Source organism: Loxodonta africana, chromosome 7 (assembly GCF_030014295.1).
Source record: "Loxodonta africana isolate mLoxAfr1 chromosome 7, mLoxAfr1.hap2, whole genome shotgun sequence".
Classification (NCBI taxonomy): domain Eukaryota; kingdom Metazoa; phylum Chordata; class Mammalia; order Proboscidea; family Elephantidae; genus Loxodonta; species Loxodonta africana.
In genome coordinates this window covers 104,205,066-104,349,244 of record NC_087348.1, presented here as the reverse complement: position 1 = coordinate 104,349,244, position 144,179 = coordinate 104,205,066, and the positions used below count along the sequence as shown (strand labels likewise).

The following is a 144,179-nucleotide window of genomic DNA, read 5'->3' as shown; positions in this document are numbered from 1 at the left end:
AAAATACTCTTTTCAAGTAAATGCATGTGACCATTCTCAGCTAAAAGGACACTGCCTCTCCCTTACCTGTTGCTATCAAGTTGATTCTGACTAATAGCGACCTTATAGTGACCTTAGGACAGAGAAAAACTGCCCCATAGAGTCTCCAAGGAGCACCTGGTGGATTCGAACTGCCAGAGTTTTGGTTAGAAGCCTTAGCCTTTAACCACTACACCACCAGGTTTTCTGCCTCTCCCTTAAAAAAAAAAAGCAACTAAAATCCATTCACTTAAATCTACTATGTACTAAGGACGTTTTAGGTGCTGATATACACTGGTGTACATGGTAGACATGGGATCTTTGAAACAAATCCCATTTCATGGAGCCTACATTGTAGTAAGAAACACACAAACAAGTACACACATCAAGAAATTTGAGATAATGATCACTGCAATCAATGTAATATGATAGTGATAGAGGGGCTTTTTGTTTATGTTTATTTTGACCTTACTTAAAAAAAAATCAATGTAATAGATAGATAAAAAAGTAAAATCCACAAAAACTTGTAATGAATAAGGAAAGGGGAGGTGGGGAGGTCTCTTTGAGATGATAACTGGGCTGAGACCTGACCAATGAAAAGGAGACAGCTATGAGAAGGCCGGGGCAAAAGTATATCAGGCAAAGAGAACAGTAATCCAAAGACCCTGAGTGCAAAGGAGCTTGATATGCAGGTTCATGGGACAGGAGAAAAGTACAGCATGATTGGGGTGAGTTGAACAAGGGGGGTGATAGGTAGTAGGTGAGATTGTAGAGGCGGCAGAGGTCAAATCCCTTATGGTCTTACAGGGTGTGGTAAGGCAGTTGGCTATAGTAGGATGCCATGGGTGGAGCTGGATTAAGTAGGGAAGAAATATGGACTGATACATGTTTTTAAAAAATGAAGGATGGAGGATGAAAACAGTAGGCTATTGCAGTAGTCCAGATGGATGATGGTGGTGCCTTGGAGTAGGATGATAACAGTGGTGATGGTGAAATTCAGGATTTACTTTGGAGGAACAATCTCCAGGATTTAATGATGCAATGAATTTTGGGAGTGAGATAAAGAGAAAAGTTCCAGGTTTGGGCATGAACTCCTAGGGTGGTGCCATTTATGGAGATAGGAAAGAGTGAACATGAAACATGTTTGGAGGATGTCTTAGTCATCTAGTGCTGCTATAACAAATATCACAAGTGGATGGCTTTAACAAAGAGAAGTTTATTCTCTCACAGTCCAATAGGCTAGAAATCCGAATTCAGGGTGCTGGCTCCAGGGGAAGGCCTTCTCTCCCTGTCGGCTCTGGAGGAAAAGTCCTTGTCATCAGTCTTCCCTTGGTCTGGGAGCATCTTAGCACAGGAACCTCAGGTCTAAAGGACGTGCTATACTTCTGGCACTGCTTTCTTGGTGGTATAAGGTCCCCTACTCTCTGTTTACTTGTCTTTCCTTCTATCTCTTGAGAGATATAAGGTGGTGCAGGGCACACCCCAGGGAAACTCCTTTCATACTGGATCAAGGATGTGACCTGGTAAGGGTGTTACAATCCTACACTAACCCTCTTTAACATAAAATTACAATCACAAAATGTAGGACAGCCTTAGAATACTGGGAATCATGGCATAACCAAGTTTTTTTTTTTGGGGGGGGGGGGACATAATTCAATCCATGACAGGACTTGTTTTCTTTTTTGAACTTCTTTTTGTACTTTGCATGAAAAGTTTACAAAGCAAATTAGTTTCTCATTAAACATTTAATACACAAATTGTTTTGTGACATTGGTTGCCAACCCTGAGATGTGTCAACACTCTCCCCTTTTCCACCCTGGGTTCCCTGTTTCTATTTGTCCAATTTTCCTGTCCCTTACTGGTGTCTCATTTTTGCTTTTGGGTGGGTGTGCCCATTTAGTCTTGTAATACGTGCTTGAACTATGAAGCACGTCCCTTGCATTTGTTGTTTGTCCTATAAAAAAAAAAAATTTTTTTTTTTTTTATAGGGCAAACGATAACAAATTAGACCTGTCTAATCTTCAGCTGAAGGGTGAACCTTGGGAATGACTTCAGTACTGAGTTAAAAGCTTGTCTAGGGGCCATACTCTTGGAGTTTCTCCAGTCTCTGTCAGACCAGCAAGTGTGGTCTTTTTTCATGTGTGAATTTAAATTTTGTTCTACATTTTTCTCCCACTCTGTCCAGAACCCTATATTGTGATCCTTTCAGAGCAGTTGGTGGTGGTGGCCAGGTACCATCTAGTTATTCTGGGCTCAGTCTGGTGGAGATTATGGTACTTGTGGTCCATTAGTCCTTTGGAATAATCTTTTCCTTGTGTCTTTGGTTTTCTTCATTCTCCTTTGCTCCAGCTGGGATGGGACCAGTAGATGTACCTTAGATGGCCGCTCACAGGCTTTTAAGACCCCAGACACTAGTCACCACAGCTGGATGTAGAACATGCTCTTTATAAACTATGTTATGCCAATTGAGCTAAATGTGGGAGACTTGGATTTGATTTGGGTATTTTAAGTGTGATAGACCTGTGAGACAGTCATGTGGAGATGTCTAAAAAGCTAACTTGTCTCACTATTACAAAATTTTTCCATTCTTCTCTCCCACACTGTACATCCAGCATGTTGGCTAGGTTAGTGGCCTGCAAGAAAAAGGGCAGACACCCATGCCAATTCCAGGTGCCTTTGTAACCAATTTGCAATTTTTCCTGAAAGTTGATTCAGAGACTCAAGGGACTATGGTGGGCATTTCTTGGACACCTATACTACATTCCAATATGTGTCTGGATAGCTGTGGTTGGTAGGGAAAGTCGTTTCCCAGAACAGAGTTACATTTGGCCAAAAAACATTTCCAACTACATTTTCCAATTGGCATGTAGAGACTATGACATGGCATGAAGAAATATTACAATCTAGTTGGAAAATGTTTCTTAGACAGAGACATACTAAAAAGTAAAGATTTTATTTTTTCCCTCCTTCAGATCCTGGCTCTTAGATTTACAGCTCTTAGAGTTGGGAGGATCTCAGGGAACAATAGGTTCAGCCCCTAATCTCAGGCATACAAGGGATCAAGGCAGCAAATACCCAGAAGACTCACACTGCTTTTTGTTGTACAGTTTCCTGTCTTTGAGAACTGGGCCTTTTGTTCTACGCTCTTACTTTAAGCATCTTGGTTCTTCACAATCTATTTTCAGCTAAAAAGTCAAGTATGAATGAAATAAATTCAAAACCATTAAAATAAGTTATGACACATCTAGATAATTGTACTTATGTTAATATTACCACTATATTTATACAACGCAATGCCAAGAAATAGTAGCACTTATAAGAATTTGTTCAAAAAGGGGTTATAAAATATTTTAAAAATTATGATTAAAAGTATCTCAAATTCATAGAGTATGAACAACAAGCTCTTTGTGAGGAAATATTTTGCTCGTTAATGCCCCCTGACCTGCAGGAAAATATAAAGATCCTTTCAGAAGAAAAAGTAATTTAATTTGTTTGGTTGTGGAAATTTTCTTTTAAAAAAGACATATACAAACTTATATAGCTTTAAAAATTATGAACTATAAACAAAATTATTCTGTACCAATATGAATATCTAACACATGCTTTATTAAATTCCATATCATCGTTGGTTTTAAGAATGGAGATGAGAGTGGAGGTGGGTAAAGAGGAGAAGTGATCAAAGAAAGTTAAAGACAGAGAAAAAAAGAACAGCTAAAACAAGAGAAAGAAAAACAGGAGAAAAAAAAGATAAAAGGAAGTTAAAGAGAGAGAAAAAAACAGCTAAAACAAGAGAAAGAAAAACAGGAGAAAAAGAGAAAAATGTATGCATGCAAAGAAACAGACAAATAGGCAGTGAAAGAAAGGAAGACAAAGGTGAAAGCAAAAGATCAAGAGAGACTCACAGGTGGTTATCAGATCAATTATTCTACCCCTACCTTGCAGTTAGTTTTTTTTTTTTTTACCTTGCAGTTTACTTGAGCTGTAGGCTGTTCTTCCATTGTCCATAGAAATTTCTCTTGACTTTCAGCCTTTCTTCCAAGGCACTGATAGTCAAATCAACCCACCAACATAAACATGTTCTTTGAGCTACTGTGGCAGTGACCAAAATAGGATGATCTTGGGCCAGATAAAATCCAGGTAGTGGCCAGACACAGCCCACAGGTCAGAGTTCACCCAACACTGTCCAGGCTAACAAGTAGTGGTATGTCCTTGTGCTTTAGGGCCCACAATGATCTGTAACATCTATACGGTGCTTCCTTATATGCCAATTGTGCTTCAAAAGTGATCGAAAACCATTTTTCTCCAAGTGTTTAAACATCTCCTGTGGGATATTATTTATATGACTCATTGGCTTTTCTAACACAGGTTCTTTGGTTAATTTCTGGCCTCTTCCATTTATATAAGGACTAAAATCAACATGATTTTTGATGTTGCTTTATAGCTAGGCCCTTCCAGCCTATCTGATTTTTATAATGGCCTTCTCACTATACAGCCATATACCTGTAACTGTCCTTATACTGGTTATGGATCTATTACCTTTTCGGAAGCTCCCCTGAACTAAATTCATTATCCAGCTTTGGTCTCCCCTTTGCTATAAATTACACACATACAATGTCTCCACCGCTCTGTCCCCCCACCACATACACACTAGCCACTTTTCAAGACCATCTCCCCTTGTAGTTGTAAAACAACAATATTATGACACATTAATACAAAGAAACTAAGGAAAGAAATTTTTTTAAAAGCCAAGGAAGGAGTCACATCCCGTAATAATACTGAAAAATAATCACCATCATCTACTTTCAAGCAATACCACAAACTAAAAGAGGTAGGGCCATAATTTAAATAGCAACTTACTGACATATTCCACCTTTTCTTGCCACGGACTGTCTGTCCCATTTTTGCATCAAAGGCCTGAAGATTTTGTTTACTGGGCCTTTCAAAATAACACTAGCGCTCGTGTTTGGCGCAAAAACTACCTCAACTCAGCTTGTGTTCTCTGAAGAAGCTAGCTCAACTTAGGCCAATTATTTCTTGCATTTGTACAAGACAACCTGATTCTTATAACTAGCCTCGCTTATCAAGAGACTTTGAAGAATCTCCCTTCTCGGCAGAGCAAGAAGTTGGAGGTACTGTGTGTACTTTTGCCTTAGTATCCTTCAGTCAAGATCAAGAGTTGCACCCGCCAAAAAAGAATTTTTTTTATAGTTTAAATTGCCAACTTCAGAGAAATAATAAACCAGATCCCTTCAAGTATTATGACTATTTACTCTTTCCTCTACTTCCTCAATCACAAAGGGCTCTATATTTCCTAACAAAATTACATCTACCTTCACATTCATATGGAAATCAACTATAATCTTCAATCTGTTTTGTGGTCTTCTCTTGGGACTTCTACATGACTCTTTTAAAAATAAAATTTATATTTCAAATGGAAATTTTAAGGTGGATTTAACTTTTTAACTTACTATGTATATTCAATAATTTCTTGAAAAGCTGAAGTATACTTACTGGAATTGTTTCCTTCTTTCTCTCAGATCTTTCTTTTCTGAGATTAAGATTGGACAATGTACAGAAGAAAATATAGACAGTATACTGATTGAGCATAGATAGCCTTTGGAGCCAAGTAGACATGAATTCAAATGCTGCTTCGACTATTTAACAGCTTTGCGACCTTGGTCTAGTTGTTCAACCTTTCAGGGTCTGATTCCTGGAAATGGCAACACCTCTCTATTTCAATAATTATAATAACAAATTGTAAAGATCAAAAGAGGATGTAGAAGTCTCAAGCCCAGTGTTTGACAGATTACACAAGTAAAGTTTATATGTTCCAAGTTCCTGTGGGGTCTAGGAGTTGAATACTGGTTCACAGAAACTACTGTTTCCCAAATTTCCCTAACTGTAAGAATTTCTTATGATATGTATTAGCTAAACATTCCAGACCTGCTGAATCAGATGCTTCAAGGCTTGGGAGCTAAGAAACTGTATTTTTAACCAACACTCTTGTGATTCATATCGTCAGAAAAGTTGTGAAAGCACTGATACAGACTGTGTTGGTATATTTTATAATTATAAGCAAAATTCAAACTAAAATCACATTATGTTAATTATTTTTTTAATGTATGTCCTTCATGGTGCTCTTAATTAAATTATCCGGTTAAGTATGTTAACTGAAATTTATGCAAACATTCAAACTTTTAGTCCATCTGTCTTTTTCTTTGTAGGTTACACAGAACAGTTAAACTTCATTCTCATTAAAAATCCATTGCCATTGAGTTGATTCTGACTCATAGTGACCCTATAGGACAGCGTAGAATAGGCCCATAGGGTTTCCAAGGAGCAGCTGCTGGATTCGAACTGCCAACCTTTTGGTTAACAGTCTTGCTCTTAACCACTGTGCCACCATGGCTCCAATTCTCATTAGTCAATAAAAATGATAATGCTTTTTGCTTTGATGACTCAGTATCATCAAAATAAGAGCCCAGAGCACTTTGGTAATGTATAGTGCTACACAAATATTTATTATAATTATTAACTATAATAATAATAATGGTCTATACCTACAAGACTTGACTTGTGAGTTGGCCAGCTAGTTGCATCTTAATATGCGTTTTTTAGCAAATTTCTCTAAGCTTCATAAAGACAAAGCTGAAAATATTATACATAAAAACGGCACAAAAATCCCTTCTTGCTTGAACCCAAATTGCTTTTCTTTCTTCCTTCTTTTTAGCCTCTAGCTAAGCACACATTTTAGTTTAGGTTTTGCATTGTGTTTAGTTACCTTTGTATTTTTAACTCTCTGGCATCAAGATATGTATTTTATATTTAATTCAGAGATGACACTGTGGATAATGATTATTTTCTCCATGTGTTGCATGTGGCGGAGAAAAGGGTAGGGAAAGGGATGGCTCGATCAAGGTAACACCAACAGCTTTTGCCAAATGAATGACTACTTGACAAGGAACATTTATTGATTTCCTACGAGAAGCCAGGAAACCCTGGTGGCATAGTGGTTAAGTGCTACCGCTGCTAACCAAAAGTCGGCAGTTGTAATTCACCAGGTGCTCCTTGGAAACTCTATGGGGCAGTTCTACTCTGTCCTATAGGGTCGCTATGAGTGGGAATCAACTTGACAGCAGTAGGTTTGGTTTTTTGGTTACTAGAAGCCAGCCACGATCCTGACTGCCTGAATATAGTCACTAACTGCAAAGTTGGTTTACTGTTTTCGGTTTTGCTCTGAGCCCTGTGATCAGTTAGAAGCATGGCAATCATCAGTGCCTAATAGATATTTTTCTGTTAAAAAGAGCCAGAACATTCCTGGTTGCCCTGAGCCACAGCTATCACACAGCAGTTGATCATCTATTTCAAAACGGCCTATGAGTCTTCTATTTTATGCTTATTCCTATCTCATGTCAATGCAACACTGAAGAGCTGGTTGTTGATCTTGCTCTCGAACTGGAATTGGTATGGGATAAAGATGCTTTAGGACTGTTAAACCAGACATCTGACAATCTAGAATCTTCACAACACCATTATGAATTTGTTCATAAGTAGATTTAACATTATTCAGTTGTTTTCTACTAAGAACTTTTTAAAGTTTTTGTTATAACATAGTCCCTAGAATAAAACTTATATATGTGGAAAGCACTCAAATACTGGTTAGCTTTGCTTCATCATCTGCCCTGAAGTATCTTATTGGTGATCAATTCACTTCATTTGACCTTCGTCAAGTGATGTTGATGAAAACTTTTTTAACTTAAAAAAACTTGACAGGTAGTGTGTTAGGAAGTTCTGAAACTACCAGCCATACGACTCTGAGCATAGTCACTAAAAATGATCAATTATAGTCCCAATGAGTTAATTTGCGTAGCTTTTTTTTGGTCTCATTTCAGAAAAATTAGGAAATATAAAAAAGTATACATAACAGTTTGAATTAAAGAATTTTGATTACTTTTATTTTATCGTATATATGTTCTATATAACTGTCATGCATTTGTTTATATTTGCCTTGAATTTATAATTATTATTTTCATGTTAACATACGAAACCAAACCTTCCCATAAAAAAATTGAGTGTGCACTTACATTCTACTGACATTGACTTTATAAACAATATATATTTTTATGAAGATGCTCACTTTTTATTGTATGGACTACTGATATAGGTGAGGAATGGCGGTAGGGTACACTGTCTAGAGCGGGATAACATCTGACCATGACCTTGCAATTATTCTTCACTTTCATAAATGCCTGTGCTTTCCACTCTAATATAGATCATATCCTTTACATCACTGTTTCCCACACCTTAGAATACTTTAGAATCATCTGAAAAGTGTGTTCAAAATGTAGAAAATTCCCTCAAAGATTCTGATGCAATAGGAAGCCAGGCATTAGTCTGTTTTGACTTATCAGCATTTAACTTCACTTACCATTTGTATCCAAATCTCCCTTTTGGAGCCCTGGTGGCATAGTGGTTAAGAGCTCAGCTGCTAAGCCAAAGGTCAGCAGTTCACATCAACCAGTCATTCCTTGGAAACCCTACAGGGCAGTTCTACTGTGTCCTGTAAGCTCACTATGAGTCAGAATCCAGTTGATGGCAACCAGTTTTTAGTGTTCTCCCTTTTGAGCACTCTCCCTTTGGGTACAGTTTCAGGAAGAGTCAACTGGGCCCGTACCTCATTTGGATGCTCTTTCTCAGGACTTTGAATCTAGAGCACTGATGTAAAGACAAGGTAAGAACTGGGGACAATGACAGTGTCAACATGCAGATCAACAGTCAACATCCACAGTATCATCTTTGAATTAAATATAAAATATATATCTGGATGCCAAACAGTTAAAAATACAATGGTAACTAAACACAATGCAATCCTCTAAAGCTCCTTTAGTTCCAATCTCTGATCCTGGTATCTACCCAGTCAGTTCCTTCTTTGGTTAAGTTTGCTGAAGTTGGTTTATGTTGCTTGCAACCAGGAACTATAACCAATACAGTAGATCTATAATAGCAGGGTCTAGGAACCTACATTTTAAACAAGTTCTCCAGGTGAGTCTGATGCCGGTGGGTTCTCAAACTACACTTTGAGGAGTACTACGTTTTGAGGATTCTACATACCTCCTAGTATCATGGTATCCTGTAGAAGACACTGAATGTTTGCTGATGAATGATTAAATGAATGGATAAATGATGGAATCCTTGTAAAGTAGCCTAACTTCAAAGAAATGCAGGAATATTGATGTTGTTCCCTAGTGTTTTTCTGTTAGGTATATGTGCTGGTTTTATTCCATTTTAGCTGAAAGCCACAATGCAGTTTATAAAGGACACAATAAGCAGCAATTGATGAGCGAGAACTCATGTTAGAATCTTGCCAATAATGAAGAATTAAGATTTTATAGATGCGGCCATAGGTCCCCCACCCCCCGATGATGGATCTTAGAAATTTTATTTATTTCTTCAGTATTTTATATACTAAAGAAAAACAAACCTATGTTGACAGCTAATTAAAATTTCCTTTTTCTTGTTTAAATAGGTTGAGAAGTATGCCAGCAGCTAATGGAATTTTTCATGACTTTGACCTTGGTAGTGATTTCTTTAAAAGTTGAAGCAAAGGCCATGCTATGATATTTTTCTTTGTAGGACTTTTCCATAAGCATTTCCTCAGTGTTCTAAGAAATTCTTGTAAGTAGAGGTGAAAAATACTTGTAAGAATTTTCTTTCATATGAGGATAGAATCCCCTCTACTGCTCATAGGCATTTAAGAAATGTGGTAAGTACCTGTGCACTCCAAAGTCCTAGGCTTAGCTGACATCAATGCATCTCCGGATTGGTTTGACCATGGCTCCCCATTACCAAACTCAAATGTTTTTATTTCAGAGGCAGTGTGATGTGGTGGGACAGACACCGAAGAATTTGGACACAGACTTGAGTTTTGGTTCTACAACCGTCTAACTACAATTGATTGATTTGTCTGTCTTCTCCCACTACTTGGACAGGAATCATGTTTTATTTAAACCTCCTACCTTTACCATTTCGCACATAGTTAGTACTCAATTAATGTTCATTTAATGACGCTTGAGTTAATCCCTAACCTTGGGCAGCTTACAGTATTTCTGGACTTCAGATCCATTTGTAAAACAGGCTGGTTATTCTCTAACTTCACTTCCAGCTCTGACATTCTGTGATTTTATGATGTGTATATCCTGAAGATAACTTCCCTAAGCAGTCTTTCTTATTTGGGCCATTGAGAAATGGCATTGTATAGCTTGCTTTGTAATAAGTGGCTTCTTCATCTCTGAGCCATTCTTACTGAAAAGAGTTTCAAAGAGCCTGCAGCATTGCTATATATTCAGTGGAGAACAAGTTGGAGAACTGCCCATTCAATATTCACTTTTATAGTTTCAGGCAGAGTTCTCTGCTTGATAAGGACTGCCGAGGTATGTCATGTGGCTTCTTAAAGACACGCTCCATCTTAAGGAATTTGGTACTTATCTGGTTAGACTGACTTGGCTTCATTTCAGCAAATTTGTTAGCTACCAAGAGTTCACAAAGGCTGAGATGATGGACTATCTGGTATTTAAAGTCATTGGGGACGCTAGGGTATTTGTCCAACCACAACATACTACAGTATTTAGAATAGTGAGTTTTAATTCAATACATACATACAATGGAATACTACTCAACCAGTAGGAGAAATGAAGTCTTGATACATGCTACAGTATGGATGGAGCTTGAAGACATCATGCTAAGCAAAATAAGCCAGTCATAAAAGGACAAATATTGTATGGCCTTACTTATAAAAAAAAAGACAAGAATAGGCAAATGTACGGAAAACAAAGTTTATTAGTGGTTACCAGGGGCAGGAGGGAGGGAAAAATGGGGGTTAAAGGTGATGGAAAAATCACACTGATTAAGTGTAAGGCTGCACAACAGATTATTCTAATTGCTGTCAATAAGTTCTACACCTGTAAAAGCTGAATTGGCAAAAGCTGTGTGATTGATATATATACCACCACAACAAAAAGAGCAGCTGCTGAGGCTGTTTATGTGCAACCAAACACCTCATGGGATTTGGTTCCTTGGTTTGGAGATTTAAGGTCATGGTTTCATGGGACATCTCAGTTATTTGGCCTAATAACATGTTTAGTGCTTCTGTTCTACCTCCTAGTTCACTGCGTGGCACCTGGAGTTTAAAAAGCTTGCAAACAGCCGTACAAGGTACAACAATTGGTTTCTATTCACCTGGAGCAACAGAGGAAAGAGAGTCAGGGATAGGAGGAGGATATGGAAGGCGTGGTTAATTGCCTTCATGAACAACTGCTTCCTTTGCCCTGAGACCAGGAGAACTGGATGGTGATGGCTACCATTACTGAACATTTTGATCCAAGATTCTAGACAAGAATCTTGATCAAAAGGGGGAAGTGCAGAACAGAATTTAAAATTCTAATGAGTTCCAAACTTCCAAGAGCCATGGAGGGTAGATGAACCCCTGAAACTATTGCCCTGAGATAATCTTTAAACCTTAGACCAAAAATATCCCCTGAAGTCATCTTAAAACTGAACAATAGTTTAGCTTAACTAGTTAAAAAGGTCTGCCTTGAGCATTATGCTCTTTTAAGAACTATCTGTATGGGATCAAACTGAAAACACCAACTCAAAGGATTAGACAGTAACCTTAGGGCACAGTGAGTTTATGTTAATAAAGGATTAACAACCCAGAAAATAAGGGTGAGAATGATTGCACAGCTCAAAGAATGTAATCAATGTCACTAAATTGTACATGTAAAAACTGTTAAATTGGTATATGCTTTGTTTGCTGTGTACGTTCTCAGCAACAAAATAAATTTTTATTATTTATTATTAAAATTTATTAGTATTATTATTATTAAAAGAATCACAGGAACATAAGGGTTGGCATCATAACATCAGCATTGTAGAAAGCTAGAGTGGGAAAGGTTTGAGATTTGTTGTGAGGGGTCTCAGTGGCTGTCTGAGTGGACTACTGTAGGAGAGAAGTCTAATCAGGCAGGACTCTTGAGTCTTCCTCACTCTAGCCTCAACCATTTCAACCAAGAGAACATTTCTTTTCTCCATTTTACATGCTGATGTTCTGAATAAGTTTATTAAAAATTGTTTTCTGCTGCTAAAGAAAATTTTGGCCCATTGGCCTAGTCCAACTCATTTATAAAAAGACTCAAGGGGTTAAGGGATTTGCTCTTGAGAAAGGCCACTAAAAGATTTCTTGAATTGCCTACTAATTTTCGAAATAGATTTTCAGGGAAAAAAAAAAGTCACAAATAGATCCTAGGGTACAGATGGGAAAACCTGCAGTAATATAATAATGCTTAACTTTTATAATTTACCAAGCACTGATATATACACATGGTTTGATCTTTACAATAGACCTCTGAGGCAGGCAGTGCTGGTGTTATTAACTCTAATTTACTGATAAGTAAACTGACACTGGGCATGTACAAAGCCATTCATATTAAAGCCTGGACTAGAACTCAAGTCTTCTGACCTTGAACCCAGTGCTTTTCGTATTACATCATATTGCAGACTACAGACATATGACAAATAAATGTGTCAACATACCTTAGAAACATGAGTCAGTAGTGGGTAGAGGATTCACGTACATTCTGGTGCCTGAGGATATGATTTGGCAATTGAGTGCATTTCCCCAGTCATTTCATGGCCATTGCTCATAGTTTCGAATCATGCACATTGTTCCCACTGGAGGAACATCTGAGCATACTCTTCCATGTGCTATATTAGCAACACCAATTTGCTAATTATGAAGACAAGTTTATCATATTAGATCATAAGGACACTTGTCTTTTTAGATTTGTCAGGCTTTTGTTGCTGCTGGTTAAAAATCTTTTGGTATTCCTTGTACGAATTTACTCAGCCAAAATGTTTTATGTGCACTTAGAAAAGTTTTCTTCTGTGTTAAAGTTTAATTTTTTTCTTTCACTTTCTATTTCTACCCTCTACTCTTATCTACCTCCTTAATAAATTCATTATTTAATGAGTAAAGTATTTTTTCAAGGGTAAAAATAATTATTTTAATTTAAAAAGAAATTAGTTTATAATCCTACAACACAGGACTCATTATATATTAACAGATTGAAACATTTTAGAAGTTAAATTGGGAAAATGAGGCACCACTTGAAAAGAGAAACTAGGTTTCTCGGGGAACAGCTATGTGGTCTTTTTCAATGTACTGTATAAACCAGTTTGAAATTTGCAGTTGAGTCATATTTGGCTGGTTTGCATTTGCAGGTACTCTAAGAAAAGGTTCTAGGGTCCTTAAATGTATAAAATTAATGAGCTGTGTTAAGTGCAGGGAAATCATTGAAACTAATTTCACAGAACAAAACCCAGTATATTTATTTAGGCCGTCTTGGGAGAATATAAACATATTATTTGAGAAATTTCTACTGTATTCATTAGCTAAGGTGGAGCAACTGACAAGATCCCCCTCTTTGAAGAAGCTATCTAAGTGCTTTTTGGGTTCTATGGGGCAAATGGAAACATATTGGGGTGGGGGGGAGTAGAAAAAGAAGATAATCATGGAAGTAAGATCAGATCCTTCTCTGTACTTTGCCTGAGACAGAACCACAGATGAGGACTCTAATATGTCTATCTCTTGAGATTAGGTACAGATGAAAAAACAGAAAACTGCCCATAACAGTGGATTAAACAAGACATAAATTCTTTTCTCTCTTACGTAAATGAAGTTTGGAAGTCCACAGTCCAGGGTTGGTATGGCACTGCTGCATCATTAAGAACACAAACCCTTTCTACCTTGTTGCTCTGACACTCTCACCATGTGGCTTCTACAAAATAACCCAGAATTACTTCAGCCATTACATTTTATTTGCAGCCCAAATAGAGATACAGATTAAGAAGGTTACATGATCTCCCTTTAAGGAGTCTTCCAGGAAATCTTAAAGGACAATTCTAAAACATCCATTGGTCAGAATTTAGTTACATGGATATACCTAACTACATGGGAAGCTTTTTCTTCCTGAATGGTCATAAGCCCAGCAAAAATCAAGATTCCATCACTAAGGAAGGATGAGGGAGTGGATATTGGTCATTGTGTCTTACATAATTCTTTTTTTTCCTACCACCATATGGTTAGCAGTTGGCAACAGCTTGGATTTATGCTGGATAAGTTTGCTTGAAATTTCCTTTTTCCCCCCAGTCTGGTCTCAATTGTAAATAAACAGTTAATGCTTCTGGTTCAGTGGAAGAGAGGTGAACTTGAGGAAGTTAATTTTTCCCCTACAACTTACTGAGAAATGCATTGTAGAATGGTGTTCAATACTAGGTGCAGGTTGCTCCTTGTGAAACTCCTGGAAAACTGACACTCTCAGAATAAAACTCCATGGCATCATCAATAAATAAATCACTAAATAACAAACCTAAAGTGACATGTTATTTAAAATAGCAGATGGGCCAAATAACCATATTACAAGCTGGTAGGAACCTTTGTGTACCATGACATTTTTCCTGAGAAGAAAATTAGCCCCAGGCAGTTCAAATCTAATCAAGGAAAGCATCTCTAAACATTCTGTAATTTGTCTTCGAGCAAGGCTCCTGGGAATAATAATTGAAGCCATAGGAATTTGAATAAACCTAGTATTCATTTCAAAAAAGATTCATAGGAAAGTCAAGGTCCAAAGGCCATGGTTAAAAATGTCAAAGCAAGAGTTAATAGTTATGATATGACTAAACTGAAAAAAATATTTATCATACAAAAATTGGTAGATGCAGTGGAGGGAGTACTGCACCTGTCTCAACCTATTTCAGGCTGTCAATTCACAAAATATTACATTTGTTAATTCCCTTAGAACACTGTTGGTTCCAGATAGCCACCACTGGTTTAACAAACACTTACTGAGTGACTACTGTGTTACAGGTATTGTATGAAGAGCTGAAAAACAAAAAAACACTTTGTCCTCAGAACATCAAAGTTTGCTGGTTTTAAGTCACTTACATTTTTATCCTTATGAATTTACAGTATTGTGTTGATCTCAGTACCAGGAATTTGGGATTAAGAGACATGGTTGGTCTACCAAGAACAAGGTGAAAATAGCATAAGCTTAGGACTCAGACATCAGTCTGAAGCTCAGTCTTGTCACTCACTACCCGTGTTCTAGATCAGATTACTTAACTTTTCTTAATTTCAGTTTCCTCCACTAAGAATTGGGAATAAAGCAGGGTCATTCTGAGGTTTGAACGAGATAATATAAATGCTGTACTTGGCACAAGAAAGCACCCCAAACTGGCTGTAATAATTACTAATTTATTGTGTTATTTCTAAGTGTGGAATGGTTATAGCAAAAAGTTAAACACATTTCTGAAATATGAGTAACTCAAAGAGCTTATAACTTAAAAAGTTGTAATACCTGATAGATTTAGGTGTTTTACGTGCTATATAGCTTCTTAGAAAAAGCGGTCCATATGGAAAATCTTTATACTACGTTTTGAAATAAGAAATGATTTCTAAGGCAAAATGATATAGAAGGAGGTAAAGCCTGTTAAGTGGGTTTTTCATGAAGAAATGTTTGCATTAAGTCAATCAATACATGTACAATGATACCCATGTAATGTGCCCCAAGACTGTTTGACAACCCTGGGGGGAGGAATCCAAAACAAGAAAGCCAGCAAGGAGTTACAATCTAATTGAAGAGGTAAGTGACATATGCTTCAAACAATTTGAGAACAGATACCATTTAAAAATAATCGCGAACTATGAGGTCCAAACAAGTGTTATTAAAGATCAAAGCAGAGAAAGATTGGCGTGATCTTGAGTCATCACGTAGGGAGGGCTTCACAAAGGGACACTGAGTTAAACTCCCTGGAATGGAGTTAGAAAGGGCCTTATAGCTCCAGGGAATAACACGAGCTATAAACCGTATTTTAAAATAAACAAAATGCCATCCCTCTACCCCTCTCCTTCCCAACAGTAGCACTGTAAATGTTCCTAGTATTCATCTAGGCCTAACTTTGGTCAATGAGGGAACTGTGACTTACTGATATGTATGTATTATGCATGTGAATGTTATTAAATAACACCCTTTTCCTCTCCCTGACTCTGGAATAGACTGAAACAGTCATAGTCAGATAACTGGAAATTAAAATACAGCTTTAATGGTGGTAAAAGTTAAATTGGAAGATAATGGCTTTTATGTGTGGCCATATTTTACTCCCATATTGGATAAACTTGCTTATCTAGACATGGGGCCATGAGATTCCCACAGGCCTCCTTAGGCACACATAAGCCCCTTACCATGGGGCAGAGGGTAGGTTAGACATATGACCTAAGCAATCAGGCAAATCCAACCAGAGGAAGGTTATGCACAGGGCTGGGGCTAAGGTGAAGACTGCGAGGGGCTTAGGGTACAAAACTTAAGAAGGCCCTCACTCTCAGAGTTGTGAGTGCCCGCCTCATCACTCTAAGAGCGAGTGCCTTCTTAAATTTTGTGCCTCAAGTGCCTCACTCTCTTCACTCTAGTCCCAGCCCTGGCCAAGGGTCAAGCATGTCTATTTCTTTTATTCTGAATTCACTGATCAAGCAAATCCTCCTTCCCCACAGAGTGAGTGTAGGGGCAAAGAGAGGTTAGGAGTTAACTTTATTGAATGTCTCTCCATGTGGAAAGATGAGGCTAAGAAAAGGGCCTTCCTTCTAAAAGGAGTCATAGAAGTGAAGTTTCTGGCCAAGGTCATACAACCCCAGGACTCCTCATGCATGTTCATAAAGAAGATATGATACAGCCTTGAATAACTAAACCCATTCACTAAAGCCCTCAATTAACCAGATCTTTTATTATTATTTTGCTTTCAATAAATATACTTAGTTGAAGACCTTTTGTTACAACTTAGTTAAATATGCAATTATTCTTACCATGGGTTTAAGAAAGGAACTAGTAATGGCTCATACACAACATATAAAGACATGTCAAAATATTTTACTAACTGTAACAATGAACTTGAACATACTGTCAATAGAGAGGATGATGCAGGACCAGGCAACGTTTTTTTCTGTTATACACAAGATAACCATGAGTTGGAGTCGACTAGCCTGCAGCTAGCTATGAAGCTATCTCAAAGTCCTATATTAGTTATCTATTATCCCAAAATTTGGTGACTTAAAACAACAATAAACATTCATTATCTCACACAGTTTCTGTGATTCATGAATTTGGGAGCAGCTCAGCTAGGTAGTTGTGGCTCAGAGTCTCCCATGATGTTGCAATCTAGATGTTGGTTGGGGCTTCTGAAGGCTTGACTGGTACTGGAGGATCTGCTTCCAAGATGGCTCACTCACAAGACTGTAAAGTTAGTGCAGGCTGTTGACAGGAAGCCTAAATTCTTTGCCACGTGGACCTTTCCACTGGGCTTTGAGTGTTCTTATGATACGGTGATTGACTTCTGCCAGAGTGAGTGAGCCAAGAGAGAGCAAAGTGGAAGGTGCAATATCTTTTATGATCTAGCCTCAGAAGTTACACACCAACATTTTCTCAATATTATTTTGGCTAAACAGGTCACTCCTATACAATATGGAAGGAGATTATACAAGGGCATGGATACCAGGAGGTGAGGATCACTGAGGTCCCTCTTGGAGGCTGGCTAACACATGTCCTAAAATTTTAGGGGTCTTATTGTTTTTTTAGTGGAGTCAGAATATTTTCTATGCAGACACTTAAACCACCTGTATCTGGAGGAGCCATAATGCTAAACAATATACAATTTGCTCTTTGGAGTGATGAACTTAAGGTATTTTAAGTTATTTAAGTATTCAGTTCACTTTCATGTTTGAGGCTGAACCTTATAAAACCATTAGTTAACCAAAACTTTAAACTATTCTTTAAGCACTCTGGCTATCTGAACTGTTGCTATAGCTTTGGTGTTCCTGTAAAGTTTTCAGTCCATGAGCCAAAGGATCTGAGGTACAGGTTCTAAGAGGGCAATGTATCAGTGTGACTTTATCAAATTATAATAATTCAACATCCCTGGGACCAATTTTCCTCATCTAAATGAAAGAACTGGAATAGATAACATCGAAGCAGCCTTTCTGTGCTAAAATGTCTTACCATGTCTTTATATACCGTGTATGAGCCACTGCCGGTTCCTTTTTAAACTATGGGAAGAATAACTGCATATTTAATTGAGCTGTAATAAAGTGTCTTCAACTAAACATATTTCTTTATTAACATATACTATTAATAGTTAACTTCAAGGTCCCTGATGTTTTTCAGTAGTCCAGAGAGTCTTCCTTCCTGCTCCGTTCTCTCGAAAGCATAGACTGCCCTTCAGTAAATCAATTTACTTAATTTGACTTGCTATATTTAACATTTTTTGGGTTCACATATTTTTTCGTGTGCCAAGTACTGCATTTTTCATTTCCCACAGAATCAGGACAAACTGTACATCCCCTGCTGTGTCCGGGGCAGATCTGGCTAAATGTCAACTATGTTAATTAGTATAGAGAAAACAACAGCCCTATTTTTATCTGATTAAAAATTCCCACAAACGTTCTCCCCTAAACTAAAGCTGCATCCATAAAAATGATTTAATTATAATATAAAATTTGGCAGATATGTCCCGCTTGCCTTTATTTTACTGTAACATGCAGAAATACTGCTTGCTGTTCCTGGAATCATTCGGCATCTAAAATTTTAATCCTACTTTTGGAGGCTTAGAATTTGTTACTCAAAACTTTCTCTGGACTGTCAATTGGAATGACATATCTTCGCTTTAAAGTGGTATTTTTAAAAAACAGATTTACTAAGCAATCTACAGAACCTTGTTTAAAATGTAGTTTGAGATATTTTATTCTACTTAAAGTCTCCCTTTTAAAAATTGCCCCAGGATGAGCACATTATGTAATATAATTGCTTTAGTTAATTAGGGTGTGGGAGGTGTGGGTGTAAAAGAGTAAAAGGTAATGAACTTTGATAAATTTATATGAGCAACAACAAGGTACCAGGGAACTTAATTTTATCAGGCAGTGACTGTATCTTCAGTGCTTGTTCAAAATTGTATGCTGCCTCTTAAATGTTGGAATTCCCCAGGGCTCTTGCTCCCAGGTTAACTTCATCCATTCTATGATTTCACCAACCACTTGTACACTCCTATTGTCTGGGTCTGTATCACCAGCTTACTGAACATCACATTAATATTTTTTGGCATACTGGACAACTCCATTTGGGTGTCTCCTGAGCATCTCAAAATCAATGTGTCCAAATTGAATCCATCATTCCTTCCCTTCCACCTTCCCAACTTCCTCTCCCTCCGGTATTGTTTCCAGTGAATAGCATTGTGATCCAGGTAATCCAGGTCAGAAACCTGGGAATCAGCCTAGATTTTGCTTTCTCCCTTACCATTTCATGCAATCTCTTTATCAAGTCCTATGCATTTTACATCCTATGTCTAGAATCTGTATCCTTCTTGAACTTCGATGAATTTACATGAGCAATATAAATGCCCCTGCCATATGCCCTCTATCCACCAGCTAGTTTTCCCTTGATCTGCCATTTGGCTGTTATGAACAAATATAACTATTTTTATGATCTCTTTGTTTTCTAATGTTCCATCAGCCTAATGTAAATCAGACCTAATACTGACCATAAAATGTAAAACTTAGCTGTCCAGGATCTTCTTGATATCTTATCTCAGGACAGACTTTAAATTAAAAATTGAAGCATTACACACGAAGAGGAATAAGGAAAAAAAGAGATGGAATAATGGTTCCTGGATCAGAGGCATCTTTTAACAAATGAATTGAATGTCTTAAATGAAAGGGACCACAAAGGTCAGTTAGTCCCCCATGCCATCCCTGAACTTAGAATTTTTCAATCCTTTCCCACTTTCTTTGTGACACTATTCAGACTCCTTAACATGGCATACAAGGTCCTTCACGATCTGGCTACTATCTTCCTTCCAACTTCATCTGCTCTGATTCCTCATTAGCCAGTAGTTCAGGCAAAAAATCTTAGGAGTCATCCTTGTATACTCCCCCTTGAGCCACTATCCTCAAATTCTGCTGCCCACCATTCATTCCACCAGCAAATTTGTTGAGTCTATATATATATATTTTTATATTTAAAATATATCCTAAATTTGTCTACTTTTCATTTTCATGTCTTCTTTAATCCAATTCACCATCATCACTCCTCAGGTTGACAACAATGGCTTCCTTACTGGTTTCCGTGATTCTGCTCTTGCTTTACCTTTCATTCTCCACAGAGCAATAAGACTGTACTTTGGCGGGAAAAATTTTGAAATCACGTTACTTCTTTCCCCCAAAACATCAATGATTTTTCATGCCACTCAGAATGAATTCCAAATTTCTGCCAAAGCTCCTGTATTCATTTGCTACAACATTACCACAAATATAGTGGCTTAAAACAACGGAATTTTACTCTGTTGTCTGATTTCAGACTTATGGATGTCAGACGTCAAAATCAGTTTTACAGAGCTAAAATCAAGGCATCGGCAGGGCTGGTTCCTTCTGGAGCTCCAGGGGACAATCAGTTCCTTGCCTCTTCCAGCTTCTAGAGGTGGCCAGCAATCTTGGCTTGTGGCTGCATGACTGCCATCTCTGCTTCTGCTTTTACATAGACTTCTCCTCCCTCTGACCTTCTGTCTTCCTCTTATAGGAACCCTTGTGATTACATTGGGCCCACGAGATAATCTAGGATAAGCTCCCATCCTTAATTTAATCACATCCGTAAAAATCTTTTACAATGGAAGATGATATACTCACAAGTTCTGGGGGTAAGGATGTTGATATCTTTGGAGGGCCATTATTCATGGCAACACATTCCATACAAAGATCACCAAGGAAGCTTGTTGATCGTAAAAATCTGGGGTTGTTAAAGTTGCTGACAAGGAAATCATCTCCTTAACAGAGTCTCTCAATAGTGTCTCAAAAGGGAGAATTTAAGAAAGGTGCATATAGGATTTGGGAGGGAGACTGATATTAATCACATGGTGGCTTTATGGTATAAGTTAGTAGTGTGGGCAGGGATTGGTCAAAATTTGTAAACTAGGTGAACTGCTACAACATCTAAGAACATATGGGCTTAAAAACAAGCTGGTGTTAAAAAATAAGAGCATAGTTTGTGTTGTGTGTCATGGAATGGTACATTTGATCCATTTTGCAAATCATTACAGTTTTTACTTCATTTCTGAGTCCTCTTTCTTTCAGCCAATATTTAGCCTAAGCTGAAAGAAAGACCATTATTTTCTGCGTCCAGATCTGCATCGTTATTTAATTGCAATTGGGTATTCAGTTTTTCGTGGTAGTCATTTTGACCTCTATCAGTATCAGACCTTTGTTTTGTTGTTGTTGTTGGATAATCATTTGTCACATCATTTGGTGTAACAGCAGTAGCATCTAAGACTCTCAAGATTGTGTATCTGGTAACTGTGACATAGACAACACACTAAGGCAAAAATTATCAGAATTTGCAAAGCATTTCAAAGCCATAAGCTTAGATTTTCAAAACTAGACAATGAAGACATGTGCCAAAATCTATTTGGATCTTCCTTGCATAATCAAGTGTCTTTTTGCACTTTGATTTGGGTAGGGTTTTTTCAACCTTACCAGTGTCTGAAAAGTAAGTACTATAGCTGGTAACTGTCAAGGATATGGGTCTTGGAAATACCATGATTAAAGGACAAACGTGTCCATTAACAATTTAGAACCTTAAGCCAGAAGAGGGTGAAGAAAATAGCTAAGAGGATAAAGATACAAAGCCAAGAGGATAAACATACAAAGAAGAAAATGACAGTCAGTGGTATCCAACAATGGGCTTGTGTGGAAATAGTCGACTTCATGCAGCCTTCAACTTATTCCAAGGATCCAGAGCTAGCTGTGTGTTCTCATGGACCATGTACTTCTGGACATTATCTAGACTCCTTATTAGACCTCACAAAGCCATAAATGATCTGGTTATATCTCTGAGAACACATTATATAATAAAAGTTTGTTTCATTGATCCCTCCAGGCAGAATTATGTGCCCTTTTTCTCATTTTTTATTGACTCATAGCGATCCTAGAGGACAGAGTAGAAATGCCCCATGGGGTTTCCAAGGAGCTGCTGGTAGATTTAAACTGCCGACCTTTGGGTTAACAGCCGAATTCTCAACCACTGCACCACCCAGGGTCCTCATTTCTAATAGTACTCTACGCACACCCCATCACACACCCCATCATAGGATTTAATAATTAATGTTTTGTCTAATTTATCTCTGTATCCTGATAATCTAGCAGAATGCTCTGACCACAGTAAATCCCGAGTAAATGTTTTTTGACTGATTTAATTTTGGATAACTTGGTCAAACACTGTACTAGTTTTTTTTTTTTTTAATGTAACATTTTATTGAGTTTTTGGTGAAAATTTAAACAGCAAATTAGGTTCTCATTTAACAATTTCTACACATATTGTTCAGTAACATTGGTTACATTTTCCATATTGCGCCAACATTCTTATTATTTCCATTCTGGTTGTTCTGTTTCCATTATTCTTGCTTCCCTGCCCCCCTTTCCCACCTCATCTTTGCTTTAGGGTAAATGTTGATCGTTTGGTCTCAGACAGATGATTGTTTTCTTTTGTTTTTATATAAAAGGAACACAGTACTCATGGGTGATAGTGTTTATGAGCCAACCTGTTATTTAGTTGAAAGGTGACCTCTAGGAGTAGTTTCAGTTCAAAATTTAAAGGGTATCTCAGGGTGATTGCCTCTGGGGTTCCCCAGATCCCTGCTGGTCCAGTAATTCTGGCTTTTCCTTTTTTAAAAGATTTTGAGTTCTGCTCTATGATTTTTTCCAGTTCTATCTAGGATGATCTATTGTAGGCTTAGCCAGAACAGTCGGTAGTGGTATCCAGGTACCATCTAGTTCTTCTGGTCTCTGGGTAGGTGAGGCTGTGGTTCACGGAGGCAATTGGTCCTGTAGACTGGTTTCTTCCTTGAGTCTTTGGTTTCTTTCTTTCTCTTTTGCTCCAGATGAGTAGAGACAACAGTTGTATCTCAGATAGCTGCTCGCAAACTTTTAAGACTCCAGATGCTACTCACCAAACTAGGATGTGTAACATAAACTTTACAGACTATACCGCGCCAAATGACGAAGTTGTCCCACAACACTATGGTCCTAAGCCTTCAAACCCGGTAAACCAATCCTTCAAGATGTGTGTTTACATCTGGGAGGTGTCCGTGACTGTGTCCCTTATGTGTTTTAGTATATGTATGAATATATGTGCAACACTCACAAACATGTATATAGATATGCCTACAGGTACACCTATATATATACACACATACATCTTCCTATACACACAGAGGAAGCCCTGGTGGCATACTGGTTAAGTGCTATGGCTGCTAACTAAAAGGTCAGTAGTTTGAATCCACCAGGTGCTCCTTGAAAACCCTGTGGGGCAGTTCTACTCTATCCTGTAGGGTCCCTTTGAGTCAGAACTGACTTGACTGCAAAGGGTTTTTGTTTTTTTTTTAATATACATATATGCATACGTATCTATTTAGTTAACCACTCACATATGTTTGGGTTGTCACTGCTGTTGTTGCCAAATTGTGTATGTTACAGCATTTACCAATAATGTCCCTTATTCTTGTGTATTTCTTAGTGTCATCCTTTACCTTGGTTAAGTTGTGCTCACTTCACTGACATTTGGTGTCGCCTTTCCCAACACCAAAACTAACAAGCGTCTACTGTCTAGAGAGTGACTCCCCTTCCTTGCCCCTCCCATTCAGGTAACTACCAAAGAACATTGATTCCTTTGTGTTTGCCTATTTTTGTCTTTTTATAAAATGAGATCATACAATATTTGTGCTTTTGTGGTTGGCTCAGCATAATGTCCTCCAGATTCATCTATGTTATAAGAAGTTTTGCAGACTCACCATTATTCTTTATAGCTGTGTAGTATTCCATTGTATAGATATAATACATTTTGTTTATCCAGTCATCCATTGATAGGTACTTGGGTTGTTTCCATCTTTTTGCTATTATGAATAATGCCAAAATGAACATATGTATGCATATGTCTATTCACGCCACTGCTATTAGATCTCTAAGTATAAACCTAGAGTGGGATTACTGGATCACAGGGCATTTCTATTTTTATCTTTTTGAGGAAGCAGCATATCATTTTCCATAGTGGTTGTACCATTTTATATTCCCACCAGCAGTGGATAAGGTTCCAATCTCCCCACAACCTCACAGTCATTTGTTGTCTTCTTGTTCTTGTTTTTTTTTAATCAGTGCCATTTTTGCTGGGGTGAGATGATATCTCATTGTAGTTCTGATTGTATCTCTCTGATGACTAATGATCGCAAACATCTTTTCATTTGTTTGTTGCCCACTTGAATGTCTTCTTTGGTGAAGTGTCTGTTCATGTCCTTTGTCCACTTATTAACTTGATTGTTTATCTTTTTGTCATTGAGTTGTTGAAATTTTCTATATATTTTAGAGATCAGACCATTATCTGATACATCATTCCCAAAGATTTTTTCCCCAATCTGTAGGTTCTTTTTCTACTCTTTGGGAGACGTCTTTGGATGAGTATTTAATTTTTATGCAGAGTTATCTAATTTTTTTCTGTTGTTCGTGCATTTGTAGTTGTGTTTAGAAATAACTGAATAATGGCTCACAGTTTTGTCTCTATATTATCTTACAAGAATGTTACAGCTTTAGCCTTAACATTTGGGTCTTTGATCCATTTTGAGTTAGTTTTTGTATAAGGTGTTAGGTATGGATTCTGTTTCATTTCTCTGCAAATGGACATTCAACTTTGTAAGCACCATTTGTTAAAGAAACTGCTTCTTCCCCACTGAATGGACTTTGACCCCTTGTCGAAAATCAGCTTCCCACAGATGGACAGATTTACTTCTGGATTCTCAATTCTATTCCATTGGTCTATGTGTCTGACATTGAATCAGTACCAGGCTGTTTTGATTACTGTGCCTGTACAATACATTTTGAGATCGGGGGATGAGAGGCCTCCTACTTTGTTATTCTTCAATATTGCTTTGGCTATTCAGGTCCTCTTTCCTTTCCATATAAAGTTGGTGATATGTTCTTCCATTTCAGTAAAGGTTGTTGTTGGAATTTGAACTAGTTTTTTTAATGTACATTATTTTAATCCTGATAAGAAATCTGCAAGACATACACTATTATCCCTGCTTTATATATGAGAAAAGAAAATCATATGCCCAGAGTTTTGAACCTAGGTGTGTCTGACTCCAAATCCAGTGCTTATCCCATTGCCTCAAATGAATTAATCTTCATTTTACTAAGTGACGCTACTGGTCAAAATTCAATATTCTAATTTTAATATTAACAATAAACCTTTGATCATATTTTAGTTCAATGCTGCCTGTTCTAATATTTTTACTAGATTCAGCCTCTTAGTTTAGAGAGAAATGGACCCCATTTCTCACGTATCTTGTTTTTATTGTTTCATAATCAGAGAGTTTTTGATGATGATTCAGGGTCAAGGTTTAGTAATCTTACTTTTTAAGGGAAGGGTTGGATTTAATAACCAGTCTCCACATCATCTTTTGAACTGCTATAAAAGGCCCAAATACATCATAAGTAATATTTAAACTGTAAAATTAATATACCTGAAAGAGAAGAAAGTGTAGCAGAAATGAGTTAGAGATAGTAACAGAGCTTCATATATGTGAGAGAAGTTGGAAGTCACCCTGATTATTGTTTTTTTCAGTCATGCCTGGTGAAGCAGTGTATATTAAAGGGGCATATGGAACTTTTATGAAAGCTTTAGGACTACATAAAATAGTCTCATGAGGGACTCAGGGCAGTGAGAGTGCTGGCTCTAGAGTCAGACAGATCTGAGTTCTAATCCTTGCTCCCCACAACTAATAGCTTAGCAAAGTTAAGCAAGTTACTTTACTTTTCCTAAGCCTTAGATTCTTCATCAGTAAAATGGAAAGAAAAGAAGTGGTTTAGGCAAGATAGCTAATTATTGTAACACACAGCATCAGAATTTCAGAGGTATTATATAATACAAGTTTATTTCTAAAACTAGTAAAAATCTAACACGGGTGTACCTGGTCCTGCAGTTCTGGGCAGCATCCCTCCGAGGATTCATTAGGAACATCACGCTGCTTCTTCTAGATTCTCTGAAGTCTTCATTCAGCTGGTGGGTAGGGAAAGAGAAGAGAATGAAGGATGTGTAGGTTTTACAGGGTTAGAGCCTTAAATAGCTTTCGTCACGTCTGCCCATGTTTTATCAGCCAGAAGTAAGTCATATGACCCCAACTAACTGCAAAGGAGGCTGAGAAACGCAGTCTAGCTGTGTTCTCAAGAGGGAAAAGGAACAGTTTGGTGAACACAAAGCTGTCTCACCTTAAGGTCATGAGGTCATTTTAGGGTTTAACTGAGGTAATGCATGTAATGTGCTTAGCACAGGGGTAGGTAATCAACAAAATTACCTGTTACTATTTTGATCACATATACATATGCTGAAAGCCTGAATAAGGGTCCCACAGTTGGACAGGGTGTACCTGCTTAAGGCTAAGTTCCAGCACAAGAATTCAGCTACATTCAAAGAAAATTTCTTACCTTTTTGTAAGGTTATGATCTTTAACAGATGTGGCAACATCAGGAGTGTAAACATGGAAAGATAAGGGAGGAAGGAGATGCCAGGGGTTCATATCAGCTTAGCCAACAGAATGTCAAAAGATAATTTAGATAAACCTCATGCCTAAGAAGAGTGGGAATAGGGAACTAGTGGACTCTCTTTGGATTTGGGAATGGGCTAAAAGAAATAAATGGTAAAAATTCTGGTCAGTTCTCTCCTTCATATTCCTTTTCTCTCTCACTTTCTTAATTTAAAATAGACACCACTAAGGTTCCTCAAGCACAGCATATTTTCTTTCCCCCAATCATATATTTTCTACTTTGTTGCCACTTAAAGATTTTAACATTTCTGAGAACAGTGACCATATTTGGCTTGAACATTATTATATCCTAGCATCTAGCAATGTGTATCAACATATAGTATGCAGGTAAAAACTACTTGTTGAATTAATTTAATCTATGTTGGCAGTTGTGCCAAGACTTGGCTTAGGGGACTGGGTAGAGTAATGGAAAGAGAATGAGTTTTTGAATCAGAGCAATCTGGTTTTAAATACTGGTTTTGTCACTTAGTACTTGTAGAATTCTGGGGAGGTTACTACTGAGACATGTTTGTTTCCTCCTATTAAATAGACACACTACTCTTTTAGGGTTATTATAATAATAATTAGGAGCCCTGGTGGTGCAGGGGTTAAAGCACTCAGCTGCTTACTGAAAGGTTGGTGGTTCCAACCCACCACCAGTCTGCTTCTGTAAAGATTTCAGCATTGGCAGCCCTATGGGGCAGTACAACTCTGTCCTATAGGGTCATTATGAGTTGCAATCGACTCAACGGCAGCAGGTTTCGTTTTTATAAAGATAATTTAATGAAAAAATTTAGTGTTTTTAGCACTAAAAAACCAAAAAATCAAACCTGTTGCCGTCAGGTCAATTCCCACTCATAGCAATCCTAAAGGACAGAGTAGAACTTCCCCATAGGGTTTCCAAGGAGCACCTGGTGGATTCAAACTGCTGACCTTTTGGTTAGCAGCCGTAGCTCTTAATCATTACACCACCAGGGTCTCCTTCTAGCACAAAAAGAGCACTGAAAACAAAAACTGTTGCTCCCTCTCCCTACACCACATGCCTCTCTACAGCATATCTTTTCATTTGGAGAGCCTAGGAAATACCATGTGCTATTCAAGTTGTTCCTTGTGTTTTTGGTTCTGTTCGTTTGTAAGTAATTAAAGCAGTAGGTCTTCAAGCTGGTGATCAAAGACAAGAATTGATTAGTTCCAGAGAATGATAGGTTCACTGTTAGAACAATATTCAGCACCTAGAATGGTGCCTGACACACAGTAGGTGTTCAACATATATTTTTTGAATGAATTAATAAAGTACTGAAATAAGGGTGATGCTCCAGATGGTAATTATGGGACGGACATGCTATATGTGTGAAAAAGTGGGCAGTTTTTATTAAATGAGAGATTTGGCATGATGGTATCAAAAGGGGTGATTTCAAAGTGTTTTCATTTATGCCTTCATTCAGCATTCTTCTGTTTGTCTACATGTATCAGATACAATAATAGCTTAGAGCTATCTCTGCTCCCCATACATGTGCAAATAAAACAATAATAAAAAATTAGATAACAGAAGGATGTATAAGATACTACATGAGTAACAAAAGGAAACTACTGACTGCCTATTGTGGTGTGAAACAACATTGCACTTCCAGCAATGGCAAGTGGATGGTATGCCTGGAATGCACGCGTGGAGCTGGTGAGAGATAAGGCCCATAGAGCAGTAGTTAAGCAGGGGCCAGATCGTGAAAGGCCTTGTACACCAGATCAAGAGGCTAGTTTTAACCTCTAGCATAGTGATGAAGGACCTACTGATGGATTTTAGTGATGGATTTACATTAATTTTAATACCAAGATAATCACATTTTAGGTTCAGAAAGATCTGGATTGGAGGATAGAGATATTCCCACATCTTAGAGAAATCAGCTAAGAAGTTATCAGAATAGTCTAGGTGGAAAAGAGATCATAAAGGCTTGAACTAAGGCAATAGAAATGGTGTTAGAGAGAAGATGACTTGAGAGATACAAGTAAATCAGGCTGAATGAGGGAAATAGGAGAGTGAGAGCTAAGAATGAATCATAGGTTTTTGAGTGGGGCTTCTAGGCAGACAGTGAGGTAATTAATGAAAACAGGGAACAAAGGAGAGGATCAGTATGGATTAAGGATGCAGGGCTATAGGCAAGCACAGAGAAGTTCAATTTTGGCCATATAGCAAGTCTGAGGCATCTGCGGGACTTCAGAGAATAGACCAAAGAAATTGAAATACAGAGAAACTTAAAGCATATAAAACAGAGTAAGTCAGTAATTCCTATTCTTAAAACAAGCCCCCGTTTTCCTCTAAATTCCTGTGTCTTTCAGTTTACAACTGTATACAAACTACAAAAAAATCACTAAATTGTTTATAACTTTAGAAACTTCTAAACGTACCCTTGAAGAAAAAAAACAATGATATTTCTAACAGAAGCTAGTACGTTAATAATGTGAACACGTTCGCAATTATTTGCATAAAGGTGGTCTGTAAGGAGCTTCATTGGAGCATTGGTGGCACAGTGGTTAAGAGCTCAGGCTGCTAACTAAAAGGTCGGCAATTCAAATCCACCAGCAACTCCTTGGAAACCCTATGGGGCAGTCCTACTCTGTCCTATAGGGTCACTGTGAGTTGGAATTGACTCGATGCCAATGGGTTTGGTTTGGGTTTTGGAAGAAGTTCATTGGCAAAACTGAAATATTTTCCTAGAATGTCACTCACAGTGATGAATAAAAGAACAAGTTTCTTCCTGTGCTTAGGAATAACATTTGCATTTTCTCTAATGATTAAATATTTAGCTATTGATAGCTACACCATGCTCATGTGGACCTCAGATGGGGGGTTTCGGCCAACTGGTAACTTATTCAGTGGAACCATTAGAAAGAACGGCTGACACGTCTTGAAAAAAAAAATAATTCTGCTGCCCAGTGGACATGGAAAAGCAAGATGGGCATCGAATCACAGATGGACTGCAGATGCACTGAAGAAAGTCACTGTATTTTTGTGATTACAATTTGAGGCTGGCTTGACATTCTTTCGACATAGATGAAGCCTGCTGGTTTAAGTACTGTATGTTCTTGGCAAAAGCATGGTGCTGCAGAATTCCACCAGCCATAGTGGGAAAAAAAGGGGGGAGGGGGAGAATTGGAGACTACAAAATTCCTGATACAATACATAAAATGTTAAATATCTATTAGTTTTGCATCTTTTGAGAGTCACCAGATTGAACCACAGTATTCTGGATTTGGCTGGCAGATGGTGCACACAGACTTTCTGAGTATCTTAGCATTTCATTGGAAACTAGCAGGATTACATATGACTACATAACACGCATAGAGATTTTAAAACTTATTCACAAACCTCGCTTAAAGGTCGGGCCTTAATAAAATTTCAGGAAAAGACTTTGTTAATATATTTTCTCGATCTAAAGAACAGATTCCCAGGACATAATGGTTCCTCTAAAATATCCACAGGGCAGTCAGTGTCAATGTCTTCTTTCTCTGAAAATCTGGCTCACCTAACAAGAGAAAAGAGGCCAAAAAGAAGAAAGATTATACCCAGAGAGATGGCAAGTAGTGATGTCTGCGCTTCTTTGAATGGGGCTTTTCCATTTCCCACCCCTCTCACTTCCTTCTATGGTCTGGACCTTTCATCAACACAGCAGTCAGCCTTGTAGGGTCACGCTAATCGCTACTGACATCATCCTACTACTTCCCTTTTCAAATTCCACTGAAGCTATGTGTTTCCTGTCCTATTTGACAACCTAGAGAATGAACACTGGCCTGTTAGTATCTAAATTTAGACTGGCAGCAACGTGTTGAGTTTTCAGAGGATAGATAAACAAAAACAGGTGACATTTCCAAGCCTCTCAGGGAAAGGGAGAAAATTCTTCTGGGTTAGGTAAGAGCGCTTCAACAGTTTCACAGCAGGGAGAGGCCTGCTGGCAGGTTCAAAAATTAGGCCGAGTGGAGCCTTTTCTTTTTCGTTAGAGCCAGGCGGCCGGTTTGGGAGCGTTCCTAAACACATTCCTGCTTCTGTTAGAACAGGCCGGGAAGCCGGCGGCCTGACACCCCCTTCCTAGGGGGAAACTGTGCAGGCAGCTGTATCTCCTCTTTGTCAAGCCGTTGGTTTTAACCTGAGGCACGAGGACACCCTCAGGGTGGGGTGGGAGAATGCTAGCAGCCCCGCCGCCCTGCGCCCCCAGCCCGCCGGCCTCGCTACCCCTCCCTCGCCCCGCCTCCCCTCTGTGACCCCCGCGGACCCAGCCTCAGGAGACCTGTTGGCCGGCAGTCACGTGACGCGGCCGGCCGCAGACTTCCCCCGAGTGGGCCTCCTGTTGCGCCCGCCGGGCGGGTTCCATCACGTAACGCGCGGGCACCGCCCCGCTCTTCCCTCTCAGAGCGAGAGGAGGGCGGGCGCCGGAGAGGAAAGGGAAGGGAAAAGGGGCGGGAGAAGAGAGGAGGGGGCGGTGCCCGAGTCACGTGACCCGGGGGCAGCCCGGAAAGCTCCGAGGAGGAGCCTGGCGCCGCCATTTTCCTGCAGCTGCCTGTCCCTGTTGCCCGGCCTGGCTTCAGCTGACCAGGGGAAGGGGTGGGCTGAGTTGAGGCGGGGGCAGGGGATTGCCCGACCCCGTGTCCGACCCCGCGGGTGACACAAGTCAATTCTCTCTAGGCTGGGTGGCAGCGCGCGGCCTTGAGCCCCGCCCCAGGCCGGCAGGCGGGGAAGGAGCCGGTGAGGGGTAGGGGGTGCGGTGGGCGGTCGGGACCCTCCGGCTCTTGGGGGTCCCAGTCCCCGCTACTGCCTAGCGGGAGCGGTGGCGGAGGAGTTGCAGAGATGTCCGGCCAGAGCTTGACGGACCGAATCACCGCCGCCCAGCATAGTGTCACCGGCTCGGCCGTATCCAAGACAGTATGCAAGGCCACGACCCACGAGATCATGGGGCCCAAGAAAAAGCACCTGGACTGTGAGTGAAGCCGGCCGCGTCCCCTCCCCCACCCCCACGACCCGCGAGCTCTCTCCTCTCCAGCTGCCTCCACCCTCCCTGCGTCTTATCTGGCACAGCGGGTCCTGTGCTCGCCGGAGCTGTGTTCTTTTTGCTTCCACGGCACCTGCCTTCACGGCTTCCGTTCCTCCCGATGCCTGTCTGAAAATCACTGACAAGCCACTCCCCTCCCGGTTCCTAGGAGACCCTCGACTCCCGGCCCGGTGCGCCACCGTACTCCATCACACCCGACCAACTTGCCTCTCCATCCAGCTCCTAACCCCCCTGCCTCTTCTATCTGCTGCGGCTTTCCCTTCCATCCAGCCTTCGTTGCCCTCGCCGGAGCGTCTCCCTGCTCGCTCCGGATCTCATGGCCCCATTGTTTCCCCGTAAGCCTTCTTCGGGTTTCCATAAACGCCCGGTTCTGTGGATCCGTATCCCTGTTCCTCCGCAGCCCTGAGTGCTGCCTCCTTTCCCTTTTCTCCCTTCCCTTCCTGAGTTTCTCTTCCACCTTCCCTTCCTCATTTGACTTACCTCGCCTCTGTAGCTTCAGTTAAATTCCTTCGTCTCAGTTTAAATAATCTACCCAATACCCGATTTTTATCTCAGATTACTTTCTTTGTGGGAGTGAAAGTAAAGGCATTTACTTTGGTGTAGGGAAGGCTTTGTGGAAAGTGGGCATTTCTTTTTGCCTCTGTTGGAATTTAATCATTGTAATTGTCCACGCTTTGGGGTGAGATGTGAGTGTCAGATACCCCACCCCTTTCTCCCCCCCCCCCAAAATGGGAATAGGAATGTGGAAAGAGGTTTATTGATATTGCTATCAGTTTATCAGTTCCTGGAACTGTTAACTCTGGCGGTTTGAAGTTAGAAGCTTGTGTGTGAAGCGTAGACTGTTGGAATTCCAAATACATAAAGTCAAACATACCTGCAAATAACATGCATTTCTTTTAAAAAACATTAGTAAGAAGATCTTTTTGCTTTATTTTTTGTATTTGCTCACGGTCAGTGATAAAGCTTGAGTTTAGACTCCGTTTTTTGCTGATTATCTTTTGAGGAACTAGCTTTTTTATGTCATAATATTACTCCGTTCACTAATTTAGATACAATTAATAGAGCTAACTCCTCCCAACTTTTTCCCAACCTGGAAGCCACCTGTAATATCCTCCTTTTTCTTTCCACTCCCTTACCTCCAGGTACAAAGCTCAGTGGATCACCCACGCTTTAACTCAGCGGAGTTTTGACCTGAAGCTTTTCAGGGGGAAATAGGGAAATGGGCACAATAATATGTTCCTTTTTAAAATTGCTACTGGACATATTAGTCTGACTGACTTTCCTCTTTCATGAAAGTTACCTTGCTGTTTGAAACAAGAGTGAGCATGTACTGAAAGGGAATTAACTGTCAGGAGTCCTATTTTGATTGGCCATTTGGACTTTGGTCCTAAGGTTCACGCTTTTAAAATATGTACAAAATGTGAATTCTTCCAAGATACTTTGCCTCAGAAGTGCTGTTAGAACAGGTTACGACTACAGACAAGCCCCATTATTTATTGTGATTTGTTCTTCGGCGGTGGAAAAGTGTTTAAAAAAAAAAAAAAATTACTGCTTGGTTTTTTCTGATACCCAGATCTTGCCGGCTTTTTAACTGCCATTCCTTCTGTGTTTAGAGAATGCAGAATATATTTAAATGGTGACACTCTTACAGACAGGAAATTTATTCAAATGCGTTGTGAATCCATAGTGTTTTGTGTTTTTTTTTTTTTTTTTTTGATTATCTGAAATTTTGGAGTAGACACTTCTATTGTTTACTTCCCTTCCAATGATTACTTAAAGTTGGCAATTTTATGGTTTGTACTAACACTTGTGCTTGTTATTTTGTTAGTTATTTGGCCGGGATGTGTTGAGATACTTCTTGTGACTGTGTTAACTATTTCCTCAATTCGAAATGTTAAATTATAACAAGAATGGATACAGCTTTTAAAAATCCTTTTGTCTTATTTCAAATGTAGCAATCATTCTTTTAACACATTGCCAGAAAATAGGTTAGATAAAGTTAGAAGGGTGATATTTGCTTGTGGTTTTATAAATGTTAGTCTTTTCCCTTGTAATAGCAGCCACTGCAGATGCTAACTGGTGTTAGGCTTAGAGGATAACCTCACGTTTGTAGTTTTTTCTACCATTGCTGTGTTTAGAAGTTCCAAACTTCTTAGAAGTTGAACATTCCTGGTAATGCTTATTTGTTTTTAATCTGCATAAATAAGGTGCCACTACTCTTTACAATGACGTTTTAAAGTATAATGTTTTCTCTGTGTTGTTCAAAATGTCCTTATAACTAGTTTTCAGTAAAGAAAATTTCTTAAAAGTAAAGTCTAACCAATGAGTGGTTTAACTAAATGCCTGCCTCCCACACATTTGAATATGCTTTGAGAAAATTGTCCACAGACAGTTCTTGATCTTGACACCATGAACTTTAGGCTTTAATGTAAAGGTTTAACATTTCAAGTAGTTTTTTTTTCTTTAGAGATTTCTCTTTATAGTAAAGGCTTAGTTCTCTTGCCGCTCTTAGTAACTCGAAAAACTAAGCCCTACCTAGTTGAGCTTAATGAAAACAATTTTATTTTTTAAATGTCAGTATTTAACATAGATATGCTGAGAACTGTTGCTTTTCCTTAGAGTGTGGAGGTGGTGTCTGTGCACTCTCTAGCCAAGATTAAGCACAGTTTTCCTTATCTATATTACATTCTTGTTTAAAAAAGACCTTTTGCTTTGCTTATAGGTGTCAGTAGATAATAGTGTTGTCATGTCCCTAATGTGAAAAGAGTTTTGAAACTTTAAATAAATTTGAAAACATAAACATGATTTGCATTTAACTTAAGGCCCCTGGGGCCGTAATTAAGTAGAAGAGTAAGCCAAACCCACTGCTCTTGATTCTGACTGTAGGACAGAGTAGAACTGCCCCTCAGGGTTTCCAAGGCTGTAAATCTTTATGGAAGCAGACTGCCACGTCTTTCTCCCATGGAGCAGCTGGTAGATTTGAACTGCCAACCTTTTCGTTAGCAGCAGAGGCATTAACCACTCTACCATCAGGGCTCCTCAAGTAGAAGAATAGCAGACTTTAGTTTGCCAGGCACCGTTATCTCATATAATCCTCTCTAATGGCTATGAGAAAGGCAAACCATAGTGCATAGAAACTAGCATCTTACTCCATTTAAAGAGAGTATAGAATGCTTAGAATATCCATAATGATTGAAGTATAGACAAAATAACAATTTTTTTTAATTTCAATTTTTAATTTTAAGAACAGTCTTATCTGATTTGACAACATGGCTCATCTCTACCAACCTACCTTTATTTTACTCTTATCCTGTTTTTTTTTGATATGAATACTTAATTTTTCCTTTTTGTATACTTGTATAATTTACTACCCTTGGGCATTTACATTGTGACATGTTTTGCTGAGCTGTATAATATTTACATTTATGTTATAATGGCTTCATTTTTTAAATCCATACTTTCCCTGTTTCATTTCCAGAAATACTTCATTTCAACCACCATCTTCCTTACATGCTCTAAAACAAAGTCAAGATAAAGTGCTTATTAAGTATCCATTATAAGTGTATCTCTATGGTAGATACAACCTGAGGATTTGTGTATTATGAACTGGGTCTACCAGTACCAGTTGCCTTCCACTTAATTCCAACTCATGGTGACCCCATGTGTGTCAGAGTAAAACTGTGCTTCATCAGGCTTTCAATTGCTGAGCTTTTGGAAGTAGATCACCCAACCTTTCTTCCAAGGGTGGACGCAAAACTCTAGGTTAGCAACCGAAGCGCATTCACTGTTTGCACCACCCAGGGGCTCTGGAGGTATGTTGTATTAACCCCACAAATGTAAGTTTTTGTCCTCCTTGATATATCAAGTTATGTTTCTGAATAGTATGTAGTTTAAAAGAAACTCTAAAGGCACTGGACATTCAGCCAAATATCGTTATAATTAGGCTTCACTGATGGACTTAATTTACTTTAACAAAAAAAATTAGGCTTTAGGCATCTGTTTTTACTCTTTATAATAGTGCTTTTTTATGTTTACTTTCTTAAATATTTTGTATATCTGAATAATTTTTTGGAGGTGTCTTTGAATTTAATTTGAAGTTAGAGTGGCAGGTAAGAAGCAAAACACTTTGTATGAAAGGACTTGGCTTTTTTCTCATTTGATTTGTGAAGCACACGTATGAAATATTTTATTAGATGTTTTAAAAATGTATTTATCAGTAATAATTCATTTTAATTAATCTTTACTATTGCTTTAATTTAAATAAAATCGTTTATTTTGACCATGTTTATCATTTAGGATATTTAATGTGAAAGCTTTTCTAAAGTTCCAAATTGCTTAGTATCATTATTTCTCCCTTAAATAAGTTAGAAAAAGAAACTCGAAGACTTCTTTTTTTTTTTGCCCAAATTTTATATATTTTATCATTGTTGAGAATATACACAGCAAAACATACCAGTTCAACAGTTCTACACGTACAGTCTGGTGACGTTGATTACAATCCTCAAATTATGCCCCATCCTCACCCTCCTTTCTCAGTTGTTCCCCCTCATTAATATAAACTCACTGCCCCCTAAGGTTCCTATCTTTGAGTTGTTGTTGTCAATTTGATCCCATACAGGTAGTTCTTAAGGCATACTTTTTTTTTGCTAGTTAAGCTAAACTGTTGTTTAAAGATGACTTCGGGAGATATTTTTGGTTTAAAGATTGTCTCAGGGCAGTAGTTTAAGGAGTTCATCCACCTTGAAAGCTTCTCTGTAAGAGGTTAGAACCCTACCCAGAAAGAGAGTTAAAACCAAAAAAACCAAACCCAGTGCCGTGGAGTCGATTCCGACTCATAGTGACCCTAAACGACAGAGTAGAACTGCCCTGTAGAGTTTCCAAGGAGCACCTGGCAGATTTGAACTGCCAACGCTTTGGTTAGCAGCTGTAGCACTTAACCACTACGCCACCAGGGTTTCCAGAAATAGGGTTAGACTTTAAAAATAAAGGCTTAGTATTTGCTTTTCCTGTTCTTTTGGTGGCTAAAGTGATGTTTCCGTTACTTTGTGTTCTGCCTCAGTATGTTCCCAGTAAAACTGTTTTATACATTTCTTTAGAGAACCAAAATTTTGGATTGACCTTTTAGAGTTTTATACGTTCATTGTATATGTGGTTCTTTTCTTGGTGAATTATTCCTGAGCTGTTAAATTTGACTAATGATATTCCTTTAAAAGAATATTTTGATGGACCTAAACCTTTGTATTAAAAATTATGTTTACAGTTGTGATTTGCCAGATTTATCAGAATAGTAAGGGCTTGTCAAGTTATATTATTGTGTAGGTAGTAATACTTAACAGTTAGGCATGTTCTTTGTGCTTGTCCCTAGATTTATATTTATTTAACAAAACTTTATTTGTGCTTATTTGTACTAAATAGTTGTTAATAATGTTTAGTGTAAAAATGTTTAGCATAACATTTATTAACTTGTTTATTCCTTTTAACAACTCTGTATCAGAGGTTTGGTTATTATCTCCATTTTACTGAAGAAGAAACTAGGGCACCGAAAAGTTAAGTAATTTACCCACGGTCACATAGCCAGGAAGGAATAAACCGGGATTTGAACCAGGCACTCTGGGACCAGAGCCTGTGCTTTCATCTCAGTGTGACTTTTTACATAAATGCTTTTCTATTTCAGAAAGTGAATAAACCGTATTCATTTATTCAGGACAGTGGTTCTTAAGTGTAGTCCAGGGTCTCTTGAGGGTCCCCAAGATCCTTTCAAGAAGTTTGCAAAGTCAAAAGTATATTCGTATATATATTTTCAAAAAAGCCGGTTCCCATCGAGTTGAATCTGACTCATAGTGACCCTATAGGACAGAGTAGTATGTCCCCTAGGGTTTCCAAGGTGTGGCTGGTGGATTTGAACAGTTGACCTTTTAGTTAGCAGCCGAGCTCTTAACCACTTCACCATCAGGGCTCCAAGCTGTTACTTGACTCTCTCATTCCCATTCCTTCATGAGTGTACAGTGAAGTTTACTAAAGGCTGTGTGATATTACAACAGACTGAATGCAGTAGTAAATATGAGGATTCAGCTATCTCTTGTTAAATCAGATAGTAAAAGATTTGCATAATTGTAAAGCAACGTCACTCTTCTAGATTTTTGTTTTGGAAAATTAGTTATTTTTCATGAAAAATGTTAACATATATAATGGGTTTATATTATTTTTAAATGGATTAATATTTTTGAAAATCTTAGTTTTAATTTCTAACTATAAATAGCAATAGAGAAAACCTACGTAAACAAGTTTTTGGGGATCCTCAGTTTTTAAGAGTGAAGGTTCTGAGACTAAAAAAAAGTACAGTGGCTAGACCAGGCTGTGATTAGATATTTGTGAGCAGTGTTCAACTGCTTAACATTTCTGATGCTAAATTTTATGCTAGCAGGTTGAAGGCAATTTAATAAGTTCTTTACTATTGAAGGCTTATGAAAAATTCTTAGTCATTTATATTTCCATATTTTATGATTTATAATTCCATATTTTTAAAAAGAAAGGTTAAAGATCTTTGAATGGTAGATAAAGAACTTTGATTCGATTGCTGTGAGTTGGAATCGACTCAATGGCAATGGGTTTGGTTGGTGATGTTTTACAACCTCAGGAATGTATCTCCCTCTATATGGGGGATTTACTTTACGGCTGTAAAAAATTCAGAAATAACTGTTTACAGTTTAACTTTGTTTTAACTGTAACAGAAATAACTTTGCCTTTCCGATATAGGAGACAGGAAAGAGGAGTATTGGAAGGGAAGAAGGCAAGCCATAGTTTATTGGAGACCCCAGATGGTTGTATGTAATCATTCTGTGATGAACCCGGCTGTGGGGAGGAAGGGCATTTTCTCTATATTAGTTTTGGGAGATTCAGATTGATTATGAGCTGGAACTGGACTGGAGTTTTTATTTGGTCTTGAGTAAACTTAGAGGCAATAGGAACAAAATTAAGATAGAAACAAAGTTGGCGCATTTATGGGAGAGTGCGTATTTGAAGGGACAAAAAGGTACTCAGGAACTAGATTTAAAAGATCCTTTAAACTCTGAAAGGTGTCCCTGGGTGGCACAAATTGGTAAGTGCTAGACTGTAGCACTTTAAAATTTTTTTTTTTAAGCTGGTGATTTGAACCCACCCAGAGGTGCCTTAAAAGAAAGGCCTGGTGATCTGCTTCCACAAGGTCACAGCCATGAAAACCTTCCTGAGTGTGGTTTTGCTCTGCACACACGGGTCACCATGAGTCGAAATTGACTCAACAGCAACTGGTTGGTTTGGTTAAGTTCTCGAAGTAATTTTGGATTTGATTTGGTGGGTAACAGTGACCAAACCATTGGAGGACTTTGATGAAGAGATGTTGCGTAATCCTTTGATTACATCATTTTGTTCAGTAGATTGGAAGGAATGTGCAGTGTGACTTGGAATGGAGACTGCTGGGGACAAAAAGAACCTAACAATAATATCTAAAAAAATTTCCCAAGGTCCTTATAAAGCCTTGTATTAAATGGGACTCTTGATTGATTTGTCTTCAAATTTTTAATTAAGATTTTTCATCCAAGCTCTTCCTTTGTAGCTAAGCAGGTTAGTTTCCAGTTGTGCCAAAATAAATTTTTGACCCCAAACTATTAGCGTTTGCGCATAACCATTCCTTGGACACAAACTATCTTTCTCATCCCTCTGTCAAAACAGATTCCTCCTTTTTTTAAAGCCACCTTGTTTTCATTAACACTCACATTTAAACTAAACCCTCTTTCTTAAAAACATTACTGAATAACTTCCCTGGTCCTGTCATTCCAACATTGTTATCACCATTTAAAATGTATAACTTTGTTAAACTGTAGTTACTTTCATGCTTATATACATACATATTGGGTTCATGTGTGTTTTCTCTGTAGAATGGGAAACATTCTTTTCTGTATTGTTTTGTATCTTTTCCCAGAATACCTAGTCATTGAGCCTGGGAATGCTCAGTAAATATAAATTGAATAATTACACAGTCTCCCTATAGAGCTCAGACTATTCCATGACTTTATGGACACAGTATAGAGATCTATTCCAGTAGACATTTAGTAATTATTTTCCCATGGCATTTATCTTAGTTGTAGTGGATGATAATCACTTGGTTTTATTAAGTCAGTCATTAGCATTGGTAAAAAAGAAAACATTTTAACAAATTATTTTGTGTTTTATGGAACCCATGAAGCATTAGGAGTTTAGTTTTGTTGATATATTAGGTGTTTTTCAAAATTAATTCGACAGCAAAAAAAAGTTGGCTGCAGCTGCTCAATTTGAGCATCATATCAGAATGAACATTTTTGTTGACATGTTCTCAAAAGCTGGAAGTGTAATTTCAAAAATTAAATTGGAGACCAGAAGTTGATTTGAAATATTTATCAGGGCTGCTTCCTTGTACAACTCTAGGAGTGCACATTATCATGTATGTAAATAGTGCTTCCTAAAGTACAGCCACTCCCCACTTATCGAAGTGGTTAGGTTCCAAAGACCAGGTTGTTATGTGAAGATAGGCATTACATGAAAAATGGGGGATGGCCAGATCAGATCAAACAGAAGATGACTACATTATTACGTAACTGCCAAATTACATCATTACATAATTGCCAAACCACTGAGAATCATGGTCCAGCTAAGTTGACACATAACCTTAACTATCACAGCCTGTGTTACTCTTGTCTCGCACCTTGGCATTTGTTACTGCCAGACATACGTTGTTAATGTGAATAGTCAGGTAGTAGATTTTTTACTATTGTCCTAAATGTGAAATATCAGATAATGAGATAGTTTAAGCGAGGAATAGGTGTTGAGGAGACCAGTATGCCTTTCTAAACCCTCCCTAAAGGTTGCAGGTGTATCATACATGTTACTTCGCAGAATATGGTCAGTTGCTCTGTTTTAATGTACATGTTTCTCCTGGTTATAGGTCTCTTCAGCTAGGCTATAAGCTCTGAGAACAACGGTTGTGGGTGTGGGTGTATGTTTAAAATTTTATGCACTGGTGATAGAGTTTCTTGTGGGTGCTTAAGACACATAACCCAGAACCATAGATGTACCATATTTTAAATACCTCTAGTATATGAAAATCTTAATGTCATTCAGATAGATACCAAAATAAGTAGTGAGGGTGGTATTCATATTTGAGAGGACTGGCAAGCATTTTTGATGCTCTTTGAGTGTTTGCAGAAATTTGATTCATACATGGGATTGAATAATTTGAAATATTAGCAGTTAACTGAAACTAATAAGAAAAGGGGCATTGTGAGGCAAGATGATTTATTTATTTTTTGTACTGTATAAAAGCTATAATTCACTTCACGTAAAATTCACAATTTTAAGTGTACAATTCAGTGCTTTTTAGTATTGAAACACCATTATAATTCTAGAACACTTCCATCACCCCCAAAAGAATGTCGCTTCCCATCTCCCTCTTCCTCCAAACCCTAGCAACCGCTACTTTACTTTCAGCTCTGAATTTGCCTATTCTGGGCCTTTTGTGTACATGGACTCATTCAATGTATGGCTTTTTGTGTCTTGTGTCTTTCACTTGGCATAATGTTTTCAAGATTTATCCACGTTTTAGCATGTATCCATACTTTATTCCTTTTTATTGCCACGTGATACCTAGTGTATAAAATGTGGCACATTTTATCCGTTCATCAGTTGACGGACATTTGTTTTGTTTCCCCTTTTTGGCTATTACGAATAATGCTGTCATGAACATTTGTATGCAAGTTTTTAGGTGAACATATGTTTTCAGTTCTCTTGGGTATGTATACCTAGGGGTAGAATTGCTGGGGTATATGGTAATTCTGTGGTTTAACTTTTTGGGGAACTGGCAGGCTTTTTCACAGCAGCTACACGCATCGTTTTACATTCCTTCCAGCAATGTATGAGAGTTCCCATTTCTCCACATCCTTCCTTGCCAACACTTGTTATTTTCCGTTTTTAAAAAATTATAGTCATCCTAGTGGATATGAGGAGTCCCTGGGTGGTACAGATGGTTAGCACACTGGGCCACTAACCAAAAGTTTGGAGGTTTGAGTCCACCCAGAGGCACCTTGGAAGAAAGGCCTGGTGATCTACTTCTGAAAAGTCAGCTGTTGAAAACCTGATGGAGCACAGTTCTCCTCTGACACACATGGGGTTGCCATGAATTGAAATCAGTTGCATTGCAAGTGGTACTGGTAGTGGGTGTGAAGTGGTATCTCATTGCAATTTTGATTTTCTTCACCCTAGTGACTAATGATGGAGCCCTGGTAGCATAGTGATTAAGAGCTCTGCTGCTAACCAGTTCAGATCTACCAGCCGCTCCTTGGAAACCCTATGGGGCAGTTCTGCTCTGTCCTGTAGGATCGCTATGAGTCGGATTCAACTTCAAAGCATTGAGCCTGCGGTGACTAATGATGTTGGGCATCTTTTTAGGTGCTTATTAACACGTGTATCTTCTTTGGAAAAATGTCTATTCAGGTTCTTTGCCTACTTTTTAATTGGGTTCTTTATGTATTCTGAATACTAGAAGAATTCTTTATATATCCTGGGTGCTAGACCTTTACTAGACATATGATTTGCAAATGTATTTTCCCATTCTGTGGGTTGTGTTTCTACTTTATTAACAATGTCCTTTGGTGCACAAAAGTTTTTAATTTTGGTAAAGTCCAGTTTATCCATTTTTTCTTTGGTTGCTTGTGCTTTTGATGTCAACATGTAACAAACTGTTGCCCAACCTAAGGTTAAGCGGATTTATACCTGTGGTTCTTCTAAGAGTTTTATAGTGTTAGCTCTTACCTAAGGCTTTGTTTCACTTTGAGATAATTTTTGTATATGGTATGAAGAACCAAGGTGATATTAAGGAAAACTAAGGATATTTGAGTTTTTCCTCTCTTTTGAATGGAGTCCACCTCTACTACCACCATATAGTATGGAAATAGAGAATAGTGGGAGAGGAAAAAAAATTCCTCGATGGCAGCCTTCAGAACTGGGCATAGTTCATTGACTAAATGGAATTATTTGAGTCAAACATTCTCTCAGCTGGATGAACTGCTTAATCTAATCCAGTGTGAATTTTTTTAGATTGTCAGTATGGTCTTCACAATGTGTGAGGATAATATATACTTGTATGAGTGTCATTATATATGTTTTTGTCCACATACAATAGTGCCATATGCTTCGATAGTATCTTGTACTTTCCCATCATGACACTTTTTATATATAATAATTGTTTATAGCCTCTATAATTATAGTTGTTTATCGAGGAACCTGTGTGTATTTTTTACTATGCTAAGTACAGGATTTGCATAGCAAGTGTGCAATGAAAAGATGCTGAATGAATGAAGGAGGGATGAATTTCTCTTGGGGGATTACTAAATGTGTTATTAATGTTTTAGAATCTCCTTTCATATAAAGGAAGAGGAAGATCACCGACTTTGTAGGAGTAATAATAGCCTTCTCTACGAGTAGTTGTTAGCATAAATTTCTTTTTGTTTCTATGGTCAAGTAAAAACAGTTTTTTAAGATAATACTATATTGTGTTTTCCGTGAAAGCTTACACAGCAAGTTAAGTTCTCATTTAACAAATTACTGCATATACTGTTCAGAGACATTGGTTACATTTTTCCCGATGTTTTACCATTCTCATTAATTCCCTTCTGGATGTTTCACTTCTAATAATCTGGTTTCCCTGTCCCCTTAACCCTTTCATCTTTGCTTTAGATTAATTGTTGACCATTTGGTTTTGTAGATGACTTTTTAAAGGTGCCCAGTACACACTGGTAATATTCTTTGTTTTATGAGCCAGTTTGTTATCTAGGTAACAAGGTGCCCTCAGGGTAGTTTTGAATCAAGGTTTTTTGGAGTATCTCAGGGCCATAGTCTTGGAGAGTCCTCTAGTTTTAACTGATTGAGTAAGCTTGGACTTTTTAAGAATTTGAGTTCTGTTTCACATTTTTCTCTCCTTCTCAGGATTATCTGTTACGGCCCTCATCAGAATAGTCGTTAGTGGTAGGCAGATTGAGTAAATTTTTATTCTTTATTTTTTGAAAACGCAAAGAATCACGAAGGTGGGAATAAACTTGCAGAGTTAGGTTATCGAGTGAAGTTAGGGCAGTTTCACACACTAAAAATTCTTTATTCTATGGTATACTTATTTTTGGTATGTTTGACTTAAATGAGCTTAGTCAAATCTTGTGATTTTTCTTCTGCTTTTTTTGTTGCTGTTACGTGTAGTTGTTCAGAGTGAATTCCAGGCAGTACTTGTTGGACTTTATGCTGTCTGCAGTAGTCAACATCTTTAAGCAGAATGCTATCAGGTGTTGTTTGCTGAGTGCTTATATCTTGTTACAGGACATTGGCAAAGCATTTAAATGGTAAATAAAGCTAATAAGAAATGAAGTATATACTTAAAATTTTTTTTTTAATTTTGTCGTTGCAAATATACACAGCAAAACATACCAGTTCAACAGTCTGTACATGGTCCCTTCAGTAACATTGAACATTCTTCGAGTTGTGAAACTGAAACCATTGTCACCCTCCTTTTCTGAGTTATTCCTCCCCAATTAACATAAACTCGCTCACTGCCTCTTAAGTTTCCTATTTAATCTTTCAGAGCTGCTGTTACCGGTTTGATCCCATACAGATCTTGAAAGAGCACATGGCTCAAGGCAGACATTCTTTATTAGTTAACCTAAACTATTGTTTGGTTTTAAGAAGACTTCAGCGGATATTTTTGGTTTAAGGTTTAAAGGTTACCTCAGGGCAGTAGTTTCAGGGGTTCTTTCAGCTTCCATAGCTCCAGAAAGTCTGGAGTCCATGAGAATTTGAAATTCTTTTCTGCATTTTCCCTTTTTTGATCAGGATTCTTCTATAGAATCTTTGCTCAAAATGTTCAAGTAATGGTAGCCGGGCACCATCCAATTCTTGAAGTATATACTTTTAATAGGATTTATGAATGAGTGGGGCCTTGTCTTTGTTTGCTTTTTCCTCCTACCTACTTCAGCTTTGCTTTCTCCCCCGTTCTCTGTGCTGCTTTTAATGAAGCCTATATTGCAATCTGTGACTTTTTGATAAGTTGCCTATGATAATGCAAATTAGTTTTCTTTTGAAAAGGAAATGTAGATAAATCGTAAGTCATTTGTGTACCTAAAGACACACGAGTTTATCATTTTAAGTGACTTTATTTTACTTGAAGCACGTGTGTGGAAAAAGGGAAATTATAGGAGCAAATCTTTACTTTATGATGTTATTAATAAAATTCCCTAGATAACTTTATACTGAAAATCTTGTGCTTGCCCTGTGAGTAAGGATGTAGGGCAAAAGGTCTGAAATTGAGTTCTGTTTAACATTGGTCAGTACTGAAGCAAATCCTCGTGAGAAACAATAAGCGTGGTGCTAAGAAAAAGTGATCAAGGGCCAGAAAATAAAAAGATGAGTTACACATCATCTTTACTTTAAAAGGAGCATGAGGTCTAATAGTGTAAAAATGTACAAACCAAACTATACATTGAGATAAATGTGTAATACTTTTCACATAAAGTATCGAAGTATTGGAAGGAGTAATTAACTTTGGGGAAGGTGAGTGAAAACTTCACGGGGGAGGTAGCAGGGTTTAAGGATGATTTGCAGTATCATGAAAAATGGGGAAATAAATTGAAGTTAAGAATTTCATTCTACTTGGATTAGCAATTAATGCCCATGGAAGCAGCAGGAAAGAAATCAAATGACATATTGCACTGGGCAAATCTGCTGCAAAAGACCTCTTCAAAGTGCTGAAAAACAAAGATGTCTCTTCGATGACCAAGGTACACCTGACCCAAGCCGTAGTCTTTGCAGTCACCTCGTATGCATACAAAAGCTGGACGGTGAAAAAAGAGGACAGATGAAGAGTTATTGCATTTCAACTGTGGTATTTGTGAAGGACATTGAATATACCATGGGCTGCCAGAAGAATGAACAAAGCAGTCTTGGAAGAAATACAACCAGAGTACTCCTTAGAAGCAAGGATGGCAGGACTTCTTCCTGCTTACTTTGGACATGTCACCAGGAAAGACCAATCACTAGAAAAGGACATCATGTTTAGTAAAGTAGAGGATTAGCAATCACAAGGAAAACACTGAATGAGGTGGATTGACAAAATAGCCTCAAAGATCACGGAGATGGAGCAGGACCGGGCAATGTTTTGTTCTGTTATACATAAGGTTGCCATGGGTTGGAGCTGACTCAGTGGCAATTAGCAACAGTGATTTGGCAGATGGAGAAGGGGTTCTTTCTAAGTAGATTAGCACATGGAGTGATACGGAGACAAGAAAGAGCGTTATGATGTGTTGGGGAAAACTATAAGTAGTTCTGTATGGTGGAATGCAAAGTGTTAATGGGAGTGGGAGAGATGAGGCTGGAAGGAGTCCTTAAGGTCTTTTAGGGGCAGGAGGTATCTTGATAGGTTCTGGCCTCTTCCAATTCTTTTTCCTAATTCTTTGGAGCACCCCCCCCCCCATAGTCTCATTTTACACTCTCCTTTTCTCACTTTGATTAGCTGCTTTCCTAGCTTTAGATGCCAGTGCCATGGAACTGGGGAAGTACCTTTTCCTTTTGCCAGGTGATTTGTGGTAGGATTATTGAGAGAGAGAGAGGAAGGAAAGAGCCTGCAACCCTGTTGCTAGGTATACAGGTGTGCTTTGGCATGCTATTGGACCTCTGAATATTGTTACCCATTGTGGTTTGGGTCTTTAAATAAATAAAATTAGGTACATTGTGGTGTCATGGCTTTTGTGGGCTTGTCTGGAAATCAAACTTTTTTTTTAGTTCCAAATTTATGAAAGAACTTAAACACAGACTGTCATTATCTGGTGATGGTCAGAAGAATAAAAAAGGTTTGATAAATGAATTAAAGAACAGTAGGATTGCTGGGGACTTGTGCCATTTATGTGATTTAACTATTGGTATCTAAACCAAAAAACAAATGATACATTAATTACCAATCATTATTACTTGTTTTTAAAGCTGGAGCTCTGAAGAACTCTACTAAATAAGACTTTGTTAGTCTTGTGGAAATTAATGCACTCATTTATTTAGCAATTACATATTGAGTGTCTACTACATACCCAAGTTACTGTGTTGAGATACTGGAAAGCCTAAAAGTGAAATCGTTTATCATGACCTCAGTCTAATAGGAAAGATTATGACATGTACAGGTATCTATATTATGCAATTTGGGATAAGTATAGAACAAATGTCACTGAAACACAGATGAGAGCGATACTGCTTTTGACCAGGGGAGAACTGGATCTTAAGTAGTTGTGTGCAGAGTCAGTTCCAACTCAGGTGACCCAATACGACAGAGTTGACCCGCCCCATAGAGTTTTCTAGGTTGTAATCCTATGGAAGCAGATTGCCAGTTCTTTTCTTCCACGTAGCCTCTGGTGGGCTCAAACCACAGACCTTTCAATTAGCAGCCGAGTGCTTAACCATTGTGCCACCACTAGTGAGGAGCAATAGGCATTGCAGGTGAAGGAAAGAGCATGAGCAAATATTTGTAGGCAGGAATGCTGGTATTGTGTTTGGCAAACGAGGAGTCTGATTATAGAGGGTAAATGAGGTTTTTTTGGGCTGGGAGAGGGACAGGTTGGGTGTAAGAAGAAATGTGGTTGGAGCAACTGTCTGAGGCTATGTTGTAGAGGAAATTTGTGTTTTAATCATACAGCCTTTTCGTATATCTTATTGGTAGTTAGCTTTTGGCTACTGTTGGTTAAGTTGGAAAATAAAGCTGGTTTTTAAAAATTGCACTTAATTTTCTGCTGCCAGTGTTAAAATAGGGAAGGTAGGGAGTTTTGCTGATCCTGAAACTGAGAATGAGATTTTGCTGCATCAAACTTTTTGTTAACTTGATTATTGTAGGTTGTATGAATATTGACAATAACTGATATTTTGGGGACTTCCAAGACTGTAGATTGCACGGGAATCATTTTTCTAAGCAAAAAATAATACATGTCTTTGATCTGAAGGTAGACGTTTTATAAAAGTTTAAGGAAACTTCGGTCTTCGATGTTTACCAAATCTGATACAAATCAGTTTAATTAGATAATAACATACATAATGGGGATAATAGCTAAGATTTTTGGAGTGCTTTCTATGTTTTAGGTAGTTGACATGCATTAACACATTTAATGTTATGAAAAATCTGAGGAGGTAGAGGTAGTGTTATTAGCACTGTTGTACAGATTCATAAACTGAGACACTGCTAGTAAGAGGAAATAGAGAATAAACTTAGCATTTAAATGACAAAGCACCTGAGGGCCCTTAGTTCAGAGAGCTTTTAGGGAATGTGATATAGTTAGGAAAAAGCCATTTTTTAAAAAACATAATTTCTACAAATATATAAGTTACATTTAGAAACAGCAACTTCCTACAATTCTTAGGTTAACCTGTTTGTTAATATGCTTCATTAGGAACAAGCCCTGAACTGGAATATAGGGAGCTGGTCCCATATGAGGCACCCTGGTGGTGCAGTGGTTGAGAGCGATGGCTAACCAAAAGGTCGGTAGTTTGAATCTACCAGCTGCTCCTTGGAAACCCTATGGGGCAGTTCTACTCTGTCCTGTAGGGTTGCTGGGAGTTGGAATCAACTCGAAGGCACTAGGTTTGGGTGGAAACTCTGGTGGCGTAGTAGTTAAGAGCCTATGGCTGCTAACCAAAAGGTCGGCAGTTCAAATCCACCAGACACTTCTTGGAAACTATGGGGCAGTCATATCGGGGCACTGTGAGTTGGAATCAACTCAGCACCAGTGGGTACAGTCCCATATGACCTTAGGAACAAATCCCTTACTCACCTAAATTGCTTCTTTTCTAAATTTCATCCCTTCTCTGTTCTGTGATGCTGTACTTGTACCCCTTTAGCTTTTCTGTCCTTGACTTGGTCCTCTGGAAACTAAGATCAGAAACAATTTCTCTATGAGCCTTTGCTTCATTCTCCATTAGAGTGTTCTGTCTCATCTACCAGTATGTCATCATTACTTGAATAAAAAAATTGAATTTGAATCTTACTCTCATGGAGGGGTGGGGTGGGATTGTTCTTCTACCTTTATTGAAAAGATGTTAATGTAAAAATATAAAAAATAGCTTGATAATAAAGGATTTCACACTTGTCTTTCCAGGCATGTCGCAAGTGCTTACTTTTTTCAGTTTTACTTCAGTCATGCAGGTTTATTGTCTCCCAGCATCTGTACTTTACTGACTTTATGAGGCTTTTTGATGTTTTTAGTTCAAAAAAAATTTTTTTTTGCTCATAATTTTGAGAATATCAGTAGTCCTTGTGATCTAAGTCATTCATCATGTATTCTTGGACCACCTCAAATCTAAAATAGTTGCTAAAATGAATTAAAGAAGACTATAATTATTTTTGTAATTATGTTATGAAAGAAGAGTACAGTGTGCAGTGAGACCATTTAAAAGGTTGGCGATTCAAACCCACCAGCTGCTCCTCAGGAGAAGGCTGTGGCAGTCTACATCCATAAAGATTACAGCCTTGGAAACCCTGTGGGGCAGTTCTGCTTTGTACTGTAGGGTTGCAATGAGTCGGAATTGACTCAGCGGCAGTGGATTTGGTTTTTTGGTTTTGGTAACGTAGCCTAAAGAACTGTTACTTAAGCGCAGACCTGAAGAATGCGTAGGAGTTAACTGGGTGAAGAGGGGGAGAAGAGAATTACATATGCATCATGATATGGAGCCCGGTTGGTATGCCTGGAAATGGGAAGGAGCTCCAAAGACTGAAAAGCCCATCAAGTGAGGCAGTGAGTGGCAGGAGTGATTAGTAGGTGCCAGGGCTACAGATCACATGAAAGTGTTTGGACTTTATTCTAAGGCAGTAAAAAGTTTAGGTGACCTTTTACTTAAATGACACCGTGTGTGTGTGTGTGTGTGTGTGTGTGTGTGTGTGTGTAGAGAGAGAGAATTGTGTTTTCGAAAGATCACTCTGTAGAGTAGAGAATAATTGTCGGGGCAATAGTGGATGTTGAGAACCTAATTAGGGGCTGTTGTCGTGGTCCAAAATGATAATGTCTGTGGAGATGAAGATGAGGCATCGATTTCTTGTTCCAGCTCCTGCTTGCCTTTTGCTCTCAGGCATTATCTCTTGGAAGATTCCTTAACCTGAAGCATTTGTGGGTTTAAGCTGGGGAGTAAAACATATCTTCCACCCTTGACTATAAAGAATGTTTATCTAAATTTTAGATTTGCCCCTTTTGGGCATGTATGTTTAGATTGGATGCTCTGGTTTGATAAGGGAGGACAGGACCCTTCTCCCCGACTCCTGATTGGCCAGGTGAGCCGTATGTGGCAAGCCATGGGTGACCTTTGTAATTAAATGGCTGCGCCGTCCCTCTACAGAGGTGTTTTGTTTTACTTTCATAGCATCCTCTCTCTATGTTTATCTCTCTTGAAAACTGGGACTGTATTTTATTCATCTTAGAATCCCCAATACCAAGAACATAATGCCTGGTGTATAAGAATATCTTACATCTTAGTAAAATATTTAATCTCTAAGGAAGAGAATGGATTTGGTGTACTAGGCTGGTGAACAGTTTTTTTTTTTTTTTTTTTAATGTGAGTTAACTTTTATATTGAAAATACTCATATATGATCTTGGTCTTCATCTAATTGATTCAGTTGATCAGTTCATTGTGTTCATGCCAGGATTATGAATTTGATACTTAGCTGTGACCGCAGACTAAATGACTTACCATGGCTATTTGTCGACTGTTGGTCATAATGGGAATCAGTTGAGAGTATGTAATGGAGCATCACTGATCCGTCACCATACACCATAGTAACATCATCATCTTAAAATTATTGGTTAAGTGATGAATTTGTGGATGATTATGTGAAACCTGGTTTTTATCCCTTGTTTTAATTCCTTAGAACCATGGAACTGTAAGCAATATTATTTCAGCAATCCTTAATTTAGTTACCTTGTTGGAAGGACTATGTTCCTTAAAGTAAATGCATATTCTCTTTTTTTGTGTGTGTATGTGTATATAAACAGAGCGAGGATTGTGTGTGTTAAGTACAGCCTAGTTAGTAGATTCCAACTCATAGCAACCCTATGGGACAGAGTAAAATTGCCCCATAGAGTTTCCTAGACTGTGATTTTAACTAGCAGATAGACAGGTCTTTTCTCCCATCAATTCTCTGGTGGGTTCAAACTGCGGACCTTCACTTAGCAGCTGAGCAGAATTGCATACATCTGCTTATTAATGCTAGAACTCTTAATTGGTAAAGGCAGCATTGGTTTATCTGGCTATAGCTGCTTGCCCATTTTTGGCCTGCATCCTTTTGTGTATCTGTGACATCCATTAGGCAAAGAGCAGAAAAAAGTTTTTGTTTATTTGCAGTATATGTATTTTTCAAATGGTATTGAGTTGTATTTGTCAAATACAGTGCATATGAACTCTTCTGGTCTTTTTTCTTAATATTTTGTGACTTGAAATTAAATAAGAAACTTAGTGGTCTAGTTTAGAATATTCTTTAATTTTATTCAATATGTGTTTATACCTAGGAAATTTGTTTTGATAGTTGTTGGTACCTTTTTTTAAGCTGCCGAGTTTGTGTATCTTCAGATAACATCTTTGGAAAGCATTTAGTGAAAGAGAAGAAAACTTATTTCACTAATTGCAGTTTCCAGCCTTATTTCAGGTGAGTTGTTGCTAGGGGACTGGTCTGGTTTTGATTTATAAGACCAATGTGATGATTTGTTGGTAAATACGAAATGGAATGAGTTGATCTACACTGAATTTTTTTTTTAATTAATTTTTATTGTGCTTTAAGTGAAAGCTTACAAATCGGGTCAGTCTCTCATACAAAAATTTACGTACACCTTGCCATACACTCCTAATTGCTGTCCCTCCAATGAGACAGCATAGTTCTTCCCTCCACTCTCTCTCCTCGTGTCCATTCGGGTAGCTTCTGGCCCCCTCTGGCCTCTCATCCCCCCTCCAGACAGGAGATGCCAACATAGTCTTATGTGTCCACTTGATCCAGGAAGCTCGTTCTTCACCAGTATGACTTTCCATCCCCTATTCCAGTCCAATCCCTTTCTGAAGGGTTAGCTTTGGGAATGGTTCCTGTCTTGGGCTAACAGAAGGTCTGGGGACCATGACCTCCGGGGTCCTTCTAGTCTCAGTCAGACCATTAAGTCTGGTCTTTTTATGAGAATTTGGGGTCTGCATCCTACTGCTCTCCTGCTCCCTCAGGGTTTCCCTGTCGAGTTCCCTGTCAGGGCAGTCAGCGTTTGTGCCTGGGCACCATCTAGCTATTCTGGTCTCAGGCTGATGTAGCCTCTGGCTTATGTGGCCCTTTCTGTCTCCTAGGCTCATAATTACCTTTTGACTTTGGTGTTCTTCATTCTTCCTTGCCCCAGGTGGGCTGAGACCAATTGAAGTATCTTAAATGGCTGCTTGCTAGCGTTTAAGAGCCCAGATGCCGCTCTCCAAAGTGGGATGTAGAATGTTTTCTTGATAGATTTTATTATTCCAGTTGACTTAGATGTCCCCTGAAACCATGGTCCTCAAAGCCTCGCCCCTGCTACGCTGGCCTTTGAAGCGTTCAGTTTATTCAGGAAACTTCTTTGCTTTTGCTTTAGTCCATTTGTGTTAACCTCTCCTGTATTGCGTATTGTCTTTGCCTTCACCTAAAATAAAACTTATCTACTATCTAATTAGAAGATACCCCTCTCCCTCCCTCCTTACCTCCCTCCCTCTGCCCTACCATAACCATCAAAGAATATTTTCTTCTCTGTTTAAACTGTTGCTCCAGATCTTGTAATAGTGGCCTTACACAATATTTGTCCTTTTGTAATTGACTAGTTTCACTTAGCATAATGTATTCCAGATTTCTCCATGTTATGAAATGTTTCATGGATTCAACATTGTTCTTTATCGATGCATGGTATTCCATTGTGTGAATATACTGTAGTTTGTTTATCCATTCATCTTTTGATGGGCATCTTGGTTGCTTCTAACTTTTTGCTAGTGTGAACAGTGCTGCAGTGAACATGGGTGTGCATATATCTGTTCGTGTAAAGGCTCTTATTTCTCTAGGATATATTCCAAGGAGTGGGATTGCTGGATCATATGGTAGTTCTATTTCTAGTTTTTTACAGAAGCATCAAATCGATTTCCAAAGTGTTTGTACCGTTTTACATTTCCACCAGCAGTGTATAAGTGTTCCAGTCTCTCCATAACCTCTCCAACATTTATTATTATGTGTTTTTTGGATTAATGCCAGCCTTGTTGGAGTGAGATGGAATCTCATACAATGAATTGTTTTTAAAAACTGCAGATCCAAGAGAAAGTAAGTTATAGGATAGCTGCATTTCATCGTTTGGTGTGGAACTGGAAGAAAGATCTGGTTTGTTCTTTACATGACCACTTTGTCGTCTGTTTTTAGAATGGGAAGATAGAACCATTTGTATTCCCATTTGTACATTTCCTTTTAGAAGTAAAGCCAACTGTTTAATGGCCAAGATATTAAGATTTAACAGGCAGTGTTTCCTCATCTATTTTTCTTTTCTCAACATCAACTTTTGTAAACTTTTCTTCACAGAACTATGTAATTGTTTATTAATTATAAGGTTCAAAATTCATGTTAGGTATTAATATAGGGTTTTAGACTTTGTAGAGCGTAAACCCTCATTTATTTTTGTTCTTTATATTCTTGTAAAATATACAGCTTTGACTTGGTAACTTAGAGTGGACCAAGGCATTATCTCCCGGTGGTTTCTGTAACCTGTCTCAGAAACACAGCATAGTGGTACACAGCTAAGTAGCAATAAAGTGGCACATTATTCATACTACCCATTGCCATCCAGCCAATTCCAACTCATAGCGGCCGTATAGGACAGAGTAGAAATGCTCCATAGGGTTTCCAAGGCTGTAATCTTTACGGAAACAGACTGCCACATTTTTATCCCATGCAGCGGCTGGTGGATTAGAACTGCTGACCTTATGGTTAGCAGCCAAGCGCTTAACCGCTGTGCCACGAGGGCTTCTTTTATTAATGGTGTAACTCTAGCATTAATAAAGTGACACACAGCTGAGTGGCAATAAAGAACAACCACAGGTACTGACTTAAAAATTAGTTGTATGGTTGTCACTGGCAGCTAATTTAGGAAGCTATTTATACAGCAGCTCAGGAGACTGAAGTCCTTACTCCTTGACAGACTGCCTGAAGGTATAGTGCAGGGAGAGAACCAATTCTTCCTATAACAACACAAAACAACACAGTGCTGTTTAGGGAAATGGAAATGTTTTAAGGGAGGAGTGTAAGCTGCTTCCTATTCTTGGGCTTGTAGACTTAACGTGGAATTGCATTTTTAAAATTTTCTTCATCAGAGTTGTTTTCCTAACTTAGCCAGTGATCAACCAAGCATGTATTTTGTAGCTTTTGAGGCCCCTTTTAGTCTGCCTCTTCTGCTGTTACTTAAAATTGGGAATGGTTACATTTTGGGGGCAAAAGATGACTGGAAAACGGTTCTGTACGTTCTTAGGTAAAATCATGTAAGGTCTAATTCATTTAAAATCTGGTGAGTTGACGTAGTTTTTTTGTGATATTCCTGGCTTCTTTGAGCTTGCATATAAATTGAGGCTTGTGACAGTAGTTTCTAAAGCACTTGCAGATGGAAATGCCCAAACTCTTGATGCCTGTTTCCTGTTAACTTGCGTTGAATAATACGATGTCTTCCTATATCCTGTCATCTTTAGTTCATTGTAGCCTGATGAACTAATGATGCCAGTGAACAGGGTATACCATACTAGGCAAGAGATGATTACTGTATACACTAGAAATTACATTTGTGAGGACTAACAGGAGAGAATGTGTAGATTTTGGAATAATTAGAGACCACTTGGTATGGAGAGAGTTTGATCTATCCATTCACCTACCCGCCCACTCATCATCGATTGATACATCTCCCTCCCCCAGTGGAAAGATTCTTGTGTTAAGAATCTAGTTCTAGCACTGACGCTAGTGTAATTGGCATGCATTTAAATCTATACGATGACGATAACAGCATTGTTTGCCTGTCACAAGGATGTTGTAATAATCAGAAGACTAAGGATGTGAAAGAATTTTGTAAAGCATAAAGAAACCTGTGTGTATAAAGATTTTGCCACTCTTAAGATTGTGTGCAAGTAATTATGCTAACATTTCCCAGTTGATGAAGAAATTAGGCTTTAGAAAAAGGTTTTGCAGAAGTAGTTGAGTTTGAGGTGATTTCTTAATGCTGTATTGGAAAGGTAATAGAGGAAGAGTTAGCTAAAATGGGGGAAAACTCATCAATAAAATATGGAGCTAAGTAAAAATAACAATATCTTATATTTGTAATGGTGCTTTAAAGTTTATAAAGTACCTTAAATGTACTATCTTACTAAAACAAGGGTGTTAGGAAAATTAAATATTAATATTGCTATTTTCAAAATGTAGAAATTGATACTGAGTGACATGTCTCAAGTCACACTGCTGAATAACGAATCTGGAATTTGATCGAAGATCCTTTGCTCATTCAGATGTGTCCCTCAATCCTGGTTATAGTACGGCCCTAGGGCCTGGAAATGGATAGGGCCATGCATGGAAGTAGAAGGAGAACCTAGAGCAGAACTTAAGTGATGGTGCAGTTGGCATTCTTACTATTAATTAAAGCAGAGACTGGAAACGAATAGTGCTTAAGGCTATTAAATAAGTGTGAGAGAAGAACTCTAATAAGGAAAAATGAACATTAAAGGAGTTATCTTATAAAGAAGGTAAAAACAGACACCCCCTCCCCCACTTGCCAATCCCAGTCATTCTGGCGGGTGTCCAATAATAGAGCGATGAGATAAAAAGTAAGTCAGTGTGCTCCAGTGTCCCTCAGGTTTAGGGAGGGATCGTGTTTAAAGAGTGTGTAGTGTTCAAAGTAGTAGCATTTAGTTGGATACAAGGCTTAATTTGGGGATTCTTTTTCACCATGGAAACCCTGGTGGTGTTGTAGTTGAGTGTGGCTCCTAACCAGAAGATCACCAGTTCATATCTACCAGGCGCTCCTTGGAAACCCTATGGGGCAATTCTACTCAATGGCAATCGGTTTGGGTTTTTTTTTTTTTTTTTTTTGGTCACCATGTTGTTGTTAGGTGCTGTTGAATTGGTTCCTACTCACAGCCACCCTATGTACCACAGAATGAAACACTGCCCAGTCCTGTGCCATCCTTAAAATCATTGTTATACTTAAGCCCATTGTTGCAGCCACTGTGTCAACCCATCTTGTTGAGGGTCTTCCTTTCTTCTGCTGACCCTGTACTTTACTGAGAATAATGTCCTTCTCCGGAGACTGATCCCTTCTGACAACATGTCCAAAGTATGTAAAACAGTCTCGCCATCTTTGCTTCCAAGGAGCATTCTGGTTGCACTTCTTCCAAGACAGATTTGTTTATTCTTTTGGCAGTCAATGGTATGTTCAGTATTCTTCGCCAATGCCACAATTCAAAGGTGTCAGTTCTTTGGTCTTCCTTATTCATTGTCCAGCTTTGGCATGCATACTAGGTGATTGAAAATACCATTGCTTGGGTCAGGTGCACCTTAGTCTTCAAGGTGACATCTTTGCTTTTCAACACTTTAAAGAGGTCTTTCATAGCAGATTTGCCCAATGTAATGGGTCTCTTGATATCTTGACTTCTGCTTCCATGGGTGTTGATTGTGGATCCAAGTAAAAGGAAATTCTTGACATCTTCAGTCTTTTCTCCATTTATGATGATATTGCTTATTGGTCCAGTTGTGAGGATTTTTGATTTCTTTATGTTGAGGTGTAATCCATACTGTGTGGTCTTTGATCTTCATTAGTAAGTGCTTTAAGTCCTCCACTTTCAACAAGCAAAGGTTGTGTCATCTGCATAACGCAGGTTGTTAAGGAGTCTACCTCCAATCGTGATGCCCTGTTTTTCTTCATATATATAGTCCAGCTTCTCAGATTATTTGCTCAGTGTACAGATTGAATAGGTATGATGAAAGGATACAACCCTGACACACAACTATCCTGACTTTAAACCACACGATATCCCCTTGTTCTGTCTGAACAGCTGCCTCTTGATCTATGTACGGGTTCCTCATGGGCACAATTAAATATTCTGGAATTTCCATTCTTTGAAATATTATCCATAATTTGTTATGATCCACACAGTTGAAGTCATTTGCGTAGTCAATAAAACACAGGTAAACATCCTTCTGGTAGTCTCTGCTTTCAGCCAGGATCCATCTGACATCAGCAATGATATCCCTGGTTCCATGTCCTGTTCTGAATCCGGCCTGAATTTCTGGCAGCACCTTGTCGATACACTGCTGCAACCGCATTTGAATGATCTTCAGCAAAATTTTACTTGCGTTTGATACTAATGATATTGTTCGGTAATTTCCACATTCAGTTGGATCACCTTTCTTGGGAACAGGCATAAATATGGATCTCTTCCAGTTAGCCAGGTAGCTGTCTTCCAAATCTCCTGGCATAGATGAGTGAGTGCTTCCAGTGCTGCATCCGTTTATTGAAACATTTCAGTTGATACTCTGTCAATTTCTGGTGCCTTGTTTTTTGCCAGTGGCTTCAGTGCAGCTTGGACTTCTTCCTTCAGTACCATTGGTTCCTGATCACAGGCTGCCTCTTGAAATGGTTGAACGTTGTTGACCAGTTCTTTTTGGTATAATGACTCTGTGTATTCTATCTTCCTTTGATGCTTCCTGCATTGTTTAGTATTTTCCCCATGGAATCCTTCACTATTGCAACTTGAGGCTTGAGTTTTTTCTTCAGTTCTTTTAGCTTGAGAAATGCTGAGTGTGTGCTCTTCCCTTTTGCTTTTCTATCTCCAGGTCTGTGCACAGTTCATTGTAGTACTTTGTCTTCTCAAGCCGCCCTTTGAATTCTTCTGTTGAGTTCTTTTACTTCATCATTTCTTCCTTTTGCTTTAGCTACTCGACGTTCAAGAGCAAGTTTCAGAGCCTCCTTTGACATGCATTTTGGTCTTTTCTTTCTTTTCTTTTTAATGACTGCTTGCTTTCTTCATGGATGATGTCCTTGATGTCATTCCACAACTCATCCGGTCTTTGGTCATCACTGTTCAATGCGTCAAATCTATTCTTGAGATGGTCTGTAAATTCAGGTGGGATATACTCATACTCAAGGTCGTACTTTGACTCTCATGGACTTTTTCTAATTTTTTTTAGTTTCATCTTGAACTTGCATATGAACAGTTCTGCGGTCAGCCCTGGCCTTGTTCTGACTGATGATATTGGGCTTTTCCATCGTCTCTTCCCACAGATGTAGTCAATTTGATTCCTGTTTATTCCACCTGGTGAAGCCCACGGGTATAGTCACCATTTATGTTGGTGATAAAAGGTATTTGCAATGAAGAAGTCATCGGTCTTGCAAAATTCTGTCATGCAGTCTCCGGCATCATTTCTGTTACCAAGGCCATATTTTCCAGCTACGGATCCTTCTTTGTTTCCAGCTGTCACATTCCAATCACCAGTAATTATCAATGCATCCCAATTACATGTTTGATCAATTTCAGACTGCAGACGTTGATAAAAATCTTCAGTTCCTTCATCTGTGGCCTTAGTGGTTGGTGCGTAAATTTGAATAATAGTCGTATTAACTGGTCTCCGTGTAGGTGTATGGATATTATCCTGTTACTGACAGCATTGTACTTCAGGATAGATCTTGAAATGTTCTTTTTGATGATGAATGCAACACCATTCTTTTTCAAGCTGTCATTCCTGGCATAGTAGACCATATGATTGTCTGATTCAAAATGGCCAATACCAGTCCATTTAGGCTTACTAATATGTAAGATATCGATTTTTATGCATTCCTTTTCATTTTTGATGATTTCCAAGTTTCCTAGATTCATACTTTGTACATTCCATGTTCTGATTATTAACGGATGTTTGCAGCTGTTTCTTCTCACTCTGAGTCATGCCACATCAGGAAATGAAGGTCCCGAAAGCTTAACTCCACGCATGTCATTAAGGTCAACTCTACTTTGAGGAGGCAGCTCTTCCCCAGTCGTCTTTTGAGTGCCTTCCAACCTGGGGGCCTCATCTTCCAGCACTGTATCAGACAGTGTTCTGCAGCTATTCATAAGGTTTTCACTGGCTGATTCTTTTCAGAGGTAGACTGCCGGGTCCTTCTTCCTAGTCTGTCTTAGTCTGGAAGCTCAGCTGAAACCTGTCCTCTGCGGGTGACCCTGTTGGTATCTGACTACCGGTGCCATAGCTTCCAGCATCACAGCGACACGCAAGCCCCCACAGTACAACAAACTGACAGACACATGGGGGTTTATCACCATAGCAAAAGGGAAATTGGTACTGTAAAATGAAGAGAAGGAAGATGGTTAAATTTTCCTTGCTATTTGTTCAGACCATTTAAGATTTGTGTTCCCATCTCATAACAAGCTGAGAGAGATTCTCTCAGAATTGCAAGGGACTCTTCAGACATCTATTTACAGATAGAATGTGGTTTTTGTTTAGACATAGATAAGATCTAGATAAATAGTTGCTTGAAAGAATCAGCTGTTTTTATTCTTATTAGTGTTGTAGCAGTTGTTATTATCGTTGGTACATAAAAGCAGAAGAGCTATAGAAAAACCAGCTGTACCTATTATGTACAATATAGGTTAAGTGTTAAATTTGTTGCTTCTAAATTGTCTAGCAGCAGAGGTCTGGTTACCAAAATACTTTATATTAAAAGATACTTACAATCTGTAATGGGGGAAATAAATCTGTATTTAACAGTGCAGTGTGCAGAATAAGTTGTGATCATATCTAAATTTTAATAGAAGTAATCTACTCTTTTTTCCTTCTTTTTTCTTGTGGCAAAGTTTTTATTACGAAACATCTCTATAAATTATAAAGTGTGCTGAAGGAAATGTTCCAGAAAATACTTACTATGTATTATTTCTTTTTAAATGTTTTTCCAAGTATTAAGTCATCTTAAATTATTGCTTTTGTATGCTTTTAATGGCTTCTTAAGTCTTAGAGTGAATCAAATAACACTTTATTTTCAGTTTTGGAATTTAACCAAAACATGGCAAATGAACTATAAAAAAATACCTATGTGTAATTCAGAAAGAAAAAAAAATTTTCCCCCCCAAATTAACATATACTTTTTAATGGCCAAAGCTTGAGTTTTCGATTCAAATTAGTGAGGTTCCCCCCCCTTTTGTTTTTATTCAGCTTTATTTATTGGTTATGAAGTATGTGAGGATGGGGGTCTTTTTTTGTTGAAATTCTAGTGATTATTTCTTCTTGTAGAAACTTAAAGGTTTATGTTTAAAACTTACTAGGAAAATTCTTGGGCCTTGTTTTATGGTGATTTATTAATAATTGACTTGATGACAATGGGTTTGGGTTATTTTTTAATTAATAATGTATTAAAATTGCTCCCGATTTCCACTTACTGAACATAGTTTCAAAATTTAAAGCCATGTGGATAGGTTATTATTTGATGGTTATTAATCTCAGCTATACCTATGACATCAGTGGCTGCAACAGTGGGCTGAAACATAATGATTGTAAGGATGGCACAGGACCAGGCAGTGTTTTGTTCTGTTGTCCATGGGGTTGCTGTGAGTCAGAACCGACTCCACGGCACCTATCAACAGCAACACATTTATATCATTACTGTTTCCAGCAGTTGGAAAAAAAGGTTTTTCAGAAATGGCTTTCACTTTTTACTCAATGTCTTAGTGGGCTTTCTCTATGCCTACTTGCCTATGCCTATGCCTACTTGTGGCATTCAATAAAGTGTAGTAAATGGCTGATATAATTTTGACCCACTAAATTTTAAAGGTACACAGGAGCTCTGGTGGCGTGGTGGTTAAGAGCTTAGCTGTTAACCAAAAAGGTTGACAGTTTGAATCCACCAGCCGCTCCTTGGAAACCGTAGGGGGTAATTCTCCTCTGTCCTATGGGGTCGCTCTGAATTGGGCTCCACCAGATGACAGTGGGTTTAAAGGTAGACAGGAGCCCTGGTGGCTCACTGATTAAGAGCTACAGCTACTAACCAAAAGGTTGGCAGCTCGAATCCACCAGCCACTCCTTGGAAACCCTATGGGGCAGTTCTTCTCTGTCCTGTAGGATCGCTATAAGTTGGGATAGACTCGACAACAGTGGGTTTGGATTTTTTGGCTTTAAAGATGCACAGATAACACTGATTTCATTGTGAAGTTCATGAATGAATAAAGGAGATTCCCACTGTCTCTACTTACTATATAAAACTAGGAGCTTTGCTGAATCAGCAAGATGATCCTGTTCAGCATGATTTTAGCCTGGCAAGGTGAAGTAGACATGTGAGATGTACAATGAATGGGATGCCTTCATACTTCCCCACTGTGGGAGAGGGGCTAGTTGATCATTGTGGTCGGTTCCATAGGCTTCCTGGCCACTTGTGAGACACTAACACTGTTACCATAATTCTTAAGAGCTTCTTTATCAGGGACTCCTTCCCTGATCATCATGTGGAAATAGCAGCCTCCTCCCAGCACCTGCCCCCCATTCCTCTTTTGTTTATTTCCTCCTTAGCACTTACCACCATCTGATGTATATTTGTTTATTGATTGTCTTCACCCCACCCCTACTAGAATATAAGCTCCATGATGGCAGGAACTTTGCTCTGTCCACTGTTGTGTATTCCTAATTCCTAAGACCCTCTTCAGCATATTATATTATGCAATGAATATTTGTAGAATACATGGGATTTCTGTTTGTCCTTACTGAGGTTTGCAGAGCTGTGTTAAGATGGAATATAAAGAGTCTTATTGTTCCAATTACACTGGGGACATAGACCTTGTATTTTGTGGGTAAAGGAAGCTCTGGCAGAGAAGCTAACTGCAATCCATTATTCTCTCTGACTAGGCAGAATTTGAATTGTTAAGGAGAGACATGAAAATTCTTTTGGATTCTCTTTATTTTATACACACAGGCTTGGCTGTTACAGAATAACGTTAACCTAGCTACAGGGAGGATTTTTGCCTGTTTTTTCTCTCCACCCCTTCCCCCCCCCCCCATGTTTACGAGCAGAGAAATGGGTTTTTGTTTCACCTATAAATCCACAAATATTTATACCATCATATGAACACAGGTACAAGGCAACGTGTTATACATTGTGGATGATACAAGGAAACAAGATTCCTGAGTTTATTTTATGAGAATAAAGAATAGGTCTTGATTTCTTAAAACAAAAAAGGTCGGCCGGTTACAGTTGAGAGCATATTCCTGTTTTCAGGTATGAGAAAATTTTGGACATAGACATGCAAATTTCTATATCTCCAACTCCTCAGACGACCTTGGATTGATTTTCTGAGAAGCCATTTGGGAATCATTTGTGTAGAAGTTTTCATTGAAGTTAGAAGATTAGATGATTTTTCTCAGGATGAGAAAAGTAAGATCAGTGATTAGTGTTAAGAAATGCTCAAGGGTAGAAAGTGAGAGGACAGAGTGGCTAGCATGGAAACATGTGTTTTAGGAAGGTTAGAGGACTAAGCAAACTACAGCACTTAAAGAAAGAGAAGTGAAGATGCTTCAGAAGTAGATGGTGGTGGTGTATTAATTTCTTAGCTACGTGTAGACTCGTATTAGGTCACTTACATCTAGGGGTCATACAAAATTTATTGTCCAAATTGGATTACTTTTGAGAGTGAAAGGGTGCTGTCTGAATGGGATAATAGGACACAGGTGTAATCCAGGACTGTTTCAGGCTAGCTAGGACACTTGGCCACCTCCTATTTATAATGTACTTTTCTCCAGACTTAGCCCCATTTCCTTTAACGTCTCGAGATAATTTTTTTCCTTACAGTACTCTGATCTGCACTTGCAGAGCGTCTCAAGCTTGGGTTCCTTTCCCCTGGTCTTGTTGAAAGGAGAATTCCTATCATTTTTTCTCTCCGGACTGTTCTGGTTTATAGCATTCGCGGAAGTAAGTACTCATAATGTGTTATTGACCTTTTGTTTTGCTTAGGAAGTCAGGTTTTGTGTGTTTCTGATTCAGTAATAGATTGTTCTTGAGATTTCTGATTTTATCTCCTTAATTGGGCTGATGAACAGTTATTAAGGTCATAGAATACAATTCAAAAAGAATTTGTAATTTTGGCATTTGCTCTTAAATTGTGTAATATTTATATGTTTTCTTTCCTGTAGGTGGGATTGTAATTCTGAAAATTCAGATCTTCAAAGAAAGGAAGGAGAACACCGTGTATTTATACAGTGGACATGCATTTTTGATGTTGGAGCATTGTAATGCTTTCATTTTGTTTTCCTATTCAGTTTAAATAAATACTTATTCTTATATTAAGTGATGAGTTTTTATTTTTTTTTATTATCATCTTGCATTTTCAGATAAGTTAAAAATTAATGTAGAGGTAATAGTCCCTTTGAGGTAATGCTTACCAAAATACCCATCTCTTTACCCCTGAGATCCTTATTTGGAATCTGAAGCTCCAAATCCCAGGGGATAGAGTCTCTAGGTTTGGGAATCAGCACTTTGGAGTACTAGAATGTAGCCGTAAACATCTGAAAATTAAATAGTTTGTTCATAGGTAAGACTGAGTTGGTCTGAATCCATCTCTGTTCTTTCTAGGTCCCCCCCCCGCCCGCCGCCGAGTGTTTCTCGGTACAGGCTAACTGCCATCCAGTGGTAGGAATTCAGAATACGCCAGAACACCAAGGAGAAACTAGGTTTTTGAGAGCTTCTTGTATTTTTGATAATGGGAAATACAGAACAGTGACATTTTCACTTGAAAATGTAAGTCAGTGGCAGTGAATTCTGAGTGTTCCTAGAGTATATATTTTTGAACACAGCTTTTTCATGTTTTAAACTTTCTGCTTTTGCTAGATTTTATGTATTTATAATAGGTTTATGGGGAACGTGACAGTTGCAGAGATAATGATTGATAATTCTAAGAGATAGTAAGTTGGGCTGACTTGGAAATGGTGCTTTGTGTCTTGATTGGAATTTTAGGGCAATTACATAATGATTCCATTAACTGAAACAATTTACCTATGCACTTTTAAAATTAAAGTATGGACAGGTCAGTAAACTTGGCTTTGTTCAGCTGTGATTTAAGATTCCAAGTTTTGGCCTGATATTAATGTAGAATATCTTAGACTTGGTTTTGTTTATCTACCTCCATCTGAATTCTCCAGATACTATTCCCTCTTTAGTTCCTGTTCTTTCCTCTGCTACAGATGAAAAGGATGTCAGTCCCCTCTCTGCCAGGAAAATGCCACCTTCTGCTACTCTCCTATATTCTGTTCCTTCAAGTAAAGACTTCAAGTATGAGGCACTTCATGCTATCTCACTGTGGTGGCAGGGGGAGGGAAATGCAGTATAAACTTTAAAAAACAGTGATCTTACTCTCTAGGCTGCTAACACATTGTTTCCAAATTATAGCCATATCACAACTGAGACTAAACAATAGTACTACTTTCCGTGGACAACTTCTAAGTATGTTCTGTTTGTTGAATTAATTCAGTGAGTACGTAGAGCTTACTGTGGTAAATGTTGGGGGTACAAACATGATGAAGACATAGTACTGCCCTAAGTGAGCTCAGTCTTGTGGGAGATACTGATAATAAGCCAGTAATTGTGATGAAATGTGCTAAGTGCTGTAATGGTGATGTAAAGCGCTAAGGGAATAGGAAGCTGTAGTTAGGAAAAGTTTGCTTTACCTTCCAAAATAATCATTACTCTCCTGTCTATGGCATCTCTGAGCCCCATGCATATTGGTTGCAATCTCCACAATGTATTTTGGGCTGTATCTTTATTTTCGAAAAGCTCAGTCTAGTAGATCAGAAATTCCATGTTTTCTGACATTAGTATATCTAGTTCACATATATCTTCTCACATTTGTACATTTGACATCAGTGGGTAAATCAGTTGATTTAAATTGTTTGTAGGTCATTCCCAGCAAAGGGGGTAGGTAGCATAAGGACATAGAACTCTGAAAGTGTGTGGCACCACCTTTGGAAAGTACACATCCTCATATATCCATACACTGTCTTTACCTGAGAAACCCCAAGTATAAAGCAAGCCCTCATTTTCTCAGTGAGACAATCCCTGACGTTACGTTTATTTTGCCTTTATTTGTGTGTTAGCAATATAGATGAAGTAACCAACCTTATATTTAAACATATTTGTTCAATTATTATAAAAATAATACATAATTTTAGAGTAATACTTCTTTCACTCATACCTCACAAAACCATTTTACTAACTTTCTACATTTGTGTGCATCTAGGATAAGTTTGTTTTTTGTTATCATGGGCCCCTTTTTGAATTATATAACATCTTCATTTTAAGTTTTTTGAGATGAAACATGTTTAAGTACACATTGGAAATTTTTTCCCAGGTTGTCAAACATTCCTGTAATACCAGGAGAGTTGTTTCTTTTATTCCTCATGTATATCCCTGATCACTGCAATGTAGCTTTTTATTTTGTTGCTTTTTAAAGAGTTTTGAAGATACCCAGTGCTTGTAATTATGAGTTTATATCCACAGGAATACTTACTTAATCTGTGTTAAGTTTTTTATTCCTTTTTTTGTAAAAGTTTTTAAATTGATTTCTTCAGGTGGCCCTCCATAAACAGTTGAAACTAATACTGATGGAGGTCTTTTCAGGTTAATCTATCTTCTTGAAAAAGAACTTTGTTTGAAATAAACAGAGCCAAGCACTGAGAGACTTTGTAAAGACTTAAGGTAACTTTTTTCTTGGGTAGTTTTTAGGAGGGAAAGTCACCCTTATACATGGTGATTAAAAAATTAATCAGTTAAAAGAAAAAAAGCTTATTATCAGGTTGTGTATAACATATATTGTTAACCAATTATGGAATTATCCTTATGTTTCTCAGTTTTCATATATGTGAACCTTAAGTCCATTCTTTTTGCAGAGGACATAGTGACAGAAATAGCATATCCAGTTGTGCTGACAGGCTTTTCCTGCAGCTGCAACTTTATTTTAAGTAAAATGAGACTTGCCTCATTTCCCTAGTGGGATTTGGAGATTCCTTCAGGATCATCTTCTATAATGAGGGATTGAACTTGTGTTAGAAATACTGACCTACCTCTGAAATAGTGGTCGCCAGCTTTCCAGCCATCATACCGTGGAATTCTTGTGCTCATTCCACCTCCCTCACATCCTTGAGGAAATAAAATAGCACATCACGGCTGTCTTTTCCACCGTGGATGGTGATATGCTCCCGTGGGTCTGGAATGAATGACGGACAGGATTGGTATGTGCTGTGTGATGTGAGAGGTGCTTACTGAGATTTGTAAGATTATGGAAAAATAGTGATATAGTTCCCTTACAGGTTGATTTTGACTGCCTGTTCGTATATAACTTAGTTATTGAATAATAAATTTTTAAAATGTTCATTTCTTTTTGAATCACAGTATATTTGGGCAAATGCAGTATATATCAGAAAATGTATAAATTATATATTAAAAAAATTACAGATTGGAATCTTAATGTGTATTGTTCTTTAACATAGCTTGTGGTTTAAAATACTGTGAGCATTTTCCCATCAACTTTTTTGTTGTGTATTGATTGTTCTCATAGTATTTTGTCGTTAGGTTGTATTGTCATTTAATTAACAATTCCTCCATTATTGGACATATCCATTTACATTGTGAATTAGGTCCTTTTGCTTCCTAGTACTTTTTTTTATTTTTATTGAGCTTTAAGTGAATGTTTACAAATCAAGTCAGTCACATATAAGTTTATATACACCTTACTCCATACTCCCACTTGCTCTCCCCCTAATGAGTCAGCCCTTCCAGTCTCTCCTTTCGTGACAATTTTGCCAGCTTCCAACCCTCTCTGCCCTCCCATCCCCCCTCCTGCTTCCTAGTACTTTTATCAGTCATCTGGATATCTTCATTTCTTATTTCTTTTCTCTTCATTTCAAATTAATTCAATCCTTGTCATGTGTATTCAGTATTCCATAGTCTATCTTTAAGATCCCTTCCCCAGTTTTTACCTTAAAGACCAATTAATATGTTCGTTAGATTCAATTTTTAAGGTGTGACTCAGTCTATGAGGAGCAGATTTTTGAGTTAATTCTAATGAAAATGATGTAGATATATAATGTATTTCTCTCATGTTGTTAGTTGCTGTCAAGTCAGCTCAGACTTAGGGCGACCTGTAAAGTTACATCTTAATTTGGACCTTACTTCATGACCCCTTACACAAAAAGTCTGATGGAGTAAGAAAGAAAACTTCTTGAGTTTCCCCAAATTAGGGCAAATGTGCGTGTGTAAATTTTTTTTGGCTTTAAGTCTGATTTCAGCTTGCATATTTTCTAAATACTTTCAAATTATTGCTATATGAAAAAAAAAGTTGCTGATAATTATATCAAGAGCTCAGAAACTATTTTCTTATCCTCTTGTTACTGTTTTCCTGGTGAATATGTGTTCTTTGTATTTATACTCCCACCCAGGAAAATTTTCAAAGATCTGATCAGTGAGCATTGTTTGATTAAACACTTGATTTGTCTTTCAAATTGAATTTATCTCTCAATTTCCTAGATAATTGAAGAAATGTAACAGTCTTAATGTTAACTGAAATTGATTCTGAAGGAAATTGCAAAAAGGATTTCTTTCAAAATGACACTTTAAGGAATAGTAGCATTGGGCTTAAATGGTTACATTATTATTGTTTTAATTTATAATTACATAGCCCTTTTTCTTTTCTTTATTGTGATATGTCTATATGTATATAGCTATATATACATATTTGCCAATTCAACAATGTTTGCATGTATAATTCAGTGACATTGATTATGTGCATTATGTTGTGTAAGCATCCCCACTGTCCTTTTCTAAATTTTTTGACCACCATTAACAGAAACTCAGTACCCCTAAGCGATGACTCGCCTTTCCCTCTTCCTCTCAGCCTTCTTGGTTGCTATACATTTCCCTGTGTCATGTAAGTGGAATCATACATCCTTTTGTGACTGATATTTCAGTCAGCATGTTTTGAAGGTCTGTCCATGTTGTAGAATGTGTCAGGACTTCACTTCTTTTTACGGCTGAGTAGTATTCCATTGCCTGTATATAGTACATTCTGTTTAACACTTTATCTCTCGATGGCCATTTAGGTTGTTTCCACCTTTTGGCTGTTGTGAACAGTGTTGCAGTGAACATTGGTTTATAGGTTTCAGTTTACATTCCTGTTTTCAATTATTTTGGGTATATATGCCTAGGATTGGAGTTGCTGGGGCATGTTTTGAGATAGTAGTTCTGTGTTTAACTTTTTGAGGAACCACAGAACTTTTATCCATAGCAACTGTACCGTTTTGCTTTCCCACCTATAATGCATGAGCGTTCCTATTTTTCCACATCCTCACCAATGCCTCTTATTTTCCATAGTTTTTTTTTTTTTTTTTTTTCCATAGCCATTCTGGTGGGTTTAAAGTATCTCATTGTGGTTTTGATTTGCATCTCCCTAATGACTATTCTGGGTCAGGGAAAAACCTTTTGGAAACTCTGGTGGCTTAGTGGTTAAGAGCTACAGCTGCAGACCAAAGGTTGGCAGTTTGAATCCATGAGGTGCTCCTTGGATACCCTATGGGGAATTCTACTCCGTCCTGTAGGATCGCTATGAGTCAGAATCGACTCGACAGCAATGGATTAATGACTAATGAAGTTGTCAAGGATTTCATTTTACTTGGATCTGCAATCAATGCCCATGGAAGTAGCAGTCAAGAAATCAGAAATCAAGTGACACACTGCATTGGGCAAATCTGCTGCAAAAGACCTCTTTAAAGTTTTAAAAAGCAAAGATGTCACTTTGAGGACTAAGGTGCGCCTGACCCAAGCCATGGTATTTTCATTCACCTCCTATGCATGCAAAAGCTGGACAATGAATAGAAGACTGAAGAAGAATTGATGCCTTTGAATTACGGCGTTGGGGAAGAATATTGAATATACCATAGACTATCAGATGAACGAACAAATCTGTCTTGGAAGAAGTACAGCCAGAATGCTCCTTAGAAGCGAGGATGGCAAGACTTTGTCTCACATACTTTGGACATGTTATCAAGAGAGACCAAGTCCCTGGAGAAGGACATCATGCTTAGTAAAGAAGAGGGTCAGTGAAAAGAGTATGCCCTCAACAAGATGGTTTGACACAGTGGCTACAAGAATGGGCTCAAACATAGCAGTGATTGTGAGAATGGTGTAGGACCAGGCAGCATTTCATTCTGTTTTACATAGGGTCGCTGTGAGTCAGAACCGACTGGACGTCACCTAACAACAACAATGACTGATGACTGTGAGCATCTTTTCAGGTGCTTCTTGGCCATTTGTATATCTCTTTTGGTGAAATATCTATTCAAGTCCTTTGCCCATTTTTTGACTGGGTCATTTGTCTTTCTGTTGTTGAGTTGTAGGAGTACTTTATATATTCTATATGGTAAACCCATATCAGATATATGATGTCCAAAATTTTTCTCACAATGTATAGGTTTTTTCACTTTGTTGAAAAAGAACTTTGATGAACAAAAACTTTAAATTTTTATGAGATCTTATTTGTCTTTTGTTGCTCGTACTCTTGGTGTCATATCTAAGAATCCATTGTTAAAAACTAGACCCTGAAACCATACTCCCCTGTGTTTTCTTCCAGCAGTTATATGGTTTTAGTTCTCACATTTAGACCTTGATCCATTTTGAATTAGTTTTTATATTGGTGTGAGGCGTGTGCGTACTTTTTTTTAAACAATATTGATTTTGGCTAAGCTTGTTTATTAGAAAACCTGACTTGAGTATCAGCATAGTTTTGATATAGCCTATTGAGTATCAAGTGCCTGTTTAGATGGGAACTAGAGGCCTCTGCATTCTGCTAATGGTGCGTGTCACTGGCTAGGTCACCTTACTTGCTGTGGAAGTGAAACCTAAGTGCCTATGTTAAGTTTCTAAAGTTGATGAACTGTGCCTGGGGAGGTCTATTCAGGTTGGTGACCTTCACTAGGAATATGGCTATAAGATTAATGAAACCGTGTATTACCTGGTTACTTCTAAATGTTGTATGCTTTATGCTTTGCTGAAAATTTGCCACTGAATTTTGCCTTTCACTATTGTTTTTGTTTTAAATTAGTTAGAAATTGAGGGCTTGCATCGCAGTGGCTAGTTGGGCATTCTACTTGGTATATATGTTTCAGAACGTTCGATACAAGACTTTCGTTCTAACCATAAATCTCTCATCTAATAGTAGCTGTGGCCTTGGACAAGTACCTTACTTCAGAAAACTCAGTTACATCTGCATTACCTACCTTGAATATTATTTGTTGAAGGATTGTTAAATAATAAAATTCAGAGCATTTTATTTGTATAGTAGGGATTAGTTCCTTCTACTTTCTCTGTCTTGAAAAGTGCTTTCATTTCCATTGTAGGTTGTTATCTTCTTTAAGTACAGAAATCCTCATAAATTCTCACCCATACCTAAAGAAGCTACATGCCGGGTAGTAGTTATTTTTCTGAGCATGGGGTTTAGGAAATGTTAATAATGAAATATTTGAGAATATACTTCAGAATATACTTTAAGGAAGAAAACTAAAACTATGTGCCTTTACTTTGGAGCCCTTTTGATTGGTAAGAGAAATTTGTTACATAGCTTTTGCTTTTCAAGCAGTGTTATCTCCTGGATTACAAATGGGAAAAGCAGTAGCTGTTGATAGTCCCATGGTATGTATAACTTTTGTTTGGAGCAGTTTGCTTTTGGTTAGTCAGGGGTGGAGAAAATACTTTCCTTTCTGAGTTGTTGGAGCTTAGACTTGGAAGCCTTTTTGGGTTACTACTGTAGTAGAAACATTGTTCAAAGGAAAGTTACCACATGGAGAAAATACTGTAGGGAGTTATATACTACACAGATTGTGTGACTCTATTCAGCAGTCCCACTGATCATTTATGTAATCCTAATCAGTGCCCTTTATACTTCTCAGTTAGATTATAATAGCCTTGCCTTTCTCTTGAAAGATTTTTAACAGCTTCTCCAAACTACCCATTGTTGCTTCACTCTTTCAGATCTTTCACCTGTAAACATGGGAACCTGGCATTAGAAAGAAATCAAAACAAGAAAGTAAGTTTATTTATTTTTTGTCATTTCAGATTTAATTCAGTGCACAAATGAGATGAATGTGAACATCCCACAGTTGGCAGACAGTTTATTTGAAAGGACTACTAACAGTAGTTGGGTGGTGGTCTTCAAGTCTCTCATTACAACTCATCATTTGATGGTGTATGGAAATGAGGTAAGAGTATTTTTGGCTATAACAGTATACTCGTATGAGACTGATTGTTTAGCTTGCTTCTCCCACTGAAACTTCAGGAACAGCTTTTAGGGACAGGATGGTATAGGCAAAAAGGGCAAGACACCTAGCCAGGTATATAATTATAGACCCTGAAATTTGAAGAAAGGTGTGTGCTATAAGTCAGAAAGCAGAAAAGGCGAGGTCAGAACACAGAAGACTTGAGTGATGAGATCATGAAGCATATAGATAATGCCTAGAGATGGGTTTCATAAGCACCACTGGTCTTCGCAGACCTCATTTATAGATTTTATATTTGTATCTGTTTATTTTATATGTGGAAGCGCTTTGCCTAGTTTCAAGGCTGTGATATTGAGAACTAAGATGGCATTTTGCTGAGAGGGACTAATGAAGAATGTCTTCTTCAGTAGAGAAGTGTCTCTAAAGTCTTTGTTACACAAAAGGGTAACAAGCAAGATACATAAGCTTTTGTAATTTTTTGTTTGGAAAGAATAACCTTTTTTTCCCCATGACAGCCTAGCAGCTGATTTTTTTAGTTGTTTACTTTTCATGGTTTTCTCAGTCTGGTATAGTTACTTATAATATTGTGTTAAAAGTAACTGAGAACATTTGAATGGAATTAGAAAATAAATCTACATTGATATGTGCTTCTGAAAAGTAAAGCACACTCACTGGTTGCTGGGAGATAGCTACGATAGAGATAGAGAGGGACTTCAGTCATTGGTATTACACTTCTGAGCATGTATGACACCCATTGGTTTACATTTTGGGCTTTTCAGTCATGACCGTTGTCTTCTTTGACAGGTAACAATAACAGTATCATTAAAGTTGGAACCACAACTGTATCATTTCATCAGATCTTAATGTTTGTACTTTTTGGTGTTCCCTTTTGGTCTTTGTCCAAAAGTATTTGTAATTTTTTTATGACTAGACTCATAGTTTAGAATTAATATTATCTTTAGCTTTTTTAATATAACCTTACACCATAAACCTCTTCACGTTCTATATTCTTTGTATTTATCATGGCTACATAATTGATTGTATATTCTATAATTAATTCTTCCCCTTGCTGGAAATTTAGTCTTGTGATGATTCACTATTACATCACATTGAATGATTTTTGTAGCTTTTAGTTTTTAAAAATTATTCCCAGAAGTGTTGCCTGAAATGTGATGAGTAAGTCAATAGACATAAACATTTTTTGCTTTCTAATTCATTATAACCAGTTTACAGAGCTAGTAGAAATGTTTGGATACACTTAAAAGTAACTTGAAGCATTTTGACCTTAATTAGGGATAGTTTTTTTTTTTTTTTTTTAGGGATAGTAGTTTCTACTTCTACCATGAAGGTGTTTACTTAAAATTATGATCATTTATTCTGTAGAATTTCATATCATCCAGCTTCAACTTTTGTCAACATTTTACCGTTATTTTAAATAATAATATTAAGGCGATGCATTCTGAGTTACCTTTTGTGACCCCAAATGGGGACCTGCCAAGCCTTATTTTTGCCAAATTGACAATATGGTATTTTTTAAATTTTAATACAATTTTGAATATCATTAGGATGTTGTTGAAAATGAAATCAAAACTTGATTAAAGCTATAATGTCTTTGTAGCCAAATAATACGTGATGGATAAAAATCACAAAGACAATTCAGATTTATTATCTATAAAGCTAAGGTTGATATGACTTAATAGACCAAAATGTTTACATTTTATTCAAGAAATGCAAAGGTTAAGAAGAAAAATATTATTAAACCCCACAGAAATCATACAGTCTAATAGATGGTTATATATGATATTTTTGCACCTTTTTGAAAGAGGTAGTTTTAGGATAAATGATGAATCACAAAGAGTCTTTGACTTATAAGTTGGTTTTCAAAATCTTAGTTTGGGGGTGATAGCAGGTGAACAAAATTAAGTTAGGAGGGTGACAGTATACATCCTAGTTGATAGTAAGCCTTTGCAAACATGAAAAAGGGAATCTTCGAAAAGGGGTCCAGGATGACAAAAAAAAAAAAAGCTTAACCCAGATTCACATAAATGCCTGAGAGGTTGTATATGAAAAAAAGTTAAGAAAATATACTGTGGTAAGCACTTTGGAGAGAATTTGACACTATTTCAAGATGTGCTTGTGCATACATGCTGACCTAACAATTCAACCCAAAAGTATATATTCTGAGAAACTGTTGTATACTTACACATGGAGACCAAGCACAAAGATGTTCGGTGCTACATTGTCAATAACAGTGAAAATTGGAAAGAATTTAAATAGCCATAAATGAAAGAAATGGATACATAATGATATATCATTTTATTAGAATATTGTTGTTAGTTGCTGTCTAGCCTATTCCAACTCATGTAGGACATCATTTAAAGTGAATGAACTGAATGTATACCTAAATAAATATATATGGCTAATTTTTGGGAAAAAGTTAAAAAACACATCGGTAAAGGATGAGTACAGTATGATATTTCTGTAAATTTAAAATGGAAAATAAATGTTTAGTTTATGGCTAGGAAGCCTGGTGGTGCAGTAGTCAAGCATTCAGCTGCTAACTGAAAGGTTGGCAGTTTGAACCCACCAGCTGTTCCCTGAGAGAAAGACGCGGCAGTCTGCTTCCAGAAAGGTTACAGCCTTGGAAACCCTCTGGGGCAGCTCTACTCTGTACTCTAGGGCCGCTGTAAATCAGGGTTGACTCGATGGCGACAGGTTTGGTTTTTTTTATAGTTTATGGATACTTACATATGTAGTAAAATGGTAAAAACCTCTATGGAAGTGATACATACTTTCTTTATAAAAGTGAGTAACTCTGAAGAGGGATTAAAGGTATGTGTCTTCCACAGAGTCTATAATGTTTTGATTCTTTAAGAAGATCTGAAGCAAGTATGTTAACATGTTACATATGGGAAGTGAGTAGGAGAATGTCTATAATATTGTTCTCTTGTATGATTAGAAGCATTTAAAAAGAAGTCATCAAAATTAGGAACACTCAGCTGTTTAAAATGTAGATGTCATCCGAGTATGATTAGGTGTAGCTCTAATATGTTACAGTAAAGCCAAAATAACCTCAGTTTATATGCCTGCTTCCTTTTATTTTGACTTGGATAGCATAGCTGTGGTCATTCCAAAAAAAAACCAAACCTGTTGCCATCGAGTTGATTCCAACTCATGGCGACCCTTTAGGGACAGAGTAGCACTTGCCCATAGTGTTTCCAAGGAGTACCTACCTGGTGAGTTTGAACTGCTAACGTTTAGGTTAGTAGCTGTAGCTCTTAACCACTACGCCATCAGGGTTTCCAGTGAAAAATGTACATTATATTTTTAGCTTTGGTAAGTAGGTAATAAGGAATGATGATGAGAAATTTAAACTAGGTAAGCTTAATGGAGTATGTTAACCTTAACTTTCCCCTTAATTACCAAATTAGTTTGTGAGGTGACAGTACCTTAATTTGACTAATTGTTTGTTTTTTTTTTCTAGCGCTTTATTCAGTATTTGGCTTCAAGAAACACGTTGTTTAACTTAAGCAATTTTTTGGATAAAAGTGGATTGCAAGGTAAAGATAACTTACTCATTATAGAAAATTAAAAGAGCGACCCCATATGGTGATGACTGCACAGCTGAACATTTAAGACATGTACTGTGGAGAAGGTCTTATTTTAGTGAAGGTTGTAGGAATGAAACACTCTCTCTTAATGTGAAGATAACATTGATTTCACTACTCGACACCCAAAGCTGTGTGAGAGGCAGTAAAGGGCATTGGTTTGAGAGCATGGATTCTGGAGCTAAACTGCCTGATTTTGAATCCCATCTCTACCACTTAATAGCTGAATGAATGTAAGTCACATCACCTGTCTATGTCTGTAAAATGAGGAATAATGATAGTACCTCTCCTATAGGGTTGTCATGAGAGTTAACCTAGGTAATATACATAAAGTGCTTAGAACAGTGAATGTCACCTGGGAAATACTATGTATCTGCTTTCATTATTATTGTTAATATTTTATGCTTCATTCCAAGAAATGTAGTTGGAATATTGTACCTTTTAGTAGTATGCAAAGGTGAGAGTACAGTGTGACATTCAGATGAATTGCTCATTAATACCCATACCTGTTATTTGTTTATTTTTAATTTAGCATCTTGAAATTGCTATAACCGATTATACATTCTCTGTTAATGGAATCTGTCCTACATAGTCCCAGAACTAGGCCATCAGTGACCCTAGAGGACAGAGTAGAGCTGCCCCATAGGGTTTCCAAGGAGCGGCTGGTGGATTCAAACTGCAGACCTTCTAGTTAGCAGCCAGACTCTTAACCACTGCCCTATCAAGGCTCCAGTAACATTGTACCAGACAATAATTTATTTTTTGTAAGATTGACACATAAAAGTTATGGTTCTAAATTGTATATAACTAAAGATGTCAAGAGTATAAAAACTAAAATTTCTTGATAATTTGAGGACTGAAGTTGTGGTTCCACAGGATGTTAAATTTGAGGTGTGAAGTTGTCAAGCAGTGTAAGAGAACATGTTTTTCTGATTTTTGATGAATAAGTGATTGGAATGTTGATTAGACGTGAAATAGACTTATTAGTGAAATTTTAAGGGAAGTTTTTTTTTTTAACAACACATATATGACATACCCAACTTCAAAAAAAAGGGAAGTCAAAGAATTTAATGTGATATTATTCATTAATTATTTAATTTATATTACTAAACTTATTGGTGTATCAAGGCATGATAGCTGTTGGTTTTCTAGGTAAAATGGAGTTATAATCATTTATGAAAACTTTTCTATTTCATGCAGGATACGACATGTCTACATTTATTAGGCGGTATAGTAGATATTTAAATGAAAAAGCTGTTTCATACAGACAAGTCGCATTTGATTTCACAAAAGTGAAAAGAGGGTGAGTTAAAATTTCTCTTTTTTGATATCTAATTGAATTTAATATTTTAAAATGTAAACTTTAGGAGTTATTAGCGAATTTTTGGATTTCAGGTCATTAAAAAAAACATTTTTCTTTTATACAAGGATTTTTTTAACTTTATTTTTATAACAGCTTTATTCAGATATAATTTACATACTATAAAATTCATCATTTTGAAGTATACAGTTGAGTGGTTTTTAGTATATTCACAAAGTTGTGCATCTATCACCACTGTCTAATTCGAGAACATTTCGTCACCCCAAAAAGAGACCCTGTGCCTATTAGCAATCACATCACATTCCTCTGTTCCCCCAGATCCTGGCAACCACTAGTCTACTTTTCATTCTCTATGGATTTACCTATTCTGGACATTCATATAAATAGAATCATATAAAATGTGACCTTTTGTGTCTGGCCTCGTTCTCTTAGCATAATGTATTCAAGATCATTCACGTTGCAGCATGTATCATTTATTCTTTTTATGGCAGGAAAATACTCTATTGTATGGATATGAAGAAGCCCTTATGGCACAGTGGTTAAGTGCTCAGCTGCAACCCAAAGGTTGGTGGTTCGAACCCACCAGCTGCTCTGCGGGAATAAGATGTGGCAGTCTGCTTCCGTAAAGGTTTACAGCCTTGGAAACCCTGTAGGGCAGTTCTGCTCTGCCTTTCAGGGTCACTGTGAGTCGGAGTCAGCTTGACGGAGTGAGTTTTTCATATGGATATATGCCACATTTTGTTTATCAGTTCATCAGTTGATAGGCATTTGGGTCGTTGCCCCTTTCAGGCTATGTAAAAATGGCATGGTGGAGGCATATGACCTCCTCTTAACTTCACAAGGAGGAAGGAGAATCAAGAGCAACAGCCCAAGGCTGATTCCTATGAGGCAGAGGTCAGACATGCTTCCTTTCTTTGTCATCTTTACCAGTTCTGACACCATCCGTCCCCAGCGCTCTCTGCTTCTCTGCTGAGTTCGATAATTCATTGTAGTGGGCCACACAGAACTCACAGTACTCAGGATTATGGGCTTTATTAGGGAAGTAACAGGTTACAATTCAGGTTAAAGAACACTGAGGTTACAGTTCTTCCATCAGGACAGTCTTTTCAGCCATGCCCGCAGGTGTGCCTCTCTGGCCTTTGGTCTCTGCCCTCCTTGGACAAGCGTTACAGTGCTCTTTTAGCTCTGCTGATAAGTGCCCCAAGGCACCCCACTCCACCAGTAAGCCTTGGCCCCATGGCCCTCAGCTCTAGCTCCGTAGGTTGGCAAACCTAGCTCCACCAAGTGCCTGGAGGCACCCTACTCTGCCAGCAAACCTCCTGCACTGAGCTTTCTCACCCGCCACACTGTCTCCTGTGTCTGCTGCCTCTGTTTCTCTGCTACCACTTCTTGCTGTTAAAGTGTTATATCTCTCTCTGTCTCCTGCTTCCAGGAACGTCTCAGTGCAGGGATCCCAGGTCCAAAGGATGCTCTCCATTCTTGGCTTTTCTTTTCTCGGTGGTGGTGAGATCCTCTCCCCTTGCCTATGAAATGGCTCATTTTAAGCCTAGCGGGATGGCAAAACTGATCAGTCCCTTCGTTAGGGTTCCATAAGACCTGATTTGCATGGTCTGCTTCACCTACGGGCGCCATCAACTTTACTTGCATTATTAGCAAGCTGTTCAATCAATTACCTTACTTGTGTAATCCCACTGAATTACTTGGGTAACAAGACCATGGCGAGAAGGGCCATATAAAAGAGTGATCTACCACACTGCAGACTGTTCTATGAATAATGCTGCTATGAGCATTCATGTACAAGTTTCTCCGTGGATATATCTTTTCAACTCTCTTGGGTATATATCTATGAGTGGAATTGCTGGGTCATACGGTAACTCTTAGGCACTCCGTGGAAACTCTGTGGGGTAGTTCTACTCTGCCCTATAGGGTCACTATGAGTTGGAATCAACTCATTGGCAACAGGTTCGGTTTTTGTTTAATGGCAGCTCTTAGGTTTAACTTCTTGAGGAACAGCCAAACTCTTTTCCACAGCGGCTAAACCATTTTACATTTCCCTCAGCAATGCATGAGTGTTCTAATTTTTCTAAATACTCACCAGCACTTGTTATTTTCCATGTTTTTGTTTTGTTTGTTTTATAGCCAACCTATATTATAGCTATCCTAGTAGTTGTGAAGTAGAATATCCCTGTTCTTTTGACTTGCATTGCCCTAATGACTAATGATGTCGAGCATCTTCTCATGTGTTTATTGGCCATTTGTATGTTTTCTTTGGAAGAATATCTGTTCAAATCTTATCCCCATTTTTAAATGTGTTTTTTGCTTTTTTATTGAATTGTTATGAGTTTTTTTGTATTCTTTATATATTCAGTCCCTTTCAGCTATTTTGATATGCAAATATTTTGTCCCCATTCTGTGGTTTGCCTTTTCACTTTCTTGGTGGTGATTTTTATAGCCCAGAATTTTTTAATTTTCATGAAGTCCAGTTTATTTTTCCTTTGGCTACTTGTGGTTTTGGTGTCTTATCTAAGAAGCCATTGCTTAATCCAAATTCATGAAGATTTACCCTTTTGTTTTCTTCTAACAATTTTATAGTTTTAACTCTTATATTTAGGTCTTTGATTCATTTTGAGTTAATTTTTTATACATGGTATGAGGAAGGGGTCCAAAATTTTTTTTTTTTTTTTTTAATGTGGATACCTAGTTGTCCCATTTATTGAAAAGGCCATTCTTTTCCCATTGAATGGAGCTGACATTATTGGCGAAAATCAACTGGCCATAGATATATGGGTTTATTTCTGTATTTTCAGTTCTATTCCATTGATTTATATGTCTCTTCTTATGCCAGTATCACACTGTCTTGATTACTCTTGCTTTGTAGTAAGTTTTGAAATCTAAAAGTGTGAGCCCTTTAACTTTGTTCTTCTTTTTTGAAGACTGTTTTGGCTATTCTGGGTACCTTGCATTTCCATATGAATTTTAGAATCAGGTTGTCAGTTTCTGCAAGAGAAGCAGCTGGGATTTTGATATGGGTTGCATTGACTCTGTGGTTTAATTTGGAGACTATTGGTATCTTCACATGTTAAATTTCCATTCCATACACATGGTGTGTCTTTCTGTTTATTTAGATCTTTCTTTCTTTCAGTGATACTCTGCATTTAAGGTTCTTTTAAATCTTAAATGCAGGAGATGAATATATTTTTTTACCACCACCTAAAAAACAGTCATCTTGGCTCATGAACTAGTCATGTGAATGATACAGTCAGAGCTTCTATACCTGAGAATGCCCCGGTATGCAGATTTTTCCTAGGATATATGATGAAACCTTAGGAAAAAGTTGGTAAAGAAATTCTTAAGGAGCAGGGGTAAATAACCCTTGTATCTGCGAAGGCTTGCCCTGAGGAGAATCTGGCATTTGCAGAAATATACTGATAAATACCTTTCTGAGTGGCACTGCTATTACAGTCCCAAATATCTGAAAAATTTGATCTGTGCCTTTAAATTGTTCTCTTGAAATTTTAAATTACTAAATTGAAGTAGAAAATATAATACAACTGTGAAATTAACCTCTTAGTTATTCGCAGAATTCTAACACTGAACTTAAATGTTGTACATCGTCATTCCAAATTAATTAGGAGGTGATTAGTTTGAAATTTCCCGAAAGTAAATTCCGTAGACTTTGTTTCATGGATTTCAGCAGTTTTTATAGGATTATAGTAGAGGGACTCATCTTGGAAGTCTGATTCTTAACATGCGGTCCTGTCCAGTAAATCATTTTCCAGTTTGGCTTATGTTAATAATTCATTATGAACTGTTTTTAGTAAAACTGATCTTCAGGGTATTTGTAGATTTCAGAATAATTGATTTAAAATATGGTTACCTCCCCCCCCCCCATTGAAGGGCTAATCTTGAGACTGAGGGTAGTTGCTAAATTTCTATATCTAATAGAATCAAACTTTCATTATTTGGACGAGAACGGTCCTTAATTATGTACAAGAGAATTAGTGTTGATTTAAAAGAAATTACTGTTTATTAATTTAATGCTGACAAAAAACGAAGTGAATCAAGGCAGAGCCATAATTGGATGGGAACCAAGAAGCACAAAACCCAACCATTTATATGTATCTTACTGGATAAATGAGAAAGAAAAAAAATGAAATAGGGGGTAAGTGAAAGGAATAACAGAAATGAAAATATATTTCATCGTGGTAAAACCCTCAGTAGATTGTGTCATTTTTTTATAGAGAGAACTTGGATAGTAAATAGTAAAGTTTTATTTATTAGAGTAATAATTTTTTTGTGTTTACAAAAGTAATGAATTTAAAAATTTAAGCAACACAGTATCTTAACCTATAAGAAGGATAAACATTTAGTGTATCTAATCTGCTTTTTGTCTGTAAATAGAAGTAAATATGTGTGAAGGCAGAGAAATTTAGGTAAGAATTGGATCATATATTTTGAAGACTGCTCCCCTCCATATGTTTTAGACATTTCAGTGTCTGTACAAACAGACCCATCTCATTCTTATGAATGGTTGCAGAATTATGATCTAGATATATGGTACAGTGAAACCTGTGAGAGCTGGAACTTGACGGGACTGCCTTGTTTTTCCAGGTTTTGCAAGTTTTCCGCCTCCGACAGGGAGTAATCTGCCACTTTTCTATTGCTATTAGTTGAAAATATTTGCATTTTCCTTCTCTAACAGGTTTCTGCCTTACATGGGTTCCAGCTTTCTCAGGTTTTGCTGTATCTCATTAGGGGCCCATTTCATATTGGTTGATCGAATAATCGAATAAATAGTGATATTGAACCTCCTTTTTGAAAATGCCAATTGTGCTTCGTTAATTGCCTTTTGATAGCCTTTGCTTATTTTTCTATTGGATTTTTCATTATTTTCTGTCATGTGGAATAGTATTAAAAGTTCATAGGCTTTTTAAAAAATAATTTTATTTTTTGTTGTTGTCGAGAATATACACAGCAAAAGATATACCAATTTGGCAGTTTCCACATATACAATTCAGTGACATTTATTACATTCTTCGAGTTGTACAACCGTTCTCTCCCTCCTTTCCTGAGTTGTTTCTCCCCCAGTAAGATTGATTCACTACCCTTTAGGTGATCTTTAAGAACTTTCTAGTTGCTATTGTCAGTTGGATCCCATATAGGTAAATCTTGAAAGAGCGTAATGTTCAAGGCAGACATTCCTTACTAGCTAAGCTAAATTGTTGTTTGGCTTTAAGAAGACTTCAGGGATATATTTGGTTTAAGGTTTAAAGATTATCTCAGAGCAGTTGTTTCAGGGGTTCAATGAGCTCATAGGCTTTTTAGTCAGATGGATCTAAGTTTGAATCCTGGCTTCGCTGTACCTACATGAGGGACTTGGGTAAGATACTTAAGTCAGCATGCTGACTTTTTTAATAACTTTATTTTGGAATAATTTCACTTACAGAAAAGTTGCAAGAATAGTACTGAGAATTCTCATACATTTCACCCAGATTCACCAGGTTTTAACATTTTGCCACATTTCCTTAATCATTCTCTCCATTATATGTATATACTTTTTATTTCTGAACTGTTTGAAGGTGGGTTACATTCTCATGCCCTTTTATACTTTACATCACTTAATATTTCAGTACATATTTCCTAAGAACAAGGCTATTTTATTACATTATCTGTCAGCTTGCTCTTTTTTACATCATAGCATACAAAATACTATTTGTATATTGGGGTAAATGGAGAAGACTGTTTGAGGCTGAAGGGTTGGGAGATCACTGTCTTGATATACCCACACCCAAACTAATATACTGTGGTACTATTGGGAAGACTCGATTTAAGCTCTGAGTTATTTCATCTGTGAAATGGTGATAATGTTAATAATATCCAATCAGATCATTGTGAGAATTAAATGAGATACTGGATGTAATATTTACCACATGATAAGTACTCAATAAATGAAGTTTTTGTATATTAAGGAGATAAAATTGTCATGGGTTACACATCGTTTTCCCTGTATGTATATCTTTTTTTTTTAACATAGTTAAAAGTTTAAAATCTTAGGTGATCAAAATTGTCATCTTTATTGTTATAGCTTTTGTCTTTCAAACAAGTGTAGACTGGACTTTTCTACCTGAAATGATCAGTTATTCATGTTTTATTGGATATGTTTATGGATTTAGTATTTTATATTTAAATCTTTGATTCATTTTGAATATATTTTGGTAAAAAAAAAAGTGAGGTAGGGGCCAACCAATTTTTTAAAAAAATAGAAATATAGGGTATTCAAAAGATAAAAGAAATTTTTACTCAGGTAACGGTAAAATGTCTCTTCACTCACATATGTAGTTTTCTTTTTTCTATAAATCCCTTTTTTTTAAATAATATTTATTTTGCTTTAAGTGAAAGTTTACAAATCAAGTCAGTCTCTCACATTAAAACTTATATACACCTTACTACATACTCCCACTTACTCTCCCCCTAATGAGTCAGCCTGCTCCCTCCTTCCAGTCTCTCCTTTCGTGAACATTTTGCCAGCTTCTAACCCCCTCTACCCTCTCATCTCCCCTCCAGGCAGGAGATGCCAACATAATCTCAAGTGTCCACCTGATGCAAGTAGCTCACTCCTCATCAGCATCCTTCTCCAACCCATTGTCCGGTCCATTCCATGTCTGATGAATTGGCTTCGGGAATGGTTCCTGTCCTGGGCCAACAGAAGGTTTGGGGACCATGACCACTGTAGTCCTTCTAGTCTCAGTCAGACCATTAAGTCTGGTCTTTTTATGAGAATTTGGGGTCTGCATCCCACTGTTCTCCTGCTCCTTCAGGGGTTCTCTGTTGTGTTCCCTCTGAGGGCAGTCATCGGTTGTGGCCAGGCACCATCTAGTTCTTCTGGTCTCAGGCTGATGTAGTCTCTGGTTCATGTAGCCCTTTCTGTCTCTTGGGCTTGTAATTACCTTGTGTCCTTGGTGTTCTTCGTTCTCCTTTGCTCCAGGTGGGTTGAGACCAATAGATGCATCTTAGATGGCCGCTTGCTAGCGTTTAAGACCCTAGATGCCACTCTTCAAAGTGGGATGCAGAATGTTTTCTTAATAGATTTTATTATGCCAATTGACTTAGATGTCCCCTGAAACCATGGTCCCCAAACCCCTGCCCCTGCTGTGCTGACCTTCGAAGCGTTCAGTTTATTCAGGAAACTTCTTTGCTTTTGGTTTAGTCCGGTTGTGCTGACCTCCCCTGTATTGAGTGTTGTCCTTCCCTTCACCTAAAGTAGCTCTTATCTACTATCTAATTAGTAAATACCCCTCTCTCACTCTCCTTCCCTCCCCCCTCTTGTAACCACGAAAGAATGTGTTCTTCTCAGTTTAAACTATTTCTCAAGATCTTATAATAGTGATCTTATACAATATTTGTCCTTTTGCAGCTAACTAATTTCACTCAGCATAATGCCTTCCAGGTTCCTCCATGTTATGAAATGTTTCACAGATTCATCACTGTTCTTTATCAATGCATAGTATTCCATTGTGTGAATATACCATAATTTATGTAAATCTCCTTTTATGTTACCTGGCAAATTCATAGTTATTCTTTAATAATTCATTTAAATATTTCTTTGAGGAAGCCATATTTCTATTTTTAGATTGTATTTGACACTGTCACCTCCATAACAACAGTAGTTTTATTCATATTTATATCTCTAGAACTTGTTGCAGTATCTAAACATAGTAGGTGTAAACATGGTAGATGTTTAGTAGTTTTGGAAAGATGACTACTAGATAAGTTTGTAAACAACACATTAAATGTTTCTATGAAAAATGGATGCAGTAAATTGCCTGTAGATTTATCTTGTCAATTGGTCGTTAAATCTTTGTCACTTTACTTTCTTTTTGCTTAACATTCCATTTCTTGGTACTATTAGCTCACCATGTTGAATTATTTTGAATTCTCAATTGGTGGGTTCAAGGTGACAAGACATTGTATAACAAGCAAAAGAAAGGATAATCCAGGTATTGTCTGTGGATAAGGACATGGGTGGCAAGCCTTTAATCCACTGCTGCCATATATTTCAGAAGCAAGTATCAGAATTTAATTATAATCCATTGTAAAAGTCATGAAAGTTTGTGTTCTCTGTGGAGTATGAATTGTTATGCATATTATTGTTCATATTCAGTTTTCTTTTGTGACTTTGAATTATTTGAAATTTTTCTGTTGTCTAATATAAGCATATGATAACTGAGTTTTTTCTGTAAAATTTAATGTTTTCTGGGGAAGTGTGATCATAGTGTGTGGGGCTTAAGTTTGCTGAGACTTACTGAAAGCTTAAAATAAAGTGGGGCTTAAACAAGGTAGAAGTTGATTTCTTCCTAAACTCCAGAGCTGGAATAGTGACTGCAACCATTGGGGACCTAGATTCTTCCTTTTTTGTTTCTTTTATCTCATATTTTGGGTTTGGTGCTTGAGCTGCAGTCAAAACATCCACATTCCAGACAATAGGAAAGAAGGGTTGAATTAAGGCAGTCTCCTTCCTTAAGAGACACTTCTTTTCTGAAATTGCTCGAGACACTTACATGTGTCTAAAAAACCATACCCATTGCTGTCGAGTCAGTTCTGACTCGTAGCAACCCTATCCAAAAAACCACTAAACCCGTAGCTGTCGAGTAGATTCCAACTTATAGCGACCCTATAGGACAGAGTAGAACTGCTCTAGAGGGTTTCCAAGGAGTGCCTATTGGATTCGAACTGCTGACCTTTTGGTTAGTGGTTGAGCTCTTAAATCACTGTGCCACCAGGGCTCCATTTACGGGTATACCACTCTCCAAAATTTAGTTGTATGGCTGCATTCTAGCTCTAAGGGAGGCTGAGAATTGTGGACCCATGTGGCCCAGCTAAAAAATTTGTGGTTCTGTTTACATGGAAGAAGAGAAGAACTACATTGGGAGACAACCAGCAGTCCCTGCCACAGTATCCTAGAAAGGAGGAAGTATGTTCTGAAAGGGGACATAAGTTACTATTAGTAATAATAATATAAATAATGTAGTTATTAATAAATTGTCATTTGACAGGGCACAGCAAATGACAGCTGTTTATCATAACTATTATGAGTAGATGAATTGACTCCAAGTTTTGTGGTTTCATTTAGTATTCCTTAGCCCTGGTGGCACAGCGGTTAAGAGTTTGGCTACTAACCAAAAGGTTGGCAGTTTGAATCTACCAGCTGCTCCTTGGAAACCATATGGGGCAGTTCTACTCTGTCCTGTAGGGTTACTATAAGTCAGAATTGACTAGATGGCAAGGGGTTTGGTTTTGGTTTTTTAGGGGTTTATTTACATTGATATTTTTTAAAAATTTAGATCTTATGGATTTGGTTTTTTAACCTCGAGATTTTTTCCTTAAATTATCCATTGATCTTAATGTATTGAAAATTTTTTTTTTTATTATAAACTAAAGCAACTTCAGTTTCCCAAGAATTTTATACTTTTGAGTAATGGTGATTTGTAATGCAGGGTGAGACGTTTTTGTTGAATCATACATTTTGCCTTTATAATAGGTAAACCAGTTTGTTTTTTTTTTCTGCTGGGATTCAGTTCTGACATGGGTTTTTAGTAAGCAGACAAAATTTAAGATCTCTGCCTTGTTCATAGTAGTAGTCTTTAGAGAAAAGTTTATAATTGCTTTGGGGGTGTTAACAGGTACCATTTTAGGTCCTCTCTGTTTAAACTTGCATTGGATACTGGTAATATACTTAGCATATTTATGGGTGACATGAAAAAAAGTCTTGAGTTGAATGATAAGTTATATCTAATAAAGTGGAAACTAATTGGGTTGAAAGTAAAATGTCACAATTAGTTTCAAATATCATTGGCAAAACAAATGGGAGTCATTTTAAAGTACACATGAAAGAAATTTAGGTTTAGTTATAAGCTTTTTTTTTTTTATAAGCTTAGAAAGAGTCAACAGTGAAGTGCTGGCTTAATTCTGAGTGCCATGGGAAGCCATTTTAAGAAGATCACTTTGATTAGGATATGAAGAATAACTGTGGTAATCCAAATAGGCAATATGGATAGGAGTGGAATAGTGATAGTGGAGGTATAGAAATGTGAATAGATTTGAGAAGGAATTAGGAAATAAAAGTATCAGAACTTGGTGATGGAAATAATGTGGAGGTTAGCAAGAGAGGGAGGAATCAAAAATATCTAGTAAGTTTTTGGCTTCAGTTACTGACAAACTGGTACCTTTTACTGGGAAGATTTTTAGGGATGAGGTAAGGGTATAGTGGTAAAGAATCAAGCATTTCATTTTAGGAATATTTATTTTGAGATACCTGTGGTTTATACAAGTTGACACATCAAGAAGGCAGTTGGATATACTAACTTGGAATTTGAGGTTTCTGGTCTCAGAATATAAATTTGTCAATGGCATTTTGGTGACCTCTGCTTTGCAGATGACAGATCAGCTAGGGAGTGAGTATAGAATGAGAGGAAAAGAAGGGATCCAGGAACACCTTGAGTAACACCAGCATCTGTTTTAGGGGATGGATAGAGGATGAGGAGCCAACAGAAGAGACTGAACAGGTGATAGTGAGATAGGGAGACAGTCAGGAGAGAGAGCTATAATGGATAACAAGAGAGTAGATTATTATAAGAGTAAGGGGAACTTCTGAATGATGCTGAGAAGACTAATCAGATGAGGTTTAAAAAGTGCCCATTGGAGAGGCAACATAGAAGTTCCTGAAGATGACTTAAACTAGAGAAGTTTAACTGGGGTGGGAGGAGTAGGGGTTCATATTGAAATGAATTGAAAAATGAATGGAAGGAGAGGAAGTGGCAAGGTATACAGTAGATTTAGCCATCTAACGTAAGCTTTTATTCTTATGTGTCATGTTTCACATCTTCCTGTTAATCTTTTTATTTTTAAACAAGCACTTTGAAGTTGGATATATAGCGCTTCCTGTTTATTTTTTTCTGTATGATTTTTGCTTGTGGTTTCAGATTCAATAATGACTTAAAAATATTTTTCCATTTCATAACAACTTTGTTCTCTGTTTAAACAGAGAACCAGATGGGACTTCTAAACATAGATTTATTAACAAACTAAATTGTTTATTTTTTTTAAAACAGGGCTGATGGAGTTATGAGAACAATGAACACAGAAAAACTCCTAAAAACTGTACCAATTATTCAAAATCAAATGGACGCCCTTCTTGATTTTAATGTAAGTTGATTGCACATGCTTTTGTAAGTTAAGATTTTAAAAGATTGGATAATAATAATACAGAAATAAAGGGAAGTTCAAATAACCATTGTAATAACCTGTTACTTAGCTATTGCCCAAAGGCATTGTGTTCCCTGGGATTTTTTTTTTTTAAACATTTTATTATGCAAAGTTTTAAACATACAGTAAAGTAGAGAGGATAGTATAGTGACTCCCACGTGCCCACCCTCCAACTATCATAGCCATCGACTCATCTACCCTTTTTTGAGATTTTTATTTTAATGGTCATTGCTTGAGCCAAGTTGCCAGCTCTTTTATTTGTTTGTAATATGTTAGATGGTGGCATTTTCAAGTCTGGTTTTTTTTTTTTGGCATCTATTTTAAGACATTTTAGAATGCGCAAGTGCAAGTTAGTAAATGGAACTGTGTCGATTCCGTGTCAAAATTGATTTTTCCTTTAACTTGTGGCATTTATTGCTAGTCTTTAAGCTTCCTAAGAGCAAGGACAGGGTCTGCTTTATTCCCTGACATATACTTAGTGCCTAGTAGTGTGTGGCATATAGTAAGTGATCAGTAAACATTCAATTAGTGCATCATATAAGTGTTTCACAGTATAGAACAGGGGTTATCAGACTATGGCCTATGAGCTAAGAATGATTTTTACGTTTCTAAATGGTTGAAAAAAATAAAAAAGGAATATTTTGTGACATGTGAAAATTATGAAATTCAAATTTGTGTCCATAAATAGTTTTATCGGAACACAGCCACACTCATTGGTACATGTTGTGTGTGACTGCTCTTGCACTACACCAGTGGAGTTGAGTAGTTGTAATAGAAACCAAACGGCCTGCAAAGCCTAAACTACTCACTGTCTGTCCCTTTTCAAAAAAACGTTTGCCAGCCCCTACTCTAAAAGACATAAGGAATTCATATCTTTACACAGCATTATTTTGGCTTGTAATATTGGGAAAGATATCTTTTAAAAAATACTTACTTTCCCTCTTAGCTCAGTGCCTTGGTGATTCTAGTACCTATTTAATAAATACTGATTTAAAAAATGCTCAGTAAATCTTTCATGAGTCAAGGGGAGCTTCCACCTAGATATGGGGTTTATTTTGCACTTAGAAATATTTAATGTTAAAATGAACTTATAATGAAAAAACTTAAGAGATAATAAATATAGCCTAGTAATTTCAAGAGTTAAATGGTAAATAAAATCACCTTTGACCTCAGTGACTTATTTTTGAGCTACATTGAAGGCTGTTGTAGGATTTTTGCTTACTTGTGGCTTTTACATAAATTTGAACCCATTTTACTAAGATTTTTGTGCTATTTGGCTGTAACTCTTGATTGCAAGAAATAAATGTCCTTTTTCTTTAATATGTTTAAATGTTTGAACTTCCTGTACTTTAATCTGAAGGAAGTCTGTCATCATCATTTAAAATATAAGATTAGCTAATCTTATTTTCGTTTTCTTCCTTAGGTTAATAGCAATGAACTTACAAATGGGGTAATAAATGCTGCCTTCATGCTCCTGTTCAAAGATGCCATTAGACTGTTTGCAGCATACAATGAAGGAATTATTAACCTGTTGGGTAAATATTGCTGTAGCCTAGTAACATTTTATTTCTTATCTTGTGTTATGTGGATAAATAATACTGACTGAGTTGTTACTTAGAGCTGCCTAAAAAACAAGTCATCGAGATTTATTTATGCATTGTAACAGTTTATTTGGAGAAAAGAATTGTACACCTTACTGTACATGTGAAGTAATTAAATACGTATTTTTACTAACAATGCTCAGCCACATAGATTTTATATTTCTTAAATATATCTGTTTCTATAATTTTTAGAAATCTAAAACTCCCTAAAATTAAGGTTTTAATTTTTCAAACTTATTTTAAAATCCAAAAATCTTATTTCTTTACAATTTACTCTATAATGAACTTTTACTGTAAAATTGATATTTTTACATATTTAATTTTAAAAAGTAATTATTTAAAAATTCATCAAACCTTTATTTTTAAGGATGTCTTTTACTTACAAGGCCTTTTAAGAGTTTATGGTGTTTTATTGTGTATTCAGTATATATAGGACACAATCAATTTTGCCTAGAAAATGCTCATTTATTTCAGTGGGATCTGGATGGAGTACATAAGTAACTGTTAAGGGTGCCAGAGCATCAAGTGTCAGATATCAAGTATGCTTACTCCTTTGTGTTCGTTCATCCTACCATGTTTTTGTATTTATTTAATTCCATTTTTATTATAGGCTAGGTTAACACAGACTCATTTAGGGATACTTTAACCCATGGCAGTAGGCAAGTTGGGCTTATTTTTTTCCCCAAGTCAAAAATGAAGTTTTCTTTCCTGCAAAGTTTTGTAAGGCATAGTTTTCCACCTTATGATTAGTATAAGTTAAGTTCTTTATTGTTGTTTATATATTAAATTTACATGAATGTTCCAAGTGGCATTTGGACAAGGTAAAGTTATTAAAATAATAGAATATTTGGAAATAGATGTTAGTGTTATTTTAAATAGGGTAAAGTGGCATATGAGTTTACATGCAAATGTTTCTTTAGAGAACTGTGAGGGGAGAGATATTGTGGAACAAACTAATATACGTAAAGTCAGATGATTTTTCTACCTTTAATATAATAGCATCCATAATTGTTCTAATTCGCTAAATGTCTGAGCTAATTTAACGGTGGTAGTTTCCCTTTGGGGTGAGTGTGTTCTTTGAGAGACCTATACAGTCACTCAGCCCTCCATATCCACGGGCTCTGCATCCATGGATTCAACCAACCATGGATCGAAAATATTCGAGGGGGGTAAAGGTCCCAAAAAGCAAATTTGAATTTGCCACACACAGCACTACACTGAACCCACGCTAATGAAATGATGCGTATGCATACCCTGCTCCAGCCTCCTACCATTTCACAGATCCTCAGCCTCTCTCCAGCACTAGTTGTTTGAGCATTGTTTGCCTTGCATCTTGTCATTACTACCTAAACAATACAGCGTAACAACTATTTACATCACATACACATTGTCTTAGGTATTATAAGTAATCTAGAGATGATTTAACGTATATGGGAGGATGTGCATATGTTACATGCAAATACCACTGTCAACCAAAAGGTTGGCAGTCCACTTCCACCAGATGCTTCTTGGAAACCTTAGGGGGCAGCTCTACTCTGTCCTACAGGGTCTCTGTGAGTCAGAGTCGACTTGATGGCAACAAGTTTGGTTTTGTTTTTTTATGCCACTTTGTATAAGGGACTTGAGCATACTTCGATTTTGGTATCTGCAGGGCGTCCTGAACCTAATCCCCTGCAGATACTGAGGGACGACTGTACAAACTCTTTGCAACTGTTGATCTTTCTTCTTTTTGAGCATTTTGTGTGTGATGTGATAAAAGCTTTTTTTTATTTGTGTGAGTAAAAGAAATGACATATTGTATTGGGCAAGTCTGCTGCAAAAGACCTCTTTAAAGCACGAAAAGCAAAGATGTCGCTTTGAAGACTTAAGGTACACCAGATCCAAGCCATGGTATTTTTGATCGCCTCATATGCATGTGAAAGCTGGATAATGATTAAGAAAGATCGGGGAAGAATTGATGCCTTTGAGTTGTGGTGTTGGTAAAGAATATTGAATATATCATGAACTGCCAGAAGAACGAACAAGTCCATCTTGTTAGAAGTACAGCCAGAATGCTCCTTGGAAGCAAAGATGGCGAGGCTTCGTCTTACATACTTTGGACATACTATCAGGAGGGACTAGTGCCTGGAGAAGGACATCATGCTTGGTAAAGTAGAGGGTCAGTGAAAAGGAGGAAGACTGAACGAGATGGATTGACATAATGGCTGCAACAATGGGCTCAAACATAGCAACGATTGTGAGGATGGCACAGGATTGGGCAGTGTTTCGTTCCATTGTATATAGGGTCACTATCAGTTGGAATTGAGTTGATGGCACCTAATAATAACAACAACAAAAGTATTTTAAAATCTTTTTGTGAGTAAACGTATTTTTAAATTTACTTTTGGCAGAAAAATATTTTGATATGAAAAAGAACCAGTGCAAAGAAGGTCTTGACATATATAAGAAGTTTCTGACTAGGATGACAAGAATCTCCGAGTTTCTCAAAGTTGCAGAGGTAAACTATCTTTAAATGCGTATACCTTCTGACTTGCTATTTTGTCTATTACGTGTGGATTTTGAAGAAATGACTCATTACACAAATGAAATAAATGACTCTAGTAAGGTATATATTCAATCATACCAATATGCTGTATTGAATTCTATGCTATGAATATGGTATCTTGAATAAAATATATACTGTGTTATTGAGTTCAGTATTGAATATTAGAAGATAATCTATTTTTAAATTGTTCACTTCTCTGTAAAGTTAGGTAGGTGGCACCCAGAGGTGGCAGCTGCTTTATATTTGCAATTTTTTTTACATGGTATAGAAGACTTACTGTGTTAAGTGTGGTAGAGAATATTCAATGTCAGCGCGAACCCCTTTCCTCCAGTGGGACTTGTAACTGGAGCCATGATTCAGAATGTTTTTGTTTCTCAACAGAAGTGAATTTAGTGTACTTAATGTTTGACTGTCATTGATTATGAAACCCATAAATTTAGGTTATAGGATAATCGTTTTGCAAATCTTTTAAAAAATAATTTTCTAAATTGTGTGGTAATGCTGGCTGGCATTATCTTGGTAGCACAGAGGTGACTCTTAAGGTTTTTTTTAGTTTGTTTTCTTTTCCTTCACCCTTTATCCATCACTCCCAGAGGTGTCTTTCTAGAATAATTCTGGAAGTTTACTAGACTATAATTGATCAGTTAAGTCAAAGTAGTTAATCTGTAACTGGCAAGTTGGTGATTCTGGGCTGTATTGCTGTATTGGTATTTTATTGGTATTTTATTCCGTAGCAGATAGAATAGAACAGAATGACAAAACCTTTGAAGAAAGCAGCTTTGTTGTTAATCAGCTGTTTTATAAAGCCTGCTGAAATTTATTTGGATTTAGTCTATTTTTCAAGGAGAAACCAATGGGTTTTTCCATTTCTTTAGGATCAGTCACATACTTAAAACAGAAGAAAATAGTGGCTATGCTGTGATTCTAGTAAATTCTAAATAAACACCAAAAACTAAATCCATTGCCGTCAAGCCGATTCCGACTCATAGCGACCCGATAGGACAGAATAGAACTGCCCCATAGGGTTTCCAAGGAGTGGCTGGTGGATTTGAACTGCTGACCTCTTTGGTTAGCAGCCGAGCTCTTAACCACAGCACCATTTGGGTTCCAAATTCTAAATATGTTTTAATTTCGACTTTTCCTTTTGGTCTAATATTTTTTGCATTTGGTAGTTAGTTAATGATTTAAGATTAAGCCCTTATTTAGCTTCTGATCTGCTGCCCTAACTTTGAAATGGAATAAACCATCTATTGCATATGATCTAAAAAATATGAAGACCTCCTGCCCTAAAACATTCAATCATGAGGCTATCTTTGGACTTGGCAGTTTCGTTGTTAAGAGGCCTTAGCTCTTGGAGTAAAGGCAAGAGTAACCCTCTTCAAATACATTCAGTGGGACCAATGTCCTAGGCAGTGATTAGCTATTAACATCTTAGTATGAATTAGTCTGACATCATTCTGGAACTGGCCCCTGAGAGCTTGGGAAAAGGTAGAGAGAATGAGTAGCAAATGACGTATAGCCACAAGAAGGAAAACAGTTTTCTGATTTGGGTGCTAAAATAGGTAGGAACAGATTTTATCGTTTTTCTTGGAAATCACCTAGTGCCTAAGCATCATGAAAGTGTGTTGGGACTGATTTGGGTGCTAAGTCAGTTATATCCTGGTACTTGTATAAGAACCTCTAGCCTGCCTGACTGAACACGAGATTTTAAAAAGTGTTATCTTATGGTGGTTGCCAGGGAAAGCATATTTTGTGAAGAGAGACAAAACTAATGTCACAGGTTGGTTCCTTACCTGCTTCTTGTGCTGTAAGGAACTTATTAATGGCCAGCCTTTCCCACTTCTACCATTGTTTTTGTCATGTGACACATAGAAGAGATGGATTTTTCAGATTGTGTTAAGATAGCTTATATAGATGCTCAGAAGACATGGTGACAGTAACTTAATAGTCCTGTTGAATGTCTAACTCTAGTTCCCCTCCTGCTACAACTTTTAGAGCTATCAAATAGCATCTGAGCCACTGGAAATATTGAATGAAATCTTTGGAGATTAAACTTTCTTCTGATTTTTTAAGATGTCTGTCTAAAATATGGTTCACAGTACTGCCCATAAATGTAATTTTCCTAAATTTTATTTATAAAACATCTTAATCATAATTATTAAATGCAATACTGCTTCTTCTTACAGCAAGTTGGAATTGACAGAGGTGATATACCAGACCTTTCACAGGTAAGTGTATTGTTACAGTATCAGTTCACTGTCTATTGTGTACGTCTAGGTGCCAGGATACAAAGATGACTGATACACAGTTCCTATCATCAAGGAGATAAGTTGACAGATTTTAACATTTTGATATATTGCTGAAGATTTTTGTAATATTATGACTAGATAAAATTATCTATTCCTCTCATGTTGTATAGCTAGCGACAGCCATACCATCTTCTTTAATTTATTGGGGTTTTAAGCCAAGAACATGAGGCTTGTGATGTGGACTGAATTGTGTCCTTCCTAAACTCTATGCCTGTGGGTATAAGCCCATTTAGTAATGAATTTCTTTGTTACGTTAATGAGCAGAATTAGTATGTGCTGTATCTTGAGTCAGTCTTTTTTGAGATATAAAAGAGATTAAACAAGTGAGTAGAGTAGAAATGGGGGAAGAGAGATGCTAAGCCACATGAAGATCACCTAGAAGCATCAGCTCTAAGAGACAAGGACCTTCTTCCAGAACCAAGAGAGAGAGAAAGCCTTCCACTAGAGCCAACATCCTGAATTTCGATTTCTAGTTTTCTAAACTGGGAGAAAATAAATTTCTTAAAGCCACTCACTTGTGGTATTTCTGTTATAGCAGTATACGATAATTAAGACAGAATCCTTTACATATGATTATATTCCCATTATTCCCCCCCCCCCGAAAAATAAAGCCTTCAAAAACTGAACTTAGCAGCACACGATAACTGTTACAGAAGCACGTAACTAAGACAGAATTCTTTATATATGGTTATATTCCTGTTATTCACCCCCCTGAAAAATAAATCCTTCAAAAACAACTTAGAGAATAATGTTAAAAAAAAATTTTTTTTTTTTTTGCTATACTATTGGTAGAGAGTTATTTTACGCAGGATTTTTTTTTCTCTCTTTTTTAAGTTTTCTGCTTTGGCTGTTTGGCTCAGATAGGAGTATTAGTTAAGAAACTTGTTGCCTTGCTCCCTGTTGTTTCCTTAGCACCTAGCACGGTGCATGATACAAACTAGTAACTAGTTGCTGTTGAGTCAGTTTCAACTCATGGCAATCCATGTGTGTCTGAATATAAATGTGCTCTGTAGGGTTTTTAATGGCAGATTTTTTTGGAATTAGATCACCAGGCCTTTCTTCTGAGGTGTCTCTGGGTGGATTTGAACCTGCAACCTTTTGGTTAGCAGTCAAGCCCATTAACCTTTTGTACTTCCCAGGAAAGTGGATGTGAAGTGGTATCTTCTTATGGTTTTGATTGGCATTTCCTTAATGACTAACTTCTTTGAGCGTCTTTTCATGTGCTTTTGGCCATTTGAATATCTTCTTTGGGAAATGTCTATTCAAGTCCTTTGCCCATTTTTGATTGGGTCATTTGTCTTTTTGTTGTTGAGTTGCGAGAGTTCTTTATGTATTCTGGATATTAAACCCTTATTAGATATATGGTTCTGAAATATTTTCTCCCATTCTGTAGATAGTCTCTTCCCTTTTGGATAAAGTCCTTTGATGCACGACAGTTTTTAATTTTCATGAAGTCCAGTTTACCTATTTTGTCTTTTATTGTCTATGCTTTTGGTGGCATATCTTTAGAATCCGTTGTCTAAAACTGGGTCTTAATGCTTCATGTTTTATTCTAAGAGTTTTTGATTTTAGCTCTTCTATTTAGGTCATTGATCCATTTTGAGTTAGTTTTTTGTATATGGTGTGAAATATGGGTCCAACTTCATTCTTTTCTGTGTGGAAATCTGGTTGACCATTGATGTCTGGATTTATTTCTGGACGCTCAATTCTATTCCATTGCCCTATATGTCTGTCTTTGTACTAGTACCACACTACTTTGATTATTTTAGTTTTGTAGAAAATTTTTAAATTAGGAACTGTGAGTCTTCCTGCTTTGATACTCTTTTTCAAGATTGCTTTGGCTTTTGGGGGCCTATGCAATTCCACGTAAATTTGAGGATTGACTTTTCTATTTCCGCAAAAAACGCTGTTGGAATTTTGATAGGGATTATGTTGAATCTGTACATTGCTTTGAGTAGTATTGACAACAGTATTAAGTCTACTAATCTGTGAACAAAGGATATCTTTCCATTTATTTAGGTCTTCATTAATTTCTTCCAGTGTTTTACAGTTTGCAGCGTATTATGGTGTTGTTAGGTGCCGTTGAGTCGGTTCCGACCCATAGCGACCCTGTGCAAAACAAAACGAAACACTGCCCGGTCCTGTGCCATCCTTAAAATCGTTGTTATGCTTGAACTCATTGTTGCAGCCACTGTGTCAATCCACCTCGTTGAAGGTCTTCTTCTTTTCCCCCGACCCTGTACTCTGCCAAGCATGGTGTCCTTCTCCAGGGACTGATCCCTCCTGACAACATGTCCAAAGTATGTAAGACGCAATCTCGCCATCGTTGCCTCTAAGGAGCATTCTGGCCGCACTTCTTCCAAGACAGATTTGTTCGTTCTTTTGGCAGTCCATGGTATATTCAATATTCTTTGCCAACACCACAATTCAAAGGCGTCAATTCATCTTTGGTCTTCCTTATTCATTATCCAGCGTTCACATGCATATGATGCAATTGAAAATACCATGGCTTGGGTCAGGCGCACCTTAGTATTCAAGGTGACATCTTTGCTCCTCAACGCTTTAAAGAGGTCCTTTGTGGCAGATTTACGTAATGCAATGAATCTCCTTGATTGCTGCTTCCATGGCTGTTGATTGTGGATCCAAGTAAAATGAAATTATTGACAACTTCAGTCTTTTCTCCGTTTATCGTGATGTTGCTCATTGGTCCAGTTGTGAGGATTTTTGTTTTCTTTATGTTGAGGTGTAATCCATACTGAAGGCTGTGGTCTTTGATCTTCCTTAATAAGTGCTTCAAGTCCTCTTCACCTTCAGCAAGCAAAGTTGTGTCATCTGTATAACGCAGGTTGTTAATGAGTCTTCCTGCAATACCGATGCCCCGTTCTTCTTCATATAGTCCAGCGTCTCGGATTATTTGTTCAGCATACAGATTAAATAGGTATGGTGAAAGAATACAGCCCTGACGCACACCTTTCTTGACTTTAAACCAATCAGTTCAGTGTATATATTACATTTATTAATACCTCTAACTAGGTGTGTGGTGTAACTAGGTCATGCTTATGTAATAAAATTCAGATTGTCATTCTTATTAAGTAGCTAAAACCCTACTGTTAATTAGTACATGAAGAACATATCTAATTGAATATTTTTGTTGCTTTTCTATGTTAGATGACGTTTCATTTATTTTGACTGATGTCCTGATTTTCATGAAATTCTTAATATTTGTACCATTTCAGGCCCCTAGCAGCCTTCTTGATGCTTTGGAACAACATTTAGCTTCCTTGGAAGGAAAGAAAATCAAAGACTCTACAGCTGCAAGCAGGTACATTATTCTTTGTAAGCAAAGAGCGGGAATAGAAGGATCCAGCTCAAGTTCTAAGAGTCCCAACTTCATAGAGTTGCTGCCAGGATTAAATGGGTTAATGCATGTAAACTTTTAGAATAATCGTGACCTCAATAAATGTCAGTCTCACTTAAGAGGTTGATACTGACTGCTTGGTTTAGAATTGTGTTCATAGTATCAAAATTTCTCTTAAACTTGATAAAATACATTAATTTGTATGGTGCTTCATAATTATAAGATGCCTTTGCATTAATTCGATTAGCTCTCACAATAGCCCTGTGAAGTATGCATTGGTAATACTCAGCTCCAAACCTAGAATGTCTAACACCAAGTTTTACCTTCTTTTTCTAATGCTATTTCATGTGGTTGGTTATTGACATGTTTTATGCAGCCTGTTAGGCTTTGAGTTGATTTCCAAGACTAAGACCAGTTAACCTAGCAATATTGTAAGTAACAAAAATCCTGTTGTATTTGCCTTGTGAACATGATTTTTGTTTTGGGTAGTGACTTGAGTAATTTTGATGTTTTCTTAATAAAATTTCTTTTTACGAGTATGAGCGGAGGGTTTGTATAAAGTATAAAGGGAATTTTCCTTTGCTTCTTTTCAGACTTTTTTATTATTGTTTCAGAACTTTTTTTTTTCTTTAAGCAGCACTGAAGTATTTTGTAAAGGAAATTATACTTGTTAAAATGTCATTACCAGATTTTAATACTTACCTTTAACTCTGGATGTATTTTTTGAATTTTTTTTGTAAATTTTTAGAAAATCCAAAACGATAAAGCCCAGTCATCTGAAAAAGGAATGAAAAATATATCCAAGAAATTAAAATACACTGATTTACCTCAGTTAGTATGTAAGAAACTCGGTAGTTCTTACCTGTCAGGGCTTTCCTTGGGGAGTATATGAGCGCTTTCCCAATTGGTTCTCTCTTGGGACATAGAAGCAGCTGTGTCCCCCACCCTATGGTGAACGCTTTCCACAGTCTAACATTTATTTAGAAAAGCAGTGACTCTGCATGTAAATCAGCATTGTTCTAATTGTTATAACTCTGTAGGTCAATGGGTAGAATATTTCATCTGAAGTACTCGTTTTGACTCCAGGGTTAAGTTCAGAATTATAGTGCCTAGCCACGGCAAGGTTGACAGACCATTTCATGACTTGTTTGTGCTGTAATGTGTTTGGCAAAAAACCAAATTACCTGTGTCCGATTACCCTAGGGCGACAACACTTTCTAATGCAGTCTCTTCCTTGGCAAGCACTGGCCTATCTCTAACCAAAGTGGATGAAAGGGAAAAGCAGGCAGCGTTAGAGGAAGAACAGGCCCGTTTAAAAGCTTTAAAGGTAGGTGTATACATTCTCTTTATTTGAAAAAACAAGTGGTGTTCAGAAAGTAAAAGTCTATACAGGAATGGCAGTATTTAATGTAAAGGTATCTAAATGAAGTAAAACTCAGTAGTCTTAATTTTTCATCCTGACAACAAATGGAAACCCTGGTGGCGTAGTGGTTAAGAATTCGGCTGTTAACAAAAAGGTCAGCAGTTTGAATCCACCAGGTGCTCATTGGGACCCTATGGGGCAATTCTGCTCTGTCCTCTAGGGTCTCTGTGAATTGACTCCACGATAGTGGGTTTGGTTTGGTTTGGTTTTTCGTTTTAACAATGAATGACTGAATGAAACGGCTAGCAAATACCTTTCTGCTATCAAAGCAAAAAAGGAAACCCTGGTGGCATAGTGGTTAAGTGCTATGGCTGCTAACCAAAAGGTCGGCAGTTCAAATCCACCAGGCACTCCTTGGAAACTCTATGGGACAGTTCTACTCTGTCCTATAGGGTCGCTATGAGTCAGAATCTACTCGACGGCAGTGGGTTTTATCAAAGCAAAATGAGAAAATGCTTTCTTTCAATAGGAACAGCGACTAAAAGAACTTGCAAAGAAACCTCATACCTCTTTAACAACTGCAGCCTCTCCTGTGTCCACCTCAGCAGGAGGCATAATGACTGCACCAGCCATTGACATATTTTCTACCCCTAGTTCTTCTAATAGGTAGGTGAGAGGTTAAACTTTTGAATATTTAGGTTAAAAGTCTTATAATAGAAAATTTGCAAAGCTTTGCGGGTTTGCTTTGATGTGTAATTTTATAATCATAAGCACAGGAAGTGGTGATAAATGGTGGTAGTATAATACCTAAATGTAATCTGGAACACAGTACCAGAGCTTTGTTGCCAAGTTTCTTCAGTATTGAAGCCTACCAGACCAACTCTTAATAATCTTGTCTGATTTAAGCTACTTAACAATGGATCTCTAGTATTTCCAGGCAAATTAGAACAGTTGACTTTTTTCACCTGTCCTATTTTTTTTACCTCATAATGTTTGAAAATAGAAATTTGGAAGCCAGGCTCTGGTTTGAATCCTGGCTTTATTACTTTTAAACTTTTTTAAGATCTCAGATTCCAAATGAGATAATGTATGGTCTAGATCAGTGTTCTTAATCTTTGCTAAAAAATTAAGCATCAGAATTACCCAGAGGGTGTATTAAACCACAGATTTCTCAGCCCCACCCTCAGAGTTTTTGATTCAGTAAGTCTAGGCTGAAGGTCAAGAATTTTTATTTCTAATAAGCTCCCAGGTGACTAGAATTTAGCACAGTGGTTGGCATATAAGAGATCCATAGAGCGTGGTAGGGTTTTTTCCTTTGATTTTGTTGTTGTCGCTATTTATTAACTAGGCCTTAAAAAGTTCCCTACTGCCTGTTGACTCTTGTTGCATCTCATTGTAAGTTTTACTAACTCAGCTGCTGCCTGCTCCATGTGTTCTGAATTGCTGTCTCTTCCCTGAAATCCTAGTGTGTGTTTGTTGAATTTAGGTTTGTGTTTTTCTTTCAGGTTTTTGTTTTTTTGGAAGCTGCTTTCTTTAATCCCTACTGAACCTAGTAAGAGGCACATTCGCATCTTGGGTACCTGAAAAGAATTCTGGTTTAGGAAAGATAAATGGGAAGAATGTTGAATGTTTGAGGATAAAACATATTATTGGATAAAGAACTAATCTGACTGTTTTATTTCACTTATATACTAAAAAATTGCACCCCTTTAGATAGTGGAGTTAGAATGGCAGGACAAATCTTAACAGCCCGTTTAAATAATATTTATTTTACATTCTCTATTTTTCCCAAATGCATTTGTAATTACACTTACTCTCCCTTACCGACTGTCTCGTTATCCGACATTTTGCTTTTACAACAATAGTAAAAAATCTGCTATCTGATTATTTTGCACATTAATGACATATGTCTGGCAGTAACAAATGTCAAGGTGTGAGGCAAGAGTTAACACTGGCCGTGATGGAAGATATAAGATCCACTTAAGCTTTTGACTTCTCAGGTTTCTTGGGCTACTGGTGCCCCACTTATTATATGTGCTGCTGCTTGATGTCTGGGAAACACAAGTCCCACTTATATTTCGCGTAACAACCTGGTCTTTAGAACCTAACCATGCTGATAAGTGGGAAGTGGGTGTATATCTGTAATATTGAGATGAAGTAATGTTAAGAAATTCTGATTGACTAGGAAATTTTTGGACAGGAGATTTTTCTGTTTTAAGTCAGGCTTAAAGGCTTTAAAAAACTATGCTCAGCAAGATTATATTGTTTAAATATGTAGTTTGTAATATACCTTTTCATAGATGCAGGGAATAGATGAATGATAGATCTGTACTTTTCATATCTAAACTTAAGGTACACATCTTTCTCACTAAGAAAAATTTTAAAGTATTTTTATATAATGAGTTTATGTATAAAACTATTTTACATCTAAGAGACATGTCTTCAAAACTTCTTTTATTGAGTGTATGTAAGATAAAAATTACCTATGCCAGGATACCGCTATTTAGTTTGCTAATTACAGGCCTAAAACAGCCTCTTTCTGGCATCTTTTTTTGGGTTGATATTCCTTAATCACTTAAAAGCCATGGGGTGAGGAATATAATATGTAAATAGTATCCCCTGGAGGTGTGCAATGGGGTGACTCTGTTATGAGCTTGTACCATATATACACGTATAATTTTCTCCCTGTATTATCGATACGTTGTTTGGTTATAAAGGCAGTGCAGGTGAGGTTAAAAGGATGTTTTACTTTATTAGGGGCATTGATATTGTAAATGTGATTCAAGTTCTTTGAAGATTAAAAATAGGAAAAAATTCTAATTGTCATGATGTTTTATATTTCATAATCATGTTGTTTAAGTTTATTTCAGTGAGGAAATCTGAATTTTCCTGGGGAAACCCTTGATCTTTTCAAGAAGGGCTTTTGTTATCTGAACTCTGTGTATGGTGCTTGAATATTTTTTCTAGGCCTCCTTGGAAATAGGCTGTTACATGAGGAGTGTGTAATTATTATCTCACTGAAACTGTTCCTCATTTTGAGATTTGTGTAATTGAGTTTTTTTCTTACTTATCTTTTTAATGTTTTTATTTGGGGATGGTGGCAAATGTGGCAACATTTACCTAATAAATATTTTCGAAATATCTTTGTAGCACTTCAAAGCTGCCAAATGATCTGCTTGATTTGCAGCAGCCAACTTTTCACCCCTCTGTACATTCTATGTCAACTGCTTCTCAGGTAGCAAGTACGTGGGGAGGTAAGCATTAATGAATTCTTTCTTGTATAGCCGTCTCTCCTCCCCGTTCTGTAGTGTTTAATTATTTCGAGTGTGTTTCGTTATACTTGATGCTTAAGAAATTGAGAAATATTAAGATGGTGATGAAATAAGTTTGTTCCTTAAAGACATTTTCATTAATTTACAAATGTAATTTTGGAATTTAGATTACATTATGAAATGAGGTTTAATAAAGATGAAATGAAATGTAAGACAAAGGACCAAATATGTGCAAGTATAAAATCATTCTTTCAATATTGGGGTCCTGTTCCATAATCAGAAGATGCCTATTGGCTATTTTACTATTGGATAAAAAAAAAGAAAATTATTTGAGGAGGAAAAACTCATCTTGTTTAAGTATATAATAAATAAGGTTCTAGTAAAACACAGATGGTGTTATCATACAATGAACCGTGTTCTGACTGGGAATCTCATGACAAACTTTTGTATTTAAAATGTTGATTTAATTTAAACTTATCAGATTTTAATATTCAAGGAGTTTTCTGCCAGTACTAGCAAGAATGTTTATTGCCCTTGGGTAGTTTTTTGATCTTAATGTGACCATGTCATTTAGTTTCCTTGCTTCGTTGAAGGAGGGAAGCCTAGTTCGTGTCAACATTTAAGCAGTTTTACTTGGAAATTTAGTACATTTTCAGATAGTCTCTTTTGCTTGGTTTTGGTACTTCTGTTTGTATGTGTGTATGTATTATTTTAAGAACCCCTGGTGGCGCAGTGGTTAAAGTGCTCAGCTGCTAACTAAAAGGTTGGTAGTTTGAACCCACCAGCTGCTCTGCGAGAAAAAGATGTGGCAGACTACTTCTATAAAGATTTCTGACCTTGGAAATCCTGTGGGGCAGTTGTACTCTGTCCTGTAGGGTCACTATGAGTTGAAACCAACTCAACAGCAATGAATTTGCTTTTTGATTGATGAATTATTTTTTAAGCACCCAAAAATTGTTTGGGAGAGGAAGAAGATATTTTGGGAAAGAAGGACACTGTCTAAGTAGAGAGTGGCAAGCTACCTTAGAATTTATATTGGTTCACATGTAAAATCTGAATTGATAGGCTTACTTATCGTAGCAAAGAGAAATTGTTCTGAGTTTTTACGGTTTATAGATGAGGCTTTTTAAATCTTTATTGTTAGGATTTGAGCATTTAAGGTTTTTTTGGTTATTTTTTGTACTTAATTACTTAAGACTGAATTCTGTGTACTAGATTGTAAGCTCTGAAAGCAGGATTTTATTAATATTTTGTTCACTACTATGTCTTCAGTGACTACAATATTAACATACAGTAGGTGCTTTGTAAATATTTGTTGAATGAATGTGCATTTTCTGTTTTTCTGGAAAAGTTACCTCTATTTCAAGATGGGACAAGGAACAGGGATAGTGAAACTTTAGGGAAACACTAGATTTTTAGACTACTTTTATGAGCCTTAACTTGGTAAAAATTAACTTACTCAAGGTTAGTTTAATTTAGCTAAGTCTATAATTACTAAAAATGGTATGATAGTTTAAAGTCAATAAAGATTTTAAATTATTTCAGAATGAACTCTAGATTGCAAATTTAGGTTAAGAAAGCAGTTTTTTAATATCTAAATGATATGTCCTGATTTTAGGATTTTTAATCTGCTGACACATTACATACTTATTTTCTGCCTTATTGTGAATTGCTTTAGAAAAGGTTAGTGGAATTAATGTGACCATTTAAGCAGTTTTAGGTGGTTTCCTTTTTTTTTTTTTTTTTTAATTTATCAAATGTAGTCTTTCTAAAACTAAGGATAAAAATTTGTTTTTCTAAATAAATTAGAAATTTTACAAGGCTTACTGAGAACTAATATAATTAATATTTCAAATAAACTGAACTGTAAAATTCTTAAATGTTTTGGCTGGACATCATGTACGATGAACTCTAACAATGACAAGTTAAAGTTATGCTTGGAATTGTTGAGCTCATATATTAAGGTGGATAGACTATAGAACAATTTTAAGTAATTTCAGTCTGTAAGTTTGTCTATGTCCTGTTAGTAGAAAAAATTATAGTAGTTGTATGTGAATAAACATGTTTGAATATATTTAATCATACGTGTTATTTTTCTCTTTTAGGTTATTTTGCTTTATGTGCTGTTTTCATAAAAAATTGTCCCATATTTTAACATTCAGCTTGCTGTATATGAATAAGACTGCTAAAAGTGTTAAGAGTATAAATCAGTACAGTGAGAGCAGAGGCAAAAGCAATTATGCCATTATTTTTCCAAAAGCTTACCATTGCTTATGGGAAAAGGAATGTGATCTTGACTATGATCCCCTCAATATAAGCATGATTAAAACCTGTCTTCACTTTCATGTGAAGATACTTCTAAGTTGTCAGTAATTTCAGGGTTTTGACTGCTGAATGATTGGATAGCTGAATAGTATTTTAACTGAAGTACTTTTAATGCTTCCTAATTCAGTCAGTATATTGTTCATGTCTCTGACATTCAGATTAAGATTTTATTTTTAAAATTAAATTAGACTGAGGTAATGAAATAAATCTCATATATAAAAAACTTTGATAATAACAGTGAATTCCTAAATGCATTTTGAAATTAACCATTTACCTGAACACCTTAAATAGGTAACATTTTGTATCATGCTGATCTTGTAGCTATAACAAGGCATAGGTATGATATTTTTGGCAATTCTAAAATCTTATTCTAGGCTTCTCTTGCTTTCATTTACTAAAAATAAATGCTAATAACAGACGCGATATTTACTTTTATTATCATAAACACCAGAGAAATAATGTGTATTCCCATCAGGTTAGTGATAAGGTAGAGTTAAGGGAAGAACAGTTTGTATGCTTACATGAAAGACATTTTAAGATTCCACCTAAAAATGGACATGAGAACACAAGCTCTCCTGTTTCCCTCATTGCATTATTAATGAGCCTTTGGTCTTTCAAGAAATGGTCTGGAGTCTAAGCAAGCACTTGGTTGAATACTAATATCTGAGAAGACTTATGTTTTTATCACCCCGAAAACTCTGAGTTACAGCAGATCTAAAAAATACACAGTAGTTATCAGCTCTGTGCACTGTTAACATATTTTAGGATTTCAAATTTTAAATCAAGTAAAATAGAATGATCCATTCTGAGCCTTAATTTGCTTTGCTTGTGTCATGTTGTGCATGATACACATAACATTTTCTACAAAAAAAAAAAATTCATTTTCTATTGTATAAATGTAGCTATCAGGCTGTTATTACTTCAAGATGATAATAATGACTGTGGTGTTATTTTAATCTTGGTTTTAAATTTTTGGATTATTTTTAAATGACTATATAGGAAACCCTGGTGTCATAGTGGTTAAGTACTACAGCTGCTAACCAAAAGGTCTGCAGTTCAAATCCGCCAGGCGCTTCTTGGAAATTCTACAGGGCAGCTCTACTCTGTCCTATAGGGTCACTATGAGTTGGAATCGACTTGACGGCAGCGGGTTTTTTTTTTTTTTTTTTTTTTAGTGTAGTATAAAAATAAACTTTTAAAGAATAATGAGAAAAATAATGTGAAAAAAAAACTACCTTAAAAAGTTTAAAGGATTTAGGGTAGAGTTGCCAACTTAGGTAGGGTTTAAGTTGCAATAGCTGGAACGTGATTATTATTTCTCATTGAATTTGTTTTCTTTTTTGTAATATAGTGTCAATCTGTCACTGATAAATTAACATCATTTAGATTATCTATAGTGTTCTGTCAAATAGATTCAAAACTGGTTTTCCTTATTGGCTGATTAAAAATACATGTGTTTACAGATTTATGTATATTCCTCTCGAGGATACTTGACACAATAGGAGATTATTGAAATTAGGTGCTTGGATAAAACAGTAGCAATTAATAGAACAGCAGATAACTAGTTACCTTTCCCAAACATGTCTGTTTATTTAAATGCATCTCTTAAAGAAATGCATGTTCTCTTTTTCAGGTGAACTTCTCTCATGGCTTCTTTTATATGGAAGGCTAGAGAGATGTTTTGTCTTTCTTACTTGCCCAACAAAATTATAATGGATGTTAAAAACTGCCACCATTAAGTATCTAAAAACAGTACTTTGAACCTAACTGGTCAACACTAAACTTCATGCAGCTGCTTTCTTATGTAAGCAGGGATTAGAGTGGCCTTTGTTACATTTTTATTTTTGTACAAAAAACTAACTCTTGTATCTGACTATTTCTGAATTAGTTTTTCTGATTTTTTTTTTCCCCTTATTCCATTTCGTTGGGGAGTGGATGAGTGAGAAATACGTTGAAACATGATCGTTGGAGTTTGAGTAGTATATCAGCATATTTTGAAACTTTCGTAGAACTTTTGGATGTGAATATAATGTTCCATAGGAATGCTTAATTCCTAGAAAGGTTCTCATTTGATACAAAAATGGAAGTTTTATCAAAAAGATTTTTGTGCTTGAACCCATGACCTAACTATTTTCTTGATAGTTCCCTTTCTCAAACAGCTGAATTTGGGTTTGTTGAACACTTTAATTTACTGACTTTAAGGAAAGAGTGCCTACATTGGTCCTTAGACCATTACTTCCTTCACATTGTTCAATCATACAGTCTTACAGTAAAATATAATGCCTAATACTGTGAAGGTACCGCAGTATTATTCAGTGAAGGCCCAAAACAAGACTAACATAGATAAGAGGCTGCTGTTTAGAAATACAGGGTTGTCATCTCGTCTTTGATCGTGTTATAAGAAAAAATTGACACTGTACATTGCTATTCTTTAGTTTTTCTCTTCTCATTTACTTTTTAAATCTTAAATAAAATAAATGGCTTCCAATTATTAGAATGATCATTATCATGAATGAGATACATGTACAGTAAAAGATTCTAGAGTAACTTTAGATGTAGGATTTGATAATGATACACATCTGCTACGACTAGTAACACTTCCGTTACTCTTTCAACAAATCATTTAAAAATCTGAAATTCTTAGCTAGGCCTTCAAAGCTGTTCCCCATTTACTAAATAGCCAATCTTTTGTCTCTGTTCTTGATTTTCTGAAATCGTTTTCCCCATTGTTAGACCTTTTCTTCATCTTTATTTTTTATTTCCTTCCTTTGAACCTATGCAAAAAGTTATTTACACATGCTAGAAATTAGAAATATCCTCTTGCATCTAATTTGCATTTGCCCCTATTTTTTTATTTTATTGTTTTATTTGTGGATTTTAAAAGTTTTATTGTGATAAAATATATAACATATTTGCCATTATAAGTGTACAATTCAGTGACATTAATAACATTATTTTCAAAACTTTTTTATTACCCCAAAGAGAAACTCTGTATCCATTGAGTGATAACTCCCCATTACCACTTTCCATTCCCCACCCCAGTCTCTGGTATCCCCTAATCGACTTTCTGTCTCTATGAATTTGCCTATTTTAGCTATTCCATACAAGTGAAATCATACAATAGCCTGTCCTTTTGTGTATGACTTATTTCACTTAGCATAATGTTTTCAGGATTCATCTGTATTGTAGCATGTATTAAAACTTCAGTCCTTTTTATGGCTGAATAATATTCCATTGTATATATATGTACTATGTTTTGTTTACCCATTCATTCATTGGTGGGCACTTGGGTTATTTCCATCTTTTGGCTATTGTGGATAATGCTTCTCTGAGTATTGGTGTACAGGTATCTGCTTGAGTCCCTGCTTCCAGTTCTTTTGGGTGTATTCTTAGGAATGGAGTTGCTGGGTCATATGGTAATTCTATGTTTAACTTTTGTCTATAGCAGTGGTACCATTTTACATCCTCATACCTCTCTGTTTTTTTGAAAGTTTACTTATGTCACATACATAATCAATTGTTCATATCAGTTGTATGAATAAATACAGCTATCCCACCAAAGCCAATACATTCTCAGGTTGGGCAAGGAAAATGGGTTCTGAGTGTGTGGCTCTTCTATAGAAACATTTTGGTTATTATTCTAACTACCTGACCATTGGCTTCCTGATGTTGAATCTGTCCCTAATAGGCTGCTGTTGTTATAGACACATAAATGTTTTATCTGAGAATTCATTTTAAAATATATTAAATGCTAAATGCAGTCTTCCATCTTGGCAGTTTGATATTTTTACGTTTAAGATTAATAAACAATAATATAGCTACTACTTTTCACTTTGTGCCTGTTGACTAATTATAATACTAATTTATTTGCTTCCTTTCTTCATTTTGCTATAATGCACTTGGACTACACAGATCCTTTCTCTGCTACTGTAGATGCTGTTGATGATGCCATTCCAAGCTTAAATCCTTTCCTCACAAAAAGTAGTGGTGATGTTCACCTTCCCATTTCTTCAGATGTATCCACTTTTACTACTAGGACACCTACTCATGAAATGTTTGTTGGTAAAGTACCATTTAACCTTTTTTCCAATTAATGTTTATACTGCTAAGTATTTTTTACCTAACCATTAATTATTTTTGAGATACAGCAATAATTACTTTGAATTTTAATATCAAATTTTAAAATAAACTAAAAATCAGTAATATGGTAAGGTTTTTAAATTAACGCTATTGTCCCTAACATTAATTCAAGTTTTTGGAAAAGAAAATTTCCTTTGATGTTGAACTTTTTTTGGTGTTTTTGTTCTACTCTATTATAATACAATACTCTAGCTGTCCCCCATCACGTGCAACATCCTGGTTATTCAGAGAGTTGGTTATTAGGAGAGTTGCTTTAAGAGTATCTCTTAAACTTATTTATATAAGTGTGTGTGTGTGTGTGTGTGTGTGTGTGTGTGTGTGTGTGTTTTCCTCTGTGCTTAAGAAAGAGGGTGGTTATCACTCTTAGTAGTTATCTTAACTTTTTTTTTTTAACTGTTGCACAGTACAATTTTAGGTCGTCTAAAATCCATATGGAAACCCTGGTGGCATAGTGGTTAAGTGCCACAGCTGCTAACCAAAAGGTTGGCAGTTTGAATCCACCAGGCACTCCTTGGAAACTCTGTGGGGCACTTCTTCTCTGTCCTGTATGGTCACTATGAGTCGGAATCGACTTGACAGCAACAGGTTTTTTTTTTTTTTGATCCATACATACCCTCTGTCCCATTCTTAAGGGTCTCATTTCATTGTTAGCCCAGAGGTAAATGAAAAGTAGGAAGTATGTATTCCATTGTAGCTAGTGAGGCAGAAAAGCAACTTGAATAGCCTTTAATTGCTGTATAAAAATATACAAAAAGGCAAAATTTCATACCAGAGTTATACAGAGAAGAGTAAGTTTTTAAGGATGTAGTAAAGCTGAAATAAATGTTTTTCGAATCCTGCTAAAAAGGTGCTAAGTCTTATTTAGAAGGTGGTGAAACTGCTTTTATTCAGCTCAATAAAAGAGCTTAAGATGATACGAATTTAAACCTTTGATTATGCAATGTGCGGAAAGTCATCAGTATACCCTAAGTAGATCAGGTGGCTGCATTGTGTTAGATATATACGGGAGAAAGGAAAGTAGATGGCAAGAAAGCAAGTTAATAGTGGAGATTTGAGGAAGTGAGTTCCAAGGCTCTGCTTATGTATATCTTGTCTGATAGTTCAGGCCGTATATATACCCAAAGCATAGTGATTGATTGTAATAATTTCTTCATGCCATTGTAATACTTTAAAATTTATTTTCCATTAAAAATAATGAAACTGAATCTCACCATTTTGGAGAATTTGTCAAGTGGAGCACAATACTTGGTGGATAATGAAAGGGTTACTAGAGTTTTCCTTGGAGATTTATTTTACAGGTTTATTATTTCTATACATTTACAGAATATGAACCAGTATACATTTAGTAAGTATGGCTGCAAGTTTCTTTTTAAGTCAGTTGCCTTATTTTGGCATTATGAAACAAAGCCTCTGCATTGGTATTCTGTGATATTTCCTTGTTTAAGGTCAGAGCGGCACTTGGCTTTCAGACTGTCACATCTATATCCACTGAAGAGGGGCAGGATACAGGGCAAAAACTTAAAGTTCTAGAGGTCAGAGTTACTTCACATTCAAACAGAAGCAGAGGGAAAAGATATGGAAGCCATTGTGAGAGAGTTAATTATTCAACTTTCTAAGAAAAGTATAACAAATATTCTAGAAGTATCGTTTTCCTTGTGTTTCTTAAATTTGTGTCTATGGTTAGGGGTGAGAGGAAGACCAGAAAGCAAAGCAGATTAGTAAAGTTGATGACCAGATACTCTAAGGAGGTAGGTGCATTTGAAGCTTAAAAATCACAGAGTTGGTGGTGTAGGGTCAGCAAAGACCTCCAGAGAAAGTTGGACCAGCTCTCAACTCTCATACTGGGAAGGGAGTATTATTGCCCTTTTATGAATGAGTCAGCTGAGTTCCAGAAAAGTGAGATGCACTAAGATAACCCAGCTAGTGGAAGCAAGGCCAGGGGGGAGACCCACAGCTTTCTTAGTGTAGTGCTCTTGCCCTTGTGGAAGTACAGACTTTGATTTAACCCCTGTATTCTCTTTGAGGGCAAGTAGTAAAAGTGAAAGTACAAGGTGTTCTTTCTTTGAAAAATTTCACCTGTTAAGTGCTAATATTAAAAACAAAAATCTTACTGTTAATTATTCTTTTATGAAAATGAGTAATAAGGGGATAAGAAGAACTACTGATGTCTATCTGTTAGGTATTAGCCTAAAACAAGGGTTATCAGACTTTTTCTTAAAGGGTCAGATAGTAAATATTTTTGTCTTGCAGGCCACACAGTCTATCACAACTATTCAATTCTGCCATGATGGTGAAAGCAGCCACAGACAACACGTAAACATATGTGCTTGGCTGTGTTCCGATAAAACCTTGTTTACAAGGATTTGCAGTTGTAGTTTGCTGATCCCTGGCCTATAAAAGCCTTTTTGATAAAAAGACCTTCAACCTAAGCTAAAAGTTCCTAAGAAGTAGTAATAAAAATACCGACAGTTTATTACCAAAAGACCACCCAAGGTATGCGGTTCCTAGAGGTACATTATCTAATTAGCCAATAGCCACATGTGCCTGTATGTTAAAGACAATTAAAATTTTACTTCCTCAGTTGAACTCAACACGTTTCAAGTGCTCAGTGGCCACATGTGACTAGTAGCTCCCATATTGGACAGTGCAGATTATAGAGCCTGTTCATCATCAGAAAGTTCTGTTGGACAGCATTGCCCTAGAACAACAGTCAGCAAACTTTTCCTCTGAAGGGCCAGATAACAAATATTTCAGGCTTTACAGAACACAAAGTCTCTGTTGTACGTTTTTCTTTGTTTCTTTTCCTTTTTTTAAATAACCACACTTTAAAAATGTAGAAACCATTCTTAGTTCATTGGACTATATAAAAGCAGGCGACAGACCGTAGTCTGTCAACTCCTGCTTTATAGGGTTAAGAACAACCAGAAAAATAAGGGAACAGCCATGTAGACCCTGCCAAAAGAAAACATTTATTTGATGATATGATACTCAGTGTAATAGGCAGCTTTTTCCTCATTGAAGCCGCAAGAACACTGAATTGTCAGTCAAAAAGAGTGGGTTGTGGTCCTAGTTCTGCCATGTGCATGTCGATGAACTTGTCTGGGCCTTTTTCCTCATTGGTAAGACATTACAAGATAGGTTAGTATTGACTAAAAATCCAACTACCTAGTATTTGTTTTTCTAAAGAGATGTAGTGTTGGTTATTAAAAAAAAAAAAACTTTATTGTCAATATAATAGCTCTTTTTAAAATATAATACCATGAAGTCTCAAGTTCTTTTTTTAGTAAGTTGTCATTTGAAGAGTGCCAAGTGCTTGGATTCCCCCTGTTGTTTCGTTTTTCTCATTTACTCCATCCCACTCTTTCTATAACTGTCCCTCCTCATCTTTCTCTTCTTTTTTTCCTTTTCTTTCCTTGTATGCCTTGTCAGATTTTTTCGTGGCTCTCAAAGTGATACTAATATACCCTTATGTGCTATCAGCCCTCTACTGTAGCCAGTTATTTTGGAGGCAGGTAATGCTAGCTTTAAAATTTATCAATTTAGAAATTGAGGGTTTTTTTTCTTAAAGTGAGTTTTTTTTTTTTTTAAACTTGATAAGAAAAATATACTTGTTTGCTTTTGAAGAGCAGATAATTTTTTGCCTAATGTTGTTTGCCTTGCTTAAGTACATGGTTGTTTTGTGAATAGATGCCTACCATCTTGTTTTAATCCATACTTGGGACTTGGACATTTTCTTATCTTCAGAAGAGTTTTAATATTACAAACTTAAGGAATTTCAAGCTCTTCATATAGAGTTTAATAATAGAGCAGTAAATAATTTGAACTTGAGCAGTGTGACATGAGTTTAGGGAGAACTGGCGGGGGGGTGGGGAATGTGCTTTCCCAGACCTGCATAAAGGCTATAGAAATGGGAAGCAGTTTCTAGGGAAGCATGGCCAATTCAATATGCTTCTTTGTCTCTCCAAGTACCTAGGTAGGTTTTTGAGTAGGTTTGACACGAACAGAGAACCTACATCTTGACTTTAGTTATAAGAATTGGACATGGTTAAATGTATTTAAAGATGAGGACATTTGATGGAAAGAATATGGGTTTTTTGAGTCTAGTGAACTTGAGTTTGAATTTCAGTTCTACTACTTCCTTAAATGACTTTAAAGCAAGTATTCAATCTTTCAACGTCTCTGAGGGGTAAATGGGCTGCAGTGAGGTTTGCATATATGACTATAACATCTAGTACAGGGCCTGGCACATAAAAAATTATTAAAATGACTGTTAAAAACCATCTTATGTATTTTGACCACTTCATACTTTTTACCTAATCACCAGATATAATCTTGAACATTGATTTTTTTGTATTGCTTTTAGTTTTTAAAATTGCCAGGTTAGTCACTTTTTGACCCAGCATTTGCTGTGAAGAGCTTAAGAAGTTCATAAAATTTGAATAGTCCTAATGAAAAACATAATAAATTATTATAGCTGTAGTAATAAACATTTATTTTTCTACCTACTAGTTTATGTAAGGCAAACAATTTAGGATAAACTGAAAACCCCTAATTGATTCTGGAACCGAACAGATTAAGGTTCAGGTCTTATTTCTGCCAGTTACAAGATCTTGGACCTTGAGTCAGTTGTTTAATTTTTTAGTTTCATCCTCTGTAAAATGGGTTTAATAACAACTGTCTCATAGGGTTGTTTGGAGGTTTAAAGGGTTAAATAAGATCTTGTTTGTGAAGTCTGGTGTGGTGTTTAATGGGGCTTAATAAATGGCAGCAGTTATTTTCACAAACAAGTACAAGGCCTAACGTATTACTGAACTACCCCAAAATCCATTAACAGCCCAGTCGTCCCCCCCGCCCCCGCCCCACCACACCTTTTTTAAGATACTGGGATGCATTTCTGTCCCATGAGCTTGTCAGTCTTGTACCTTTTAGTTAATTTATTGTTGTCATCTTGAGATTTGCCATCTTGAGATGTTAGCCTGTAGCGTGGTGCTGCTGGTCAGTGATGAAGTTTTCACTGAGCCCTCATGAAATGAAAGAGTATGCAGGACAACGTTGAGATTATTTCATAAAGTTAAGCTTAACTTGGAGAATCTGGGGTGTTTTTTGTCTCTAAAATTTCCTATTTCGAAATGGTGATTTTATTTTGTTTCTCCGTGTTAAGAAACTTTTAAAAATTGAAAGTAAGTGATCCTGACCGTGTCCCAAAAAATGGATCCGGAGACAAAAGGCTATTAAGTTGATGATGTGCATTGAAATGATGCAAAAAAAAAAAAAAAAACTCTTACCCTGAAAGTGTGTGTATTATAGGCATTCATTAATTAATTAAAAGGTTGTTACTTTGAAAATATATTGTTTCTTTTCCTGGTAGTTAATAAGTTATTGTAATTTATTAAAAATTTTATTTTTACATCCTTTCCCTCCGCCATACATAGTAACTTTTTAAACTAGCTCTGGATTACTTTATATCCTTTCTGACCTCTTTGCTGCTTTTAGGTAATAGTATTTTATAATACCCTGGTGTAGTGCAAATGGTTAAGTGCTCAGCTACTAATCAAAAGGTTGGTGGTTTGAACCCCCCCAAGAGGGACCTTGAAAACCCTATGCAGTGTAGTTCTGCTCTGAAACACAAGGAGTCGCCATGAGTTGGAATCGACTCAGCGGCAACCAGTTGGTTTGTTGTTGAGTAGGACATTTGGCTTTTCTCATAACTTCTTACAAAAAGAACCAGTGTATCTACTCAGCAGACAGAAATCTATCATGATTAATTATGTGCCTCTTGCTACCGTCACAGTGCAAGAAGTATACATTGTACAGGCTTAGCAATTTAACATTTTTAAGTGTTAAAATGTTGGAAATGTTAAATGTGTTAAAAATGCCATTAAATTGCTAAGTCTGTACAGTTCTAGGAACTTTTTGATGAATGGTCAGGAGATTTATATACTAAATTATTTCGTTTTGGCACGTACTATTTTTTAAGAAATAGAGTTCGTGTTCTCATTTTATTACCAGTGTCTTTGAGATAAGAGTGGTTTAAGTAATTGTGGAACGATATCAAACTTGTGAATTCTCTAAAAATTTGTGACGTAAAGAATATTTGTTATATGGTGTAAAATGCTGCTTTTACTTGGTTCCCTGGTGGTACAGTAGTTAAGAGCTTGGCTGCTAACCAAAAGGTCAGCAGTTCGAAACCGCCAACCACTCATTGGAAACCTTATGGGGCAGCTCTACTCTGTTCTATAGGGTCTCTATGGGTCGGAATTGACTTGATGGCAACAGGTTTTTTTGTTGTTGTTGTTTTTTAAGTAGTAGTATTAATGTGTAACCAGCGTATGTGGGTCATTGTTAATAATACTCATTGTTTTCTGGCTTCTCCGTCTTTGAGGACCTTCTTGGACTTCTCACCAACTCTTGTCCTACTTTTTACAGTTTTCTTTAAGATCTGTCTTTCTACTCTAACATCATTGTACACTAAGAATTAAAAGTGACATTCTGACAGACAGAAGATTCTTTAGCAGAGAGGTAGGGGAAGAGAGAAAACCCATGTTTGGTAGTAAAGAAGTTCAACTCTTTCTAAAGGTATAGTTGTTAATCTTCTAATACCAGATTTGTGTATTTTACATTCTGACTTTATGTAGTTTAGAGACGGGAGTACCTTAGGAGCATTTATTACAGTCTTCTACAAGATGAAAGAATTCCTTTTTTGTGATCCTTGCCAGACTGTTCTTTGCTTGGATATATTCAGAAATTGAGAGCTCTGCAAGTTATCTGACCAATGATTTTAATTCTTTAGATTATTTTAATTCTTCTTTTCAGCCCCTAGAGATTCAGAGCTTCATCTAAAAAGATACAGCCTTGTATAATGGAAAATTTTACATATTGTAACCTCAGCATACACTGGCTTCAGAGATCTGAGCATGGTATTTGTTTACTGAATGCCACTAACATCAAGTGTAATGCAGGCAGGAAGGAATAAGTTTCCTGTTTATGTCCTGGTGTTTCAGACTGAAGTTAGGTAAATTAGCATATTGATTGTATACTTGGTCAGTTCCCCTGTTGGAAGTAGTAAGTTGGAGGGTGGTTAGAAGTTGAAAGTTCTTTTTTTTCTTTGATGTTCTAAAAATGCCTAGACACAAAGTGGACATAAAGATTAGTGAATTGTACCTTTCAGAATCCTGCTGCTAATAAAATGAACTTAAACCATATAGGTTTTGATTAACTGTAGAAGAAAAGAGAGAGAGAAATGGAGGTTGGATGGGTAAAGGGAGAAAGACTTTTATCTTGGAGATACTAAGTAATTTTTTTTTTTTTTAAAGAATCCTAGGTTATTTCATTACCAAGTATATATTCATTTTGTTATATGCAAAATCCAGGAATTATATATGTGTTTTGTTTTTAGTATACAAAATTAAGGTAGAATAGATGGCAAAAATTTTATTTCTGTAGCAAAACAACAAAAAGTAATTCAACATCAGTTGCTGTCTTCTTTTGTCAGTGGAATGATTTTATTATGGAAAATGCGATCACCACACACACAAAAAAATGTGGTGGTGCAGAAAATGGTTAGCTTGCAGGGTTAGTTTTTTTGTTTGTTTCTGTTTTTTTGGCTCTGGAAATTTATTGCTTTTTCCATTCTATTGTCATCATTATTAAAAAGCTATAAATGCAGAAATATTAAAGAATTGCACTTTTTTCCATTTTGGTTTTTCTCAGGATTCACTCCTTCTCCAGTTGCACAGCCACATCCTTCAACTGGCCTTAATGTTGACTTTGAATCTGTGTTTGGAAATAAATCTACAAACGTTATTGTAGATTCTGGGGGTAAGATTTTTTTTTTTTTTTTGGTAACTGTTATAATTTGGATTCTGTGTAAGAATAGATAATGCTTCTTTGAACATGTATGAGTAGATTAAATTGGGGTTTCCGATGAAATTGCTTCTACTCGCTCCCAAAGAAAACTATAATGAACTATTAGCCATTTCCCTTTCCTTAGTGACAGTTTTGACTCTGGGAAGATTTTGTTTCTCACAGAGCTACGTAAGAGACACAGAGAGATTTTACTCGGAAATTAAAATGTAAAGTTACTAGTGACTGTCTAGAGTATTATGCCTTTTCAGTCATAATTTTTATCTTTTCTAAAATAAATAATAACCTTAAAGTATGAAACTGGTTGTTTTCGAAAAGTAGGAAAATATAACCTGTGGGTATCTTTCCTTGTTAGATAAATCTGTGTATAAGCAACTAGAATGTATTAAGAATTAGAGCTGTTGGCTGCAGGTTTTTTTTTTATTGTTTTAAGAATTATAGGTACTTGGTCAGTTGTCTTAAAAGAACTTCACAAATCCAAGGATACAGGTTTTCATTTACTATCTTGTTAACTTGAAATTTGTAAATATTTAGGGTTTCTATAAAACTGACACTCAGTAATTCTGTTTTTACCATGAAGTGGCCTTTGATTTGGTTAGTAATTAAATTTAATCCATTTAAATAGAATATATTGAAGTGTTTTTAATTTTATAAAATATGACTAGTTACAATTCAAAAATAAATAAACTTATAAAGAATATGTGTAGGCTAAGAATTTTTTTTTCTGTACACCTAATATGTTTATAATTATGTTTTTTTTATGCATTTTGCTTTTTCCTTTCAAGTTTGTCTTACTGGGAAAAGGGATAAAGGAAATAGAGGCCAGTCGTTCATATTTTGTAACCCGCCATCTTTGATCACTTTTCTTTTTCAAACTCTGAGAACTTGAACACTTCACTTGCTATTCCTGGGCCATCCTAATGAGTCCACCAGTGGGCTGGATGGGTTTGTTATTACCTCCTACCCTCTGATAGAGATCTTAAAGGGATTTTATTTTCATTTTCAGGCAATGTCCTAATTTATTAGATGGCTATTGGAAAGTAGCTTAGCAATTTCTTTAGTTTTAAAGAAGAAAGGAGATGATTTCATGGTTTGTTTTCACTTATTTTTAATGGACACATACCTTACATCCTCCACTTGATGAATAAAAGGTCTATATAATATTTCTTAAAGTAAAAAGAACTTTAAAAAAATTTAAAGATACTTTTTTTTATCTATATTGCTTCAATTTTGAGTGAATCTTCAGAAAATACTGCTGGGTGTGGGGAAACTTACATTCCATTCCCTCCCTTTCACAGCTTAACAATAAGAATAGTTTACTTGGTTGTGTTTCTCTTCATACATTTTAACTGTAATGTAATTTGTCATTATATTATAAATGATTTCTGTGCAAGTAAATACAGCCTTTTCAGTCAGTTCTCTGTGAAATGGAGAATTTCTTCCTTTTCCATTTAAGAGCATTTACCTAGTACTCATTTTTTTTAAAGAGGATTTTTCCAGTGAACAAACAAGGAGAAAAGGCAGAGACCCCTTTTAGGAAGCTATAGCACCATAAAGTTCCTTACAAATCCTATTTCGTCTGTTTATAACTTTAAGGCTTTGATGAACTAGGTGGACTTCTCAAACCAACAGTGGCCTCTCAGAACCAGAGTCTTCCTGTTGCCAAACTCCCACCGAACAAGTTAGTATCTGATGATTTGGATTCATCCTTAGCCAACCTTGTGGGCAGTAAGTATTCTTCAGATTTTTTTCTTCTTTAAAATAAGTTGTTTTATAAAAACAAGTCTAGTTTTAAAATGCTTTGTTTTTCTCTTGTACTAGATCTTGGCATTGGAAATGGAACTACCAAGAAGTGAGTGTTTTGTTTTCTTTCCTCATTGAGAATTCATCTTGAAAATATGCATAGAGATGTCAAGTGTGCATCTTAAATGCATTGTTCAAACTAAATATATAGTAAAGAAATTTTATAACTAGAGGTGTTAAAATATTCTCACATATTTATTTAAAGTGATGTAAACTGGAGTCAGCCAGGTGAAAAGAAGTTAACTGGAGGATCTAACTGGCAACCAAAGGTTGCACCAACAACTGCTTGGAGTGCAGCAACGATGGTGAGTCAGAAAAGCTCATGATATACTAACACGTGAATAATTTAGTTAAATGTGTAACATGAAAATGTTTTTAAAATGATAGGCATAGAAAGGTTGTTGTTAAGTTTTAGAAATATAAGTAATTCGTGTTTCTTTTCAAGGAAGCTTATTGACTGAATTTGTCAGGTACATTTTAATAGCTGACATTGATTTATGGCTTACTATGTGCCAGGTATTGTTCTAATAAATACGTTGTGGTGTTATTTATATAATCCTCAAATTAACCCTATGAGAAAATGGAGGCACAGAGTTACTGAGTAATATGCCTGGGGTGGCAGAGTTCTTAAGTGATTGAATGAGTTTTTAGAACCCAAGCAGCCTAACAGCAGAGCATATGCTCTTAATCACTACCGTATTTTTACTCAAATAGCATGCACTCCTACGTTTGTATGCCAGCCGCTCCCTCACCCCGTGAGGTATTTTCATAAATGTACTGTGCTGATTTTTTTATATCAACATGTATTTTCATAGGCATGCTATGCTTATTTTTTTTTACAGTACATAAAAAAAATTAGCATAGTGGTGCTTACGAAAATACCTCATGGGGGAGGGAGTAGTTGGCAAACAGATGTAGAAGGTGCAAATTATTTGCATAAAAATATGATATTGGTCTCATATTTATGACTTGTTTTTCTAGAATCTGATTTTTTCAGATCTCACCATTGGTAAAGACACTGTACTTGGTTCTTGTTAATATAATTTATATATGCTAATTCATTAGCTAACATCTAGTACTGAAGAAGATCTAGGAATGATTTTAAATACTGTAAGGTACAGTTGACCGAGAGTAGCCTTATGGCTGTACCTTGGTGCTTGGCGAACTGCTATTTTACCAATCCAACAGGTCTCCCGGGGTCAGACAATAGTCATTTCTTGTAGAAAAATTTGAAACATGTCTTCTCGTAACAATGTCCTAGTAGTAACATAGGCTACACATTGTAGCCATTCTATTATTGTTGAACACTCATTGTCCTTGTTATAGTCACTTTCTTGTTATTAAATTCTTTCCAGAGCATTGCCCTGTTTTCTTTGGGTCAGTCATGTGTTAAATTAGTAGGGATGAGCTAAAAAAAAAAAAAAAATAGCGTGCTGGAAAAATTTTGTGTGGCATTATCTAAAGAGTTTTATTTGCTTCAGACTTCATGAATGGAAAATAATATTGAAATTTAGCTCCCTTTTTAAGGCAATAATTTTTCACTAGTTGCATTAACTGCCCTTGCTAATAATAAAATCTTGCATGTAAATAGTTTTTAGATTTTGCTCCCTCACTCGCTATCTTGAGCCTGCAAATGATGCACTCCTTGAAGTGGTTTCAGCACATATGATTATCCCGGTTTTAAGGATTAAATTATATGATTTTTTTTTCAAAAGCAAAGCAGCTAAAAAATAGTGGATTTAAATTGAAATCCATTCCTTCTGACTCTGAATCCAGTGTTTTTTCCACTGTATCACAGCTCACTGACTAGGAGATGGTAGGAGGTTAGTGGATTTTATAGTCTTGTGTGAATTATACATTGATAATATGTGAGGGATGATATAAATACATAGACTAATATAATACAATGAGTGTTTTCTTATTTTTTGAAATTAGCATTTATTCATGTGAGATATTAGTAGTCGATAGACAGGACTTGCCTTAGTATTGACTACTAGAATGTAATGGGCATCTAACCATGTAGAATATGTATGCAATTTGATGATACGATAACAGTATTTATGGTGCTGTGTTGTGTATGGCAATGTCTATCATCTCTAAAGGATTTTGTTAATATATTTTGTATGCATTGTATTTTATAGGTTTTGTTTTTAACGGTTAAAGTTTAGGGCTGATGATGGGATTTACCAGTTAGATGAACTGCTGCCTATGATGTTTCTTTACATTTCTAACCTTTTTATTAATCCTTAAGCACTGTCAAGGTTTTAAAATTTTTTTAGAATTTAAAACAAATTAATTGAGATTTAATTAAAATATTTAATGATGTTATACTACAAATTATTTTAATAACTTAACTACTTGCTTTTTTTCCTGTGGTAGACATCATTTGATGCAACCCTTTTTATGGGATGCCCTGAATGTTACACTGTTGACACTACTGATAGATTTTATGTTTTAGTGACACTTGTAATCATTTAAAATATGTTCATGTAAGAGGATGAGGCTGAGGACTAAATTTCCCTTGTCAACCTTGATAGTGTTTCAGTATAGATGTTCTTTCATTAGATAACTGGAATTAAAAGAGGTTTTAGATAGTTAGCGAATGTACATGTGAACTAAAATGCTCTCTGTGTATTTTTTGTTGTGTAAGTACTTGTTCTAATCCAGTGTTATTGCATTATGTAATTGTTCTCCCTGGGAAAAACAGAATGGCATGCATTTTCCACAATACGTAAGTGACCAAAAACTAGCCTTTTTGCAATAAATTGGCATGCTATTAACCACTGCTGTAGCAGAATCTCATAACCTTTCAGCTATTACTTGTTTTCACATTCAGATTTTTAATGTGCCAGAAATTCTTCCTAGCACCTACTGATTTCATGGGTGTGTTGCAGAATTAATTCTGATGGTGGCATGGGAAATACCAATTTTTTTTCTTGCTTAATATTCCGCCATTTGCTGCCAGATGGCTGGGTGTCTGTGTGTGTATCTGTGCTGCCACTATGCACTTAATGACTTCTGAATGAAGGGAAATGTGGATTGGGGTAATGTTTCAAGTAACAACTGCATGAAATCTTACAGGCTTCTGCTGTACTTGGCAGTTTGTCTACTGTTCTTGCAGATTTTGGTTAAGTAGGGAGAGACCAATAAGTCCTACATGCTCACCCAAATACTAAACTTTTGACTATTCACTTTAGTGTTAATTTTTAAAAGTTATGCTTCATTTAACTTCTCCATGCATATGTTCGAATTGCCATATAATTTTTTTTTTTTTTTAATGTTTCAGAAGTGTTATTGGTCTTTCACCTGTGTTCAGTTTCAGTCTTCATTATAAGATAACACACAGGGAATGTTGTTAAGACAGCAAATTTATCTGAAATGATTCTGTGCTCAGGTTATATGTTAAAAAAAAAAAAAACCAAACCCCTTCTTGTTGAGTCGATTCTGACTCATAGCGACCCTATTATAGAGCATGAGTTAAAGCAGGAGGAAGAGGGAACTGTAAACATCTTAGTGGTAGATGGTTCTTTTAAACATTAAGGCATAAACTGACTTAAAAATTTAATGTTCTTCCTTCAAATTGGTGCTTTGCAGAAAATAAATTTTGTGGGATAAATTAAAAAGGAAATCTAACGTACAAACTCTTTATATGAGAACTGTGATGCATAGAAATAATATACTCAGTAGTGGCTTTAAATCATTGGGGTCTCTGAAAAGAGTGAATGAGGTCCTTAGAAACTAATTTTTTGGAAGTTCAGGTTATTAATTGATTTGGGATCTTTAAATTTTTTCTTTGAGTGCTAAAGAAATGAAGTACCCAGAAAAACATTTCAATAATACTACTTTTTATAGGTAAACATTTTTAAATATTTTTAAAAATCTGAAGATTTTTAAAGCTGTAAAAGCTCATTGAAACCCTATATCACTGTTCTACCTAAGTTTAAGTGGTATTTTTCCTTTCTAATATTTCTGCTTTTCTGCTAATTTTTAAGATTTTTTTCCATTGGGCATTAATCAACAGTTATTAACGATCACAAGGCCATTTAATCACAGCTGTCTTAGCAATTCTTTTTAAGGGAACTACAGCTTTTGATTCCTTCAATTCAGTTTACACACAATGAGTTATACTTGCTCGTTTGTTTTTTTCTTTGACTATGTCAGGCACCCCCCGTAATGGCCTATCCTGCTACGACACCAACAGGCATGATAGGATATGGAATTGTAAGTATATTTTCAGATACAACTCTTTGAAAATATTCTCATTCATATTTAACAGGTTTTTTTTTTTTTTATAAGCATAACGGAAAGAAGAACTTGTTGCCCCTAGTGCCTAACACAGTACCTGGTATGAAAACAATGTTATATAAATATTTCTAGAATAGTTATCATACAGTAAGTATTACTTATTAAAGTTTGCAGTATTACTGCACTTATTTTTTTGCCTCCCTTACCTTTACTAAGCATTTTACACTTAGTTACAAACTCATTTAAGCATTAATATTCTATGCCTTTGTTGCTGTGACTATAAATTTAATACCAGTGAGGTCTTATAACCTTAATATACTGTAGTGGAAAGTAGGGGTTAATACTTCTTGAATTCTGTAGCAGTAAATTTCATCTAGTAAAAGCAAGAGAAATCTTCCTGTGTCAGTGGTTTTTATAGTACAAAAATAGCCCTTTAACCTGCAGCCTGCCTCTAATCCACAGCCTAGACAGGCTTGCTCTCACAGTTCTCTCGATATACAGATTCACTTAGATAAAACATGGAGATAGTGGCTTCAACCAACAGGTACAACTTTGAGAAAATGTTGCTGGTAGAGGGCAGCACTCTGTCCCTTGGTTTTGTTACTGTGGCTACTGTGCTACTTCTTCATGTGCATTGCATGGAAGTAGCTCCTTTCATATGTGTGAAGTTTCCCAGTTTTTGGATTGGTATTCATTACATAAAAAAGGAGCCTGCACAAAAACTCAGGCCATAAACCTAAAATGAGGTTCTCATCTGTTTTCAAGTTTAGTTGCTAGGGAAATTCCAACAGTGATGGCAGGGCTGCTCACCCCCTTGGAGGAAATCCATTGAGTTGCAAAGTGAACTGTAGCAGTATCAATTTTAATCTCAGATAGGAAGATTAATCAGATTATTTATAGTCTTGTCCTGTAAGTAATTTTAGCATTATAAATGAAGACATATCTAAAATTTAAGATCATAAAAACCATTTTGGCTGCAGTTGGTGAGATTTGGAAATGGCAAAATTGCCATCCATATCCTCTGCTTTCCATGTTATTCCAAGGAAGAGTTCAGAGCCTTCTGTGTCTTTGATTGGAGTCACAAATAGTTATCTAAATGGCTGCTATCATCTTGAATTTCATAATGCTAGAAATAGCCGGAGTCTACTTGAAAAATAGAACTTCTATTTTATACCCTGGAGTGGTGATTTTTAAAGAAACAAAGTTAGTGGTTGAGATTCTATTTTCAGTTACTCAAGAATTTGTGTGTACTCTAAGCCCATTCTTGGCCATCCCTAAAAATACCTGAAATGAAAGAATCAGCAAGAGTAAACCTCTTCAAAGAGTCAGCTGTTTTTACTGTGATCACTTAAGTAATGGAGTAAGAACTTGATTTGATATACAAAGGCAATTTCATTTAAATGTCTTAGTTTTGTAGTTTCAAATTTTCTCTGTCTAAAGCTGGCAAATTTGGAAATTTTGGAAGTTTTTTAATCAAAATTATTTTGTCTGTACTGTAGTAAAGTTTAAATTTTGCAGCTCATTGAATAGAAACATTTATTAGGCTTTGTTACAACCTTATAAAAACGAGCATGGTAAAGATCCCCCCCCCCCCCGCCAAAAAAATACTCTTAAGAAAATTTGTAGCTGTTAGTCTTATTTGCATTCAGAGGAAATTTCCCTTTGAATTAAAGCAGAGGTACTATCCCAGTCATCCTTCTCATTTACTTACTCATAACAAGGAAGATATGCATCAACATCCTTTAACTTGATAACCTTTTATTTTTTAGCCTCCTCAAATGGGAAGTGTACCCGTAATGACACAGCCAACCTTAATATACAGCCAGCCTGTCATGAGACCACCAAACCCCTTTGGCCCTGTATCAGGAGCACAGGTATTGCATGCTACATGTAGCTGTTTTAATGCGCTGGATTTGGAGGAGCTAATACTAGAAAACCCTTTTGTACAATTTGACAGTTTTTCCTCCTCATAGTGAATGCTAATTTGCTTAATGTCTTTCTCACAGGAAAGCTTTTAGGAATATCGATTATTCGGAGGGAAAGGACAAGCAAATAAAAAATTTTAAAGTGGAAAATTCCTGACAACTTATAGTTGGTGGATCCAGAGGATGGTTTATATAAGGTTAAGAAGTCTGCTTTTTGTTCATGGTTCTGGCATAGTTATCCTTTCTGAGCCCCAGAAATCATTGACTCAGAGCGCTAGCTTCTTGGCTCACAGTTTGAATGATGCTACAAGGATGTTGCCCTTGAGATGTTTGTAAAACTACTGACAAGTCTCCAAGAAGTTGTGAATATAATTTTTTCATTAGGTAACTTCTTACTACTGGGGATTGTATTTTAAAACAAACAAAAAAGGGGGAAAAAATCTTGAAATTCCATGCTGACCTGATTTCTTTAGTCAAGAGACTTTCCTCTCTAGATGTTTCTAAGGCTCCCTCTTCCATTTCCTGAAAATTCACTCTAAATGGTCCCTCTTTGTTTTTTTATCTCATTGTTCTTATTAAGAGAATCTAGATATTTTTTTTTTTTTTAGCTTTTACCAGTTATGGGTAGGAGAGGAGACTTGAAATGACTTTTACTTCTCTAGTGGCGTACTGTGATATGAGATCCTTGTGAAGTGATGGGATAACCTATCCTTTTTTGTCTGTGGCTCTGCTCATATTATTTGACAGGTAGAAATAAGCTAGTTACATGCAGTTGTGAAAGCACCCCTCCTTTTCTTAAATTGCTTTTGGTGTGGACTGATTGATTACTTTATGTATTTAGTGATTATGTGAAAACATTCGTGTGAGCAATTGATAACGGACTTGCTATTCCTTTTCCACTTGAATGCATATAGTATTATATTTGCTGATGCATTAGTGTTACATTGCCAAAATGAATCTTTATTGATCCAGTTTGAATATACTCTCTATATATTTCATAGACTAGTGAAACACAGGGTCTGTTTCCATTTTCTGCCTCTTTTTTTTTTTTTTTAATTATTTTTGTCATTGAGAATATACACAGCAGAACATACACCAATTCGACAATTTCTACATGTTCAATTCAGCCTTTTTGATTATTGAAATCATTTAATAAATTGGTATCTCTGTTGGCTAGGAATGGATGGTAAACTTAGTTCTGATAGTAAATTTAGTATTTGTAATGACAATAACTGGAAATCAGAGTAATGCATGCAGTAATTATTTTTATAAGTCAGTTACTGTCTATGCATTTACTTTTATAAAGTATTTTGGGAGTATTAATTGATAGTTATCTTTTAAGAGCAGTAGTTCTGATTACTGGTTTAACTTGCTAAAAAAATTAGATTTTGATAACCTTTTAAAAAAATACATTGATGATTTCCTATCAATACAGCTACTTTTTGAAAATATACAATTACAAGTCTTCCTTGTGTCCTTTAAATTTTTCTTTAATGTTCATTCTTTTAACTTCAGAATATCATTTACTGTTATAAATTAATTTGGTTTTCTTCTTTAAGGGACTAAGTGATAAGAACTTTAAAGAAAAAAACTGTACTCCAGAGCTATAAACTTACTGGACCCATTGGCACAAATTTTTTTCCCTGATGTATAGCTAAACCGTGCACCCAGCCTGCCTCTTGTCTTACAGGCTCCTGTCTCACAAACAAGAGTACGTTACCTTTAGCTTGGATATTACCTGACAGTTTCCAAGCAGTTTCACATACATTATCTCACTTGGTTCTCAGAATAACCTTTAAGGTAGATGGGTCTAGAATCACCATTCTGTTTTATTTGGAAATGTTTTTCAACTACGTAAGTGGTAAAATACAACTAATGCCCGGGTGTCCCTGATTCCTGGGCCAATCAATGCTCATTTGAACCACGCTACCCCCAGTAGTTAAGAGTGTGGCTGCTAACCAAAAGCTGGCAGTTCGAATTCACCAGCTGCTCCTTGGAAGCTCTGTGGGGGCAGTTCTCCTCTGTCCTATACGGTCACTATGAGTTGGAATCGACTCAACAGCAATGGGTTTGGTTGGTTTTGGGACCCCTCTCTACCAATGGGAAGGAAACCCTGATGGCGTAATGGTTAAGAGCTATCTATGGCTGCTAACCAAAAGGTCAGCAGTTCAAATCCACTAGGTGCCCTTTGGAAACCCTGCGGCACAGCCCTGCCCCGTCCTACAGGGTCACTATGAATTGGAATCAACTCGACGGCAGTGGGTTTGGGTTTTTTTTTCCTACCAGTGGAACGGAGCCCAGATGGCAGGTACAGCACTCTTCCTTTTGTCAGCAATGAACCACTCTGCAAATTGCTTGGGCTTTCCTGCTGGACTGTAAACCAATATTTACGTATTTAAGATATGATGATGATAGCAAGAGTATCCTCTACAGTTTTGGAGAATACCTTCACCCTTGAAACACTATATAAGAATGAGTTTGTTTTAAAAACAATCTTAGTAAAAAATCTGCCTTTAAAAAATTGCTCACCCCCAGCATCTGCTCTTATTTAACTCAGGTTTTATATCCTGTCGCCTAAAATCCACACGACCTTTTCACTTACACACACAAAAAAGTGCCAGAATTTCCATGTTCATGAAAAGAAACAGTGACAGAAATGCTTTTTCCTGATTTTTTTTTTATGTCAGAAGAGAAGAGAATGAGAACATTAGGGTGATAATTTTCGAGTTGAAAGATCAAGTTTGAAGTGGGTATGTTGTGTCTATTAGCTGCCATCCAGTCAACACCGACTCATGGTGACCTTATGTACAACAGAATGAAATGTTGCCCAGTCCTACATCACCCTCAGATTCACCAGCACTTTCGAGTCCATCATTGGGGCTACTGTGTCAATCCATCTCACCAAGGGCCTCCCACACCCTCATTGGCCCTCTGCTTCACCAAACATGATGCCTTCCTCTAGCAATTGATCTGTCCTGATTGCATGTCCGGAGCCCTGGAGGCACAGTGGTTAAGTGTTCAGCTGTTACCCAAGAGGTCAGCAGTTTGAATCCACCAGCTGCTCTTGGAAACCCTAAAGAGCAGTTCTACTCTGACCTGTAGGGTCGCTATGAGCCAGAATTGACTTGACGGCAACAAGTCTGTTTTTCGGTGATTTGTCCAGAGCAAATGAGTCAGACTTACTGTTCTGTTGTGATCCATAAGGTTTTCATTGACTGGTTTTTGAAAGTGAGATCACCAGGCCCATCTTTATAGTCTGTCTTAGTCCAGAAGCTCTGCTAAAACCTCTCCACCATGAAAACTTACCTTTTTCATTGCGTGACTTACTCTGCTCCTCTCTGATCTCTAATTTTACTCACAAATAACCATTTTAATATATAATTCATAGCAGTGTTCAAATGTGTTTTGACGTGTTGACTAATAATTACTCTAAGGTGAAATATGACTCTTACCTGAGGAATGAAGATACCTTTGATTTCATGATTGAACCTTTTAAAATAATTTAAAAATTAAACTGTTTATCTTTGAAGTAGATGAGATTTTTTCATGCTTTAATTTCTAATGATTCTTGGCCAGTCCCTTAGATTAATTTTGTTCTTTCAATACTAGTTGTAACTACAATAATTTTTCTTAGTGAATTCTCTTTTAACTGGTCTCTTGTTTAATTTTTTATTCAATTTAATTCAAAATATATTGAGGGCAGAGACCCAACTTTTTGTACATTGTGAAATAAATGGTGGTTTAAAATGAAAGATGAAATCCCATCAAATATAGAATATTTTAATCAAATCCTAATTTTACAGCTGTGCCCAAAAATCCTTTTCTCTTCCTTCAAGTATTTGTTGGGAGCCATTACTAACCTAGGGGATAACTTGTAGCTTCTGGTCTCTTGCATACTATTAAATCAAGTTAATATTTTTGAGTGTATTCCAACCCTCCTCTATCTGTAGTATGTCTAACAGTCATTTAGTGAGTCCTTCCAAACAGTGTGCTGTGCGTTATATATTATATCTAGCTTACTGTAGGTGCTGTATTTGTACTTTTTAGTGAGAAAGCAGAAACCCTGGTGGCGTAGTGGTTAAGTGCTACAGCTGTTAACCAACTCTATGGGGCAGTTCTACTCTGTCCTCACAGGGTCGTTATGAGTCGGAATTGACTCCATGGCAGTGGGTATGGGTGGGTAGTAAGAAAGCAGCTAATACTTTCAGATGGTAATTACCTCAGACTTTGTTCTCTTCTTTAGTAAATTGTCTTCATTATAGCCATAAGTTAGTAGACCGTACTGTATAAATGTTAACTGCTTAAAGATGCATTATATTTTTCTGTTTCATACCTAATGGTGTAGGCATGGTTGTTATTATTACTTTAATATGGTCTGCATTAGTAGTGCATCTTCCTAGAGTTTGACTACATGGAAAATACTAGGTCCGTGTGGTTTATACCTTTTTTTTCTTCTGATCTTCCTCACAGTCTTGCTTATTATTTGATTGTTTGTTACATGTTGCTAGTATATCTGCTTACTAACTTGGGGAAGATGGGGTGTTTTATATAAATTGGAATGTCCATGGCTGACCAGGAGTTTGTAAACTCATTCTGCACTTACAGTATGCCGCTTTACTGTTATTAATTATGAAGATAGTAACCTGGTTAGTTTCAGATTTCTTTGAAAGTCATTGTGATGTGAAGTAACTTTTCTTTTTTTAATGAAAGTGTATATGGCAATTTAGATGTCTTTGAACATCCTTTGTGGGGGGGATTTGTTTTATCTTATCACTTCCTTTTGATAAATTCACACACTCCCATGTCAATCTGCCTATTTTCCCAAAAGCAGTATGAAAACTCGAGAATGTTGCATTTGGGAATTTAATTTCAAAAATAAGCATTTTAAAAGTTTTGTTCATTTCTTGATTGGTTTTAGGCATTTTTTATGGAGAATTGCTAGGTGTTTTGTTTGTGGAGCATATAGCTGAAGGTGCAAAATGGTGCAGCTTTTTATTTGTAATGGCCAATTTTAAGTAAGTCTGACATCAGTTAAGTGTTTGAAAGGAAACAGTGGCTTGTTGTGAGTGTTTTTTGCCCCTCTAAATGGGGGCACTGTTGGTTTTAGATATTGGAATAATTAAAGTTTTTACAAAATGGCCTTTTAGTGACTTCCTTGTGTGTAGGAATTAATGGCCCTCTTGATTGTTAGGCTTAGGGTTTTTTCCCTGCCTTCTTGGTGTGTGAATGTGGCTGTGCCTGATCTGTCACCTGATCTGCCAGCTGGGTTTCTGGGAAGAAGGCCTTTGGCCTTGTCAGCAGTGTGTTGTGTTCATTCATCCTTGCCTACTGGAGGCTACCATTTACTTTGGGAATTGAAGTTTAGTACCACAGATGAGAACTCATTCTCCAGCCTCCAGTGTGCACCTGAATGAGCCAAAACAAGAATTTTAGCAGTGCTGTCTGCTGACTACTATTGTTAATAAGAAAACCTATAGAATTAAACTTAACTTACTGGGCGTTTATTGATAACGTTCCTTCTAAAAGGTGGAAGTCTAATTTCTGGCCTTGAAACCAGAAAGTGCTTTTAAAATCTTGAGTGACTGTGAAGTTCTACAAAATCTTCATGATGAACATTCTTGACCATGTATAGAATACATTTGTGTATAGGAAGCATGTATTACTACATGTGTTAACTGTATACCATTCACTAGAAAAGTCCCTTTTAAAAAAAATTATTTTCCTACTTTCACTTTGACATTTTCCTACAAACAAAATATGGCCATAAATTCTAGCTGAGTTGAAATTAATTGGAATTTGGGATGGCAGATTGTAGAGACAGGAAAAAGCAACTGATTGATAGCAACGTAAGAATCCTTACAAGAGTTCACTGAGTTGTAAGTGTAGAAATTGTTGAATTGGTGTATGTTCTGGTGTGTGTATTCTCCACAACAACAATAAAAAAAGAATCCTTATAAGAAAAACCCAGAGTGCTGAGAGCACAGTGTAAGAGCAGCACAGATTTGATAGCATTTGCACGGGACCTCATATAAGGATAGGTGAACACTTGATAGTAAGCAGTGGGTGAGGTTGAACTAATATTTGAGCTGCTAATATATGCTAGGCATGTGCTGGGTGCTTTACTTTTTTTTTATTTAGTCCTCAAAATAGCTAAAAGGGAGGTACTCATATGAGCCTCTACAATATTGCAATTTGCTACCTAGGCTTTTGAGTGACTGAAAAATTCAAATGTAAAGATGTGACAAAGTTGATGCTTCTCTAAAATTTTAGGAACAGTCAACAATGTGGCAGAAGTTAGTCCTTAAGTATCCAATCCTTTATTCTCCCATAAGCTTTTAATTGCACTAGCCTCACTTTTTGGGACTACTGTATTTTCTTGTAACCTGAAATTTTCTTTCTTTGGTATTAATTAGGAGTATAATGATGGAGTACCATTTTTGTTTCTTTTTTTGATACTCCTTTACTCTAGGTATGCTTGCCTTTTATTTAATTTAATTTATGGTTTCTGTACTTCATCTTTACTATAATAAATGTACTATAACAACAAAAATCTTTGCTGATAAAAGCAGAGGTATTTCTTTTGCTAACGTTAGAATTTTTAAATTATTTCAATATATTTGTCTTTAAAGGTTGATTAGAGTAGAGGAAAGGATAGAGGAATTTCAGCTAAGAGTTGCCACCACTAATTACTTGAAAATTTCAGTATTTTTACTGATATGCTGTTCTTGCCTTTTGATATTTAATTTTCCTATAAAGTGAGAAAGAAAGGCCAAATATGTCTTTATTGGACCAGTAAGACTGACCATTTTGTTTATAAGACACATTCATTTGTGGTATAAACAAACCAAACCAGTTGTCATCAAGTTGATTCTGACTCATGGCCACCCCATGGGTGCAGTGGAACTGTATTCCATAGAATGTTCAAGGTCGTGACCTTCCCGAAGGCCACCAGGCCTAAAGAGGCACCTCTGTGTGGGCTCCAGCTGCCAGCCTTTTGATTAGCAGTCACGGGCTTCACCACTTGCACCACCCAGCAATTTTGTTTGTGGTGTAGGTCAGTTTAGTTTGAAAAAAAAAAACAAAACTGATACTGATTTTTTTTTTAACCTCTATAGGAATTTTGGTATAGAAAAATAAATGGTTAAGGCTGTTTTTTGTTTTATTTTTATTCGTTTAACAGATTTCTAGTGATGGCGTATTTGTAGTAGAATTTGACTGGGATGGTCAGTTATGATTTGTAGCCTGGTGGTGTAGCGGTTAAATGCTGCAGCTGCTAACCAAAAGCTCGGCACTTCAGATCCACCAGGCACTCCTTGGAAACTCTATGGGGCAGTTCTACTCTGTCCTACAGGGTCGCTATGAGTCGGAATCGACTCAGTGGCAGTGGGTTTTGGTTTTGGTCTTATGCTGGCATTTAAAATTTGGTGATTATTCAATTAATAAGGATAGTTATGTTTTGAGTTTTTTTTTTTTTTTTAACTCTTTATTCTCCAGTGCTTTGACTTGCCTTTTTATGTTCCTTAGCAACCCTACCTACATGTTCTTGAGTTTATCTGCAAGTAAAAGGGAATGAGCCCTTGCAGTTTCAGGTGACTTTCTCAGGTCTTTCAATTTCTGCTACTTTTCTCCTGCCAGGACCTCATTGCTCCTTCATGCTCCTTTGTTCTTCCTGTTTTCCTTAAGCAGTAGTCGGACTGTTGCAGCATATTTCCTTTCCTTCTCTGTCCTTATTTATTCCCTGCGCTAACTACTTCCTCACTTGCCCTTGCAGGACCAGGGCCTAGTGCCATGGTGTGTGCCTTTGCCTTGGTACAGGTGCTGGGAAGGGGCAGGCCCAGTCCTTGAAGCTCTCTGCAGTCAGCCAAACCAGGCTGGGCCACAGTTTCATCTGCCTGAGATAGACGTTGATGATATGAAACACTGCAGGGATAGTAAATCCTATTTTCTCATTGGTGGTATCTGTTTATCATGTTTTGATTTTGCTTTGTATTTATAGACATAAGACATACATATGTGTATTTTACCAATTTAAGAGACTGATAGAAATATTAGTTAGAAACCAGCACTTTTTCCCACAAGGAATATTAATCCCCTTCAACAATATTTAAGCCTCTAGGACTAAACTCTAGGAGTACTCTCACGTATTGAGAAGAATAGAAGTGTCTCCATGGCCACTTTGAGTATATTCTTTAGGAACATTTTCCTCAAGGGCTGTCAGGTCATCTAACTGCTGCCATCATGAAAACATGTGATTTAAGATGTTTTTTCATAAGGGAACGCATGATTTTGGATGTGATCTATCTGCAGTATGCAAGGTTTTTTGTTTCGTTTTAACTTCAAGTGAAAGAGAAAATCTTTGCTTTGCTTTGGAGAGAAACCCAGTTAATCTTGAAGATAAGTGTGTGACATTGGACTCCCACCAGCTCAGTGACTGGTGATTACTTCCCTTGAAATCGTCTTCCTCCCGAATGGTCATCTGTGGTTGGACTGAAGGGGAAAGAAGACTTGTCTTTCTAATTATGTTGCACCCTAATCTCTGAATGGAAGCTTCTTGAAACCTCAAACCCAGGCATGCTTTCCTGTCCACCCATCTGTAGTTGCCTGCATAATTTCATCATCCTTCCCGCTATCTCTTCCTGTTGTCTTTGAACATTTATTCCTGAAACAGGAAATGGATTAGGAAAATGATTCAACCACTAATATAACTAAAGATGGTTTCTAAACCTGTAAATTGAGCTTGGCATCCAAAACAACAAATTGCATATCTTGGTTATGTAATATTTGCTGTGAAAATCACTGACTGTTTATTCTCTATGGTGCTTTTCTTTAAAAAGAAAGGAAGAAAAGGCAGAATGAAATCACTTTGAATCATCAAAGACAGATTTAGAGGCTTGAAACCCTTAGTAAGTTTTGAATTGTTGAAGTATGATTTGAAACTATGTCCATTTGGTCGACTCTGATTTAATGCTAGATTGAACATTCCTGAAAGGACAGCCCTGACTCTACAGTCTTAGCAAGGGGAGAGACTAAGGTAAATGTGTGTTCCAAACACAAATGGTGTGTATTTGGTTTGAAACCCTCGTAAGTCAGCCTGGTGATGGAGATATGTATGTAAAAATGAACATCTTGGTTCTTCAGGAGCTGTCTGTCTTTGGGGAATACTAAAGATACGTTAGTGAGGTAAACAATCTGCTTGCCTTGTAGTGTATTCAAATTAAATAATAGGAAGAAATTCTAAGAATCAAGCAAATATATCCAAACAGGAAGCAGAATGAAAGATCTTTAAAGATTCCCCATATTCTGTGCAGTATATGGGCTGTTAGATGAGGTGACCCCTAAGGTCCTTACGGAAACCCTTGGCGTAGTGGTTAAGTGCTACGGCTACTAACCTTAAAGGTCGGCAGTTCAAATCCACCAGGCGCTCCTTGGAAACTCTATGAGGCAGTTCTACCCTGTCCTATAGGATCGCTATGAGTCGGAATCGACTCAACGGCAACGGGCAAGGTCCTTACACCTCCCAGAGTGTGTTAGTCAGCTGCAGCATGCCCAGATAAGCAGGCAGGAGACAACTCCATGTGTAAAAAGTATAAGCACTGAGGACAGGGCTTTCCACCCCTTACAAGAAAGGAAGGAAGGAAGCTGCTAGATGTGATGGATCTAGACTGAGGTCAGAGTTTGCACAGCTTTTAACAGGTAGCCTGAGCACAGGAAGCCAACTTTCCTCAGCTAAACAAAAACCAACTGTGTTTCCTTTGCTATCACCCCCCGCCCCACCCCCACCCCAAACACACAACAAAGTCTTAACCGTGGGTCAGCTTATGTGGACCTTTTTGGGCAAAAGACTTTATTCCTTTGGAATTTCAGAAGCAAGATTTTGTTTTCTGAAAAGCACATGCCATTTAATACCCCTTAACTTGACATGTGACTGAAACTTCTGTTTTAGTAATTCCATTTTCTACAAAGGCTGCCTTTATATTTATTAAAGATGACAAAACCACTTCTTCTTTCATTACATTTTCTGCTTTCATGTTCTGTCATTCTGAGATCTTTTTTTCTTTTCCTCTCTCTGTCTTCTTTTCCCCCAGCTGTCGGCAGCATCCAGCCCCTCCAGTCACAGTCCTCACAGAGCTTCAGGAAAGGATCCTTTTGCAGAGCTCTCTTTGGAGGATTTCTTATAAATCACTTTAGGTATTGCTGCTTGTTGGGGGCAATGGGGACTTAAATACTTTTAAAAAATCACCATACATTAAGCACTATTCACTCTTCCCCTTCTTTGTTTCTTTAAAGGACTCTAGGTTCTCCTGTCCTCCTCCTCTGTTTTTTAGGTGATGAGTAAAAATAAGTCAAGATAGGATATGAGGAGAAGCAACTTTTGAGGAATGTCTTTAACATAATTGGAAGGTGTGAAATCAGAGGACCATCTTTCATGTTTATATATAAGCATCCACTGCTCAGAGCAGATGAGATCAAAAACCACCTTTAAAATCTGGATGTTTCAGTCACTCTTGAAAAAAAAGTTGTGGAGAACAGCACAGTTTTCCCCATCGGGTCAGAACTTGATGAGGAGTATCATTAGGTGTAGTATGATGGCCCGGGTTAGTTGTGAAGAATCCATTTCAGCAATTTCTTTAAAGGGTTGTATTTTTATGTATGCCTTTTCATTTAGAAATGGTAATATTTTTAAAAAAACAGTTTTTGTTTTTGGTTTTATTTAAGGACAAGTGCATACTTAAGCCCTTTTCAGTAGAAGGATACTGCATATGGTCCATACTGTAATTTGTTCTTCTTGGTGTGCTAGCCCCCAGGTTAAATACATCTTCTAGATCTTTGGGAGTTTGTGCTCTTCTGATTTGACAAGTTTATTAACATATCTACTTCAGTAATTTCTTTGGCTGGACAATTTAAGGGAAATCATGAGTGAAGTATCTTTGAATGAACAGTGACACGCTATTGAAAAGTGCTCCTTTATAGATCTTGCACATTTTACCTTAGTAGGGAAATGATTTAGCAAGCATATCACTGTTTTCTTTTTATCTCTAATCTTATGTTATAAATTTGGAAATAATATTTGAAATTTTGCTTTGCCAAATGAGATTTCATGTGGAATATTTGTGCTCATGGAAAGATTTTCTAAACTTGTCATAGAAAAGTAGTTCATTCATCTTCTTTCTTCCCTTCTCCATGTCTTCCCCCTCGGTTTTTAGTAATTAGAAAGGTTTCTGGAAAGCTCCATAATTACGCTTCAGATATTAAATTCTGGCACAGGTAATTCTGACTTTGTTTTATAATCAAGGTTTGTAATAAGCATGCTGTGAACACTTCTGGGCCAGTGTTCCGAACAGTTTTTATTTGTGAGAATATGTCCTATAGTGTACAGTGAATTAGCTTACACTCTTTTCATTTTTTTTCCAGATACAGTTTATGTAACTAGATGGAAAAGAACAGAATTATTCCAAAAAGAGAAGTGCTCAAGCAGCAAATCCTTACTTCCAGCAAAATCCAAACTGCTGTCTCTTAAACTCTCTTCTTCCATTAGAATGCTACAGTAACCCAGTGAAGGCCCATGAAGGAAATTGGGACTAGTTTATAGGAGAACGCATCAATACAGTTTATAAAGCCAAGAATTGCCATGATTTAAGACTAAGATCTGTCTTTTTGGTGACTAACCCTTCAGTTCTTTCAAGTCCTATTAATACCCATAATCAGTAACCTACCAAGAGAAGCCCTTATTTGGAAAGTGTGAAATTTGTATTTGGAAAAGCTGCCTGGAGAGAAGAGCTGTGTCCTTTACTGTAATTCAACAGGACTCTTTTGGAGGGATAAAAATCATAATTCTTAATTATACAGTATCTTTCTTTTCTCCAGTCCTCGCAAATACAGAAACAGTTACTGAAATTAACCTTTCTTTTTTTTAAAAAAAAAAATTATATATTCAGTTTGCAGTAGACATTCCTTATGTATTTGTATTTATTTATGATTATCAATTTATGTAACATTAATATTGTATCAAACCTCCTTATGAAAATGAGTATGGATGTACACAGTATGTTTGATTTTTATCCACAGGAATGAATCTGATTCAGAATGCTTTTCAGCTGACATACAGAGCACTAAATATTTTAAGGCAAGCCCATAGGTCTGAATCTCTTAAGAATTCTCGATCTCTGTGGGAATTAGGGAAGCATTATAAATGCATTAATCCTTATAGTCAATTCTGTGCCTAGGATTTTGTAAGGGAACAGTTCACTTGACTAGGAAAAGCACTACATTTTAAATCCAGCATTAGTGCATCGGGAAGGAACTTTACTGCTTTGTGCTTGGCATGTCATTATTTTCCATTTGACATTAGGGCTTTTCCAAAATGAATGTGAGGAATTGCTTTCACTTCAAGACTTTCCTTCTTTTCAGTAAAACTCTAGGAGGTGTTATGGGGGGAGGGAAGGGGGACAAAATCCTTGAACCTTTTATTTGGCTTGTGCCATGTTATGATCATGTACCTTTTAAGTAAGGGGAAATAGTATCTTTAAAGTTAATGTCTAGCCAAGAGTTTAGTTAATGAAGAATTAAATTGCACTGTTGATCGGTGCTTTGTGTAAATACATCTTAACATTTGGGTTGAGTGGGGCCTTAAGAAGGACAGTTCGTTGTAGGAAAGCAATTCTGTACATGAGTTGAAGCATCCTTGTTGCATTGTCTCTGCAGATTCTATTTTTGTTTACAATATTAAAATGTATGTTAGCAAAAATGGGTGGATTTTCAAATAAAACGCAGCTTCCACAAAACTTTTGTTATGGTATTCTGGTCTGAGGTGCATTTTATTTTTTCTTTTTCTCCTTTCCTTTTTCTTTTTATCATCCTTATTATTTTTTGCAAATTAAAGTGTACCCAGATGATTTTATTTACTAATTTAATAAAATGTAAAATTTGTTTTAACTTAACTTGCAGAAATATTCATCTTTGCACTTTTTGTTACCTTTTAGATTCTTACTGAGAAACGGAACCATTTGTTAAAATTGTTCACTTTCTTTTGATTAGATACCTTCATCAGGTAAGTTTAAGGAAGAAAATGCTTTTGAGTTTGACATATTGGTACATATGATTATGCCTGCCAAAGAAGCCTTTGACTGTATCATGTTTCATATTTGAGTAGTAAGTGCGATTCAGAGCAGCGCACATGATAGAAGGGTTAAAGCTCCAAATTGGTAAATGTCTGCATAATATTTGCCATGGTTTGGAAAATACATACTGTTTAGCCCAATATACGTTGTTACTTTTTCTCATTTTTAAGTTTCATTATTATTAAACCGTTTTCATATAAACTGGGAAATTGTACTTTTGTAAATTAACCTCCTTAAAGTTATCACAGATTTTGATTTGTCCCTTTGGTGTTTGATTGGGTATTATATTTGACGTCAGTGGCTTGTTTCTTTTATGATGCCTTGTTTTTTTATATAGTAAGTTTTAGTATGTGAAGGTGCTTTGTAATTGTTTCCATTTTATTGTTCAAACAACGTTTGGGCTGTGTTGAGTAGGTACTATCCACATTTTACAGATAGGAATCAGGAGCCAGAGAAGAAACTTGGTCAGGCTCATCAGCTAACAGAGTAACAGGAAGTTACATCTTTGGTTTCATAGTCCACTGTTCTTTCTGCGACCTGCTGTTGCTAATTCAAGCACGTAAACTGCAAAAGGGATTGTGTCCCTCTGTGGTCTAGGCTGATGACCACACTTTAATTCCAGGTGGTCTTTTCCTGTGAAGCACAGTTTCTGCCTCCTCCTTCTCTGATGCCAGACACCACTGACCTCAAAAAAATGCAAACACATGATATTATTAACCTTAACCAAAATATAATGAGTGAAATAAATCAGCGACAGAATGCATAAATACATTAGAATATAAACCTATACATACCCACACCTTTTACTACCTAGCAAGTTGTTAATGGCCGCAGGGAGAGAGAAATATTATCAGCAGAGGGCAGATGTTGTTGTCTTCACTTTAATCTCAAATTAACATTTTGCTATTGATTTAACATTTCATTAGCATTCAGCAGTTTTTGAAGACATCCCTTTCCTAACCAGTGACCATGAAAGTCTCTTTTTATGTTAGACTAGGGATCTTTTGCTATTCCACAAAACAATAAAATGACCCTTGGAAGATAGGCCTTTATGGGATTAGCATCTCCCTGAATTAAAATTATTTCAGGACTCAGCTCTTGTTCACCATCATTAACAGAATTCAGAATATGGATGTAAATGCATATTCTGCAAAACTTTAAGGAAAGAGAAAACCCATCTATTCAGAGTGACTCTTGTATGCTCAGCAGTGGTTGGGTCTCCAAAAGTATATATGGAGAGGTCACGACATTCAGCCAAGTGAACTTCTTCCTTCCAGAGAAGATGGCTGCACAGCTTCCATCAGTGACCTCTGCAGCCAGTTTAAATCTTTACCCTGTCACACTTGGTGCCTTCCACGGGAAGCCCTTCTGGAACTCCACTATCTGAACAGCCTCTGAAAGGAAAGCCTGCAATATCATCTTTCCATGCAGTCTCTCTCAGAAAACGTCAAGTGAATTCCTTGCTATTTTAAGAAGTGACGTTCACGAGTTACCAATTCGTTGTTACTTCTAGTCTAATTTTGGCACAAGGACTTAATAAATGTCCCTTTTGTTGTTGGTGTAGTGTGCAGGTGTAGTTTTTATGCTGTAAGAAACTGCCCCGTTGTCAAACGTTGTATAAAGTTGCTTTCATGGTATTTCTGTAGGGGCAGGTGGACTATCTTGAGGCTCAGAATAGGTTAAATTAAACTGATGGTAGGCCGATAGGAGAGAAAGGGGAGGAGAAAAAATTTTAGGGAAACTTTGTTTCCTAATAAGCCCTCATTCAGAATAGCTTTTATCTCCTATTATTGTTGCTAGGTGCTGTTGAGCTAGCCCCGACTCATAGTTACCCTAGGTACAGCAGAAACACTGCCCGGTCCTGCGACATCCTTAGAATCGTTGTTATGCATAAGCCTATTGTTGCAGCCACTGTGTCAGTGCAAAAAGGGTCTTTCCTTCCCTTTTTTGCTAACCCTGAACTTTACCAAGCATGACATACTTCTCCAGGGACTGATCCCTCCTGCCAACACGTCCAAAGAATGTGAGACATTGTCTTGCCATCCTTGCTTCTGAGGAGCATTCTGATCATACTTCTTCCAGGACAGATTTGTTCATTCTTTTGGCAGTCCAAGGCATATTCAGTATTGTTCTCCAGCACCATAATTCCAAGGCGTCAATTCTTCTTCACTCTTCCTTATTCATCGTCCAGCTTTCGCATGCATAGGAAGCTATGGAAAACACCATGGCTTGGGTCAGGCGCACCTTAGTCTTCAAAGTGATGTCGTTGCTTTTTTTTTAAAGTTGATTTTGAAAGAAAAAAAAAATTGCTTTGTGAGAGAAGCCTTGGGAGCTAAACCTTGCCCTTTTGAAACTTACCTAGCTAGGCACCTTTTCTGCATTCCTGAGCCTGGGGCATTTTCCAGCTGTACTGTGCTCCCCGTAAATAAGCATTGATCTACCTGCCTGAGCGGAGTTGTAGGGAAGGAAATACCAAAAGAGAAGTAAGCCACCCCCAGGCCATCCAGGAAGTTTGATAGTCTTGGCCTTGCAAGAATACATGGCAGAACTGAATGATTTGAAGGCCAGTGTAGCAGAGGCGGGGGTTTGGGGACCATGGTATCAGGGGACATCTAAGTCAATTGGCATAATAAAATCTATTAAAACATTCTGCATCCTACCTTGGAGAGAGGCATCTGGGGTCTTAAACACTAGCAAGCAGCCGTCTAAGATGCATCTATTGGTCTCAACCCACCTGGATCAAAGGGAGAATGAAGAACACCAAGGACACAAGGTAATTGTGAGCCCAAGAGACAGAAAAAAAAAAAGGGCCACATAAACCAGAGACTGCATCAGCCTGATACCAGAAGAACTAGATGGTGCCCGGCTACAACCGATGACTGCCCTGACGGGAAACGCAACAGAGAATCCCTGAGGGAGCAGGAGAGCAGTGGGATGCAGACCCCAAATTCTCGTAAAAAGACCGGACTTAATGGTCTTACTGAGACTAGAAGGACCCTGGTGGTCATGGCCCCAAGACCTTCTGTTGGCCCAGGACAGGAACCATTTCCAAAGCCAACTCTTCGACAGGGATTGGACTGGACAGTGGGTTGGAGAGGGATGCTGGTGAGGAGTGAGCTTCTTGGATCAGGTGGACACTTGAGACTACGTTGGCATCTCCTCCCTAGAGGGGAGGTAAGAGGGTAGAGGGGCTTAGAAGCTGGCGAAATGGACATGAAAAGAGGGAGTGGAGGGAGGGAGCAGACTGTCTCATTAGGGGGAGAGCAATTGGGAGTATGTAGCAAGGTGTATATAAGTTTTTGTGTGAGAGACCAACTTGATTTGTAAACTTTCACTTAAAGTACAGTAAAAATTAAAAAAAAAGAATACATGATAGCATAAAGCACACCACATTGTCACTGCCAGCCAGCTTAATGGATGTTTTAAAAGGCACAAAATGCAATGTGCATTTCTCTCATTTTTGTTCTTAAGAAGAGTTGTTAGTGTCCATCAAGCAGGCCCCGACTCTTGGTGACTCCATACACCAGTCCTGCGCCATCCCCGTGATAGGTTGAGGACCGGACCATCGTTGATGCCTCGGGTTTTCACTGGCTGGTTTTCAGAAGTAGATTGCTAGTCCTTCCTTCCTGCTCCGTCTTAGTCTGGGTGCTCTACAAGCCTTCACTGTGCCAGACAGGTGGTGGCTGTGCACGAGGCGCATTGGCAGGGAATCAAACCCAGCATAGAAGACGAGACTTCTATGAACCACCGGTGCCCTCCTGAAGAAGGCTGGGAACTGAAAAGCTCATTTCTATTTAATTCGCTTTTTAAAGGGAGGCTTCAAGTGCCTGGAGGAGGCAGAGGTACAGTGGGCGAGAGCCCAAGAGGTCCAGCAAGGTAGGTATGACTGCAATTATTGCAACTTGATGTTCATGACACTTGTCACTAGGAGCTGATCTTTTGCAACAACTGTACTGATAACTTGCAGTGTGTGATGAACAGAATTTACACCATATACAGGTCAAAAGTAGGAGGAATGAGGGCTGATTTCAACTTATAAAAGTATAATTAATCAAACTGGTATGATACTGGCCTAAAAGGAACATGAATGGAACAGAATAAGCCTAATGACTGAGGTATTTAGATATATGATAGCGGCAGCATTTCAAAAATGAAGAAAAAATGGGTTATTTAATAAGTCAGTTTTACCAGCACCATGTATCTATTTGAGTAAAAGGTGGAAAGTCACTCTAGCATATACCAAAATAAATTCCAAATGGGTCGGAGAGTAAGCATAAGGAATTACAAAGGTGAAGAAAATATAGCCGTCTGAATATGTACAACTAGGAAAAGGACGTGGTAAAAACAGTTCACCAAAGAAGAAATAAAAATGGCTAATGAAGAAAGTTCACCTCTACTAGTAGCTAAAAAAATGAAAACAGCAATAATGCTTTCTGAGTGTAAGGCACCGTTCTCAGTGCTTTTATATATATTTGCTCATTTAATCAAGTCTGTGAAGTAGGCACCTTTGTTATACCTATTTTTATAGCTGAGAAAGCAGGCACAGAGAGGTTAAGTCACTTGCTGTGTGATCTTGATCAACTAAGTAGTGGAATTGTGATCCTAAATCCCTCTGGTCTGGCTCTGGGGTCTGCTCATCACCACTCTGCTGTATACTCTCATAGTTTGGCTATACCGGCTATTTTACTTATCAAGTAGGTGTTTTAAATACATAACAGTGCTGGCAAGGGCATATAGAGTTTGATTATTTATCTAAGACTGAATTGAGTATAAAAACAGTACCGTTCTTTTTAGAAGGAAATTTGCAATAATTATCAGAAGTCTTGAGAGTTCATACTTTTGATCCAATGATTTCCAAAATCTTAGGAAACTTACCCAGAGAGGTATTCTAGGGATGGCTAGGGGGCGTGTCTTGAATTTTATTGCACAGAAGCTTAAAAATGGGAATTGTACATATCAAAGGGTAGGTCAGATGAATAGAGTGCATCCCTCCCTAAAGCCACTCCTTGAGACCATCACTGCAGCACAAAACAGCCTCAGCCTCAGGTCAGTTTACATCAGCAGAGAGAGACAATTACACAGATTGAGTGCAGACCTTTATTGCTATCATCCCCACATTAGAGGTCAATTTACTGCCAAAGTCTACCAATTTCCAGGTTAACCAAAGGAAAATATATTCCTTCTTGTTGGAGGGCTGGTCTGATGGTGATGGGATGGAGGAGGAGGGGGTTTCCACTATAGACAGGGAGACTACTGGTCCAATGTGCTTAGGAGAACAAGATTCCTTTTCAGTCACCCAATTGAGATGAGGGCCTTCTACCCATCAGTACTTCTTTTTACTGCCGTATATGAGACTCAGGAGGTAGTGGGACTTCCCAGGTCATTTATCCTGTATTATGGGAAACCGCAGGACCCACAAAGCATTATGTAATTTCACATTTATCAAGTAGGTTCTCAGGAGTAATTTCTTGATTGCAAACCCTAGCATACCTGTTTCACAAAGTTCCCGCGTTTGATAATTTTCTGCCCAACTATGGCTTTCTAAAAAGGGCTGGGGTGATCCGCCACATGGTGGATTCATGTGTCTGAGAGTCTCTTGCCTGAGAAAATTAACTTTGGCCCCAGCCTCTCCCCTTCAATCCTGCACTTAAACTGCTGGAATCTTTCAGTGTGCTGTCGGGCTCACTGCTCATCCCGGTACTCAAGGCCTACAACAATTCCAACCCCTCTCGTACCTCCATTTTTTTTTTTTTTTTTAGTAGAAAAACAACTGCAGTTTATTTTTTGTATTTTAGATGAAGGTTTACAGAACAAACTAGTTTCTCTTTAAACAGTATACATATTGTTTTATGACATTGGTTAGCAGCCCCACGACATGTCAACACTCCCCACTTCTCAACCTTGGGTTCCCTATTACCAGTTTTCCTGTCCCCACCTGCCTTCTAGTCCTTGTCTCTGTGCTGGTGTGCCCCTTCAGTCTTGTTTTATGGGCCTGTTCACTCTGGTTGAAGGGTGAACCTCAGGAGTGACCTCATTACAAGCTATAAGGGTGTCCGGGGGGCGTACTCTCAGGGTTTCTCTAGTCTCTGTGAGGCAAGCAAGTCTGATCTTTCTTTTTGAGTTAAAATTTTATTCTACGTTTTTCTCCAGCTCTGTCTGGGATGCTCTATTGTGATCCCTGTCAGAGCAGTCAGTGGTAGTAGCCAGGCACCATCTGGCTGTACTGGGCTCAGTCTGGTGGAGACTGTGGTATATGTGATCCATTAGTCCTTTGGACTAATCTTTCCCCTGTGTCTTTAGTTTTCTTCATTCTTCCTTGCTCCCGAGGGGTTGGGACCAGTGGAGCACCTTACATGGCTGCTCACAGGCTTTTAAAACTGCAGATGCTAGTCACCAAAGCAGAGTGTAGCAATATTTTCTTTATAAACTATGTTATGTCAATTGAGCTAGATATTCCCCAAGATCATGGTCTGCTCAGCCCTCAGCCCAGCAATTCTGTCCCTCAGGGGGTTTAGATGTGTCCGTGGAGCTTCCATGACTTTGCCTTGTACAAGTTATGCTGGCTTCCCCAGTATTGTGTACTGTCTTACCCTTCACCAAAATTGCCACTTATCTATTGTGTAGTATTTTTCCATCCCTACCCCTTCCCTCCCTTATAACTATCAAAGATTGTTTCTTTTTGTGTGTAAACCTTTTCAGTACAGTAGTGGTCTCATACAATATTTGTCCTTCCAGATACTTTCATGTTATAAGATGCTTCACAGATTCATTGTTGTTCTTTATCATTGCATAATACTCCATTGTGTGCATGTACCACATTATCCATTCATCTATTGGTGGGCATCTAGATTTCCATCTTTTTGCCATTGTGAACGATGCTGCAATGAACATGAGTGTGCATGTATCTATTCATGTGACAACTCTTATTTTCCTAGGATAATTTTTTTTTTTATAGTCCTAGGAGTGGGATTGCTGCATCACATGGTATCTCTATTTCTAGC

The 144,179-nt window shown here is 37.0% G+C and overlaps 1 protein-coding gene across 12 annotated transcripts; it reads left to right on the top strand.

Annotated features, from left to right (window-relative positions):
* Positions 1-31,564: 31,564 nt before the first annotated feature.
* On the top strand, positions 31,565-136,002 carry PICALM (phosphatidylinositol binding clathrin assembly protein). Of its 12 annotated transcripts, none has more exons than XM_010598202.3 (21): positions 31,565-31,694; positions 70,960-71,102; positions 74,605-74,680; positions 75,929-76,031; positions 87,158-87,251; positions 88,735-88,846; positions 91,303-91,409; positions 93,644-93,685; positions 97,003-97,088; positions 98,328-98,451; positions 99,017-99,153; positions 101,638-101,741; positions 107,997-108,146; positions 115,935-116,042; positions 117,684-117,815; positions 117,909-117,939; positions 118,096-118,195; positions 120,598-120,621; positions 122,052-122,111; positions 123,905-124,009; positions 135,473-136,002. In XM_010598202.3, the coding sequence occupies exons 1-21, from the start codon at positions 31,565-31,567 to the stop codon at positions 135,485-135,487; spliced, it is 1,983 nt and encodes a 660-aa protein (XP_010596504.1). In that variant the 3' UTR covers positions 135,488-136,002. The 12 variants fall into 12 exon arrangements, with proteins under 12 accessions (XP_010596504.1, XP_064144864.1, XP_064144865.1 ...); XM_064288794.1 differs by lacking the exon at positions 135,473-136,002 and adding an exon at positions 134,146-135,429 and having other exon boundaries at positions 117,699-117,815; XM_064288795.1 differs by lacking the exon at positions 135,473-136,002 and adding an exon at positions 134,146-135,428 and having other exon boundaries at positions 108,018-108,146.
* The last annotated feature ends 8,177 nt before the right edge of the window (positions 136,003-144,179 follow it).

Excerpts from the sequence above, each read along its gene's own strand:
- PICALM (XM_064288793.1), top strand. The coding sequence starts at position 31,565 with ATGTCCGGCCAGAGCTTGACGGACCGAATCACCGCCGCCCAGCATAGT. Across the intron at positions 76,032-87,157 it reads TTCACAAAAGTGAAAAGAGG|GGCTGATGGAGTTATGAGAA; the intron begins GTGAGTTAAAAT and ends TTTTTAAAACAG. Across the intron at positions 98,452-99,016 it reads CCCGTTTAAAAGCTTTAAAG|GAACAGCGACTAAAAGAACT; the intron begins GTAGGTGTATAC and ends TTCTTTCAATAG.